Below are 106,469 nucleotides of genomic sequence, written 5' to 3'. Positions count from 1 at the left end.
GTGTCTATTAGAGAGAGTTCAGGAGATGGAAGGCCTCCCAAACTTTAGTTCTGGGGTCGTTTATTTTGCAAGAAAATGCACATGGGCTTGTGCAGGGGCATGCGACTAGAAGCAATCTCGGCGTGCGCGTATGTGTGCGCCGTGGAGGACGTGAAGAGGGAGGAGGATTTAGACCCATCATAAAGGAATTCTCCCCCCTCAGCCCGTAGCTCATCCCGACACTTTTATGCCTTTTTATTTTCAGGCCCATTGCAGCCAAGCCCAGAGATGTGATTTATACTGCCTGGCAGCATGGGCACTGCAGCAAGAAAGACAGATGGAAGGAGGGAGGAGAGGAGGGTGGGGAGGACGGGGAGGAGGAGGGGGGGGGGCACTGGGAGTTGCTGAGGGATAGAAAGAAACAGAGAGAGACAGACAGAGAGAGGGAGAGAGAGGGTGTCAGGCTATAAAAGAAAAGAGGAGATTAGCCTTATGGGGGTCAAAAGGAAAGATGGGAAAGAAGCGACATGGAATGAAAGTGTTAAGAAAGGCAAAATTACAAAAAAAGGGAAAAAAATGTCTTCACTTTGAAGGTGGGGAGCTGTCTCCAAATTTTCCTCTCTGCCACAACTTCATCTCTACATCTCTCCCTCTCTCTAATGAGTTATTGGCCTTGTCTGACTCGGAAAGAGAACCTCCATCTCTCAACCAAACTGGCGCCCTGACAGCCTAAATCACCCCCCCACCACACACACACACACACACACGTAGTCACAGGCGCACACACACTTCCCCACCCTACTCGATGGCACGGGGGACATTCCTTCTACTTCTTATTGTCTCACGCCTGCTTGAGGAGTGTGAAATCTTCGTGGTACTCCACATGATTGGAATAAAAGCTACTGGGAGGCGGGAGGGTGCGGTTTGGGGGGGGGTGCTGATGGGCATCAGCGAAGGCTACAAGGAGGACGCTGCCCAAAGAAAGACAACTCACTTACAGGAAACATGAAGAGGGTGGGTCGGGGAGTCGCGGGACAGACAGGTAGACAGAGGTGGAGGTGATGGTGGGAGGAGGGGTGGGGGGTGGATCTGTGTGAGTGCACACACGCGCACGTGCGCCTGACACCTGCCTGCCAGTGCGGTGGTTGTGCTGTCTCTGCGCCGTAACATCTCTCTCTGTCATCCAGCCGCCTGAGAGAAGATGAGCTGCCATGCCGGCTGCCATTCATCCATCACGCGCCACGCACGCGCACGCGCGCACGCACTCACGCAGCAGACACACGCACACACCAACTAGGGTAAAGCTAAGCAGGCTTTCCCCCCCCCTTTCATCACTCCCTACCCCCTATTTTTCCCCCTCTGTTTCTTTTATTGTCCATAACTGGGCACAGAGCAGAAATAGAACTGCCTCCCAACGTCTAAATACTGCAGAGGTGGGGTCGATTTTTCCAAAACTTGATTTGTTGTGTCGAGAATTCGTGCGCGGTCCATGTAGAAGGTGCACGGGCTGAATGGCGAGCCAAGATCAAATACTGCGAGGTCAACCAGGGTCAAGTGTAACTGTGGTTGAGGTTAATTGTAACAATCATATAAAGTCATGATTTTCTAATTAAATGCTAATTACCTTTGTCATTACTTCTAATGGGGTAATTTATATTGTCCTAACCACATGCACGCTGCACGCCTATCTGTGTGTTTTGACAACGCAGATGTATGTGTGTTTCTCCCTCCTTTCATAGAGCCTAAATGAAGCAGCAGGACACCAAATTAAAAGCTTAGTCTCGGGTAGATGGTATTTACCCTAAACTGCAGTGACGGAGCACGTGTCACTTTGTTTCATGTAGATGGAAACTGACGCGCAGCAGCTGGATTTGTTTGTGAAAAAATATGCTTGTTTAGCTTAGCGTGTGGAGCCGCAGCGTGGCTGGGAACGCCTGTCCTGACGGGGGTTAATTTGCATCTGTGATGAGCACTTTTAAATACCTGAAAGCTTTTTTTTTTAATGAATTTTTATTAGCTAAAACTATGTTTAGAGGTTAAGGTTGTGTTAAAGGTTAAGGTGTTAAACCATTTTTAGTGACCTGAAGTCAGAATGAGGGTGTAGAGCCTTTTTCTGTGTGTCATATTGGTCCCACATCCATCCTGTTGACTTCAACCATTAAAGCAAACTGGTTCTATCTTTATTGCTTTGTTATGGCGTCGCTCCTCTGTGGGAGGAGGGACACCTCGGTTCAGGACTTTACTGTTGCCGCAGAGCCTTTTCCCTTGCCTACATCTGGAGCGTCACCTCCTGTCTCAGGCTGCAGAACTAAAGGAAACAGAAACATCAAACCTCAGCCGTGGTGATGACAAAAAAGGTCAAACATGGCTTCCATTTGCACCCAGTTTGCAGTCACCTCATGCAATCAAAGTTTAGCCATTCTTTAGTGGTTTTCCCTCAGAAGTAACCAACCCGTGCACCACTGCTCTTTGACAAATAGGGTTTTAGCTGAGGTTTACTTTGGTGGAATTTATGGCCACTCTAATTGTTAGCCTATTCTGTCCAACAGAATAGGCTTTGTGCGAACAAATACGTTGTTACCCCAACTGCTTGTCATCTTATACCTAAAAGCCCTTGCTGGCACGATGAATTTGATAAATACTCTTATCGCCCCGGGAGACAATTAAAGCTCATGTGACAGGGGTCCCTATCTCCGTTCCTCTCCTGTAGTGCTTCATTTAGAAGCCATTTGTCTCCTCTATGGATTTCCTATTTTTAATGGCGCGCGCATGCAGGGGTCGGGGCTGTGTTGAATAATAGATGCCTTCGCTCCTTTTCTCTTCCCTTTCATTCTCCTCTCTTGCTCATTTCCTCATCTCCGAGGTCCCGCGGGAGGGTGTTGGTGTCACTCTGGAAACCAAGGTGCGGCACTCCGGGTACTCTCCACGTTCTGGCAGGAGGCTATTCAATCTAGCATACCAGGCCTTCGGTATAGCAGACAGCTAATATCAATGGGTGCACGTTAACACTCAGCAGCCGCCCCTGCCCCCCACTCCTTTCCCACATCCCCAGTAAAAGACGTTTATCACGGAAAGCCAAGCTGCGGCACAGTGAGGTGATATATCGCCCCGGCCTAGTGCGAATGAATAGACTAGTAATTATCCTGTTAAAAGGGTGGCCAGACAAAGAGAGAACCTCGCTATAATTTAAATTGTTTTGTTTCCCCCTCAGTAGAAGCCCGGCCTGCTGACTGACATCACGGAATGGGAAAAGTGAGCCTATTTATAGCCTTAGGCGTTCAGCTAATTGTGGAATTTAATAAGGTTTCTAGAAGAGTGGATGGCGTAAAAGCCATACGGGCCTTCACCTCCTCTCCAGTCGGCTCTTATATCTCCATCACATCTGGAGTGCTGGCTCCCATATTTCCCTGCGTATCTCACTTAAAGCTATGCCTCCCCTCTTGCCATCTCCTATCTGGCCATCTTCACTTTTTCAGTGCGTCCTGACCTCTCGCTCACACTCCACCTCCCACCAGTCGGCTCAATTCTTCTCCCCTCCCTGGTCCTGTTATCTCCTATCACATAAAATCTACCTTTGACAAATACTCCTCACAGCTCGCTTGCGTGACTCTGATTGTGCGATTCTCGGGAATGTCACAGCAGCTTAAGGTGTGCATGGATGTGTGTGTTTCTATGATTGCAAGTGAGGGTATGAGAGTGTGTGTGTGTGCGTGTGTGTTGTCCTGTCTGGGTGTGTGTGAGACAGGGGTAATTGAGCTCAGAGGGTTTTCTGTCTTTGGTGGCAGAGGGGAAATTGGAATCTTCAGATTCCATTAGAGAAACCTTTTCACACCCAGTGTGCACGTGCGTGTTTCTGTATATTCCCGTTTGTGTCACGCCTGCATATTTGCATAGCGGCGCACTAACATAGAAGAAGGGTGGATTTGAATTAAGTGAAGGCTTGCTTTTGTTCTGCTTGTGTGTGGCGCCTCCGGATATCTGACAATAAACTGACTCAATGCGGCGATATTGTGCTGGGCCAGAAACGGAGGAGAGAAGAGAGAGAAGGTGGGCTGAGAACGGAGGAACAGCAGGCATCAAACAGCAGATGGCGGAAGGCTTTCTCCCCGCAGAGCCATCACGCTCCTCGCACTTCTTCACTCCCTCCATGTGTTCTTACCTGCATCGCACCTCTGTAATGTATTACAGCGTCCTTGGTTTTTGCGTTTCTAAACCAGACAAAACTCTTACTCTCAGATGACGTGGCAAATACTTAATGCCATTATACCAACAGTAGTTGAAAAATTATCGCAGTAGAATTTAGAATTTATTTTAGCTTCATTAAGCTAATTGCACATGTAGAGATTAATAGAATATTAATCTTGTTCGAGTGTCAGTTTACACTGATGTTTTATCTTGTATTATCGTGCATATAGCACATTGTGTTGGTAGCTATAGAAAACAGCTTAAACAAAAGTATAAAACCAAAGCACACATGACAACTTAAAATGTGACTTTATTGTCTATAGAAATTCTAAGTGGGGTTTTGTTTGCGAACAAATGTGTGCTGTTTGGGGAGGGGACAGGCCTCGGTGAATACAGTCACATGGTTAGCGGGGCCTCTTTAGCATTGCTTATGGGACTTTTGTGTTCGGACATGCTGCCTTGACCTGATTATGCTGCTAACTGTGTCGTTGTCGTACACCAAAAGTGTACGAAAATGACACAAAAACCCATGGTGGCTGTATAAGCATGTATGTATGTTTAAACTCTGTCTATGTGCGTGCTTGTGAGCATGATTGCGTGTGTGCACGCGCATGCGTGCGTGCGTGAGAGTGTCAATGTAGTGATTAGCCTTCTCTTAATGGGAAAATAACGTCAGAACCACTGGGACGTTTAATCCATCTGAGCTGATTCTGTTTCCATCACAGCTATTGATCAACTCCAGTGACAAATCAACAGTGTGTGTGTGTGTGTGTGTGTGTGTGTGTGTGGTGTGTGTGTGTGTGTGTTGTGTGTGTGTGTGTGTGTGAGACCACCTTACAAAGCATTTTATATGTCTAACAGCTAATGCAACAGTAGACTCCTATTTCTACTCCTTCAATTTTTTTCTCAATACTTCCTTTTATCTATTTAACTTCTCTCTGTTTCGGGATCCCTCCATCCATTCCTTTCCCTCCTCCCTCTCTCTTTCTGTCTCTCTTCCTGTCTTCTCTCACTTCAGTCGTTAAGTGGTATTGGCTTTAAAGGGGCAGCAAATCAGTTGCTGATTAATACTGAATTTTTGGGGCCATTTGTCTGCACCGTTGCCCCCGTCTGTGACACCCCCCCCCCCTCCCCTCCCTCTTCTCCACTTCTCTTTCCACCACTCCTCTTCCTCCGCCGCCCTCTGCGGTGATGAATGACCAGCCGTTTGTCGAGGGATTAAAGTCGTCACGGCTACCTGTGCTGTGACAAAATGGTCCAGATTGGTGACCAAGGAAGTTCGAAGGGGGGAGTAAGTGGGTGTCACATTTCAAGAATCAACTTGTGTGTTGGGGGGATTACAAGGGTACAGACAAAGTTAGCGGACACTGTTTATTGTCTTTACTATTGTGATTATAGCTGCTTGGCCGTGTGTTTGTGTGTGGATGTCTGTGTCTGTGAGCGGGGCAGGGGTGAACGTCCAGGCGCACGGACACTGATTCTGCGTGACAAAGATTGGCGAGGTCCCGGCAGCGATGTGACCACACCGACACCCGAGAGCCAGTTAAATGAGTGCCGGCGGACACTGATGAATCGGCACACAGAGGAATCGAACGAGGGCCTAATCAGCCCGTGGAACCCCCTCACAGCAACATTTTTCAGTTTTGTCTCGCCCTATCAGCTGCAGGCCGTCAGGTATGTCGGATCTCATCCGGACCGCCCCTCGGTCACTAACGCCCATTAGGGATGAGGCGTGTTACAGATTAGGGGCTGTAACGGCTCTCTGTGTTTGAGGGCATAGAGGGAATTTGGTGTCGAAGCGGGAAACGTGATCAAACCCAGGTTTTACAGGCTGTAGGTCCAGATCGCCAGAGGTTTGGAAATCATTGAGCAGGCAAGTATTACACAAACAGGCACCTAAACAGTTTTAAAGTTGGACCAAGAGCTGGATCCACATAAACCAAAACAGACCTTCTTCGTGGATCACCATCATCTTGATCTCTTCATCCTATCAACGGTTTTATTGCTGAGCAATGATATTGATTGGTGGATCTTATTGGGTGGCTGGATGAATGGAAGCCTTTACTCACCTGGTAGTAGCTGATGGAGAAATGATGCGATACTACTGCCAAAGAGTTCAAATGTATTTGGGATTTTCAACAATTTCAACGGCCCTTTTGCATCGTTCGGTGAGCATCTGTCCATCATCCTCTGGGCAAACATGTCATCTGCCTCACAGAACTGCCACCAAGAATGTGGAGCAGCTTTGTTTCTTCTCGTTCAAGGGTGCTTGAAAAGGATCATGCACCCTTGTCTTGTTGGTGCAAGTATTTGCATAAAACAACGGTGGGTGACATGGTTCCTCCTCCTCCTCCTCCTCCTCCTCCTCCTCCTCCTGTGTGCATTAGTTCATGTTAGAGAGAAAATACATTACCTTTGATGTCAACTATTTAATTATCTACATTCAAAGTAAAGATTATAATGACATACTCCAAAGGGACTTGATCCATTACCTTTTTGGATATATGGTGCAATATATCAGGCACAGTCATGCAATAACAATAGGAATGTTCACATTTCACAAACATGTATATCTAGAAAACTTTGATTTATCTGACTTACACCAATCTAAAGGAGATGCTTCTAAAATGTCTGTTTTTCTCTGAGAAGAGATCCTGATATGTTCTGCAGAAGGAGGAGTAATCCCAGGCCTTCCTCTGATGGGAGATCCTAAAGGAGGAGGAGAAGATCCCTCACGTCCCTCCAGGCTATAGAGACGGAGCACAGCGAGACAAAGGGACGCATAGTTTGGTTTGAAGATGATGTCAAGAGGCCGAGGAAGAGCTTTGACTAATTATAGTCATCTATTACGGACACAATTAAAACCTGGCTAATTTACTGCAGCCCGACTCCAACGCAGCCAGCTGATTTATACCAGGGCTCAATGACACCCGAAGGACACACACACGCACACGCACGCACACACGCACACGCGCATGGGAAACATTTTTTTATTCCCTTACATTTTAGCATGGAACATTTAACTAAGACCATCTGACATATCCTTTTTATTCACAATATCCATTAGAATTTCGATGTGAGAGACACAATAAGCAGAGAAAAGTCAACAAACGCAGCAGGATTAATATTAATGGAACATCTTCACGAACTAAAACGTTCCTTCAGCGCAGCGTAAGAACTGGAATATATCTAAATATAGGTGATAGCTACAGCATGAGACTCCTTGTAGTTTATCATCGCTGCGAAAGTAAACCGTTAAGCAGACCTAAAGATGCGAATGGGATGTTAAGAAAGTTAAAGACAGACATTTGGGGACAACAGTGGAAAATAAAGAGAACAAAATGTCAGCGGTTTTTGATAGCTTGTCAAGGTGTTGGGAGGCTGCTGCTCCTGCGGTGATTGTTTATGTTTGCTCCGCCCTTAGATTTATCAATCCAGGAGAAACCCTGACATGAGACCCACCCCCGTGAGTGGTTCTGCCAATAGAAATCTCTCTCTCCCCCCTCTTTCTCTCTCTCGCTCTCTCTCCATCTCTCTCGCTCTCTCTCATGCACAGAAGCCCTCAAGTGATGCAGCATTTTAAGGGTTAAGTCGGCTGCATGCTGAATCTCTGCAGAGGTGACAGATGCTTCCTATCCCACCCAGCACCACAGGGGAACTGGAGACACTCAGCATACCAATGAGCTACCATGTGACAGACACACACACACACACACATGAATAAATATGCATATGTGATACAAACAGAGAACTCACGAATGTACCTAAACAAATACAATGACATGCATGCATTTCAAATGAACACGGTGTGCACCTTCCTGGATATTCAGCTCCTGTCTTTTAATATTTACCAGCAGATCGGACATAACATGCTGCCTTGGACCACTGGCCCCTCCTCAAACAAACTTTCCTTCCAGTCGCACAGTTCTGGTCCTTTGCCTCAACACTTGACTTGCTTTAGTAGCATCATCAAACACACACACACACACACACACAGGCTCGCCCAGTATATTTCAAACATATGGTACAAACACAGTATGCACACAAGCAGACGCACGTACACACTATAAAAGTGACAGCTGTCGTGATGATGGAGCACTCAGGGAAGGGGAAGTGAAGGCTTAGCCGCCGCTCAACATGGTGCCGAGAAGACCCGCTATTCATTTTCAGCTTAATATGTTCCAGGCCATTGGAAAAACATTGCAGCATATAATGTAAGTAATTTCATATGCGCACAGCCGCCCTCGCAGCTCTCTATCTAAAGCACCCGGCAAAATGAAGAGACCAGATTTAGCCGACGGTTGACTGGTTTCAAAAATAACACAGCCAGAGCGTCTCTTAGTATAGAAATCTGCACAATATTGTGTGCAGTTGGATGGCGACACACACATATGAATGCATATCAGGGTAGCCCGTGTGTGATAATTAAATGAGAGCATTCCACATCTCTGCTGTGCATCGGTGCACATTTATTTCCGCCGCAACATCACTTGATTGCGGTGTTTATCTGCCAAATTTCAGAGATGATCTGAGACACTGTATTAATGTCTCCACCACCACATATGCAAATGAGATGGAGACATAAAACACACACACATTACTGCACATAGGTCTTCGCACATTGCTTTTCCACAAATATTACTCTTGTCCAAGAAACAGAAAATGGCTTAAACACACATGCACAAGCACGCGCTATGCCCCTGACATCCCTGAGGTCTCTGAGCATCTTCGTAGGGGTAAATAAATGGTGTGCTTGGCGGTGGGTAAATGCATGTGCTCGCAGCCTGCGGGCCCAGATGGCAGCCCAGTCATTTGCTTTACCTTGTTTTGTTTAATTACTACAATCAACTCTCTATTTCTTCAATTAATCACCACCAACCTGTTCCATCCCCCCACACAAAATGGAAACATGGCAAAAAAAAAAGACAAAATAACCCTGTCAATATAAAGGAGGACCCGTGACATTAATGTCCACACACACACACACACACGCACGCACACACACACACACACACACACACACACACACACACACACACACACACACACACACACACACACAGACTTTTCGACTTTAGTGAGACTATGCAAAATTACAAAAAAGGGAGAAAAATAAAGCTGGGGCACGCAGTGATTGGATGTAGTGGGGGTGGAGGGGGGTGGGGGGTGGGCGTGTGAGAATAACGGGGCGGAAAGCACTTCATTACGTCCTTTTATTCCGTTATAATCACCGCATGGCCATCACTCCTCGGCGACACCGGGCCCGGGCACTGACACCAGGATTGATGCGCGGGAAGTGCGGGGCTCCTGCACCAGCCGACAATAAACAACACCATTAACCAACGTGGCCCCGTCGCTGCTGTAAGCAGTTCATATTAATTACGGTCTGGCCTGAACGTTAAGATTTAACCCGCCCTAATATGACTGCAGATTATGATTTTAAATGTAGATCATGACGGATGCGGGTTCAGCAAGTTGCACCCCGATATAATTAAATGGAATGGGGGGGGGCTCTGCAATGGGATAGTTGGAGAATGAAGAATGAAGTATTTGTACCGTCAAGGGCTGATGCACATTTTCACTCCTGAAACTAGTGTCGCTTGAGCACTTTTTCTGTCCCGCTTTTGCAAAACGCACAATTCAAAAATTCACTTCGTCTAAATTATAGTCTTTGTTTAAATTTATACGATTCTATTACAATTTCAGCATCCTAAAACTGACACTGTGACACCGTTTTTATCAGCCCGGCGTGGTGGCCCCTGCGTCCCAGCACGGACGTTCCCCCACAGAGCGGTTGAAGACCGGCGTTAATGATTTGTCCTATTCTGCCATCTAGAGGTCAAATGTGGTACAGAAACACAGCGAGACCAAGTAGTTTTTTGACCGCTCTTTCGAAAACACAATGTCTACTTTCATTTCTCTATATGACAAAAGGCACACAATCTACCTTCTATATTAATAACTTTTGATGCCAACTCTTAAGTCCCTCAGTTATACTCATCATCATCATCATCATCATCATCATCATCATCATCATCATCATCATCATCATCATCATCATCTCTGCATCACCTCAAAGGAACCGTGCTTGTTGTCTGTCTTCATTTTTGATGCCTACTGGAATGAACAATGAATTGCCTGTGGTAACCTTTCTTTTCCCCCAAATTCCCACATTGTTTTCATTTGCATCAAACCATATTCCACATTCAGCAGAGCCTGTTTGGTTCATGCAGTTCGCTCAGGATAGACCTGGAGCTAAAATAAGATTTTTCTCTCTCTTTTTTTGCCTTGGATGATTTACATCCTCTGAGCTTTGATTTTTCTATGTGAGGGTTTTGACCATATGGAAGCAGCAGTCAGATCTGCCTCCCCTATGATCACAACCAGGATGGCTTTGAAATACCATTAAAATGGAATGCGATAGATAACATATGACCATTGGAGGGAACTAAAGCTGTAGCTCATTTGTTACACAGCATTCCAACTCTGCAACATCCCCATTTTACACCCCCATCCCCCAACACACAGTGATATAAGGCGGAAATATTGTACTGCAAGGTTATCTTCCTTTCTCAGATGTATTGAATGGCAGAAATTAGGCTTTTGGCTGCGGTATTATCATGCTGTAACGTGATAGCAGATCTATGGAGGAGATGTCATCTCTCCTATACAAGGTCTGTAAATAGTGGGATATTTAGATGGATAAAACTCACTTCTGTCAAACATCTTCGACCACAATATACTGACAATTACCGTTTACATTATGAGCTGTTGGTTGTTTCTTTAGTTTCCTTTATTTCCCAGCCAGATTCTCATGTTTTATTAGATTCTCCCAGCATTACAGTTCAGCTTGGTACAGCACAGGAGCCCTGCAATAAGGGGAAATCTGGTTTCTCCTCATTCAGCCTTTATCTCTTTTGCCTTTAGCCCTTTAAGTGAGTGAGGGCAATAAAACCAAACCAATAAAGTGTTCCTGCTTCTCCTGTTCTTGCAGTCACTTCTGCTCTCCATGCAAACACTCTGTCCGTCTGGTTTCAGTTATAAAAAATACACGAGCTTCCATCCAATGGAATGTATTTAGGGTTGCCACTGATTTCTTTTTGTTTGTTTATTTGTATTGTGCTTTATTCAAGCGTAAAAAAAATACTGTTTCTGCCTTCAAAGCTAAATTTAAAAATAGTTACACCAACGTTCAATAATAGCTTTTCATGTAGTCTCGAGGGTGCTGTTGCGCCTTCTGGACGCTAGATGGCAGACTTTAACGACTAATTCTTGCAGGAATCGAGGCGCGCGTCACAGACCGCAGCGTGCGCGCAGCACTCCTGCCTGCCTTCTGGCTTGGATATTCCCTCCTCTCCCCTGTCGTGCTGTGCGCGGGTGAAAGGTTCATTTCGCGGATGCGGGGCCCAGGCCACAGCATAACCTCATTGCAAGGCGCTTGAGAGTGACGTGTCATATTACAGGAATCAGTTCGGGACCTAAAGAAAGCATGCAATGATAAACAAAAGTGAGGGACAGCCCCTCATTTATAACTATTAAGAACACTTAACCTTATGGCCAGGTTACGGTTAGAGATAAATCTAGCAGCCATTTACTCCCCCGTTTCATTGAGAGTCTCCACACTGGATCATTTCTATTAGATTTGAAAAATAACAGATCTCTTATTTAGCCAATTTACATTTAATCTCCGCTGCAACTTATGAGAAAATAGACTTCTGACCTAACTGTTGTGGCCACACGCACGCCCACACGCGCGCGCCGTGCTACTGCGCCCTTCGGTTGCACGTCAACGCTAATGGCGGGCACAGGGAGCGTTCCGCGTAATCTCCTCTATGACTTATGTCACGATTTTTTAATCACATTATTGTATTTACTCAGATAAAGCCAAACATTTGGTGTTGCATTCTGCGGGAATTGGGAAGCTCTGGCGCGCCAGCAAAAGCAAAATCGCTTCTGCAGCAACCGTTGTTAGGAACAATGAGAAGAGCTTTATTATTGCTGCAGAAATGGCATTGAAGGCAAAGCAATCGCAGATGAGAGCAAGGATCCGCTATATGTTGAACTCAGCTTAACGACATCTGCAAGATGCTGTTACAGCCACCAATTTGGGAAGAAGAATGCGACGTTCCTTAGAAAACGTAGTAAACTACAGAAGATTAGAAGACGTCAGCGAGTTTGTTTTCATTTAGCACTCGTTTTCTGGGTATTAATCCCAAGGAAACGTAATAAAAACAGTTTATAATGAAGAAGGAAACTATTTTGTGTCTTTTAGGATTCTGGAAGCCCGGAAATCCCAAATCTCACATTAAAGCAACAGGCTTTCCTTGCCGCACGTTTCTCATGACTACTAAACGCCAACGCTGAGTTCATTTGAAGAGTTTTCTTCGAATCACGAATGTACTATAAATTTGATGTTGCTGTAGTTCCAAACATTGGCCATTAGTTGGCAGCAGAGGACTAAAGCTGCGACACGTTTCCCCGGTTGCTCACACCTTCATCCGTCTCTCTTTTGGCAGCCATATTCTACTAATTATTACATCATACCGTGTTAGCAATTTTCTTAAGTGCATGTGTCGTATTATTCTGAGGATTGTTTTTAAAAAAAATGATGGTGTAACGTTTAATGTTGAACCTGCTCTCAGCAGAATTCTGCGAAGCTTCGATGCAGCCTGTGATCTATTTGCTTAAAGTCACGTGTCACATAATATTAGCTGAATCCAAAGTGCTCCTCCGTGTCTCTGCTGATTAGTCTAATGTTGTCTCTATCTCTTTCTCTCTCAAACACTGACACACACGCCACACACACATAGAGTCTGTGCACATGGCTAGAAAATTGGAAAATAGGAAAGACTGTGACTATAAGGCTGTGCTGCATGTGTCACCAGCCTGACCTAGACTGCACTTCCTGCTCACCAGACAACAGACAACCACTGGCCTTTAATCACACACACTCTCTCTCACACTCACACACACACACACACACACACACACGGGCTTCTCACTGTCTCTGTTCCTCTCTCAGGAGAATGAGCAACACAGCTCAGGGTGAAGAGAGGTACTGATAAGGGGACAGGAGTGTGACGTGAGCAGGGGCCCATGACCACAGATAAAATGTTAATGTGTCTGCGTGCGTGCGCGCATGTCTGTGCGTGCACGTGAGGCCCATAATTGTCAGGGTGTAAGTGGGAATGATGAGGGTAACCCCGTTATCAGCTCCGTCTATGTCAGCACCTCCATCTGGATGTCAACCTTCTTGCCAATGTGTGTGTGTGTGTGTGTGTGCGTGCGTGCGTGCGCATAAAGGGAGGAAGTGTGCACACAGAGCGGGTGCAGAGGCCATCAGACAGACACTCAGCCTGGCAAGAGAGATGTTGAAAGTGCAGAGGATGTGTGGTCCCCTGGCTGAGCCCGGCCAGATGTGCTGCACCTCTGCGCCTCTTCCTCATGGCTGCTGCAAAGATGTTCTAATTCTGTCTGAGTGCAGCAGACTGTGCTTGGTGTTTTCTAACTCAGGCTACTGGCTCTCTGCTTTACTGAGTATAACCGCTGCTTTTGCTTTCCTTCGATGCAATTAGTAGAGAAAATAAACAGACGATGTTATTAGCTCATTATATGAACAATTAAGCCTTTCTTTGATGGTTGTCGTCTTTTTCCCCAACTTTTTCCACGATCGAGATGCAGCCTGTACCCCCCCAAGCACCCTCCTACCTCTGAGCATTTAGCTGTAACAAGTGCTCTCATAGTTAATGAAATTTCCCTGTCGCTGTGCAAATTTCCGCGATTAATCTTACTGCGGCGTCTCCCACTTCTCATCCTCTCACCTCTTAATAACCTCCTATCACCTCTTCTCCTCGTGAGATTCACGGATTCCAGCCCACCTCTCACACCTCTTCTCTGTCCACCTCTTCTCCCCCCCCACACACACACACACATACACACCTCTCATCATATTTATATTTGCCACAGTGTGTAATCATATGCAGAAGAGGCTAAGGAGGAGGAAGAAGAGTAGGGCTTGGCCAACATTTGCCTAAGGCTCTGCAGCCTGGATCAATAAGTGGTCTTAAGTTTATCTGATTTTTATCAGCGGAGTCGACAGGGGGGCAGGTCGATGGGCTGTGCCCGCGTCAAGTTGACCTTTTCAGGGACGACGGGGAGAGCTCTCCCCCGGGGACCTCCACAGTCCCCTGTCACTGCTTGACTGGCACAAGTCTGTTGCTCTCAACGACAAAGTCTGCAGAGACATCTATATCAGCAGCAGGCCTGGCTGACAGGGCCTGGCTGTTGTATTTATAAACTGTCCTTTGGCCGTGACACTTTGCCAATGATCGGGCCCTAATTTATGCAGGCAAATCTCCTTGGTGCAAAAATGAAAGCTAATAGAGTCATTAGCCGCTAATTCGAGCGGGATACCTTGTATAAATTGGCTTACTTTGTAAAGCCTTCCCCCGATAATAGCCCCCACCTCACCCAGCCACCCTCCCCTTGTTTCTCTCGTCCATCTCTCACCCTTATCGGTATAGCATCTTTGAGCGCACACATTATTCTACAGCCTAAAAGGTTGCGAGTGCGTATTTGTTTAATTGTGTGGGGCAAATTATCAAATGTGTGTGTTTCCACCTGTATAGCTCTGTCACAAACACACACAGTCGCCACTCCAGGAATGGACCAGTGCCCTCAAAACTGCGTGTAATGAGTGTCTGTCGCCGTGTGGTTCAAGGCCGTTAGCGTTCATGTGTTATTGCGCACGCGATGGTTGATTACGACATTAAATGTTTATGAACGCTGAACACCGATTGCTAAAAATCGAGCCGTTTCACGTCCTCGTTGGCCAACTAATGAAAATGCATTGGTCAGGTTTTTCATTCACTGTGTTTACGTTTGTGCAGCATCGAGTCCTTTCCCTGTATCAGCGGGAAATCATCCACATAATCAGCCACGCCGGCAATGAAAAGGATGGAAGGATGGTCATTAGAGCCCCTCATTTTGGTCCTGCTACACACATTGTTGGCTAACAGGAAGGGATGTGTAGCATTGAAGGTGAAGAGCCTATGGAGGGAGGATGCATTTTCAGTTTGTCTGTCTTTCACAAAGCATCCTGTTACATCCTGCTTTTGTTGGCTATTGCTAACATGATCACTTTACCTTTCTACGTGCTTACCAACGTCACACAACACAGATTTGGTATCTAACGAATTAAAGTCGGCTGCTTAGAGTCAAAGGTGCATGATTATAACGCCCTAATGAACTAGATTTCATGGTTGGCTGCTTAACTTACAAAAGTAAAAAGTAATGGAGCAGCCCAACAGTTGTGATTCATAGATCCAAGCTTTCCCAATATGGGAGCAAGCACAAATGTTCTTTCGTGTGCTATAATATAACATAAAGCCGCATTTGCCTTGTTATCTGTTCTGTGTGTGTGCTTCATCTGCAGGAAACATGCATCTGTATAGGTGTTCCAAGTTTTAACATGCACATCATTTATCAGCTGCAGATCATTTCATTCTTTCTTCCTGAAGGAGCGTTCCACGTTGGGAGGGTGTGCCAACAGAGCAGCGCTCCCAGATGTGTACATGGGGAGTGGTGGAGCTGTGAAGCAAGGCATAGAAAACTTTAAAGAAAATGTGTAGAATTAAAAAGGGAAAAAAAATCTGTGGTTCTGAGTTATTTTAAAATTTCAAATGTTTCCATAGAGACAGAGGAGGTGATGAATAGCAGGATGGATGAGAGACATGCAGTCATGGCTGGATTATTAGCCAGCAAGCTGCTGTGGTATCCAGTTGCCATAAATTTGAGGCTGTTGGCTCGAACGTACCCGAACACGCTTTTGATGTCAGCTATGTGACTTTATGAGTTAGTGTAAAGTGAAAATGTTACGCCAGATATGAGAGATGTCAAACCTCATGGAGGAAGACTGGATCGATTTTTCAAGAGGGTCTGAAATTACTGAATGTTTTCATTGGAAAAAGCTCCCGGATCCGACAGCCGGTCCAGGAAACATCCTGAAACAGCAGGCAGCAGATGGAAAAGGCAACACCAATTTCCAGACTCTCTGGGAGCTGCATAGTCGGTAAGATCATAGACTTGACCATTCATTAAGGTAGTTAATCACCTCTATCTACTTGGAACAGTTGCGTGAAAACTGGAAAACTCCACACGGTCTCATTAATCTTATTGTCTAAACAGCAAAAGGTTCCAAAACAGCTACTCTTTTCTCATCATCGAAGGAATCTGCTCTTTGTTAGGGAAGAACTTGCAAAGAGATGAAAGATTTTCTCCCCTCTTTTTCCCTATTCGTCTGAGCGCTGAATGAAAGTTCTCCTGTGTGACTCTGGCCTTTTATCGACATGCTTAAGCAACACTGACGGCGACTCCAATGCGGCTCTCCTCGCCGTAATCCGGACCTGCAATCAACCCCCCCCCTCGATTTCCGAGCGTCGAGAAATAAATAATTAACCCCAAGCAATTACTTAATTAATTATTTCATTAATCATACGCTCACACGTTTCCTTCCCCTCCATTCGTCACACGGCTCAGTGGCTTCATTACGAATCAATGTGGAACTGTCGTCATCGAGAGTCGCACTGTCATCTTCAAGATTAATCAAGGCGTCGCCTGCATGCGGAACGGGCCTCCGAGCTCTTGCTGTGGCGAACAGCGTGGAACACATGGCGCCAACCTGAAAACACAGAGAAAAGGGCGCAAACAAAACACCCCCCCTCCTTTTTTTTTAGTCACACCCGTAACACACACTGATCACCATGCCGACACAGCTGCTTAATGGCACTCATAAAACAAATATTTGGCGCCAACGTTAAATATCCCCACGTCAAAATGCAAATCAATCGCAACAACAAAAGGAGTTTTGTAGCTGAAGACGAGCGCAGGTGTCGACGGTGTAACAGCGGAAACGGTTGTATTTAATTTACCAAATAAGTATATTTAAATAACATACTGTGTAGCGGGAAATGTTGGCAGCACCTGCCTCAAAGTGCTTTCCCCCCATAAAAATGCACTTTCATCCTCCCTCCTCATTAGCTGATCGTCTTAAGTATCCTTTGCTCCCGGCACGCTATCCACCGGCACAAAAACACACTCAGAATTCCCTCGAGGCTTAATTTTAAACGCTATTATTACTTTTATTATTAACCTCTATTATTACTGACGTTAACCTTTAGCTTCCTTTCCAGAGCCAAAATCTGAGCTCTCCCAAACCTCCCTGTAACACTCACGCTTGAAGTATCACGCAGACAAATGTGCACTTGCATTAGGAAGGAATCTTTGGAAAAGGAAGAAAGCCTCGGCAGCAGCGAGTTGGATGAGGAGCTACAGGCTTCTTATGCGGCGCTGCTCCTTGTGCTCATGTGGGACCAGGTGGACGAATACAGATGTTTGCTGAATTAAAGAAATCGTCAGCTGTGGAACACACAGTTAAAGTCCATTTATCTGGAAAGACTGGAGCGGTGGATTTGTGCCAACGACGCACATGTTTTCTCTCTGCAGCGTAGAACAAATCTGCGTTCACTCGTTTTTCATCAGCTTTCTAACTGTGGGAGACGGAGGTGAACGATGTTCTCTTGATGAGAGCCACGTGGGCAGACGTGCAGCCGGATGGATTCAGGATTATAATTGAAATGCGGCTTTGTCGCCTCCTCTCCGCACGGCGGTTTGTAGCGTCACCTCACGACAACGGTGGGTGGATTCCGTCACCCGGTCCGAGTCTACGTGGGTTCCCCGTGAGTGCACTAAAAGCAGTTTGGATAATTAGTCACAGTGTCAGTGGAGGCGTGAGTGGATGGCTGTCTGTCTCCATATGTCAGCCTTGTCCTCACCTGACCACCTGTCTTTCACCTTACAACAACTGAAACACGCCCCCAGAACCATATGAGCGCTGATGTGAAACAAACGAGTCAGCTAATGAAGACTTAAAGCCTCCACGTCAGTTCGGCAGCAACTAAAGTTGACAAACTCTTGTGGCGGCACCAAACACCATGCTAGGTAAAGCTAGCATCTCACTGGTTAGATTGAAGTTGTGAATAGTCATAACATGAAAACAGAGGAAGCTAAGTTTAGCTAAGGGCCACTACAGGGCAGCTGGAGCTCAGGGGGCAGAATGGTTGCCTCAGTGTGCTTGAGCAGAACACTGAACCCCCAAAACTTCCTCTTGAAACTCTGTTTTCATCCATTCGATGGGTCTATTGACGTTTTATTCTGCAGCTCTTTGTGTCTCTCAGGTGAGCGCTCGAGTCGCGAGGCCAGAGATGAAGAGCTTCCCTGTTTAAGTCTAAATTCCTCGTTTGTTTGTCTGATTAATTCGTGCGCAGTGTGCTCTAACCTCATTCTGTCACACGTCTCCTTCACTGGGGTTTATTTTAGCAGAGCTGTAAGTGGCCCCATAATGTCAGCATAATACTGGGTCAGATTCTTCCGACTGGAAGGATGAGAGTGGGAAGGGAAGGCAGAACATGGGATATGGGGGGCTGTGGGAAACATCCCTTGCTTATCTTATAAAAGTGATTATTGTAATAACATCTTCAGACTGGATTTGGGGACAGATTTTGAACCAGAACGCGCAAAACGGTCGAGCGCCAGCAAAGGTAACGGCTCCATTTACCACTCTTTGAGTGTGCACACGTGTCCCAGAGGGAACCGTCAGACGGTAAAGTTTAGATAGATAGCAAGAGAGACATCTTGCATATTCAACGGCCCGTCGCTCGACTGTCATCCGCCAACTGAGCGGCGAGGAGATAAGGAACTAGTCAAATTACCGGCCACGCTCGATTCTGTCTCCAGCACTGACAAGACTGTCGCAGAAGGGATTTAATCTCCTGATAACGAACAGAGCTAGGGATGAGTTCTCCCCCCCCCCATTTCACCCTCCTCTGTTCCTCCGTTGACCATCCTGATCACATCTGGTCCTGTCGACGACTCGCACGCAGCTTCCAAAGAGAAATATCTGTGTCTGAATATCTTAACTTCCCCACTATCCTTCCCTGTATCTCTCCATCCCTTCATCTTCGCTGCACTAATGCAGGATGTCGTGCTCGATCATGATTGATCAGGGCCTCGGTGACCAACTCTTCCTCCCTCGCTGTGGAAATAAATATGCTGCGGCTCTGAAGCTGGATGCTGAGTTATTGGTGACATGAGCTATAGATGGAGGAGGGAGATGGAGAGACGGAAATGAGGAGCAAGCAAGATAGACGTTTGCTCTTAAAAGTTTGGCGACTTCCCAGAGGACTTGGAATACAGTTTGGGGCGCCACTCTTTCTGCCTGTGATGTGTCACATAGCTTATATTTCCCTTTACAATGCTGCTAATGCCTTTAAAGAGGCATTATGTATTGGAAATACATCACAAGAATATCAATGATTTATGGAATTTTACTACTTTTGTAGCAGTTAAATATGAAATCGCTAATTGTGAAATTGCAATTTTCAAACTGGCCTCTTTGTCCTGGAGCTTGAACACGAGCAACCACGTCTCTCACCCTCCGGGCTGCAGCTCCCCTAAACCCTCACCCCCAAACTCCCCCCATTCTGATTCGCCGCGCTGACGGTTGTAACTCAGGTGATTAATGCCTCAGGAAATGAAGAGTGTTGCCAGGGATGAGGTGGGAACACCGTAACTTCCTGTGTTGCAGGGGACTGGAATGCTTTGGTGTCTGACATCAAGCCTTTAGCTAATTAGCTAAATCAGCTCACTGGGGCTTAATTAGAAGCAGTTCCCACACACAACCATGTCTCAGAGCTCTTTAATTACCCCCAGGTTTTTTTTAGGAAAGCACAGCTTCAAGCTCTAATTAACCGGCTCTGTGTACTTAAACACAAAATAAAATTTGAAGATGAGATCAGATGGAAATTTGCGGTTTAGTAATATGGATAAAGCAGAGAACAAGCGGTGAAAGATAGTGCCAATAAGTGGAGAAGAGATCGAGAGATTACCACCGTTTGAGAATGGCAGCGCAGAAGCAGAAAGGAGACGGGAGGGCAGAGTGAAGGGACGTAACAGAGGGTGTAAGAGGAAGCGATGATGATGGAAGGGGAGAGATGGTGCCACTTTAGTGTGACAGAGGGTGCGTTATCTGCCCCCTCAAGATGGCTGTCAGCCGGAGAGGTGAAATATTTTCACGTTGACAAACGATGAACAAATAGCAGCAATTAGGCAGGCACTGACATTACAGCACCAACGTTAGAGCAGAAAACTACTTTTAAATGGCGGCAGAAAGCGTTTATCACCAGTGGTAATTGGGCTAGAGCAAAGATAAAGGAAACACGTTCCATTATTCAGCCTATATTATATATATATCACTTAATCTTCTTTGAGTGAACCATTGTTTCAAATACAGGACTCGTGTTTTAAAATCAATAAATTCATGTATTTCTTATAAGTCATCATTGGAGATTACAATTGGAGAGAGTCTTTGACTCTCAATGAACTGTAATTAGCAGTCATGATTTCATAGCAGAGCATGCAGAGCATTACTGGACATGTTATCCAGCACGGCTGGTACTATCAATGAGGCATTCTTGTTTTTTTGGGCTCTTTAAAAATCGCTGCGCCGCGCTGTGTCGCGCCCGGTGAGACGAGCTTTGCATGGATCCATTGATTGACAAGATGACTGGAAGCTGCCAGACTTGAAGCATCGAGTTTGGATCAATCGACGTGTCCTTCGCCGACAAAGACTTTGATGACACACAGAAAGAGCAATGCTATCCAAACACAATGTGGCGTAATCGGAAGACATGCTGGGTTAGGAGGAAAAAGATGGAGGACTATGATTGCTGAATTACAAAAGTGCTGATCGAATAGTCTAAAGCTCATGACATTGTGCTAATGATTACAATTGAAGGGATTTTACATGCTACTGTAATATCCTTGAATGTATCCTTGTGACTAAACACACACAGCCTGACAGCCCTCCCTCTCCTTCCAACTGTAGAGAACACACCTTCAGCCATTCATCAGTGTCACAGTGTCACCGTCGGTTACAGCCTGGGGCCCATCGCGTCTTCATTACGGTCCGAATAAATCTGAAATAAAACCACAGATGATTTATTAGCTTCCGATGGCGTCGCGCTGGTTAGCATGGTTTGCCGCCACTCTTGCCTTCAGAGAGACGGTCCTCAGACATGAGCCGCAGAAATTCGATCTGACAGCGAGATGTTTGTGCGATGATATCATTCTGTGATCACACGTTCTGCCTGACGAGCGGAGGAGGGTGTCCGGAGAACTGCCACTCAAACCGGTCTTCACGCCGTGCACATTTCCTGTATGTTGCCAGCAAAAGCAAAAGAAAAATCACATTTCAGAGAATTGGCTTTCTTTGCTGTACGACTGAAAACAAAACCTTCGGCATTAAACATTTATCCAGGGGTGTGTGCGCACGCCATCAAGCGCTTATTGTGTCATCGCTGGGTTTTGCACAATCGTGCAAACTTCCTTGTATTCGATTATTTTAAAAGATGCTGGAACTGTAAATAGATTAAAGGATAAAGCTGCTAACTTTGCAACTTGAATAAGTCCAACTTTTGAAAATTTTATTTGGAGGAATTCCAGCTTGCAGATCAAATCAAAGATTTAGACTATCTTGCTCGTCGGCACTCTTGGATGAGATTCACGACCTGCTGAGAGTGATGACACTGTTGGCAGGGGTTACTGTGGGTGATCGGACACACCTACAGAAATATTAACAGCTGCATAAATGCTGGGATGTTTGTTTAATGGCACATTTATGTATGTAGGGAAACACTAAGTGAATATCAAATTGTTAACAACCAGTCAACTTGACATATTCGATCACGATTTTATCTATTCTATTCATAAATAAGCCATGTTTGAAGACGAATGGACGACGTATGCCCGTTTTGAGTGCACATCCGGATTTCACTCAAATCATTTGTGTGTATCTTGATTAAGTTGTGGCAACTTTGATTATAAGTTAAAAAAACTAGTGAAAATGCCTTTTACTTGACCTTTTGAGCATCATTGTTTAATTCCTTATGATGCTCCAGGTGAAGTCCACACGTCAGCTGAATGTCAGATGTCTTCCTCTGCCCTTCGTCCTTGTTACTGGGTAAAAGACAAGAGGTTAGAATTTGGACAGATATTTCCGTGGTAGCCATGTGGAGAATTCTAATCCTGGATCAGTCCCAGTCTGGTCATTTCCGCCGTGGCTTGTCCAGATGACAGAGCTCCAACTGACTCCGGGCCAGTGTGGTGGGGAGAGGCACAGCTGAGGCCTGCAGGTGTCACATTGTCCTGGTTGTCACTAACCCAATTACACCTGGATCGCTGGGGAGAAGTTCTCTGCAGCGTGCCACAAGAGTGCACCTACGCAAACAAGGCAACGCATCATGAAAAGGATGCAGTTTGTTAGGTTTGTAAGAGGTATTGAGGTAAAGTCGAGGTAAGGCTAGCCAAAAAATCAACCAGGAAATACATTTCTTACTTGTTGCCAATTAATTATGCATTAAATTGCAAATATAATGGCTGGCAGGAGAGAGGAAATGAAGGGAAAGTGAATATTTAAAGCCCTTCAAACCTTAAATTTCACTCTTCTTTCTTTCCTTTTTCAGTTTTACTTTAGCATCAAACAATCCTTCTCTCTCTCTCTCTCTCTCGTATGTGTGTGTGTGTGTGTGTGTGTGTGTGTGTGTGTGTTGTGTGTGTGTGTGTGTGTGTGTACGTTCATGTGTGCTATAATGGTGTTTAATGCCTAGACTAATGGCTCCAGCAGGGAATCCTTGCACAGAGCTTGAGTCCTGGTTGGGGCTGATTGCTGGCAGGACCATCCCTCATCCTGATACCGTATGGAGGTGAGTGCCAGGGGAACACATGCACACACACACACACACATCCATGCCTGCTCACTTGCACACACAACCTGTCTCACTAGCTTGCTTTCTCAGTCTCCTCCTTTGTTTCCTTGTCCTATTGCATCTTTTCCTGCACTTTTTCCTTTCCTCTCTTCAAATTCTGATATTGATGGATATGATTCCCATATTCCCATGCTCACAAATATAATCATTTCAATCTTTATCTGTATTATGCATATTATGGACCCTGTGATTTGGTGTTCATCCCAAACACTTGCAGACGAATGAAAAATCTCAAAAAATTGCACCTCCATCTGCTTCCTCTGTGGGGTGTCACTGATGGCCATAGCTGCATCGGCTACTGTGACATCACACTGTTACAGACTAACAACATCAAGCACTACAAGGAGAGTTCCACTGTTATCTAAAATCATTTTTTGAAAGAGAAACACAGATAACACTGAAGAATTGAGGATGTGGAAAATATGAAGGAGTCCAGTTACAAGAATGTGGTGTCTTATGTTATGGGTTCAGTGGCGTACCATTCCTTTGGTACCTTAAGTGGGACTGTTCTGTGTTCTCTATTGCATGATTTAATAACTGAAATGCTTAAAATCCATAGTTATGCTGACCAAACCACAGTCAAATGTACTATTAATGGGAAAAGGCGCTGAAGCTCTGTAAATCAGGAAATTGTGATATATAGAAACAAAAAGATTAGATAAAAAAGTTAGAGCCACTCATACTATAAATAAAGAAGACAAATGAGGCATTGTAACTTGCAGGAGTGGGGAAGGTGGCAAAGTTTAAAGGCGATAAGATCAAAACAGTAATGCTTTGGTGATTCTGAAGCTCTGGGTAGCATGGAAAGGCTTGAAAAAGAAAGATTATGAGAACAAGATGAGGCAGGGCAGAGCGGAGTGCAAAGATGTGAGAACAAGATATATGGCCGTGCTGCAGGTGAGGGCAAAATGAGGTGGGCTGGGGTTAAGATAAAACAGAAGTCGGAGGAGTACAAGGGATGCAAAGCGGTGGAGGTGAAGGAAGAGCAAAGGCTAAGGTGTGAGATGGGAGCTGGGCATGAAGTCAGGGTACAGCTGAGGGCATTAGATGCATGTGTGGGTGGGTGTATGAGGGTGTGAGACTTATAGGGGTACACTGGAGCAAAGCCTTGAGGATATGGGGGTGTGGCAGTACAGATGCTCTGTGACCGGGTGTCAAAACTCTGGCCAGGAAGCTGAATCCAACAATTAATCACCAGGCCCCTACGCTTGTAATCAAACGGGCTCTGGCCATGATGTATGAGCCGTGTCATAATTCCTGACTCGTGCACACATACACACATGTATGACCATGAATATATACACACACCGAATAAATTCCGGTCTCTCATTGGGTTTACTGAGAAGTCATCGGGGGCAGACGTCAGAGAAACAGCCATTAACAGCCTACAAACACACTGCAATCTTTGTCAGCATCTACATGGCAGGAGGGGAGAAAATCCCAGGACAAGAAAAGAGGGAAAAGATGAAAAAAGTCGAGAAAATAAGTGGTATATCTGGGTCTAATGAAGGAGACAGATCCATGGACTTAGGGGAGTCAAGTGAAGATGAAGAGGAAATAGAAGAAAGTCTAAAAGTAGAAGTGAGACTGAACAAGCCTGTAAAAGAAACAAATCAAATGAGAGATAATGAGAGCGAGAATGAATTAGAGAGGGAGTGAATGGAGAGAGAGAGAGGGGGGGGGTAGAGAGAGGGGGGGAGAAAGAGGGGGGAGAGAGGGGGAGAGAGATGGGGAGAGAGAGAGGAGAGAGGGGGAGAGAGAGGGGGAGAGAGAGGGGGGAGAGGAGAGAGAGAGGAGAGAGAGGGGGAGAGAGAGAGAGATGGGGACAGGAGAGAGAGAGGAGAGAGAGAGGGAGAGAGAGAGGGGGAGAGAGAGAGAGGAGAGGAGAGAGAGAGAGAGAGAGGAGAGAGAGGGGAGAGAGAGGGGGAGAGAGAGAGAGAGGAGAGAGAGAGAGAGGGAGAGAGAGATGGGGAGAGAGAGAGGGGGAGAGAGAGGGGGAGAGAGAGGGGGAGAGAGAGAGGGGGAGAGAGAGGGGGAGAGAGAGAGAGAGAGGGGGAGAGAGAGGGGGGAAGTGAAGGCAGGCGAGGGGATGATGAGGGGAATCTGTAGGGAAGAGTGTAAAGCTCTTGGTCAGCACTTTCCACGGCGATGGTGGACAGGGGCAGCTGACAGGGTGAATAATTTAGGATGAGGTGTGGACATCGATCCCACAATGCACTTCTGTGTGGCCGCGCTGCCCCAGGTGTGTATTCACGCAGAGACTCCTACACAGACACAACTTTGCCCCATGAGAGCTGACCTCGGTCAAACCTGGTGTTACTGTCTTACGGTTGTTGTAGCAGCACTTCACCCCCCCCACCCCCCCATCCCCTTGTCATTTATAGATGTGTTTTAAAACATCTACAGAGTTTTAGGCATTAAATCTGAGTCCAACTAAAACAATTAAACTTTAAATGGTGCAATTGAGGTTATTGTTTTGATTGTTTTCTATCACTGTTGGATGTTGACCATCGGTAGCGCCCTCTGCATAAAGCCTTTCCTGTTTGGTTAACCAACTTCCTGTCTACTGGGAGCCGATCCTTCCTGGTTGAATCAGATGCCTTTGACCTCCTGCTGTCCCAGCTGTCCAAACCAAACACAGCCGCTTCCCAATCACTGCTATTCTACGCGAAGACAAAATGAACAGAACAAATTTCAGCTGCTTCATTTACTTGCAAATCCTTCCGCCGAGCAAATCAACAGTCCAATAAAATTAATATTTCATTACTTTATTACATTCGCCAAGCCTGGTGTTAAACATCAGCCATGATGAACGCGCTCTTAAGTTGCAGACTCGCATTTGTTTTTAGCAACATTCCCCCTGCCTCTGGCGTGGCACACGGCCATTTTTAACCCCGTAGAACAATGTTTCTCCCAAATCTCTTTGGCTTTGCAGGCACCTCGCCTCTTCATTCATCACGCAGCCTGAACGAGTGACCGGGAAATGACCTCGTACGCACACACAGGGGAGCGGGAGAGAGAGAGACGGAGAGAGAGAGAGACGGAGAGAGAGCGAGAAAACACACAAACACAAATCAGCAAACACGATATCAACTCACACAAAGCGCCATGCATTCATCAAAAACGATGGATACCTTGGACCCTGCTCAAGCACACTTGTGCCTCCAACACACACCTAAATGCATGCACACTCACACATAGCGGTTCCCATCACATCCGTTACAGATGGGTTCTCCTCCTCCTCTGCCCTAAATGAATATAAATATGTCTGTTTGACATCATTCATCTGCCAGAGAGGAGCACGCTTGCCTCGTCCGGCCAAAAGAGGCAGTGTTGCTCTCTGCTCAGATCGGGAGGGAAGCACAAGAAAGGGGAAATGGAGGAGAAAAAGGAAAAAGCAGGAGGGGAAACTTATGGAGATCAGGATGATCTAATAGAATCTAATAATCTAAGTGCAAAATGATACATTTGGCTGAATATACTGTAGTTCAAGAGGTCTTCCCAGATTGCAGACTGCTGACAAAAATCACAAATACCCTTTTTTTCTGCTGTGACTCAGTAATTGACTCTGATCATATCTCTCCCCTCTTGACAGTCTGCATTCACAATAACGCATTTGAAAGCCCATTTACTCTACTTTCCAGTACCGAAAAGCCAAGGGCAAAGCGTTATCATCAGTAGATGTCCGCAAGATGGCAAGACGACAAACGGATCCGGACAGACTGAATGAGCTGAAGGGGAGCGAACGATATCTGCGATGAGGACAAATTGAAACAAAATGGCGGAATATCTAATGTACACTTGTGGTGCACATTGACACTCCCGTGTAAATATGTTTAGGATCATGAAAAGATCCTTCCGGGTTTGATTTGACAGGAATTAAAATTCACTTCTGTCTCCATAATGTAGTGTTTGCCAAACCCAAAGGGAGGTGACAGTTGTTTCAAAGGGAGCCAACTCCTGCTGCAATCTGTGCTCCATATGTCATTAAGCCCATTAGGGGAACACTAGGTTAACATTACCGAGAACAGCAGCCAGCAGAAAAGCGGCGTCGCACGTTGTCTCCCTTCCTCTTTTTTCTGTTAACACACCATTGTGTTTTTCTCAGCACTGTGCTTGAGTTGCATCCTCCACTTCTTTGTCTTGAGTCGTTTCTCCTACAGTCAGAACTTATTATGTCTCCCCTTTTTACGTCCAGTGGAACTGCAGAGCCACCACCAGGGACAGCATAAGGAAAGAGGTCAGCTACAATTTGGTGTCTTCGCTGTGTGCTGTTTTGAACAGAAACATTAAAGGATGTGGATTCATTCAACATTCCAGGAAACCATTGTGGTGCGTTCACCTTGAGGTCAGATTGAGGTCAGCACGGACCCTCATGCCTCCACACAATTCCCCCGTTACGCCTGCCTCCGTCTGCACCTCCTTCCCATTCCTATAAAGAGAGTGCCAGTTTGGTTGCCAGGGAAACAGGCTTTTTCTATGCGATGTCGAAACACGTGGGGAGGGTAGGGTGGCTTTGTTTCGCCCTGCGATGAAGGATTCACCCCATGCATGTTTAATCGGCAGACTTATGGTCCGGGACCCAACACCCGAGCCCATCTACCACAGCCTGATTATGTTCAATGGAGCTTCTGACACCTCCGTCTTGCCAGTTTTATCATGCGGTGCAGATCCCACAGCGGGCACCTTTGCTATTGTTGCTGATGAGTGCAGCTGAGACCACAGATAGTCAGATCAAACAAGAAAGGCACACATGTGTCCCTCACAGTAATCAGAATACACTGAATGAACACAATCACTTCACGTCCGTGGACACTCTCTGGAGCACACAATACTTTTTGTCTTTTTCGTATCTCGGCACCCACCCACCAGTGTTTGCCTTTGCACAGCCCGAGAAAAAAAAAAAACGGCGCATCACCATGGCAACGGTTTGTGCAGTTCTGCTACAGCTGTGATGTATGTGGTGACACTTTTGACCCTCTTGTGAACTCTTTAATGAAGGAGCTAAGCAGAGTGCACACACAGCCTGACAGCCACGCCTGTCCTAATGTTTGATATTAGCACAGTGTTAGCATTGTATAGCAGTGTATAGCTAATATTGTCAATATACACATTATATACAGATGTAAAGTTTCAGGAGAGGATGACAACAACATTGTAAACTACTCCTAATTGTTGGAAAAATCTGCTATTTTTTACAAAGCACATATTCATAATAATAATGTCAAACCTGCAGTTGCACTAGTGGCTTTGTTTGGGTTTGTTTGGCCCCTGACCTTTTGTTTCTGACTTGCCTGTCTTTATACACAGTACATCCTTTTCAACAAGGCACTTTTTCAGAGCCTGTGTGGGTGTGAAAAGTCGATCAATTTTACAGTACAAACCACTTGCTCTCAAATCGAGCAGGGGTCAAAGCCACACAGTTAATGAGTTTCCCAACAATCCATTTCAAGAAGACTTTAGTCACAATATATATTAAAAACAACACTGAATGAACAAACGACATAAAAGGAAAATATGTTTTGTATTGTTGTTTTTTTTTTTAAATTAAATATTACCCGAGTGCTCCCAATCAGCACTTGTGTGGGTGCTTTGGTGACGTTAGTCCCGTGTTTGGCCACTAGGGGTGCTGTGGTTTTGCAGAAAATCCATCCAGCTAAATCTGCCACAGCTGCTGCTGCTGAACAGAATAAGAGGAGGTGACACCCTGTAAATGTAGACAAGCAGACACCTTCTAAATCATCTGCATGGCTTTTTTCTCATTAAAAAACAATTGGGTCCACATGGTACCACTTGTGCAATGATATATAAAGTGAATGAACTGACTATGGCTGCTCTAACAACAAAAGCATGTTTCTGAAGGAAATATGCTTCTTATCACATAAATCTCAGAATATGTGTCTGAAAGATGTCAGTCAGTGAAACTATGAGTGATACTGTACCCCTAAATAGATCATAAACCCTGATATTTTACATACTCAAGTGTTTTTGAGGTAATATATTCTATGTTTCGCTCATGCAGATGCAGGAAAAGTCAATTTAAGGACAAAAGTAAAAGAAAAGACAACAAAGGAAGGGAAAAGGAAGATTCCATGACCATTGTGCATCTCCTCAGACCAGTTTGTCACAGTGTGGCTGGGTCATGACAGATAACCTCAGTAGGACCTAACATACCTCTGAGAGGTCAACCTGGAGGGGGAGAGAGCGAGAGAGCAAAAGAGAGAGAGAGAGATTGAAATAATGTCACTTAAAATGGAAAAGAGTTTTCATACCATTAAGGGTTTAAACTCAGGAATTAACCCATATTTAACCCATATTTATTATTAGTCTGGTGATTTAGTGGTTTACACAGCTTAGACTATTAAAAAAAAAAATCATTGGGGCATTTGGGGCATGGTTGCTATTGTCTCATATTGATCAATATGACAGTCTAATTATTGAGACTATTTATGATGGTTTGTTGTGTCTCTCACGTAGAAACGGGCAGATTGAGTGGGAGTGTGTTAATAGAATGAATGTTACCCATCAAGATTGCGTGCTGTGCATTTTTCACTTTTTACTTTCCCATTATGTTTAATTTAACATGTCAGATAATAAAAAATTACTTTGTAAGAATAATTCAATGGGAATTTTTGGAGACAAAAAGTTCACAGCCGACGCACCGAAACAAAACTGCTTATCTTTTTCTGCTATCTATACATGCGTGCCCCATACCAGTCATCACATCTGGGGACAGTTCCCTCCTCACCGCTACCCCTCCTTGTCCCTGTTCCTGCCACTGATGTTGAGCAGGTGACCTTTTCTCTCAACTAATCCACACCAAAAAGCCCTAATTACTGCTGCCTCTCCACAAACCTCCCCTTACCCAATAATCAATACAGCCGATTGGCCAGCGGATCACCTCATCAGACGCACACAATTAGAATGTGACTTGGTGCACGCAAGCATTTGCAGCTTTCTTATGGTCATAATCATTTCCTGGAATATGAAATACAAAACCAAAAAATGGAAGCAGAAAACAGACAAAACCACAGCATATAATTTAAATAAACCCCCAAAACTTCCCAACAGGGCAGTCACGAAACCCTCCCTCCTCCCTGAGATGTTGTGACACCAGTTGACCTTATTGAGCGGTTGTTCTGTAAAGAGTCCCTGATTAGAATATCTTGCCTTTAACCTTTAGCAGAGTGATGTGCCCCTCCAAAGATATAAGCCGTCGGTTTATGCAGGGAGGTAAATGCATTCTGTCCCTATTTCATTAAGCGGTGGCATTTCGCTTAGTTGCTAACGTCCTGACTGCTTTACTGAAAATGTTTTTTAAAAAAAAACAAAAAACAGGTGTGTGATTCAGAAGACACACTATAGATGACGAGATGACAGTGTAGAATGTACGCTGCCCAGAGCACTTTTCTCACCTGTTCGTGCTGATGCATTTGTTTCTTCAAAGGGCCCCGGGGCCATTTCAGTGGCAACAAAAGGCGAGACACAAAGTTATCGGACAGAAAGAGGAAGTAGAATTTTTAGATGCATGGACGGAGTCGCGTCTGTGAATGGGAGTGTATCACTATCTCCTTCTTTTCTTCTCTTTCTTTCTCCGTCTGTCACTCTTGCTGACAGTCTTTGATCGCATTAGACAAGTTAATGAAAAGCAACACGGAAAAACAACTGCGGCCCTTCATTCAGCCTGCACCTGCCACAGTGTGTATCTGCGTGTGTGCATACCTGTCAGCACTCGTGTATGGCTGCCTTGTGTCCTGAGGCGTGCCAGTCTGTCAAAAACGATGATGATACAGTACGAGAGTAATGAGAAGCTAGTCCATACCTTCAGGTCCAGGTCTGTGAGATGGTCATGAATATAAACTATTACTACACTGCAAGCAGAAGAAAAACAGGTAAGGGGATTATTTTGTGTTTGGAGAGCCCATTTGCATTGCACTCCATCAAAAATGTTTAACTATTTGAGGTCTTGTTAAAGCCGTGGGTATATGTCATTAACTAATGATCTTATTTTGCAAATGAAAGTCAAAGACTTCCCCCCTTTAGGGATCGTTGCAGACAAGCACAGCAGACAGACCCAGCATTCATAAATGTCCTGAGTAAATAAATTGGTAATGAAGAAAAAAAAATAAGCCTGTAGTAGATGAAAATTTGTCCCTGACAGTTCAGAGCCAACATCACATGCATGTAGCAGAGCTCATGTATGATCAGGTACCAAATGCTACCAAAAACGGTCAGTATTCTCACAAAAATCACAACAATTTCCTCTTTTTTTTTTATGGCGAATGTCTCTTTGAGTCTGGAGCAATTCCTTGCCTGCATTCCCATGTCCCTTCTCCAGAAGTGAACACTGCTTCCCATCGTATAGTCCAACCCATTGCTTCCCATTCCCATGTCCCTTCTCCAGAAGTGAACACTGTTTCCCATCGTATAGTCCAACCCATTGCTGCCATGATGGGCAGCGGTCAGCATGGAGTTCATCTGTTGTCACAAAGGCATCTAACCACCAAGAGGGCCTTTTTGACATCATGATAAAATGCTCTAAGATGCTCCATTTTCTTAATGTCAAACTGGATTAGTATTTTACAGTCCTATGCCAGAACCACCGATGACCCCTGCTACAAAATACAACTTAGAAAGTACAACAACCTGTGTGAAAATACTTGACATGGATAGTTTTTATGACAGATTCGACAGATCAATTATGTGAAATTTACATGAATAGACACGTCATGTCCTATTTTTTTTTTAAATGCCGCTGCTGTGTTACCGTTTACATGATGTGTGATTTTAAATCGTACTCATGCTATACATTGTCTGTGGAGGACTAGCACTGATTAAGTCATAGGTAGCACGACAGAAACAAATCTAATGATGGCAATCAAATTTAAACTTACACCTGCTGACAACAAGTTGTGTATTTTATAATTTTAACAGTTTTATTAAATCATGAAAATGGACAACATGTATGTAAAATATGCCACAGAACATGCTTTACTGCCGTCCGACACTAAATAATCACAATAACTCTCTGTGAGTAAATACAATCAGTAGCAATGACATTGGCTCTGGTGACACTGATCTCTTTTAAGACTAGTCTTACAGAGCACGGCATGTTTCACTGACATTGTGTTGCAGAGCAATTTAAGCTGGTGTATGAGGTACCTTTGGAGATGTTTTGAAGTTCCAAAATTCTGAACCTCAAACAGACAGTTGGTCTTTAAGAATATACTTAAAGACCAACTCTGTCTGTAGAAGCTTCATTTTATGGATGACATACTGACATTTGCAAAGAAATACAAAAATAAGAAGCAGTCATTTTCTTTCATGATCCAATCTGGCCTGTATGCCTTGTGTGTATGTGTGTGTGTGTATGTGTGTGTGTGTGTGTGTGTGTGTGTTTCTGTGTAAGCTGTGATGTTGGGCTGAAGACATTCAGGCCCACAGAGACATGCCCGAGTCAGCAGGACCTGCTGAGTGAAACCCTGTGGCACTGTTTTGCTAAAGTGTTGGATGAAAAGGGTCTGTGTGTGTGAGTGTGTGTGTGTGAGTGTGTGTGTGTGTGTGTGTGTGTGTGTGTGTGTGTGTGTGTGGGTTGAGAGCAAAGAGAGAGGGGAAAAGGACGGATGGTACGCAGGAGACGTCCTGCTTGGTCTTGTCATTCACTTGTCTCTCTCTGTCACCTGAACCTCCGCTGACCGGGTCATGACTGCATCTCTGGCTAAGAAGATATCGCGAAGGGGGGCTGACCTTTGACCTCTCACCTCTTCATCGCCACAGCGTTTGCCCTTACTTCTCAAACACTATGCAGAGTGTATCTATCCGTAACATTTTTATTTGTGTTGAGTGAAATAAAATTCATGTTGCTGGATCCACATTTGGACCACATTTGGGGCCTGTCGAAGGTTGATTTGCACTTTGGAGATTTTTGCAGGTGCAATCCAGGCAGTGTTGAGTGTTTCTGAGTGATTTGTGCATGTCTGATGAAGGCCTGGCAACCGGTGAATTCCTTGACACACATAAATGGATGCACATAATTAACTTTTGATTGAAATAATAAATCTAAAGACCCATTTAAAATACAAACCCAAAGGAGCCCCGAATTATAAGAATAATGCACATGTTCACACACACACACACACACACACACACACACACACACACACACGTATCTCTGGAGAATCAGGCCTAATCCCAGGTTTACATTGTTACGACAACAGGGATAATCCTTCTAACAGGGTGTTTATCTAGGAACTGCAAATGCTGAATCCCAAACACACACAGTATTGACCTGGAAAGAACAACAAGGCACTGAAATCACAAATTCAAAATGGGCGGGGGGGTTAAATAAAAAAGATGAATAATTTTTAAACCCCCAGGGAAAAGGAAAGTAATCACAGTAAGATATTACATTGGAGGAAACACATTAAGTCAAATAGAGGACAGAGAGCTAAAGGAAGGAAGAAGGTCCATGCTGTCAGGTATGCAGATGAGGCCATGATGGCATCAATTCCAGATTGGACACAGTCCGTCCCTCAGGAATACACCCAGGCTTGAACACACATAAATGGGGCATCAAAGTGCAAGTAAGCCTTCATTAGTGACAGAAGACACGGACTCATAAACAGATCAATACAATAAGCGAATAAGGATTGAGATAGAGACTTTCTGCAGGCAAATTCAGATGAATTTTTCATTTAAACCAAATTGTCTATAGTGCTCATTTGTGTGTAGTCCATAGTGTGTGGTGTGTTCAGCAGTACACACCCCTGAACAAGATAAAAAGATGAATTAAAGCTGTCCAAAGGAAACTATAGTCCCCGGCCCTTAAGGATGATTTATAATTGAACATCAGCTCTATTCAGAAACTATTACATATCACACAAACAACCTGGAGTTCTGAGGATTTTAGATTTGTGTGATGGCTCCCTGCTTTGCATTCGCTATGTCAATATTCTCTACACCGTTAATGGGATGTGGTAGAAGTTTCTTTTTTCATCTTTTGTACCTGTCATTTGTACCTGTCTCTCGAGGCTGCGTGATATCCTGAATGATATTTTCAGCAACTACTTTGGACAAATCGGACTCCCTTATTTTTATCAGTACATATATTTTATAAAAAGTTAAACAGAAATGGAGACATTTGCCTTGGTATTTGGTGAGGTGTGGTCCCATCCTGCTTCAAACAGTAAAATACTGTTAAAGTCAGGGTTAAGGTTAATGCCTAGACACATGAGCCCATTGTAAATAAGAAGCCTCAACAGTAAAATCTCATACTGCTGCAGCTTGTATTGTTACAATTTTCATCGCAACCAACAACATTTTCACCCAAGCAAATTTCAAAGATGTCGGCACATTATCAATTAACCTGTATGCTGCATCGTAGCCTTTAGCATGATTAGCATGATTGAATCTCATTTGCTTGAGCTAAAAAAACAGAACAATGGAAATCATCAAACTGTTCAACCAACACCAGGCTCATTTATTGTACGTTGCACCCTCAGTAGAGGTTAGATGGTTTACCTTTCAAATGCATGCACAGACACAAACCATCTATAATTTTCTCACCAGGGACTTTAAGTTCAATGCTTAACTGCCATCCCAGCATCTGATGCAGCCTGTCACAATATTGCGCTGGCTGGCATTAACTTCATGTTGAGGAAGTTGAGCCAAGAACGGGGGATATTGGCAGAGTCTTGTCATGCTTTAGCATGCATGTCAGGGCTGGGGGACGCTCCCTGAGCCAAATGCCAGTCTATAGATCACAAAGGGGACTAAAGATCACATTATCGTTCACCCGGACACGGGTGACATGGGACAGCAGACGTGGGAGAGAGAGAGGACCAAATGATCCCTGCCAGGACGAGACTTTATAGACAGCACTGTCATTACAGAGCAAGCGTGCACCCGTATGAGTGCACAAACACGCACACACTTAGACGGGCTGTGACAGCGACGTTATAGACAAGCGCTGTCATTAGAGGGGTCTCTGCGGAGCTCAAATGATAACGAGGGAGGGGGAGTAAGAGGGGGAAGGGGGTGTCGAGGGTGACTGTCCAGCTGTCTTCAGGTGAGCTTAGAGAGGTCAACTAACACTTAGGCATGTTCAAGTAGGTAACACAATTGAGACCAAGTATATACGCAAAGCCTATGGAATACCTTAAGAGAATTCTCTTTTACTGGCTTATCCTCATTGGTATTTATTGTGATTAAGTATGCTATTAATTGATAATATCATTCCGTAATTAGTTTGAGGGATGATCCCCAAATTATCAACAATTCAACATCAAAATGCACTAGGGACTGAGACTAATAGTTAACAGGTACTGCCTGATATTGTTGTAAATAGAGCATTCTCATGTCTTTAAATGGTCAGGACGCTTGTGAGAATTTAGTTTAGAGAGCAGACCATTGTGCCAGCATGAAAAATTTAATTGGTTAGGCCCCCATGTTTCAGATAACTTGGTATCCTTACAGGTGTCCTGTCATGTCAATTTTTGACATAATAAAAAAACTGTTGAGAGCAACAGGTTGTTTCCATGATGCATTTTTTAATCATCAATTTGCAATGCCTAATCCTCAATGTGAGCCTACCTCTCACCATATCATCCAGCGGGTATACGCATACTTTAGTGACATGGGATTATCAACGATTCTACGGGGACAGCTATTTCATCAGCTGTCTGAAGCCCACTAACACACCAGACGGAGCTTCATTATCAGCAGTTGCATTGGAAATGGGTTCTAAGAATGTGCTAAAATATGTCTAAATTCAGGCAGCCTCAGCCACTAATGGTTGCATATGTGGAATGAAGATTTAAAAAAGAAAACGCCTTCAGTTTAATGAGAATTAATGGGTACTTGAAAATGCTATAAGAGATAAGGAATCACATGTGCTGCCATGCAAAAAGGTTTTTTTTTCTTTCAAAATCATCTGGCTCAGCCTTTCACAAAGACTGATCATATTTATTTTTATCTGTCAACACTAATGCTTCGTGGTAAACAGTAAGGTGAACTAATTTGCCTGTAATTCTGCCAAGTTTCTCATTTAAAATTCATTAAGGAACACATTATCTAACCCAGAATACCACAGTGGACTGTTGAAGAACCAAAGCCATAAATCAAGGCATTCTGTTTTCAATTTTGACGTGGTACAGATTCAAATCTATGTACTGTTCTTGCCTTGGGAGACAGAGCCCATCAGTGCATAGTTTCACCCTGTCCCCAGGCTGTGAACAAACCACAGGCTTAGAATTACTCTGAGTCTTACATGTCACTGAAACAGCTCTGCCGGTTTCAACAATAACAGGCAGCTGCTTTCTCCTGGATGTTTCTGACCACATTACACTGTATGTAATGGCACTTAATCATTTAAGTGGTTATGATCTGTAACCATGTGAGTGGTACTCTTATGGCTCAGAGGCATTTAATTGTTGAAACATAATTTCTGGAAATTCAGGATTTTTTTTTTTTTTACGTTTTTTCATCAGATATCAAGCTGAGTTGATGGATCCATATTTGGGTCATTGAAAGTGCAATTTGCTCTTTGTCCTGCCCGCACTGTGTTTCTGTTGGTCATCTGTCAAAACGCTCGTGACTACCATCACTCTTCCTTTGGGAAGATTGACAGGTGGTTTGCAGGTAAAATGATGTCAACTCAGTTCACTGACCTCTATGCATTGCCCCGAGCAGAGTCTCTCTCTGTCTGACACACTGACATGTTTAATGTGAAATGCTGAAATCTTGCCCTCTCTGCCCTGGAGTTGTTTGCCTGTGCATATTTGCATATCTCCATGTGGTCTGCTTCACCTGACAAAAAGCCCAAGCACTTTATATCAAAAACGCTGCCTTACCCTATTGATAAGTAGTTGGGGTTTTTGTGCTAATCTTTGTGACACATGAGACTGTCATTTATATTAATTCTTTTATCTTTTTTGTGTAGGACAATTGCTGAGTTCTGCAAAGAAATATCGAAAACTGCAGTTGGGTGTATGACACAACATTACAGGGTAAACTATTTTTAAAACTTTGGAAAGGGTTAGACAATTCTATATAATATAATATAAACATATTTTCAGTGAGCATTAACATCATCAAACATTGCACTTCAATAGAAGGGTGGGACATTAATGCTAATTTGACTGTATATCACCAATATCATTCCAACCCTTTAACCCTGGTACCAGCCAAGCTCAGAGCTACTGCCAGCAGAGAGTTTTTCGGAAGCCAAATGGAGTGACTCAGGAGTGACATTTGTTTATTGCACCACGTCAATAGAAACAATCAAACCCTTGAGATGATTCTTCCCAGATCTTTACAGTGGCTTGAGGTGCAGTAATTCCAGGCAGTCCAAGGTTATCTCCAGGACACTCTTTACCTGGAACGGATGGACAGGCTCAGCTCACTTATCTGTAAAAATGAACTTGGGACAGTATGCACAGACCCACATGTCTACCAATCAACATGATCATGTTGTTTCAGACATTTAGTAACACCCTATAAGTTTTTCAGGGTTGTGGTTGATATGAATGTGAAAAGATTTGGACCTCCTAAATGTACATGAATGAGTTTCTATTTGCACTCTAGCTTCTTGTTGTAATATTAAAAGTATACTATAGTATAGTGTTCTACTATATATAACGTATAATCAAAAATGATACCGCTTTTAAGATAAGACGATCATACAAGCGCGTGTACGTGTGAGTGGCAGACAGAGAGAAAGAGGGAGGGAATGAACAGCTTGTCTGTCAGGTGTTCGTACTCACATTAGTCATGTAAAAAACAAAAGATCGGGGAAACAACAATAGGCAACACAGAGAGCATCCAGACTCCTCTTAGTGTCATCCGATCCTGTGTGAGTGTGTGTTGGGGGGGCCTTTCTTCAGGGGGTGAAGGCGCCTCATTGGCTGCCATATTGGGGTCACACTAAGGTCAGGACATGTGTGATGGATGGACCAGTATCTCTAGACCGCAGCCCTTCTCCCAGTCTGCTCTCCTCCTTTGGGCCTCAGATGCACTGAGGCATCCTGGCTGTTCTCCTCAGTTCACGTGTCTTTGTGTCAAAATATCTGGCCGAGTGGGACTGAACTCTAGCAGAGAAACGGACCTCGAAAACACTGGAGGACACACCTCGAGGTGAGTTCCACCACAGATGTCTGCCTCCTGAACTCTAACTTCTCACATTCGGAACATCACAACACGCCATTTCACACTCGCCACACCACAAACTATGTGACATCATTTCTCCTCTCCCCCCTCCGTTTCCACCTCTATCACACTGTCAATCCCTCTATTGGCACTGTTCTTTTATTGGCGCACAGTGATACACATCTGTCAATGAAGGAATTCATTTTGGTTGCCAATCACAGCAGGGGAGTGGTCATCAAGTACAGATGTGCCAATATCTTGACAACCCTGATGAGCTCTGCTGGAGTAATATGATCCAAAACATGGAAGTTCAAATACACACAGGAAAAAAATGTGTTCATTGAAGCAGAAGTCCTCCATTTCCACTATCACTGAAATAGACACAAATGGAAAAGACACAGCATTAATTGGATAAAAAGCTCTGACATAACTCAGTAAGCATTGTTATAGCTGGTAGAGGTAAAAGTGAAGCATGATTAAAACACTAGTTAATTGTGCATTTAATGATGAGCATAGGTAATTTATTTTAGTCATGTTTTATATTCTATTTTAGGATTTTTTGGATTTGCAATATTCTGAAAATGCAACAAAACAATAATGCATGTTTTCTCTCGCCAACAGTTCACCTCAAGACTAATAAATTGTCTTAGATGTAGGCCAAAATGCTGATGAAAACAAATTTAAGTATTCTGACTGTGTGCACGGTTGTGGCGAAATGGTGGTCAGATCAGTGGTGATTTAAAATGTCTTGGGATTCCTTCATGCTCTCGTCAGCCTTTGCAAGACATCCTAAACAGGCAGACATTATTGGAGCTTACCACACAATTTAAGAAGTTATTTTTGTTTTTGTTGTTGTTTCTCTCATCGCACACACACACACACACACACACACACACACACACACACACACACACACACACACACGTTTCATCTTCTTAAATAGTCTTCACTATTCCTCTACTATTCGAATTAGGACGTCTAACTTGATTAAAATAAAAGAAAAATGACTTATAACATATAACCCTAACCCTAATATTTATATTTTATAAAGTATGTTTTAACACTTCGTCTTGTTTCATTGTGTGCTTGTAGTACATTTCTCAGATAATTTATGTACGAATGTTAGTTAAAATAATTTATGTTTTTCGGCTCTACTTGTTTCTGTCTTGTGTGGCTTTTGCTGGCGTGATAATTTGGGGTTCTTTTTAACTTCAGTATTAACTTTCTACAACATTAAAAATGTAAATAATCGCTTTTAATCAAATCCACAATGTGGCAGATTAAATAGGTTGTTTCATTCAAATAGAAATTCAAAAGAAATTGTGTTTTCAACTTGCACGCGGCGGCTGGGGACGCTCCAAGGACGCACGAAGCGTTTAATTCCTGTGACAATCCTGGAGTATTTAAAGCTTTGCACATCTTTTCCCAATTCACGGCGCCTTAATGGTTTTCATCAAGCATCTGTCATCGTCCATGTGTTTATCTGTAGGTACTAATGGGAACCATCAGCTGCGCTGGGCCAAATTCTGAAGGGCGAAGCAACGAAAACTCATTTCAAACGAACTTATCCCCTTTTTACGTGAAGTTAGCGAGTATAGTGTTTTGGTCAAACAAGTCCCTGGAGGTGGACTGTGACTGCGTAGTTCTGGTGCTTGTTTGCCTGTAAACTCTTGTTTAGGTCAGCGTGCTGCTGTGACAACAAACTCAGGTTGTGACCGGGGGTTGACCCTGCAGCCCCTTTTGAGGATCAGCTGCGTCTCTAATCCGCTCTGCATCTGCAGAGCGCATGAAGAAGAAATTCTGGTTTTTTAAAAGCGAGACAGCGAAAGGTGGTGAAGAAGGAGCAAATACAACAAAACAAACAGCGGTAATTATAAACCCCCGTATCATCTTACAAAGAAACTATTTTTAATCGGAAAAATATCACATATCATTCTTAATTCACATCATATTTGTCTAAATACAAAGAAATGTGACTTCAGTAATTTGGTTGCAGGCAAAATTGCAGTTTTATTTTAAAGTAGTCACGTTTGATTTAAATAATATGTCTAAGGATTAATTTTTATGCGTAAAGAGACACAGGTTGTGTTTCCATTGGGAAAATTCACTGTCAGAAGATGAAGAAATTGTTTCAGCTTGTTATAATAACGTAAATGAAACAAGAACTAATATTTTAAAACGTTTTCAAAAATTAATCTGTCTTTAAATGTAAAACAAATACGAGACTACATTTAATAAATAAACGTTTCTATAAATAAATAAAGACAGAAATGGCTATTTTAAAACAGACTCCTGGCACCTGAATGAAAACAGGGTTAAAATATTGCAGATGCTGACCAGTAATTCAATGTTCATATACTCTGGCCACCCAACAATAAATTTGTCAATCTTGTTTCTCAACTTGCTCTTGAACCCTCTTGAATTATCTGTTCTGTAGACACTGTTTTATCCCATGGCCTAAACTTTAAGCCCAAGTTTTCCTCTTTTTTAAGTTGACCACAAAAGGACAAATCCAACTCGAGCAACATGTCTGTGTACACAAGTAGATACTTATACCGAAACAAGAGTTCGTCCAACAAAATGAGAGCGTCTGCCGTTATATCGCCATCTCGTCACGTTCAATGTCCAAGTATAGGCGAGACCTGATTACTTACAAGACTGTGAAGGTAACATAGACTTTGCCCATAAATGTGCCGTAAATAAATCAGACTTTTGTGCGTAAAACTTACTTTCTGAGCAGCCACACCGCTGCAGCGTCCCCACAGCTCCACAGTGGTGACGCTCCTGCAGGTGCATCCTAGGTAAAGGTGAACTTGGCTCATTAATCATGGTTCTTTTGGCGCCTTTTCCCCTTTTATGGTCAGATGGATTCGCAGGCTGCACACCAGGAATTAAAACACAAAAGAACTCCTCTTGCGAGTTTAGACAAAGATACACGCTACAGCTTGTAATCTGCAAAACTTGTCCGGAGTTTAGATTAGGTATTTAAAAAAAATCCCCTTTGAGAATAAAATGCACCTAAATTAAAGACTTTGTGAGAAAATAAACGTATCCTGCTGATTGATATGCAAAGCTGAAAGGTTTCACAGTTCATCAGGTGGGAATGATGACACCTCAGTGTAACTCGGAGTGAAAAGTTAACGCTGACAGAGGCTTTGGGGGCCCCATCCCCAGTCGATAGCCCTAACCTCGGTGTTTTAATCAATAGAGTTGTTTTTTTTGTTCCCTCAATAAGCCCAGAGCTCGATAAGGTTGTCATCACAAATGACGCCGACGTCCGCGCTCTCATCTCCGCCGTGGATAAACTTGCCTTTCTTATGCCAATAATTCTTTACCCCAGGGACGGGAGCGCGCAGAGACGCATACATTTAGAATCCCCGCGCCTTAGAAAAGAGGCATGTGGTGTTGCTCAAACGTGCTCTTGCTTCGTGGATTTGTTCTGATTGGGCGGATTTGGGTGGAATATCTGGTTTAAAGACCTCTTAAATAGCTTTCATTCCAAGATCTCCCTTGATAATAACAAAGATGTATGTCAAGGTAAACGCACTTTAATACATACCGCTGAGCCATAAACGCAATCTTGACCAAAAAATTCAAATGTGCTTCATTTACACCAGGTGTATAACAGATAAAAGCCAGGAACATTATTGAACATGAAGGGCTCCCAACTGATAAAACTCAGCGCCCCGCTAATAACACGTGAAAGCAACACGGATCATGCAAATCTCACAAAAATACACCCAGACAGGCCTCAAACACAACACGGCGTAACAGAGCACTGTTGACTACAAACGAGGTTGCTTTGTGTTGCTTAACTGACGACATCTAGTGCAATCAAGGACATACGCACATCTTTAGCACTTTTGAGGTATGCATCTGTGCAAATTTAACTTTGCCTCATCACAGATCCGCATTTCGTGCCAGATGTGCAGCATTCGTCCGTCATGGAACACAAAACACAGTATAAAACTCTTGTTAAACTCGGAAATAATCCCATGTGACAGTCGACCATGCCATATAGTGCATGGCTTTTTCTCATCCATTCCACTCAACTTTGTTCTTGACGCATTGTTTATGAACTTATATACAGGTGGCCTGATGACCAACGACGCTCTTTAGTTGGAGGGATAGGAATCGGCCCCAGATGACACCGTGGATGACGTGGGAGACGGGGTGGAGGGAGCGGAGACGGACTTCTCTGATTCTCCATCTTCAACTTTCTCCTGATTCCTCTCCCCGGAGTCCGATGATGTAGGTTTGGTTGGCAGTAGCCCTTCCTTTTCCCTTTTCTTTTGCTTCATCCTCCGATTCTGGAACCAAATTTTAACTTGAGTCTCATTGAGCTGTAACGCGGCTGCGATCTCAACGCGCCGTGCACGGGTCAGGTACTTGTTAAAGTGGAATTCTTTTTCCAGCTCTGTCAGCTGCTTGGTGGTGAAGTTGGTGCGGACCGTGTTCGGCTGTCCTCCATAGCCATATTCTCCAGACCTGCCTACATAAAGAGACATCATTTGAACATGTAAAGCCCACTTACTGTACATATTAGTCTCATCAGATATTTGGCTTTTTCCGAGAAACATTTACCCACAACGAATAATGCATTAAAAGAAATCGATACATGCAGTTACAGCTATTCACATAACAATTTAAAAGAGCTAAAATTACAATTGAACATAATTTGTTACTGTATACTGTGTATAAATATTTATTCACATGGTTTCATAAGAAATGTAAAGCGTCAAAGACCAGGAAGTGTCAAATTTAAACTCTTAATTCCTTCTAAATGAATTTAGTCAAGAAGGCTGCCTGGCACACACCCACACATTCACTCAGACACTACAGCACCTACCTGTTTTGGGCGGATTCCTCTTAACTTTCATCCAATCGAAAGTCTGTGCAGATGATGCGCTTTCAGACAGAGGTGAGCAGCAAGCTTCCAGGTGCGCTGCGTGTAGCGGTGACAGCGGGTTTGAGCATCCCGTGAAAGGGCTTGGCTGTTCATGCCCAGCGCCATAGGCAGAGTGGGTATACTGCAGCTGACCCAGCGGGGTGGTGCCGTACCCCTGACGGTGCTGAGACACAACAGAGGAAGAAATATTGCCCGAGTACATCAGCGGGCCGCACTGTGGGAACCCGGCTGCCGGCTCTACTTCCTGGTTAAGGGGGTAATGGTTGTATGTAGTGCAGAAACTTTGGGGTGCATAGCTTGAGCTGCAGGCCGAGTGGGCCCCGTAAGCGAGGCCCAGTGAGCTCACAGCAGCCTGGTATGACTGGTGAGGGATGCCATCAGGAGAAGCCCTGCTCGCCATGAATCGGTCATCCGTCCCGCAGTTGTTGACTGACACCGCGCAGGACTGGAAAGTTGTAATCCCGTGGTCCGAGTGGAACGCTCTGACCGAGCACGAACTGCCTTCACCGCTCATCACAGAGTAATCTAAGAAGCTGCTCATTGTGGCATTGTTCTGCAATGGGGGCCGAGGGAGCCTCCGCTCTTCAGACACCCTCTGGTCTTTATCTCTCTCCCCTCTTACCGTGAGTGACGCCCCGCGCCTTTCCGAAACTCGGTCATTATCAGAAGACGCAATTGATGCGCGCCGGCCGATATCAATGAACAGGGGCTGTCACGTGGACCCAGGTCAGCCAGTCAGGTACGCGCCCTTATCCACTAAGCCGTTGACGGATTGGTGTTTGAGTGGCTATTTAAATTCCAGGCGCTCGTCGATCAAGGTGACGCGCGACGCCTCTAATGTATTGGTGGAGCAAACAATGAGCTGGGAGTCGGACGGCGGTCAGCAGCTCCGGGGTCGCACGGCGAGCAGGAGACTACGGTTGCCACGCTTGTAACCCCCGAGGTGCACTCTCCTGCCCCTCTCAGCCTCTGCGCAAGATCGACCTGTCACTGTGACCTCAGGTATGCCATATTTGGAGCGTAGACGTACATATGCGCGTGTTCAACAGTGTTTGTGTTGGGATGGATGTCCGTATTTCTGACTTCGGTGAGACAGAACAGCTGTGATGTCATATATAAATAATTGTGTTACGGTCTTGTAGATGAATAGTTCAGAGTGCGTGTGCCATCGCCTGAGGCTGTAATGGGCCATCACTGTCCCATTGCAATGCGAAGTGTTTCACGCTTTGAACTGCCAGGCATTTGCTCGGCAAATATTGTCACAGCCTTCTCCTGGTAGCAAAGGAGAAGACGCGAAGTTTGTTTCCAGACAAGAAAGAATTGAGTTGCAGCATAGTCAAAATAGCATTCTTATGTTAATGTCTTCTCCATATGGTGCACGATGAATATTTTTCAGCCTTACAGGGAGGTCACAGGTGATACCTAGGGCACTGATTATTATGACTGTATGGTATTCATTTTTCCCCCCTCCCAAGGTCGTAGAGACTGTCATCTACTCGGTTTAACGCCCACATATATTCATTACGCATGTATGGTGATCAAATGATCTGATAATGCCAAGCTCGTAGCAGGGCTAATGCGCCCACATTGCCCGGGGTGCGAGCGCGGGCTGATTATCCTGTTAAGTTCATCAAATAAAGCTGCTGGAGAAATTAATGGTTATGGAAAGCTACGCTGGGAGAGAACTGAGGGGGAGAGAATGTGCGTGGGAGAGCTGCGGCGTCAAGAGAGCAGAGTGCGCGACCAGCCTCTCGGTGAGGGAGGAAAGGAAGAGGGAGGGGAGGGAGGCAGGGAGGAGGAAGGGGAAATCAGATGGAAGGACGGGTGCCCCCACTGGCCATATGTAGCTTTGCAACCGTAAGGCTATTCAGAATGACGATCTGATACAACGACATTATGGCAATTAAATCATTTAATTATGCAATATAAATAATGCAATTCTATTCCTTAGGATATTCTCCTTTGATTTAATTACATTTGATTTTAATGTAGTCACTGACCTCACACACACCTCTCATTAATATATTCCCAAACATATTTAAGTGTATTATGCCCTTCCTATATTTTCTTTAATGAGAGATTTTTTTTTTAAATCCCACTAAATACTTTATGAAAGAAAAAAGAACTCCCACCAGTTTTTTTTTTTTTTAAAGCGCAGTGGGGTCAATGCTACCAGCTCCTCCCCACCCCCACCTACAGTCTCTGTCTCGTCAGCTGCCTGCTGCAGCCCAGAGTGGGTGCAATCACTGCCTCGCCTGCATGTGGAAAACTGGCCTAAAGGAGCTTTCTGGGCTCTTTGTGTGAACACATGCGCGCAGAAAGGGCGCGTTGTATCGGAATGATTTGGTTAGACTCGCCCTGTGGTTAGTGAGGAGGAGTGCAGTCTACACCACTTTACCCCCTTCTCCGTCTCACATGCAGAGTCGAGTGAACCAGTATTGGTTAACGTTCAGTCAGTCGATGGGCTGCTTATGGCTTCCAGATCATTCGGTAAAACACTCTGCCTAAGTCCTGAGATTGTTTATTGCAAGTGTGGATGAGATATTAGATCGATCCGTCAAGTGTTGCAACCGGTGGTTGTTTTGGCTGTTAGTTGAACACGCTATGAAGCCAACTTGCAAAGAGGTACTTACTGATTCCCACCAGTCGCCTCAATTTTAGTAATATTCATAATCCCAACATTGACCTCAAGCCCTTATTCTGCAAATAATGTTATAAATCATCTAAAATGCATAAAAATCTTGATGAAGGGACCCTATTAAGTAACTGTCTATTTCCCTTGCTATTCTAAGATAAATGATAATTTTAGTCTCTTTTGGGTTTGAATTTTAACACGCAGGAAAGGATTTCAGCGTCAAACTAAGCAGGCAGCTACTACATACTGTCACCAAGCCAGAGCCGTGTTTAAACAAGCTATAAAAATGAATTATTACCAAACGCACGCAGAGACTCGGCCCCCTTTAACACGAGGAATCGGGAGTCCCATATGAAAATGTAAGTGGGGTTTTATTTGTGCACATTACGCCACAATTGGTCTCTTTAATGTCCGTCTCATTCATGCCACGGAGTGATTTATGAGCTCCTGAAGGCAAACATGGCTCGGGTATTTGCCTGCAACATGCACACAATGTTAAGAGCCCTGTCATGTGCACATATTTGCTTTTACTCGGCATAGATTTAAGATGAAATTAGAACGGACTCATTTCTATCATATCAGTGTGAGAAAGGTATTTTTAAGGCGTTGTTGAAAATAAAAAAATGAGGCTTTTGGTAAGTTTTCGTGTCCATCTTTTCATTAAAGGCTTACATATAAATGCTAGCGTTCTTAGATTTTTATCTTAGTATTTACTTTATATGCATCCTATATATCGATGTACGACATTAAGATTTACAATGCAATTAAAAGAATTGTAAAAAGTGAAACCTGTGTCATCACAGTGCCACCCGATTATACAAATTATATTCATTGCCAACCTGTTGAGAAATTTGCATACGGCTCTCTATTTACTCTACTAATTTCATTTTAGTTTTCTGCATGGATTTTTCAGGTTAAAATTTTATTTATATTTTATAAAGGACTCAAACACACCATGAAAAGCTTTGTAACAAGTTATTTATGTTCTAACAAAAATATTTAAAACATTGATAGCTATACAAAAATAATAACGATCAGGTTCCATAGGCCTATTATTGTATCGTAATTCACATACACTCGTAATTTCCATTCCAGGAGATCAGTTTGTTATTGTAAATCCGCGTTGTTTTTGAGCAATATCCACTTACTTAATTTCTTCCTTACCTTGTATTAATCGTCAAGTCAAATACCATGAAAATAAATGTGCCATATTATCAAATAACGTCAGTTAATACCATCGTAGGTTGATTTTACTGTCCGAAAAACAGTTACTGTGATTGATTTTAGTTAATAGCTCAGATGTTGCAGGTCGATTGTAGTTAGAGACTCCGAGAAAAAATAGAAGCTGTCCGTAGAAATGTCCACGGGACTGTCCAATGATTCCGACAAGCTCGGCGAGGCTGCATCGGAGAGCTGTAGGCAGGAATCCGAGGAGAAAGGTTGAAAATCGTGTATAGAAACATCCAGAGCCGGGGGACTGTCGCCATTGTCCGGGCCAGATGCCGAGCCCGGGCCTATTGTTGACATGCAGCCTGGAACAGTAGGTGACGGGTTGGGAAAATGTTTCAGATTTTTGTCATTGCTGTTCAGCGGCGCAGCAGCAAAGCCCATGGACACGCTATTGTGGTGCTGCTGCGCCGAACCGTGAGACTTTTTCTGAAAGGAGCAGGTATCTCTCTCCAGCAGGGCCCCGCTACGATCAAACACGGGGGCCTCGTCCTCTTCGTCGCTGTGAATCCCCTCCTCGGTGCTCGGGCCTTTCCCTTCAGCATTGTGGTTCTCCTTGCTCTGCGTCTGCCGTTTGTGCTTCATGCGCCGGTTTTGGAACCACACTTTGACTTGTCGCTCGGTCAGGTCCAACAGAGCCGCTATTTCCACCCTCCGAGGCCGGCAAAGGTACTTGTTGAAGTGGAACTCCTTTTCCAACTCCAGTAGCTGGGTGTTTGTGTACGCTGTCCTTAGCCGACGGGAACCACCTCCTCCTCCCCCGGCGCTCTCCACGATCTCAGGCGAACCTGGAAAATAAACGGCGCCACGATATTATAGAATGTCTGGCACAGTTCTGCAGCACAAGATCGCTGCTTATGAATTTCACAATCACTGTGCCACAGAACACTGCAGCAAAATGGGCGCGGGTGCCGCTGAGTCCACCTAATAAGTTTTAAAGCTCAACGGATAACCATCGCAGTGTTTTATATTTAATAACACAGCCAACGTAACCATGAAGTCAAGCCAGTGCGCCCCAAAAGCAGCGAGGGCCAGTGTGGGATACTAATGAATGCTCCAGCTGCCCTCCTCGGCAACGGCACTCCATCACTCTTCATTACTGTCACACGCGAAAACCGTGCAACGGCTAAAGGAATAAATCATTTCTCATCACCAAACTTTAGCCAAACTTTTACCCATTTTGCCCCGAAGCACAACCATATGAAACCAATAAGCCCATATCCGAACAAAAGTCCCGTTTTTAAAAGAAAGGCCCCAGTTGGGGTTCTGGTTGTAGCAACAGCTAATAAACACGTTTTAAATCACCCACCTTTTGGGGAAAAGCATACAGGTCCGTTGGAGATGGTAGTAGTGGTGGAGTTCGGCAGGTGGTTCCTTTTGGAGGCTTTCTTTTCCCGCATCCAGGGATACTCCGGGGGTAAAGAGGCTGTGGGCAGCGGGCTGCATCCATCTGGGCTGTGTCTGGGCCGGCCGTGCCGCGGATGGCTGCCCGGATTCAGGCTAGGAATGGTTTGCTCAAAGGGAGGAGGAATCAGTGTCGGACGTGAAAGCGTCGAGCTCTTGATTGATGAACTTTGAAATGAATCAGCGACAGGGGGGAACGATGTCAGGCACTCAGCAAGCGACGGCTGACTATTGATAAAACCGCTCTCTCGCTCGAATTCGTAATTCATCTCCACTCCCTGAGAACCGAGGAAAGTTTGCACGCTTGTTTTTAGAAATGTTGCAGCCTTGCGAGGAAAAGGGAAAAAAATATTCAAAAAAAATCTTCTCGTGGTGTTTTTTCTATATCACTGATTATGGTCGTGTGGGGACCAAGCTACTATTAAACTATTGAATTCATGGAGACAAGGTTGAAATTGGACCGAATAGGCTGTCACATGATTACCTCTGCCCAATGACAATTTGGGGTTTAATCAAAAGAAGCCACTGTCTGCATGATTGATCCAAAAAAAACTCAGATGAAGATCGCCTCGCTCAGCTGGGACGACTGCTTTTATTTACATCTTTGTCCGCTGAGTTTATCCTCCTCTCGCTCCTCCAGTCCAGTCCACTAAGCTACAAAATGTGTTTTTTTAAGAATGGCTGACGCTCACCATTACAGGGAAGGAGCCCAGCTCGGGGTGCGCGGATTCGTGCACTCCTCTTTCTCGTATTGTTTGAGGATGTCAGTCGAGAACGCCCCCGCCGCACAGACACACGCACACACAGACAAACAACCACAGAACGCACACACATTTCTTGCCAATAGCTATAGCAAGAGGCTACAATAGTGGAAAAGCATCAAATCATTTCGTTGTGTCCATTACCAGGAAGAGATGTGATTGTTTAAAGATGTGGAATAGTGAAATCTGCATTGACATTTCCTACAATAAAATACAATCCATTAAGTTAACACTGACAGATATTACACTATCAGAACTTTTCTTTGCATAACAGATGTTTAGTACATATTAGCTACAGAAAGTACCCTATTTCGAATATGACTCTGTATTAAATGTATATATTTTTTATAATGCAGTTAACATACCAATGCACCGGGAGAATTGAAAATTGCTAAAATAATCGGTACATTTCTATATAGTTCAACATCACCCCAAGAAATATTTGCAAAAGATTATTTGTGGTCATGTTTTGAAAGCCACAAAACTGAAGAATGAAGACAGTAGGTGTAATGGGGAGAGATGCTGTTGTCTGTGTATCCAGGAGAAATGTTCCCTGAAATTACATTAAACCAAACAATAATGCATATTCACAATTGACAACGACACCATTTGAGGGGTAGTTATGTAGCTAGAAGTGTCAATGAATGTCTCTTCCCTGCGGCGTTGCAGTGGTTTTTATAGCCCTTCCAAACTAATCTGCGCAAGCCACGTTCGAGGTGCTTGTTGCCTAAGCAGCACATGTTGTATTTCCTTTTTAAAAAAATATGTCTTATTGGGAGAGTAAGGAAGTGAGGGAGAGAGGAAATAAGAGAAGTGGTAGGCCTCTCTAGGTTTGTTGCTTATATACCAAACAAAGAGTGCTGGAAGCCTGTGCGCGATCAATCTTACTCGCCAAAAGGTCTGACAGCTCGGTGCCCTCGCAACACATTTAAGGCTTCTAACTCTCCCCCGGATCAAATGCAGCCAGGAAACGGCGAGAAACACTGGCCACTCAGATTAGAACCAGTTTCTGCTCGGAGTCACAGCCAGGCTGTCGCTGGAGGGATCTTTTAAGAGATAAATAGGAACGCAGCAAAAAAATGCGCCTCATGCGTCCATTTCCTTTTTCTAAGGAGGAGGTAATGCGCCATCGGTGAGTAGGGCGAAGCTGTTTCTGTACCTGGCTTTTATATTGACGGGTTCCTGGATTGTAATTTTAACGCCATGAATTTATCGCTTTGGTAGGCAAGGAGGGTTTTGAACCCAGACCTTGTAGTGAAGGACAGAGATGTTCAGGGAAGAGATTGATGGCGTTTTTTTTTTTTTAGAATTACGCACAGGCTTTGTGTCCAAGGAAATGAGTGGGTGGTGGCATTTGGTGCAGCTCTGCCTCTCCTACAAACTGTGGAACAGAATTGGTTCAGGGATTTTTCCACAGATGAAAATACAAAGAAAAATATAAAACTATATTTTATAGTTGAAAGACAGCCCAAATGAGTGCCTCACTGCATGTGCGTATGTGTGTGTGTGTGTGTGTGTGTGTGTGTGTGTGTGTGTGTGTGTGTGTTTCTTCCTGTGACACAGTACGGTTCAATTGTTCAATGTTTCCCTACTAACCATATGTCACGTCTGCTAGTGTTCATGCCCTTTCATATCAGTCAGATTGAGCTGAAATTGCTCCTGTAACATATGTGAGAACAAAAAATACATATATTAAATATAGCGTTTGCATTAAGCCATGAATCCCAAACGAACTGAATTTCAAAAAAGCTTTTGAGACAGGCCTGAGAAAAAGTATCAACATAAACATAAATAAAATAAAAAATAATTTTAAGGTAGAAAATAAGGCATTCAAAGATAGCTATATTTTAAACATCCATCTATAAAATATCAATAGGTATTTCCATGAGTAAAAATAACATTTTAAATCAGATTAATAGCATGGACATTTGGAGTTAAACTGACATGTGAAAATAGACAAAATGAAAGAAAAATAATCCCATTACGGGTTTTATTCAACCTGCATCCTTCCTGACTCCCATTTTAGCGACTGAACCTCTCAAGGAATAATTTTTTAAACCGTTTCTCGTGTAACTTGTGGTCTCTTTACAGAACCTCCACGAAGAGCCTGGTGACATTTTTATTATTATGGATGTGCCCACGCAGATGAGAGGAGGGGAAAAGGCCACCCGAGAGGTTGCTTCACGTCGAAACAAGAGAAAGGCAAATCGAGGAGTGTTAGTTCAATAATTGTTTTTATCTGCGGCCGTTTTATTGTATGTTAATGATTATAAATAGGATTACAGGATTTTGTAATATTTTCTGCATGTCTTTGCTGTGAATGTTTTAATATAAATATTGTCTATACCTTGTTTTAACTGAAAGCATTTATATTCATTTATAGCACTATTATTTCGCATTGTTTAATCTGTAATTGGTTTGAGTTTGAGCACCCTCATGAAAATAATAAAGCATATTTAAGGATTCGGTTTGAATTTAATTTGATAATGGGACGTGGCAAATTAATACCCAGAGTTTGCCTGCAGTTATATTTTATTCTTTTTATTTATTTCTTCGAACTGGAGCAGCATGGAATGTGTGACAGAAAAAAAGATGCCGTTTCTTTTTTCTTCATTAAAGAAACTGCTAACGTGTGTCCTTCTTTGCACCCTTATTGCATCGATTGGTTTTACATTCGCTGAGAAAGGAAAACACCTCATCTGAAGAAAAAAAGGTGAAACGTAGCCTTTGATAACAACATGGTGTGCTACTGAGAAGCTTCTGCAGACTATACCTGTACTGGCTGGGTATTATTTCTTCCCAAACCCTCGTTGTTTCGCTAAGATCGCAGAAGTGACAAATAATACTAAGTGACTCTTTTTTTTTTTTACACCGAACCAAATAAATAACATTTGACTATCCAAAAGAACAACACAAGCTGGAGGGTCGTGTGTAAGCCCATGACCCCTGATACTGAACACAAATAAAATCCCAACTCGTGGCTCTGGAAGGATCTTTTCACAAGTGCAACAAAATGCTAAAAAAAAAAAAAATGAAAAAAAAAAAAAGCACGATTCTTCAACGACGGATAAATAAAAAATGACAAATTCACATTAAATGAATAACATATGTTCATAATACCCTGTTTGAAATTCAAATTTAAAACGAAACAAATAAAATCATGATTAAATAGGCCTATGTGCGCCCCTCCCTCCCACTAAATGCCTAAAACCCTGGTCTTTGTGAGACAATGACACGAGTAAGGAGAAAATTTTAAGCAAGTCGTGATTATTTATCCTATTCTACTTCACACATCAAACTATAGAAAACATAAACAATGGAAGAGAGAAGGCGGACGACGTGTGGAGGCGCGGAAACGAAGCGGTAATGCGTCTGCATTTGGATAAGACAATGGGCGGAGTGATCCAGGCAGCCCACAGCTCTACAAATGCGTAAGTTTAGGCGCTTCCTGGATTCTTCCCTGAGAGTAGTGCGGCGTTAGGTCTGTGTACGTCGGTGTCGGATCACACACGCCATGATGTTGACTGTTGCCCATTGTGATTGCTCCATTGTAGTCCATGTTTGCGGACGGCGGATGCGGGAGGTGGGTTAGCCCGAAAACCGAGCTCCCAGAATTGGGTACTGAGTCGATGTAGCCTCCACCAACATAAACGGGGCTACCTTGCATGTGCGTCCCGTAGCTGCCATTGCCTTGCAAAGGATGCGCGTCATACTCGGGTGTGGCCGAATCAGTCCCGGCATACCTCTTCTGGGTGGGCGGGCAGTTGTTGTGGGAGCTGCTCAGAGGAGGGGGGTATGACGTGGCCATACCGTATGCATTTTGATGAGGTTTATTGTAAGACGTCGGTGACTGGGATTCAAAAGGTACACTGTTTACAAGAGAATGCATAGAGTTGAGGTATCCACCGCCTCCTGCGCCGGTGGAGCCTGGGCCCACGGGACTTCGGGGGGACTGCCCGCCAGGAGAGGGCATCATCCCGGCACCTTTCTGATCCTTCTTGTACTTCATCCTGCGATTTTGAAACCAGATTTTTATCTGTCTTTCCGTGAGGTTTAGAAGGTTTGCCATTTCCACTCTCCGGGGTCTACAGAGATACCGGTTAAAGTGGAACTCCTTCTCCAGCTCCACCAACTGGGCGCTCGTGTAAGCTGTCCGGGCTCTCTTCGATGCCGCTGACCCCGGAGGACTCTTGTCACCGGGGCAACTCTCCACTGTCAGTGAGAAGGAGAGGAGGGTGTCAATCAGTAATCCATTACAGTCAGGGGGTCAGGTAGAGAAGCAGGGGCGGGGAAGTGAAAGTAAAACGCGTGACAACGAAACTGATAACAATCTCGACAAATATAATGAACGGCAGAGATGGCGTGCAATCACCTTAAATAAATATTTTCCTCGACATATTTGCATACCCCCCCCTTTTGGAAAGATCGTGTCTTGAAATTGTAAAGTAAAAGCGTAACCGGAGAACAGTAAGTCATTATCTATATATGAAGCCGGGTAACCTCAGATTTCCTACTAAAGCATTTTGACCCTCATCTTCCTTCGTCGTCAGGAGCAGCAACATAATGCAGACACAAGCATTTTGTATTCTCCAGGGCACGTAAAGCTGCTCGGCTTGCATTCACTGATAAGCCCCCACTCCTAAACGGGAGGCTGCAATATGGCAAAACTTTGGTCTGCTTAACCGCTATGGCAGGCACCCAACGCCAAATAAATGTCATTGTTCCTGTCACCTAGAGCTGGGAAATATGTCTGTTCAAAAAGGAACCGTCTCTTATTGTAATATGAAGTGCTGGATTTATTTATTACAATATTTTTGATTGATTTGCCCCGTAAAACGTGCGCAAAAGGGATTTATCACAAAAATCAATTTAAGGATGTCAACCACAACGATGGGAACACGTAGCTGTGGTGTCAAACTCTTAAGTATTCGAGAAGCACATAACTAATTTTGGAAATCAGTGGCACACTGCAAATGTCTATGAGAACATGATAAAGACATGTTTGCTATATGGGAAAATAAAAAGATTTGGATTTCTATCCTTGTAACGTCCCCCTGGGCAAAAATCAGTGCGTGATCAGAGCGTAAAATGCCCGCAAAAATACCCGTTCTGTAGATCGTCAGCAAGTTGCTTAAACATCTACATATTGTTTTAAAATCCCATTAAAGAAAATACTTCCAAGATCTTACAAACATACATAGTAACCACCCTTAAGTTCAGACCCATTAAACTCTCTTATTATGTAAAACAATTATCTTATTTTCAATGAAAGGAGAACTATCGAAAGATCTTTTGAGGGGTTTTTTTTGTTTTTTTTTTGTAGATAAACACCCAAAGACCCCACCCGAAGTCACCCGAAGCAAGACAGCGTGCAACAACTGTTTTCTGCGTGTTTGTGTGTTGTCACTCTGGGAACATCGTGTGATCAACGGAGGTGCGTGTTTACAGTAAGGACAGGTCAGCTGCAGGGCACAGAGGCATTGGCTAGGATCTACTTTCAGTCGAACCGCACACTTTTTCCAATAGAGGTGTTTGAGAGCGTGTGAGAGAGACTGAGCGAGAATGTGATGTGTTTATACCATATCTACGGGTTATGACAAAATAATTGATGTGGATAATACAAGTAACACTCTATAGAGGTATAGATATGTTTTGGATACTGGCATATAACAACTTAAATATTCACAAGAGGCTGAACACGACCATCACTGCCTTATAGATATTAAATTGATCCCAATTTTAATGAACTAGAAGCTATTTTGGCTAAACCTAACCTTGTAACGTTCCCCTGAAAGAAATCATAGTGTAACTCAGAAAGTCCCATTGTGCGAGCCTGGAGGGGTGTTTACCTGAACTGGTGTTACTGGTTGATTTTTGCTTGGTGGCCTGACGAGATTCCTTCATCCAAGGAAATATCTGCTTGCTCCGTGAAGCAGAGGTCGGTGAGCTGTTCTTTGCAGTGGGCTGGTTGGACCCGTTGCTTGTGGTTTGGCTGATGGCACCGGGGGATTGCGGGGGAGGGGGAGGGGCTGACACCGGCACCTGCGGTTGATTGCTTTCGGGATGAACCTTAGACTGCACCGCCTGAACGGCTGTGGTCCTGTCACAGTTCTCCGCCGCCATCTCCCGCTTCTGCAGAGCCACAGAGCCGCCAGGAGACTGCAAGGAGCAGGCAGGTCGATGGTACTCACTTTCCACATGAGAGGTCCGGGGATATTGGATCTGATTGGCATCATAACTGAAGCCATTTGCGCTTTGATATGGGTAGCCACTGTAAATTGCGGAGCTGTCGTAATAGGTTGCCTTTTGCATCTCGCCGTTTCCCAATATTTATTTCAGAAACTGACAGGGTCTTGACACCCTTGTAGAATAACATTGGCACCCCGTGTTCACGTGACGCCTCTCCTCCAATGGCCTCCTCGGGTGAACCTAGGGTTACAAGAAGCACTGTGAGGAGAAGAAATGGTGGCGATCCATCTTACTTTTCAATACAGGGCTGACACTGGAGACTATGGAAGCAAGATAGTGCCAACAGTTCTGCGGACTATTACCGTTTACCTTATGGCTTACACGGGGCACAAAGCCGCGCACTAACCCTGCATTGCCATCTGTACAGGCTACATTCTTTTATATATATATAAAGTATAAATATCGTCAGCACCGAATCCGTTTTCTAGTCCTAAATGTTCTGAGCATCGCAAACGTTTAACCCACTTTTGTCTATCACTAATGCATAAAAAAGTCCTTCTTTCAGGAGCAGGATAGCCCTTAATGCACTCCGGTCATCAGGCTCAGAGCATAAACAACGGCATTGTCTTTTTTTTCTTGCTTTTGCTCGCTGTAAGATGAATGAGAGGGGCCACAAGGAAACCTGAAAAACCGGGCGGGCATCCGTGCATTTCTATATGACCACGGTGTGAACTTTTCCTTGCAGGCCCATAATAATGAGTGCTGTCGGTGCTGTCTGCGCGGCGGCCCGTCGCGGTGATATATGGGGGTCAGTGGGCTGGGACGGCCTTCATGGAATGAACGTGGCAAAGCCTGGTACTTGGAAGAACCGAAACCTAAGATAAAACGTCGAGGACGTCTTTCTAAACCACCAAAATTCACGCACAGATCCATGACTTCAAGAGATTAATGATACGTCATAATAAAGACTGACCCATATGAAATCAATTGTAGTTTGCGTTTATTCATCTATCGCAGTTCTGTACACATAACAAAGATAATGATAAAAATGATTTGATTTGTCTGCACATTGGTATATATACATATACATTTAGACTATGTTCAAAATAAAAATATTTAACATTTCAAATTTAACTTTTAAACATATATATATTGATTATATTATGACAGTAATATTTTTTATTTAAAAAAAAAAAAATCAATACTAGTGGTTTAAGTGCCGGAGCAGACACACAAATCTCTTTGTTGCTCGGTGCGCGACTAGACAAAATGAAAATATTCAGGCTTCATTTAATAAGCGTTACAAAATAATCCTGCATTTGTCTACGATGCAGCTGCAGCGAACCTCAGATTGAAATAACTTGTTTTCAATATACACACACTATACACTTGCGATCACCCAAAAAAGAAAGCTCTTTGGTTTATCTCATATAGGAAAACCACGGCATTCATAAACGGCAGAAAAAGAAACAAATGACATTCATGAGCCTCTCTCACGCCGCACTGCCTGGTCCACGGCAGAACAAGAAATCTGGCTGGACGACTATGTGTGTGTGAACTCTTCCTGAACCGAGATCTAAGTCATACGGTGATAAATCACCGTACGACACACAAACTCCGCCATTCACAACCGAGGGAGCCTATTTCTGGCCTGCTTACCTGATCCTCTGACGACCAATGCAGGGCACCTGGCGATATTTTCTCATTCAGCGACGAAATCGATCAAGTAAGTAATCCCGGGGAAAAAGTTTACAGGCTGGAGCGGCTGAGAGAGCGAGCAGCAGCAGACTGCGCCCTGCCATGCGCCAAGCATTAGCCAGCCACAACAAAAATGGGATGAGCCGAGAGAAACCCCTTTCCTTTCTTCTTGCCTTTTTTTTCTCTTCTCACTGGACGAGAATGGGTAAACTGAGATTACGAAAGCAGCTGTGAGCAGTCGGGTCAGTGAGATAAGAGTTATCTAGGCCCGAGATTGAATGTATCGTCATGCTAAGGAGCAATGGCCAGGGCTTCATGGAAATATCAAACTCAGCCAAGGCTATGTTGGGCTATGTGATCCTTCACCAGTACCACGCAGACAGCAGTGAACTGCCCCGAACCTGAGCGTCACCACGAACAAAAAAATTATGCAAATCAGCAGCGCCTTGAAAAGCCAGCTCATTCCAAGTGGCTGCCCCTCCTCCTCCCCCAACCAAACAAGGTACTGTGTTTATTATAAAAATGGTACAAGGTTAGAAATAGCACATCCATCGTTTTAACAACGTTTTAACGCGTTGTTACTGCTATTCACGCCCTGCAGTGGAAGTGGGCCATGTTTTATAAGGAGACAATTAAAAGGAATAATCAACGGGCGGTCAGGCTGGATTTCCATTTCCATGACACAAAAAGAGCCCCTGTGCACAGGTTTAATCATTAATCCACATTTTTTGCAAATCCTCAATCCTATAACACAGATTCGCGCAGCGCCTTTCACTTACACCCTGATTTTTCTGCTGCACGGCCACTTTCGTGAAGAATATATATATTATATTATTTTATTTTAATTTTTTAAAATGAAGGCATTACGACTTCAGGTCAGCGTCTTTGTTAGATCTATACCAAGGGGAAACCCCAACGGGAGCAGGGTGTGAAAAATGAGAAGCCGTCTCATCACCAAAAGGCAGAGGAACCTGCAACGCGGATCAGCGCACCACAGAACCGGAGCGTGGGGAAATCCCTCTGCGTGGTAAGACTGGCTTCTGCAGCCAAAAGAAAGAAATTAGATTTATGTCCTCTCAAGCCTCCTCGGGCTGTAAACACGCTCAGAGCTGCGTCTTTCTCTGCTGGTTTCGTGCTTTTGGGACAAAATGCAGTGGCACAATTAAACACGCTGGAACACACGGACGGCGTGGGCGAGTGAGTGGGACAAAAATTCACGCGTGTGGATCATTTTTTTAGCCAAGTCGGCTTTTCCTTTGCCTAACCACTGCGGTGGATTGTTTAATTATTTACCTCTTTGTTTTCTGCTGAAATGCTGATTCGCCTTTCTTTTTAATTTGGCCCAGAGCGGAGGGTTAAATGTCAGCGTTGTGGTGGTTGCATGTCGCTCCGCTCCAAGGCCCGAGTGGGCGAGAAAGAAGCTCTGATTCTGATTTTTTATTTTTTTAATGAAAACATTTCAAGTTTCAAGAGCAATAAACTGCGCTGGATACATGCTGATGTCTTTCACAGAAAGCTGATTTTGAAAGGAGCGAGGCACAGTTCCAAGAGCTACGATTCCGCTCGTCACTTTTATAGTGACAAATTACACCACAAAGACAAGTGGAAGAGAAGGAATTATTGCTCTCGGCGCAGCCCTATCGCCGCTACTAAGCAATGTACAAGCTCCTCGCTGCTTCTCTATCACGAGTAGCCCTTAGCCGCGTGGGTGTGAGAGGACCTACTTATACAAAATTGAATAAGGATATTATCACCTCCATCATCAAGCATTCATAACAGAGATCAATAAAGATGTATGGACTTACCGGAGGCAGTTTATGGTTTTCCGAGCACCGAGAGATGGCGTGAATTTACTTGGCTGGATTTCTGTAAAAAGGAGAAATATTTCTTTTTTACATTTTCATTTTCCGTCATTTTAAGATAGTTAAATGAATTTTCCAACGGCGCCCATACATGAACAAAACATCTCTATTGTTTTGCCTGAATTTAAATGCATTTTTAACATGTGAACATTTTCGTGGATTTTTTTTCTATTACATTTTACAGGCAAATTCTGGACCGACAACATATGGTTCTCTCAGGATCGTGCACGAAATTGCAACTCTATTAAACATTTTGACAAAACGATAATCGCCCAATACAAAATCTATGAAGTCCTTATGTGGAAGAATATTCCATTGCTGTAACCGAAAATAAGTGAATAAAAAGAGCTCTGCGCAAATAACGTGCTTCTTGTCTCCCTTCTGTGTTTGCACCATGCACAAACGAATCGAATAGTCATTAGGTCTCGCACACCATCTTCCCCAAGTCCCCGCGCCCATAAATCAAGCGAGAACGTCGTGACCCCAGCATGGCCGGCCGGTCCTAGATGGCACTCCGTCTTCCATTATACGCTCGTTTTCCCCGGCGGAGCGACACAATCACAACACGTTCACTGCTTTTTATGGCACACATTTTGATGCATCATTTAGTCCCGCAAAACGCGTAAATTTTACAATACATTGGGTGTTATGGAAGGAGTGCTACCTGGCACGAATGCGCACGTTTGTATTATCACAAATATTATAATGGCCGATTTATTTACAGTCGCTACAATGGAACTAAACATGCAAATTACTCTTCGTGAGAGTAAATTATGAATTATATATATATAATTCTTATTGTTCCTAGCTGCTCTACTTAAATTTGCTGTGATTGCTTTATATTCAGCGCCGTATAGCCCATATAAATCTCAAAATACTCATATTATCTGCATGAATCAGATTTATGCCTCCATTTATTAGTTATGATTTACATAAATAACCGCACAAATCGAGGTATCGACGGGCTCGTTGCAACCTATGTATTCACTCGCATTGCCGAAAACCCTAGACCCATTTTTACTGACCTCTGCCTCCTGCAGCAATAACTCACGGTGGTAATGAACAATCGGCGGAAATACCTCAAAATAAAATCCATCCTCCCGAAGCCCACTCGGTCCGCGTTGAACAAGCATATCCGTCCGTGACAGAAGTATAATACATCCACAAACATGGGCTCGTCTCTCTTTCAGTCTGCCTCTCTTTTGCGTTCCTCTCTTCGATAAACAAAACTACAAAGCACGGACTCCCCTCACGGAAAGAGAGGGTAACCCACATATAATCAGCATCATATGGCGAGACCGGGACTCCGGTTTTTCTTCCCCGTGCCATAACACAGCGCAGTATTATGCGCCCCGCTCACGTGACGCAGCGTCAACTTAAATCCCTTTTATTTGAGCCCGTGAATCATTAATGGAGGCAGTCATTTCCCCCTGAAGAGAAACGGATCAGTTTAGAGGGAGAAAAAAGAGGCGTATGTGACACTGTAATGTATCTGGCAGAGGAGCAAGTCTCTTGCAGGGCAGCATATTTTCCACGTGTTTCCTATTGAGAGGGAAATACGGTTCTGTCACTGTGCAAGTGCCATATATTTAGTGCCTGTTAGCGACTGAAAAGAGCTAATTCTGCACAATGCTCCGATAGATTCTTATCAATGAGTGCGGTTGGGATAAGTCGTAATGTTGGAGATGGAGAGGGTTTCCTCCACAATATTTAGCCGAAGCTGGCGTGATGATTCCACATCACTCAGGCAAACCTCTTCTCCTCACAATGCAGCGAGTGGCTTACTCAGTGTCGCCCCCATCCACCACTTACTCAGCCTCTAGTTGTTCCATCAGCAAGAGTCCCCATGTGAGAAGGAAACGTAGCACATTTACCTGTCGCACCTCGAAGTGGGTGCTGGTGGTCCCGAGAGGTGCATGTCAGTCATATTGCAGAATGTGGAACGGCCTAAAAATGAGCAGCTGAGTGATGTTGCATGCTTGTACAATTGGCGGACGGATTACTGATATCATAAAAGAAACCTTTACACAAAGGCAATCTTAAATGTCGTGGTTTTCCGGGATAGCTGCTTTTGACACTGCATAACTCGATGCTACCCAAGCTATCCCGGAAGAACCTCTCTCATCTCGGCTCCATTTGGCGCTTGTTTTCCGTCAACGCTGAGCAGCGGGCGTGGAAAAAACCCACTACAACTATTAATCATTCGGGGCCGACATAGGCAGCATCCCACTCCCACACCAGCCTTTGTCCTCCCAAACTACAAGTTACGCGGTGAAGTTTTGAACAGAGGCAGAACACTTCTGATTAATTTACCTTCAACTCCTCAAAAACTGAAGAGGAGGGAAAGTGTAGTTTAAACATTCGATTAACGCAGATTCAGAGCGAATGTTGACTATGGGTAAATAGTTTTTGTTCAACATAATGCTTGTTTGCAGATGGCTATTTGTTCTTTATTCTTTTTAAATTGCAGGTGCGAGTTGACATCGGGAGTGAATGGCTGAAGGTACATTTCAAGTTAATCCCGCTTTACCTTCCGCTGGCGGAGCTCGACCCATTGGAAGTAGCCGGACCTACTTCCAATCCAAGGCCCCCCCGCTGAGTGTCCCGTTCAGTTTTAGACTTGGACACTGCTTTAAAGCAGCTGAGAACTGATCAAATTTAATCGAGGTCTCAACGGTTTTCGGTGTAAAACAAATGATTCGGAGTTACTGACATAAATCACGACTCCATATCACTGTCAGCAAGAGGCGTAAAAGGCGAGAACCCCTGGACGTAAGCCAGACGTAGTCCAAATCTCCCCACAAGGTTGATACCCGGAGTTCTAAACAGCCAAGCTAGGGTTACCGGTACACCGCAGGAGATAACTGCTGGCAGTGAGATTTACTTCGACCAAGACTAATGTGAAATTCATCATGTAAACTGACTTGGAACCATCAGTCAGATACAGACGGGTCAGGACAGCGTTGTTTTGTTGGGACGAAATTTATAATTAAATTGTTTCATTACTAGTTGGCTCTATAGCATCATGCTTGGAGATGTAAAATGTTAGAGATAAGTAGTAATAGATTTTATTTTATTTTACTATAATCCTACACTTATTCTACAGGTTTTGAGTATTTGGAATACTAAAAAACTGTTCACGTAAATACAATACATTTGCTTATTGTGATAATGTATTAATCGAGAAAATGTATACCAATATAAAATAGACTCTCAGAATGAATGCAAAAATAATTAAAATGACTTTCCATTTTGTTTCAAGTCAAGTTTGATCACACGAAGACGTTTTCCCCATTGTATTACTCGCGTCAAACGTATTTCAGTGGCTGAACTTTAGTAAAAACTCAGTTTTCTCCTTAGGCTTCATCTAAGATTTATTGACAAAGCTGAACAGGTGTGAAAATTAAATCCCGGGCTTCTATAATCGTATCAATTAATCAATGAATTAATTAATTGCATAGTCACGTGTCTTCAATTGTATTTTCATTTTTGGGGAAACTGGTTAATGTTAAAAATTATTTAAGAAAATGTGACACAATTATTTTACTTACATATATATACAATTTTATATACACATTAAACAGAGCACTTCATTTAAGAAAGCGAAAGGGAACTGAATTTATAGTTTAAATATTATTATTTAAACAAGGAAGAGAGAACCTACTCACAGGTCATGACGGTCTGTGTCCAGAGAGTAGACTTTTGTCTAGAGAGAAGAGATCTCTCTCGCAGCCCAAAGAAGATCACTAATGAAAATAAGGCCGATTTTCATATCTATTTCTGACCCCAGGGCATTCATTATTCAACAAGTCACGTGAACTGGGAAAATTAAAATTTCAGAACATTGGAAGTGACCTCTATTCGTGAATCAAATGACTTGATATCCATAATTTAACTAGCGGGGCCACTTGGAGTCTGCGCAATACCGGTGCGCAATCAACGCCATGTTCTGCACGGCAAGGGCGCCTTTAAATAGACTTCTGTGATTTTCTTTGTTTATTCAGAAGGGAAAACAAATAACAATAGCTAATAACGAAGCAATTAGACCATGTGGGTATTTAGCCTGGCATAATTTTAATGCAAATAAAAATTCAAACTGACTTTTAAATTCAAACTGAACGGTCAGATAAAAACGCAATATACTTGGCCCAACCACGTGTTTTACCGCAAGTATATCCCATCTATGTCGACATGACAGATGATTAGCTGAAGAGTTGTGTCTAGGAATGATTTAAGGTAAAGTCTTGGATCAGACTCGCACCTAACACCGTTTTTGTTTCCATTCACTCCTTTGAGTAGAACTAAACCGGGAAGAAAAAGCTCGTGGAGGTCGGAGCACTGATGTATTGACTTAACATTGTGCATGTCGAAAGGTCGGGGGTCAAGAGAAGTGCTCTGAGCCGGTGATTGGCCAGAGCCGGCCGTGTCCCCTGGTTGAACTCTATTGTTTGGATGTAGCAGGTAGTGTCCAACACTCACACTTTGGTGCACTGACTTTAGAAATTTTAGAAACAATTTGTGTGTTTGGAAACATGAAACGATCCGGATTTGATTCCCGGATCAGTAATAAAGCCTGCAACACTCCAGCAGCTCACCTCTACCTGCAATGAAATACCTACCCATAAAAATACGCGCGGCATTCATGCGCATTTCATGGATTGGAATATCAACGAGCAGTGGTAATAAACCCCATAATAAAATCAGATACGAACACGAGTTCTACATTGTGTTGTATGCGACTCGCGCTTCAGTATAAACAGATTATGCAAATTAAACAGCAGCAAATATTGGAACCTTTAAGTCTTCCAAATGCGCGCCCTGGTTATCAGGTATTGAATAACAAATGGATTCGCATACATTAAGATCAAATGTAAAACTATTTTTACAAATGGCAAAGAATATGAACCGATTGTCGGACACATCTTTTTAAATCGCGCACCTCTCGTCAGATTTATAGGTTTTAAAAGAATTCTGCAAACTCAACCTGCAGATTTTAAGACAATAAAATGAATTTTTCCATATAAATCAATCAGCATGTGGATTCCAATTAAAAATCAGGAAGTACATCGATGCTTGAATACGCGCACGTTGCAGTGACAGAAGAACATCAAAGCGGAGTCCTCTTTATAAGTGAAGCACACATTTATTTCACAAGGACAAATTGTGAGCCTAAGCTATACCCTGCATCACAACGCTCACTACTGAGACAACACCACACAAATATTCACAGTTTAGAACACAGCACAACATGGGACGTGCCATCACGAAGAAAACTACGCAGCCTACGACATTTTGGAACGAAATTCTACAAGACGGAATTATTCTGCTTATTGTGCCTTCATTAGGATTCGTCTATGTACATGAAATGTCGAAGTCACCTGGACTACATTCAACAGTATATCAACCCAGTCAAACACACGAACTACACTGATGATACCCTCCAACAGCCGACTGCCTCGCGGCCATCTGGAGTCTCGTTATATTTTTCAAGTATATTAGAATTATTTCATTGATGACCCGACAAAATAAAATGATAAAAAAAACAAAGACAACAGAAAATAATTAGTTCAGTCTTACGTTCACTGTAATAATACATTTGATCCAGGCCCTACGTATGAATGTGCGTTATCCTTCTTTAATAATAATAAACAATATATAAACACTTCAGTAGCCACCCAGGAGATAAAAGGCGGATTTCAAGCTTATATGAGGAGTGCGAAGACGAGCGGGCAGGCAAGGGATACAAAGGGACATGAGAGGGGCCCAATGGCAAAGGCAAGGTGAAAAGAACACCATATGTAAAATACTGAGAATCGGTCCATCGAACTCCGCTTTTGTAATTTGCCATCTCAGTCTGGATTATTGTGGGGTGGGGTTCCAAAAAAGCACTATAGGCTGACAGCGGACGGCGTAGGGACCAGCTGCTGGCCTGATTTGATCTGGAGCTGCTGCTGTTGCTGCTGATGCTGCTGGGCTCCCGAGGCGGACGACGAGGCCGAGCTGGAGGAGCGGATTTTGGTGTTTGGGAGCTTGTGCTCCTTCTTCCACTTCATCCTCCTGTTCTGGAACCAGATCTTAACCTGGCGCTCGGACAGACACATAGTGTGCGCGATCTCCACCCGCCTGCGCCTGGTCAGGTACCGGTTGAAGTGGAATTCCTTCTCCAGCTCCAGAGCCTGCTGGCGGGTGTAGGCAGTGCGAGACCTCTTGGGCACTCCTCCATTGTAACCGGCAGTGACTGGAAAGGGTGGGAAAAGCGATACACATGCAAGCAAGCAGGTGTTACACCCAGGGTGACAGCGTTTATTCTGAAACTATATTCAGGTCATCATTGAACACTATGTAAGTTTACAATAACTTAATATTTTTATTTGGAAGACCAAGCTGTTGGTTTACGTCTATCTAGTTACATTTGACGGAGATGACCTTTACGCATGTCGTGTGTGCAAGCGTTCGCATCAAGGGAAAAATCAAGCATTGAAATGATTAACAAAACAGCGGGTTGAATATTACAGTTTGGCTCGGCTCCAGAGGTGGAGGTAGTTTGAGTTAAAAAGCAACAAAGGCGCATGGCCCCGACAGACGAACACAAGCAATAAAATTTACGAGGGTCCTTAATTACCGACCCTGCTGCTCGATAGTCGTAAATTGCTGTTGTAAGGGCTGCTACTAGTGCTGCCTCAATGACTCGCGTGTGCTTCGGTGGTTGTTTTTCAATGGTTCTGCTATTTAGCCGTGCCGATAACTCACTGTTAGTAGCGTGGACCTTTTTCATCCAGGGATAAACCACCGGCTCCTTGCCCTTCGCAACGCCGGGGTAGACCTCGCTGGCGATGCTGCAGTCTTTGCTGGCAATTGCCCCTGCGCCACCGTCTGGGGCCGCGGAGAGGCGAGGACCGTGGCTCTGTGGGACTGGCTGCGGTTGTGCGTGATGCCCATCGTTGAAATCCTCCAGTCCGGTGGTCGGAACGTTACCGTAATCGTACCCCGATTCTGTGTAATTTGACCTCGGATAGGAAGGCTCGCTGTGATGGGGGAAGCCCGTATCTTTTGGCCGCTCGTAGTAATCACCGTGGTTGGGTATGTATCCACTTTGCTGATACTCGTCGCATGGTGGAAAGGAAGGCTCGATATAGTTGGAGTTTATCAAGTAGGAACTCATGGTCATTAATTTGTGAAGTGCAACAATACTAATTTTTATCGCGCTGTCGTTTTTCTGATCTCCACAAAACCCTCCTACTCCCTGTCAAATGTACAAAGTTGCCTGGTCACGTGTGAAAAGCCACCAATCACCGCGCCTCCCGTGGGCATCATGTAAACAGGAACCAATGGAAAGCATGGCATTGGTATCGCCAACTCCGCTCGCACTGGCTTACGTTGGTGTTTTCCTTATTAAATCAGAGTATATAAAGCAAAACCAATCAAGCAACTTGTTTACTGCAACTTGAAAAGGTTCTATGGGCGAGGCTAGTATGTGGAATAATTCACGGAAAAAATCACGAAAGACCAAAGTCAGCCTGAAAATCAAGTCATAAAAAATAAAGATGAAACAAAACAAAAGAATGGCGTGTCTGTTTATGTATTGTGTTTCAATAAAGAATAAAATAACACAATTGAAACACATTTTGCCTCTTGTGTTTATCCAGTGGATGAAGGAAACGGCGTAAATGCGACAAACTTCTGGAGCGCAGGAGCCTCTGTTATTCGAGCCGAAAGCTGTATTTCAAAGAAAATGACTTGTGGATCAGGAAACTCTGTTTTTTTGCAGGTTTTGTGACACATACGCGCGCACACCCACGGAAAATGGTTCATGTTGCACTGCTGTACTCGTGCATTAAGACCCCCTGCAACATTGTGAAGATCCTGCAACCCTTTCGTTCTTTTGCTCTCCGACGGTGCCATAATATTCGGATAAAGCGGTTTCCCTCCGGATCAGCTATTATTCTCCCCGTTTTAACCGCATGTGGACAAAACACTTTCAGCACGCACGTGAAACAAAGCTCTTTGGAAGCATTTTACTTACAGGGATGCAACGATTTATTTGCACATATAACCTCAGATTTCATGTATTTAAGCAACGGTGCGTACATTTTAATATACCAGTAAGACAAGATTATTTGGTTGCATTTTCATTCAAATCAGCCATACTTTCATGAGAGTCTCTTGTGCTTAATAACACTCACTAGCACCAAATATAGCGTAGTAATATACAAATCAAAACGCTCCGTTAAAATGTAATTAAATGAACTTTACATAGACAAGTTTCCAATAAAGCAATACTTTTTTATTGGAATAGCAGCGTGTTATGGGCAAAACCTATGGATACCTTTGGTCACGCGCGTATGAATAGTAATTACATATATAATTTTGGTGATAATTGTAGAATAGAAAAATATCTGACCGTGCATCGTGCATTCAGCCATCCCCAAGTCGGCTTCCCTCTTCATGTCCGTGGTGCCACACTGTATGTGTGTCCTGGGCGACGCAGCAACTCTTCACAAAACTGATCCCCACTGTCCACGTCAATAAGGCCTTCTCTGCTGTAGAGAAACAAGAGGCCAAACTTCGGAAATATTGAAAGGTTTCTTTTCTCTCTTTTTCTTTCCTGCCCCACACCCCCTCCCATTATGTTAGCTCTTCTAAACAAAGGTAACTTCTGCCTGACCCAAAAGTGACACTGCTTCCATTTTGTTTCTGATTAATCTTGCCCATTGACAGTCTTTGTTAAACAACAAGGCGTGCCATTTTTCTAAGGGGCGACGTTTTCATATCTGTTAGACGCACTGACCTGGGGTTCACCCCGTACTTGGACTTCAGTTTTGCAAGATCATTTCAACTCTGGGGAGTTGGAGGAGCACTTAGTGTGGGTCATCACCCAGGAAGATCCCCAAAGGATTTTTTTTAAAGCACAAAACTACTTAAGTAGAATTTGCATCTGGTAAAAAGAAGATTTTAAACTTTATGAATTATAAAGCTTTCCTACACCAGAGCTTTTTAGATTCACTTCTTTTCCCCAGGTCATCAAAATAGTTTTTTTTTTTTTTTTGGCTTGTTTGGTTGTTTTTTATTATCTTGATTTGGATTACGCTGATGCTGAAGGAGCAACAAGGATGACATTTCCACAGCAACCACAGGAAAGGCCACAGTTGGTGTGTTGTTAACAGAAGCCTTTTTTTCATGTTAGCACATTGTAGCTCTAAGCCAGGGCTGCTGTTGTACAGGCTTTTGCCTGCAAATGGCAGCTGGCATGGCCTGCTTTCTGCTATCTCCACTGTAGCTATACGGCCGAGAGACCACTTGACAGGCCCAATGTCAGCAGTATGATAACTTCACATATCTACATTTAAAATCTGCTGCAGTTCCACATCCTTTATTTTTTTAGTAAAGCTACAGTGCCATGGTATCCAGGCCAATTTCATGGACAAAGCTCTAAAAATCTTTTATGCCTTCCCTTATCTAGTCCAGGAATTTCTCATGCAGTGGCTTGAAGTCTATAAAGATTCTGGATCATCTCAGCTGAACAATATAATACGACAATGATCCCCCCCCCCCCCCCCAATGAAGCGTTTGGAAACACTGCTCCATAAGCTTCCACTCTCTAATTTCCCATGAAATTTAAAGATGTAATCTACTCCTAATGGGGAAAAAGCAGTCCAAGCCTCTTTAAAGAGATTGTTTTAGTCAGAAAATAAGAGCCAGATCACAGCATTCCCATTCAGATCACATAGCATGAAGTGAAGGTTTTAGCCGGTATACATCACGCTGACAGTTTACTGTAAATTTAGATTATAAGAGAAGTGCTGTGACCATGGTGACAGATTGCAGATGGCTCTCACAAGGTCTCCTCTCTCTATGCAGCCCCGACAACGGAATAAAAAATCTCTTCTGTGTTCAGTACGTGGAAAGAAGTCAAGCTTAAAAAATGTTTTCATCATTTTATGTAAATGTTTTCATATAGATGCGTTCTCTTGCTCTCTCCACTCTTTCTTTTTCCACTTTCTGAGGTCAGAATCTATATAAACCATTTGCTGTAGCCACCAGCTTTAATTACATATGTATGTGCAAGTCTCCATGGATGCTCATGCTGACCAAATATGGGCAATTTTATAATTCAGTGTATGATGTAATTTAAATAACATGGTAATTGATTTTACTGTTGTAAAATAGGATAAAGTTGTTTATTATTAAATAAACATGTGGACATCAGTTATTAATTATTTGAAATCTTGTTTTCATTTGAATGGTATATCGCAAATTAAATACATGTTGTCTTGTTTTGTTGTGACTTGTAATTAACTTATTTAAGTTTCCAAAAGCAGAATTTCAATCCATATTCTAAATATGTAAAGATTATGAAAAGCCTTTAAAGGTCAGACTCCAAATCATTGTTTTGGAATGGTTCTAAATTATTTGCATATTTCACTAGATGTGTGTTTAAATGTTTTTTTTAATGATTAAAAGCAATTAAGTGTCCCGTCTGACCATTTTCAGACTTTCAAGTCGACAAGGGACCACAATCTTCTACTTTTATTCTTCTTCTGATGAAAACCTTCTTTTATCCAGGGATTTTTTTTATTCTGTCTCTTTTTTGCTATTTGCGCAATATTTTTTCTGAAAGGAGTCTCAACTCGGAGTGAAATATTTATAATAAAAACGTGTCGATTAAAATAATCCTCATTCACATGTACAATCTTCAACAGTGCTCCAAATTAGCTGCGTTATTTTACAAATAATTTCAAACAATTGTATAGTTAAAAAAATGCATAGGTTTAAAAAAAATAAAATAAAATTTGAATTCAAGCCACAAAACATCTGTGTCCTTTCTTTTTTCTTAAAGCTTCTATTCAATTGATCAGGAAGAGAGGGGCTAAATGTTTTTTAAGGGGTCCAGGGCCTCATTTTGGGGGTCTCTGGGCCTCCTCATTACCCTGTGACCGGGTCGAGAATATCAATCCTCAAAATGCTAATTCTGCCCTCGTCCCTAAACATATCAAATGCAATTTATTCAAAGGAAATTCACCAATCAACCGCCCTAATAAAACGCCGAGCACTCAATCTTGTTGCTGGGGACGGGCGGGGGGTCCCTTCCCCCGGTCTCAAACGCGAGGTCACCGCGCTTCCAGGGTTCACCTGGAGTGCACAGTCCAACATATGTAATTCAAAGCTATTCTGTCTTTTGTGTGAGTCAAGATCGCTATTATAAGGCTGGCATCAAGCTCCAAGTGAACAGATGACGGAGACTTGTTCAGCGCGTAAACTTTTGACCCCAATTTTTCCTCCTCCGTTGCAGATATATGCTGTCATCTGCCTCGTTATTGAGATATTTTGTCCTTTTGAGGCAGGAAAAAAACATTTGCATCTCTCTTGCAATCAGAATGATCATTTCACCCCCCGAAAAATTCATAATTAAGGGCATGCAGCAAGAAAAATACAAACTAGCAATAGCAGCTGGTGTTTTCCGGGAGGGAGTGAAATGCAAAAAATCCCATAGGATCCAACTTAAGACAAAGAAAGCTGTAAAAACTACATTATCCATTATTTTTTGAGAAGAAGCCAAACGTCTTTGTTGGGAGAAATATTTCAGAATCAAGCGATCCATTCTTCATCGCTGCCTCTTTCTTTTCTACACGGATGCTAAAATAGGTTCTGTTTCTCTGTTTCCCGATTAAATTCGTTTTTTATGCAGAATGCTTTCAGGTAAACTAACACAAACGTGTCATTAAGAAAACGTCTGACGCGTGAACGCTCTCTCTGCAGTGGGGTGACAGTGAACTTGGCCTAAAGCGAGCTCTGCTGGTGGCTCTGAGAGGATGCAGATTTATCTTCGTGCCGGAGATGACCTCCACATGAACCTCTGCAGCGCGTCTCTCTTTCTCTGTCTGGCAGGAGAACCCCGCACATGGGGCTCTGTCCAAAAATGTTCCTTTTGAAATATTACCAAGGGTTTCCCTCGGAAATAACTGCACATATTAACGCGTAAATACTTTGTTCTTTAAATTAATTGGTACTCAGACTTGCATTTCCCCCACCCAGAAGTTTCTTTCAAAATATAATCTCCAACAACCTGGAGTGTGTCCCTGTGGTTCCAAATGATCGTGTTACCTATTTTAGCAATGAAAAGAACAGATAAATCTATGCTGTGATATTTTTCAATGATGGATGTTTCAGCCTGTGAAACATTACAAACTTTGCTTATACACACACCTTTGTTACAGAAAGGTTCAAGAAATACGTGTAACTACCAAATCTAAGTAAACACGTATCTGTATGAATAGTGCAATAAATTATTTAAACCTGCTCATGATGTACTCTATGTTCAAATTTTGTGTATTATTTGAAACTCTCTTTCTGACACCAATGATAAAATAGGCCAATGTTCTCCATATTTGGCCTACTACAAATTATAAAACGAAGAAGAAAAAGGCTTAGTTTGTGGTCTTCACGTGGTCCACTGCAGGCCGGGGTACTGACCGGGCAAGAGGTCATCCCGAAGCGAGAGTGACTTTGGCGGGGTCATCTGAACTCTTCAACTCCAAACACAAAACAACGTGACAGACACAAATCGGAATTCCTTTTTAAAAGTCTGCTCCGAAGCTGTTGTTTGTCCCCATGTTTTGTTTACTCGACACTGTTTACGGTCTGACCTAATCCTGAACACGCTGCCAGCATGTGGAATTCAGCATTTTGGAAGTAAATCGCCTTTAGTTAACGAACCAACGCCATCATCAGTAAATAATCAATTCGGTCAGATAATGCTTGTCCTTAATCTATAAAAGCCTAAAACTCTTCTCTATTCCTAAACCAACGTCTTCTTACACACTCATTGGAAACATTTTGATCTAAGGCGATTAAATCGACAACAAATCAAAGTTTGTGCGGGAGGAAATACATACAGAGATAATTGCAAGTAAAAATGGATTATGAGCTACCCCACAGATGGGAAGCAAGTTATATTGGAAAGGAAGCAATTAAATGACCATGCGCTGGACCCAACCCTGCGCAACATCTGCCGGGACCAGAATCCAGCACGGCGCAACTGACAAATTAGCGTAATGCTCTAATGAGGACAGACAGAGGCAGAGGATACAATAATAAGACTGTTTAAGCCAGTCTGGCTGCTCTTGGACCACCGGATTGTCTGCAGAAACTTACCAGGCGACGCGGTCCTCATCCTGAAGAACGTCCGGTCCGTTCTGATGCAGACAGACAAAAGACGGTCTGAACGGTCAAGTAACACTTACAGGCTACTCAAGGAGAGTCAGACGGAGGCTCGCAGTCAGTGCGATTATATGTTATGTGCAATATACTGTCAACTCCCCAAAACCATAAAACTTACTTTAATGGCTACCACGTGACCGTTTATGGCCAGTGAGCCTATCTGGCCGCGCTCCGGATGATTTTTACGATCTAATTCATAGACAAAACCCCCCATTCATTTAGCGTCCAAATGTCAGACCCAGAATCGGCCTTAATAAAGTTTACAGCGTGAAAAGTCGAAGTGTTTCTCTGGGGATAGCCCGTGGAGTCTATGCGCAAGGGGACGCCCGGCCCCTGGAGCCTGTTAGTGGACAAGGAGCCCCAAAATCACTCCACCCATCTCAAAAGCAAGGTGAGTAACGCATAAAGCTTTCATTGAAGATAACCTGTTGAAATAGGGGCGAACCTTGTCAAGCTTGTTACGATATTCAGAAGCGCTGCACTCGCCTAGACAACAGCGCGCGTGCTTTTAGGGAGGGGTTGTTTTTTAAAATAAAGTACAAGGGATATGATGTTGCCATTCCAGTAGAAAGTTTATTATAATGGCCGTCATCATATTCATTATTATTGTAACATATTCTTGACTTCCAGTCTCTGAAAAACATTTACCAAAAGCTAACAATTGCGCTTTAACAGAGGCAATGGCTTGAAAGTGGGATTCTTCCTTCGTGGGGAACAAACATAAAAATACGATTTTACGAGGATGTTGCGCGGAAAAGAGCAAACAAAACAACATTTCTGGCAACAGCAACAACAGCAACAAAAAAGAGATACAAGGCACAGCTACTGTACATACGAGACCGAGTCGGCACTCATATGTGTTCACAACGTACACAATAATCACACAAGCCTTTACAAACCCCGCTGGCTCTAAATCTGGAAGTTTTCTCACAAGTTAGTTCAAATACATAGAACAAATAAATACATATATATATATTACATAGGAAGCTAAACACAAAGGCAGGTGGACTGCAACCCGCTGTTTTTTATGCCATTGAGTGCATTACACAACCTTTACTTAATATTTTGTGGGCGACAGGTAGGTAGTGTTTTTTCAAGATCTGACAATCTCTCGACAAGAAATAACTTAGAATTACAGTTGTTTTCGTGTTTATTTTTTTAATCTAGACAGAGCTGTACATTATGTATTTATTTTAAGCACATCGTCACTTTGAAGAAAAGAACAATAATATTAACGTTGAGGATTATAATGGGACGTGTTGCTGGACACATTTGGGGTTTTTAGGGGGAATTGTCTCAACTCTCCCCCTTCCCGCAAACAGCCCGCTCCAAAAGTCTCTGTGTTTCAGGAAACAACAGACAGAGAAGTTGATATGACAATCTTTCCTTTATTTTCATAGTGCTCGTGATCAGGGGTCGAGGGGAGCGGGTATTAAGGCCTGTAGACTCCCCCGCCTGCAGACGCCATGTTCATGCTCTTCAGCTTGTTGTCTTTCTTCCACTTCATCCTGCGGTTCTGAAACCATATTTTGATCTGTCTCTCTGAGAGGCAGAGGGCATGGGCTATCTCGATCCTCCGCCTGCGCGTCAGGTACCGGTTGAAATGGAACTCCTTCTCCAGCTCCAAGGTCTGGTACCGTGTGTATGCCGTCCTGGCTCTCTTCCCTTCCGGTCCGGAAAGTTCTTACAAAAACGAGAAAAGGGGTTGATTGGGTTGTTTTTCCCTCTTTCAAGGTGCAAAACATTTTTCCCAGTATTTTTTCGTATTTTTCAAATTGTCATTTGTGAGCAAATCAGCTGCCAAAGTTAAGTTAGTAAGTTTTAAATGACACAATCTCACATCATTAAATGTGCACTTGAAAAATTGAACCTATCGTTTTAACTGTACTTTTCAGAAATGAATGAACACCCGAAAACGTTAAAAATGTGGGACATCAGCGACGTGAACAGGAACGTACGCAAATATATTTCTTAACGTAAATCTCGCGTGATATTTAATGACAGTGTAAAATCAAAAACAGCAATAGGCAACAATAAAACGTATAATACGCCAAACTGCATCTGGTAATACATGAGACCCTCAGGGGGGAATTAAAAACTACTGTAAAAATGCTGTCATTTTCATTTTACTTGAACTTTGCTGCAATAAGTTTTTACATTTTCGTGGATTCCTTATGCACCAATGCAGCGAAAGGTTTCAAAAGCTAACAAGAGATCAATAAAAAAAGGAAGTTTACCGTGGCTGATATGGATTTTCCTCATCCATGGGTATATCTGAGGCTGCGTTGAGTCGTTGACATTTTGGGGAGTTGCGCCTCCCGCGGGCTTCTCCTCCTCGAGGGGTGAGGATTTTGACGCGCAGTCCCGGTTGACCAGCAGTGTGCCTCCGCTGGAGCTCGAACACGGGGTTGTGACAGAGTTTTTCCCAACTCGGTGCTGGGGTTGGGTCTCGGTGACGGGGGACGCGCTGGACACAGAGGAACACGGCAGCGGGTCAGGTGGTGGCGAAAGAGACGACGTCCCGGTGGTGTTTGTCGTCTGGTTGTACCTGACCGACTCCACTGAGGCTGCTGTCGCCGAGTGATTCTCAGAGTATCCGCGCGTCCTCTCGTTGCCCACAAAGTGTCCGGTACCGTCCCGTCCGACTGTTAGGTCCATTCCATTGTAGCCGTAGCCATACCTGGTGGAATGCATCGTTGTTGAATTCCTGTATTGCTCGTCCGCCGTATCGTGGTCTCCATAATTATGCAACTGAAAGTCCGCGCCATTGGGATAGCGTCCGCAGAATGAGTTCACAAAATAGGAGCTCATTTGTTGACAGGTCCACCGCTAACTGGTCTCAAGTGTTGTTGTCGTCTTTTATTGTGTTACAGGTTAAACAGCATAAACCTGTGTGCTTGATTTGTGGCTCGTATGCTTTAGCGCGTCCTATAGCACCCTTGCACAATTTATGATGAATTATGGAAATGAGTGGGACATAGACTTGATTCTCTCTTACGTAGGCAACCAAATATGGGGTACGCCGGTGAATCACGTGCTTTTGTTGACCAGTCGTAAATCCTGCCTGGTGACCTCCAGAGGTAAACTCATGCACAGAGCAAATACTGGGTGGGTTGTGGAGGGTGCGCGCCTCCGTGCGCTCAAAGGCAGGACAAACTCGCTTGTTTTGTATTGTCGTGGCGCGCCATCCTCTGGCACCTCCGCGGCATTGCGTGTCTTTGGAGGAGCATTCTTGTGGTTGAACCGTACAGGGTCATTCGGAGGTTAACGAGCATTGCGGCAGAAAAAGAAAAAACAAAACAACGGGCTCCTAGACAACAAGAAACACGCTGAGTGTGCAATCTCCACTACGATAGTATACAGAAATAATTCGATCTGAATCTGATGTGCATGTTATGATAGGCGAAGAACGCAAATAGCCCCTGCAGTTAATCTAATACAGCCCATTCACGGCAAAGCTGTAGTGGTTTCCCTCAGCACCAGTCCTTATCTTCATAAAACGAGTGAACTGGAGTGCGTAAAAGTGTAATGAATAAATAGTTTGAGGAAACATTAAACATCATATAGTCGAATAGAGACTGCCGTTAAAAGCATACCATACAAGTCACAATGAAGAATTAATAGCTCGAAATATAGGCTACATATGAAGACACGAAAATATACTGTTTCTTTATACCCAATGTTATTGCAGTTTCAAAGTGACTCGTCGATCAGGCCGATATGTGACAAGTCGACATTTTATAAATTTTCAGGTTTGTTTTTTTTAATCCGGTGATGAGCAAACCATCGAGTACATCGGCTTTTATTGAGTTTTTCCTCCAAATATCAGAACAAACAGCGTGTGCTCATTTTTCAATTTACATGAAGTAGCTAAATGAGAGTTAAGATTGGAGAAAATGACAGAAAAGACGATGTCACGACCCCCATCGTGGTATAGTATAATCTATTTTCTTGTGACATTTTATGCTTTTTCAATGGATCGCCTTCTGTTAGAATTTAACTGCAAGGAGACATTTTTTTAAAATGTATTTCTTCGGATACCAATAAATATATAATATGTGAGTTCAAGAAAAACAACGATACTTTTTTTTTTTTTAAAGAAAAAGCACAAGGAATGACAATTCATATTAAACCCCCGAGGTCATTTGTTTAGTTTTATCTTAATTAACACTTTAAAGGGTCTATGGGACCAGGTTGAGCATGAGCACGAGGCGGACGCTGTCGCCATTGCAATATAGAGAAGCTATGACGCCCCTACGCTGTTTGGTTTTCGCCTTGAGGAATTTTTATGGCACCCATGTCTCTCGAGGGGGGCAACATGTTCTCATTCCTCCTATTTAGTCAAGCAAGCCCGAACATGTGTGGCAAAGAAGAAGACCGTGAATATATCTTGCACTCCAAGCTTGTGTACCCAAACCTTGAAGGCAGGACATTAGGTGGACGGGTCTATATCTATCCAAGAAAATATCGTGTGTGTGTGTGTGTGTGTGTGTGTGTGTGTGTGTGTGTGTGTGTGTGTGGTGTGTGTGTGTGTGTGTGTGTGTGTTTCAGCAGCTGATTTATGACTGACCAATGGCAATAGAGTTCCCACGAAAATTATTTCCGTACTTCGAGCCGAGGACACACCCAGGGTCCAAACATGCGGCTAAAGGCATGAAAGGAAGCGAGTGTGCACGCGGGTCAGCCGTGACGAGTCTTGTGGCCACTGCCGTAATTTGCAAAAATCCACTCTGCGGTCGGACTTTGCAAACAATTGTCGTATTAATTTATTTTCTGCCTACATATTCAAACTAAAGCAGGGACAAAACGAAGACAACGCCCAGAAGGCAAATTATTTTATAGATCAACCACATTTCTGAAAAGACCTAAAAGAAAGTAAAATAAACATATGTTCATCCATAACAATGTAAATACTATTTTCTGGGGAGATTTAGCACCACGCAAAGCATTTATACCCAGCAGAAATCTTAATTTTGAATGCATTATATTTACTTTGTTGCTTTTGAAGTATTCCGAACAAGATGTTATGGCGAATCTAAAGGAGATCAACGTCAACCGGTAATATTCTCTAACTCACCTTTGGAAATTAACAGTAAAATAAATCTAAATAAAAAAGACAACCTGCTGTAACAAACCAGGATATGAAAATCTAACATGAAAGCTATTACTGTCATGAAACAGATTTAGAAAATCTGCAGCAAAACAAACAACTGCAATGCAGCAGTCCAGTTTCTCCACACGAGGGCGACAAAGAGCAGCATTTAGACGCCATTATACCATTGAACGCGTCACAAAAACAATGCCACAGTTAAAAGCAGGCAATAAACAACTGTCATTAGAATAGCCAAGGAATCAGCGACAAATTTATCATAGATTGACATTAAGAAAATAATTATGTCACCCTGAGATTAGAAATCTAATATATATAGCATTTAAATGTTCAAGCTTGAAGGCAAATTATTTTTTAAATTAAAAAAAAGAAGCACATGCTTTCTTTAGCTGTCTTACCATGTGAAGGCTGGTAAGCGTGGTAGGTTTGTACATTGTGGAGGAGGTGGGAGTTGGCAGGTGTAGACGGATAATGACGAGAGGAAATATCCAGCCGAGTCCGAGAACGGAAACAGGGGCTCCTTGGGGTCAATGACGCACCAGAGTTCTTTCCACTCATCCTGACAATACGCGTGAGCAGTCCGATCAAAACATCCAGTAATGTCCCAATATGAGCTCAGGCGCGATGAAAAAACCCCCACCAAAGTCTGACGCTGTTAAAATCAGAAGATGTGTTCAAAAACGTGTAAAAACGGAGAACGGAATGGGAAAATACTCCAGTGGAGATCGGACCCCGTTAAATGAAAGGCTGTTCTATTCCTCTATTGGAAATCATACATAAAAAGTTCATGTTCACGGCTCCTCCGCCACGTGATCGGCTGCGACCAATAGGGAGACGAGTCCGCTCGTAAAGTTACGTCGCTGTGTTGTAAATTTTCATAAACAACAGCCGATTTATGAGCCAGCGCCGGAGGGAGAGCTGGTGAGAACTGGGTGGAGGAGAGAGAAGGAAGAGGGGGGGTCACCCACCACCGGGCGCCATCTTAAAGAGGAAAGAAGGAACGCAGAGTTCAACAGTAATTTCCCTTCATCTTCAACCTGCCCCATCTCGCATCCTCATAGCTCACATTCCTCTGCTGTGGTGTTTACGCACATATGATGGGCCAGAAAGTGTTCGATTGCACTTCAGATTGAGCCTTTGGAGTCTTTTCTCAGAATTATCAGTCTCCCTCATACGTAAATAAGAGCAGCAATACTATTTTGTGTTAATTTTTGAGAATATATTTTACATTCTGTTAATGTTAACAATAGCAAATGATATATATAAAACGTCTAACTAAAGTCATTTTTAAGCGAATACATTCCTATTAATTATGAAAGCTCAGAAAACTCCATAGTGGTTTGATATCAATATTTAAAATATTTATATTTTCTTTTAGTGATACTAGTTTTCGGGAATAACTTCCTTTATCTGTAAGATAGAATTGTCTCGTATTTTTAACTTATGCCGGAGTTGAAAATTAATCTTGAAGCATGAAAAAGTGTGATCATTTGACGATATTAATGAGATTTTTGCTTTATTCTGTTTAGTGCCCGTTTACGATTCTTTTCAAGTACAATTACTGGGCATTGCAGAAGAGCAAAAACAAAATGGCGTCCTGGATATTAGAAGATTTCTTTCTTAACCAATTCGGGTAGTTGCTGGGCAAAAAAATGATTTAGATATGTTACATGCAGGTAGAGATACGTAATTAACACTGATCTACTTTTTTATTTTTTTTAGACATTTTGATATAAAACAGAACTGACCTCAAATGCGCTGAAAAGTCCTTCTATAACCGTTCATTATATTTAATTATGTCTTTATTTCCTTCTTTTGCAGCTGCCTAAATTCAACCCCCCCGGTTTCTCTGCACCTTCCGGCCCTGTGGACCTGATATCTGCGTCCCTTTTTCCTGCACACCGGTTGTGTTTTGTCTTTCTCCCACTTCATCCTGCGGTTCGGAAACCACATCTTGAGCTGTTTCTCAGGTCTGGTACCGGGAGTAGGTCTGAAGTCCCCCACTTTGCACCTGTGACAGCAGCGACAATACAAATAATAAATATTTAAAAAAACGAATGTTTTTTGACCAGTTCGTTTGATTGCGTAAAATAATTTGCCTATTTTATTTTAATTAACCAGCTGCTCTAATAAAAAAAAAAACATTAGGAACGATAGTTTGTTGGCAGCATATATTTATTAATAAATTGTCCCACTTGATGTGAAAGTTATGACTTGTATTCACGCCCTTTCCACCCGATTAAAAGTTCTACCGGTAATAGGGCCATAAAAAAGAATTATATTTCAGCACACACTCCTTTAAACATCGAACTAATACGAGGTCTCCAGTTGTCTTCTAATGCGACTTGTTTATAGAATATAAAACGCTAGCATATATTGATCCATGTGCAAAGACCAGTTTGAAAAATATTACCGCCTCTGACGTGCAGGCCCAATTAGAAAGAAGTTGCAGAATGCATGAGAACTGATTTACACATGCCGCTCTTTTCTTTTTACAACCACAGAGAATAGAAAAGGCTGCAAGAGTAATAAGAGCGCAGAGAACCCCCCAGCGGCAAGGTCTCTACCCAGTGAACACACAGGAACGCTGGCCAATGAATTTATGGCTGCAAAACTCATTAGTTGCGCAATAAAAGTTTTATGATTCTTTTCCACGCAACGTCAGTGGCTTGAAGAAATTAATTGAACTAGTAACGACTGGTGTAAGTATCCTAATGTTTAAAAAGCAGCGAGGGTGGTTAAATAACACCACAGAAGAAACAGCACCTACCTGATGCTCTCATTCAGGGGTAGATGTGGGTTCTTTTGGCCGGTGGCGAGGTTATGGGGTCCTGGCTGCGACTGACAGCAGCTGTCGATGAAGCGGATGCGGTCAGAAAGGTTACTGTGCGCGTTCTGGGGGAGGCCAAAGCTCGGGGTAAAGAAGTGTTCGGCTGTGGTACACTGCGTTATTGATGTTATGAAGCCCACACAAAGACGCATCGGCCAGAGCAACTCGAGCTGAGCCATAGTCCTCCCCGTTGGGTCCGATCCTGCAAGATGACCGCTCTGCGTTTGGAAAGCAGCAACCAGGCAGTAGTATATTTGCTAAAAAGAGCATCCACATTATAAGAACTCATATTTTGTCTCTCTGATTTGTTGGCCAGAATCCTTAGTGTCGTTTTTACGAGGTAGCTTGATATATGACAGTAATACAGCCTAGATTTACACCAAACCTCAGTTTTACGCAGGACCAAAGGACTCACCCATGTGACTAAGGCCTGGCAGCTCTCGTCCAATCAGCGGGGAGATGTGGATTTCTTTATGGCGCAGGACTTCAGAGTGGTATTAACATTCCACACATATAAACACACGAAGAGCATAAACACACACCAACCCCACTGATGTAGAAATTATTGTAGGGAATTAAGTGGAATAAGACTTTAGACAGTTCAAGTCACTAGACAGACAGACAGACAGACAGACAGACAGACAGACAGACAGACAGACAGACAGACAGACAGACAGACAGACAGACAGACAGACAGACAGACAGACAGACAGACAGACAGATAGATAGATAGATAGATAGATAGATAGATAGATAGATAGATAGATAGATAGATAGTCAGCTTAAAAAGTAATTTATATATATATATACATGTAGTGTAGCCTAGTTTAACCGTTGCTGGGATGTTTATCATTTGGAATTCAATTATTTTACAATGTTGCTTGTATTAAGAAAACATTGCTTGCATTATATATTATATTATATTATATTATATTATATTATATTATATTATATTATATTATATTATATTATATTATATTATATTTTAATATATTATATATATCATAAGGTCATATACCAAATGCAAACAATCATTGGAAGTATGGGTTAAAAATAAATAACAGTTGGAATAGTAACAATAATATACAAATAAATCTAGACTCATCAATATTTCTTGGACTACCGCCCCATTAAACACATTAACTATATCCCTACAATTTGGAACTACAATAAAACTAAAACCACATCTGCAGGTCTACATGGTGGCCGCCACACTGGTTCAGGCTCCACAACACAGTTGTGACCTGAGGGGGGAACAGCACATGCACGGAGATTGTTAAAAAGGTGTGAAATAATTTTGCTGGACTCTTAAAATGTTATACTGTTGTTTTCCCCATTGGAGGCTCGTTAGTAAAAAGTGCATAAATTGAGGCGCTGTGGAAGAATGTCGCCACCCTATGGCCATGTTGGTATCTGCACATAGCTGTGTTTTGGTTTGTTTTTGCTTTGGTCTTTTTTCCTGTTTGTTTTAAGAAAACAAAAAAGAATAAACATTAGAAAATCTTGTCCTGATATCTTCAAGCACATGAACATGGTCTGATACATACCGTCAACATGCAGCTTTGTTTTTAAGATACATAGGCTTCAGGCCTACCACTGTTTTTATATCTAGCTGTTGGCTTTATTGCTTCTTTTGCTTTAGGACTGGCTAAGCAAAGGAGCAGAGGGCGGAAGGTTCCCAGGTAGAAACAAAGGCTCTATACAAATGACCACGAGTCATGCGCGTCCCCGTCGGGGAATCCAATAAAACTGATCATTTCCGCTGGGCCTTTTGTCCAGAGCGTTGTCTCACAGAAAGAGGAGAAAAAACAAATGGGTGCCATTCTGGAAACGGGCTAATTGTGTCTGGACGGCCATAAAACCATTTAAACTGGAATGCCAGACAGTACAGCCGACCAGGCGTTTTTATTGCGCTGTCTCTGGCCGTCTTTGAAGTTTGAGTCCATCTGCGGCTCCTAACGCGTCACAACAGCACTCCAGCTGGACTAAAGTCCGACTCACTTTCTATCTACTTTCATGTATGCTTTTCTCTGCAGCGTTAAGTCAAACTTACGTGGCCTGAATTTTGTAACAGACCCGTGTCTGGCCATGATCCCCAAGACTCATCAGCTCCGCACCTCCTTCACTCTTTATTTAGTGTATTTGTGCCAAGTATTTCCATCAACAACACCGCCCGTTGACTCGTTGACAAGATAAATTAAAAAGGATGTCCCGATGCTAATAAACCATGTGTGCATCTGTCAATTGAAGATTAGCTGAACATGAATGGGCAGAGCTTAGTCCGGGCTGTAGTGGCAAATCTGAGTAGCCGAGAAACACATCGGCCACATTATTTTGGGATTCAGCTGTCGTCGTTCTCGATGTCTTTTTTTGTTTTGTGTCCTCTCGCCTCGCAGCGCTTTGCACCCCATAAAAGGTTATGGCGGTAATTGTCTTTTATGGCGGTATACAGCCAACAGCATTCTATGCCAAGACCCAGCTCTGTCCCCCAATACAGAAATACGGATGAATCCGCCTGTGTGTGTGTGTGTGTGTGTGTGTGTGTGTGTGTGTGTGTGTGTGTGTGTGTGGTGTGTGTGTGTGTGTGTGTGTGTGTGTGTGTGTGTGTGTGTGTGTGTTCCACTGAAAATCCTAGACATTTAAAATGCGTAAATACATTGAAAAATATACATAGGCCATGAGCATTTACAATTTCTTGTTTGTTTAAAAGCCGCAGTAATAATACAAACCAAATTACTTCGATTTGATTATTTTAGAAAAAATAAACCCGCAATGCGCACGCATTAGCAGATATAATTTGTTTTATTTAATAAATAAAATACAAATTACATTTGTGAACAAAAAGGCGGACGGTCATCAGACCGCGAGGTATTCAATAAGTAACCTACAGTGTTTTATGGTAATTTCTCACGCTAACAAATATCATGTAGCTACTTTCAATTTGTTACTCCCTGAAATCCATAGTTCAGCATCTAATACAAGCAAATATGGGCGACCAATCGCCACTGGGGAAAAACGTTATTGTAGGTAGTTGAAAGATAGGTAGTCAATTGTGTTATATCTTCTATATTATTTTAGATTTAGTATCATAGCATGTTCAAGAGGTTTGTGAGGTTTCTGCTCTTGCTTTTTTCTACTGTTTCCATTAATCGATTCAATTTCACGGTCATAAGAGAGGGATAGACTAAAAATGTAAAGTTTACAAGACGCTGAGCTGGCAGGGAAGTATAGACAACAAATATAGCTAGAAACCAGAACACGCACATCTATAGAAACATCCATACAAACAAGCACGTGGACGAGGCCAAGAAAGGGGCTACACACAAAAATGTAGAATCAACAGAACCAGTTAAAAGCGAGTGGGCGCCGTCCAAATTGTGCAGAAGAAAGTCGCAAAAAAACTGCAGCCCAACATGCTGAATATACAAGACAAATAATCAGCCCAAAACAGCTCATGTTATATAGAACAGTACGACGATGGAGTCTAAAAACAAGGTCCAGCTGAGTCAAAGAGCTTTCACACATTAAGCAGCCACGGGTTCAATCAGTCAGTCAGTCGTCTTTCGGTGCGCCGTCCTTATTAAACTTCTTCATCTTCATCCTGCGGTTCTGGAACCATATTTTAACCTGTCTCTCGGTGAGGTTTAACAGCCTCGCCACCTCATACCTGCGGTCTCTGGTCAGGTAGGTGTTAAAGAGGAACTCTTTCTCCAGCTCCAGAATCTGGTGCTTGGTGTACGGGCAGCGCTTTTTTCTGGTGGCACTCGCGTGGAGCCAGTTGGACACTGGATTATCTGGAAAGAGTTAGGGGGCAGGGGAGTTCGACATGGGGGTGAGGGTCCGGTACCGAGGATCCAAATGAATCAAAACAATGAATGGAGTTTTGCTCACGCCAGAAATGAATTCAACATATTCCGCGTTACAATTAAATAGCATAACTCTAAAGACGCAAAGGCCAATTTGCACAAATGTCTATACGTTTAAGTTAAAAGAGCCAAATATTATTTTATATAGCACAAGACGTTCGGTCATTTACGACCTCCATTATGGAATGACACATTCAGAATGGCATCCGTACTGACGCGCGCCCCCATCACCCCTATCCCCACTATATGTTCGATATAAATAGAAGGTTATATACACTGCGGACTTACTTGGATCGAGGCCCGGTTTTTCTTCAGTGTCAACGCCGTCTCCTGTGTGGCTGGACACCGCGTCCTTTTCCACAGGCGGTGCCGTGGCCACGGTGCCATTGGCGTAATCTGAGAGCAGCAACGCTGTGTGTGAACCTGGCAATGCGCCTCCGGATCGCACCCCCAGACCGTCCGGTTTGATTCCGTAATGATGGGTCGTTGGTAATCCGGCCATGGGCAGGGAACCGGACATTGGCTCAAGCAACCAAGACTGATAGCGACCATCGGTTTCTGTGCCGACCGGACCCTGATGATGCCCATAGTGGTGGTGATAGACCGAGGAGACGGTGCCTGGGAACTGAGCAGGGACATGGCTCCACGAAGGACCGAACACCGCAGGTTTGGAAGGGAAGCTGCAGGTTCCGAGCTCGCTGTGCGGGTCGCCGATGGAAGCGGGCTGTCTGCTGTGCTGGTGCCCAGGACCAGCGGAGTATCTCGGCACAGAGAGCTCCTCGTTCTCGGGTAGAATCAGGGAATCAACGTAGTAACTAGTCAGCGTTCCGGATGTCGACATTGCAGAAAAATTCTAAGTTCACATGTATACAAGAGGTGCATAAAAGTAAAACACGCGCGCGCACACACACCACACACATACACATGCAGTAAACACAGTCTCACAAAATAACAATGTGGAGAAATCAAGTAGCAACTTGGCCCCACAGAGAACTACAGTGGGCTTGTAATGGGGAGTCAAGGCGCGATGTCATTGGGCAGCGCGCACACGTGACCATCAAGGCTGAACAATAAAGGATAAATCAATCCCTCTGGGCATTAAATACTCACCCTCTCCCCCATAACAATCCCCTTTTAAATGTAAGAGTTGCAAATTTGTGTTGTCCTTGAGATGGAAAGTAAAAATATTTGAATAAAAATGTTTTTACAGTATGCTGTCTGAGTCTATTGATGCTGTTAAACGCCTTTTCAGCCGCCCCAAAACGATACTATTATGCTTTTGGAAGCCTTGTTTTACGAGCTATTTTATAGGACACATAAGCTCCCTACTGCTGACCAAATCACATTTTAACCACAACAATATTGGGAAAAGTCAGCAGCTCAACGCTGACAGTACCTGGGCGTCAACAACTAAATTAGGATACGCAGATTATTTTTTAATGTTATTTTTAATATGTAGGCACGTCCGTGTTTTCAACCGACGTCTCCCACCCATCCCCACGTGTTTCCCATTTCTCGGTTAAAATCATTTTCTCTCTTAAACCGAGACTTACTTGGAATATGGCATAATCTAACCTTATTTAGACATTTTAAAACCTACGTGACAAAAAACATTACACGTTTCAATAATTCAATAAAAATAACATGTGATTTAGAAAAGGCCGCATCGCTCATTCATTGGTTAAAGCAAATATACTTTATTCTAAATGCACTAGCAAAGTTGTATTCTATAGTATATTTCTTAAAATAAATGGTACGGCTATATAGTTACCTAAATATTTTAATATGAATACTTATTCATTTAATCTATATCAAAATATATTATTACAATGAGAACTATACATAATTCCGCCTATTTTATTTGAAAGAATTCAACACTATTTAAACGTAATTTATTAGAAGACGGTATTATAATTCAAAACAAACATGCAACAACACAAAATATAATTTTGGAATTGGCATAGTACTGTGTATTGTAAATTTATTTTTATTCGTAAAAAAAAATACTCTTTTTAATAATACACACTGTGGATTTTGTTTTTACCCCATTGGCGTTAATGTCTTTGGGTTCTCCTCTAGTAGGAAACCCTTTAACGTGTTCTTTATTTACACCGCAGTTATCGCTTTGTGGGCCCCTGTTTGTTGCCATCATCACCGCCATCAACAAATTAACTGTAATGTGGTTGGGCAGCAGGAGTGTTAGAGCAGCGCTACGCTCAAACGGAGCTAAAAATGGGCGTAATATCCAGCCTGGGATTTGTGTTTGAATACTGTGTGAATAAAGACATTAAATACGCAATTGAAAAAAAGCGTTCAGAGATTTGCCAGTTGGAAATATAATAAAATCATTAATTTATTAGCCATAGTACAATGTGCATTTAGCTAATCAAATATATTGTAACGCAAAAATAAGACTTACATCGATAAGAAAATGTAATGTTTTTCTGCATATGTTCCTCCCTACGTAAATGTAATCCTAGTCACTCCTGTTCATTCTTATGTTCTTTATTCTGTATTTAGATTTTATTTTAACACTAGCTCTATTTTTCTGCAGTAATTATGTTTGGGCTAAAAGTACCAAAAAGGGCCCATGCTTCCTGTAATGTGCACCATCGTTCCAATCTCTCACCTCACTGGTAGTGCAATTATTTGTCCAACAGAGATCAAACAAGCCGAGGAGTAGAAAGAAGCGGCCGTGCGCCTATTTGTGCACTAAAAGCCAAAAAGAAAAAGACAAACACCTTTGGAGCAGGAAAAGACGCCACTTTGCCAATGGCTCCCAGGCTGTAAACCTAAATCAGGGTGTTTTTTTCACCCAGTTTACCGCAGGGGCTATTCACTTCTTTTGCCTTTGCAGATAACAGCCTGTCTGGCGGATCTAAATATCGCCATAAAGCTCTTCCCCTCCTTTTGTCTGAGGCGCTATTGCGCAGCGGAAACATCCGGTCTCCATTGCCCACGGAGGTCGCTGTTGCCCCATTCACCTTCCCCTTCCCCTCCACTGCAGTGGTCGTAACCGAGGCCTTGTCTGGCGTGTCTGCGTCACTGCTTATGCCGAATCACTCGCGTACCTAAATCCCAAGTCTACCACGCAGGCATACGGCAACCCTTCGTGTTTAAACTCCAATCCTATGTCCTCTCCTGCTTGCTTTTAACCGCGACGAGTGGAAAGGTAAAGGCAACAATACGGGAGAGTATTTAGCAATATGCGCCAGCCAGTCAGCCCCTCCCCGAGTCATAAACCAGGAAGATTCCGAAAAAGAAAAAACCCAAACGTCCTCTATATAAGTTCCACTACACCCTATCCCGTCACATTTAGGCTTTCCATTTGGCTTCGTTGTATGTAACTGGGGCAATTAAGACAGTTTCATGTTGCAGAGTTTGAAATGGACCCCAACAACATGAAACTACCTAAACCACTCGACAGTCGGTCCGGGCCTCGTGTGAAACACGATCAGCCAATACATTTTACACCTTCGCTCCACGATCATCAAGTGTCCCAAACCCGCTAGTGTCCAGGAAGTGCGGTGTCCGCAATAAAGAGAGAGTGCTGCAACAAGGCGCAAAATAGTCAATCACACAATGATAAATGGACTCACCCGGCTCCTCGAAAGAGTTAATTACATTATTCCCAAACAGAGCTGAGGGCAATGTTTTATCCAACGTGCATGGATTCAAATTTGGAGCCGGGAGTGCCGGGAGTGCCGGGCCTCCTCTCCGTCTCTCCGGCTCTCCCTCGACTGAAGCTGCTGTTAGAGGAGAGGGAGAAACCTCATATAGCAGCCAGTCATAAAATTCTACAATAGCCGGCTGGGCATGCAGCAAGACGGCGTGGAGCCGAATATCTTCATTGTGTGGGACACTTATTTGTATAAAGCTGCATGCAATGTTATTATTTTTCCTTAAAAACAACAAGTGGCTCCAACGTATAAAGCAACAGTTACTCAAAGGAAATGTTGCTTTGGATTTGAAACATCAAGCAAAGGTCATTTCGGCTTCAGCAAGAGCGCAGATATGCAAAACTCTCAACGTGTGCTGATAATTTATTATACATTACACAAACACATTGTCATATATACACAAAAATATACATTAAATGCCCGTCCGTCTTCAATTTGCACTTTGCGTAAACGTCCTCGGGTTATTTCATTGTAGGCATACACATTTAACTGATATACTTCAGGAGAGGTCTATATGTTGTTGTACACTATAGCAACATCTAAAGGTCATATGCGCGTACTCCCTCCTTACATGGGCATATATTCCAGGAATGTTCCAAAATCTGTAAAATGTAAGAAATGTTTGAGTCACTACATCGTTCCAATTCAAATAAAAAATAGCCAATTTGATTTAATTTTATTGTGCAAAGAGAAAAACACGATTTATGCCACTTTAGGAAGAAGTTGTGTTGATTTAACACTATGCTTCCATATGCCAACGGCGACAGAAACAATACAAAGATTAACATAGAACAAATAGAAGTGAATAGACTAAATTTTCCTGTGTTTTATTCAGAGGACGACGATGACGTGCTGTCTCTAAAAAACCTGTCTGCGGGTGACAAAATGCTGGACTTCACAGTGAAATGAGTCATTACGCGGACGGATTGGTGTGGGAGTTTGGTATGGGGATTTTTTTTGTTGTTGGTTTATTTTAGGGAGTTTAATTGTTTGGTTTATTTTTTACTAATTTCCTTCCAATTAAAGTTCACCTCGTTTATCATGAAAATCCGTAGTTGGACGTGAGTTCCCGAATCCTGTTCTCGCGCGTCATTTTCTTCAGTTTCATCCGGCGGTTCTGGAACCAGATTTTCACCTGTCTGTCCGTCAGGTGGACACTTTTACTGATCTCTAGGCGGCGCTCTCGGGTCAGGTACATGTTGAATAGAAACTCCTTTTCCAGCTCTAATGTCTGGTGTTTTGTGTACGGACAGCGTTTCTTTCTGCCGCTTTTTGCCGTCAGCCAGTTCCCCGCGTTGTCAGGTTTAGAATCTCCTAAAGAAAGAAAATAGAACTTGTTATTGTCGTTATTATAATTTTCGATAGTTTTATATTGTTGTTAGCAGCTTTTATTGGTAAAATCCTACTAGTTGTTCTTGTAGTAGTTATTGAAAGTATTTATTGTTATTATTGTGTGTGTGTGTGTGTGTGTGTGTGTGTGTGTGTGTGTGTGTGTGTGTGTGTGTGTGTGTGAGAGTGTGAGAGTGTGTGTGTGTGTGTGTGTGTGTGAGAGAGAGAGAGAGAGAGAGAGAGAGAGAGAAGAAGAGAGAGAAAAAGAGTCTGAGTGTAAAGCATTATGCCAAATTTAGTCCAATTGTCTAGTACAGCAATATTATCTTCTATAATTGACCAGGTCTTTATATATTTAATGTATGTATTCTGACAAGAAACAAAACCTATATTTTGTTGTATCATCGAAAATATCCAATCATTTGAATTTTGTTTTGAGTGATATTTGCATTTTACGCATAATATTAGCAAATATTTCGCCATCCAGGAATGTCTGTTATACATTTACGTGAAATGTCCATTTTTAGTTAAGTAAATCCTGAAGTGCTACTGAAACACTCAACTTACCTGAAACTGATTTATGGAAAGAACCGCGCCTATATGTGGAGGACTGGGCTTACCTTTGGTGCCTGTCGCTGCCCTGTCCTCGTTTTCTTCTGCCTCATCAGCTGAGGAGCCTTCTGCTTCCGAGCACTCGCGCACCTCCTCGGCCACCGGAGCGGCGTGCCCGGGCTGCTGGTCGGCGTTTCCCGACGTCCCGGTGTCGTCGGTGGTCCTCCGTTCCTGCGCCGCGGCTAAAGCAGGGGTCGAGTTCGTCTGCGTGTGGAAGCGAGCGGGAGCAGCGGGGTGTAGGCCAAAACGAGAAGGGGAAGGGTTCGGCTGGGGGCCGTTAGTGTTGTAAAGTTTATGAGAATGTGCGTGCGTCTGAGACAAGCGGAAGTAGCCTGGAACAGGCACCGAGCCCCCGTCGCTGCCGCCATTGGTAACTGTACATGAAGTGGAGCCCAGGCTGGCTGAAGTTAACCTCGAATATGCGAGGTCTTCCGTGGTGGAGGCTTTAGGACACTTCGGCTGCTCGTACAAGCAGTAGGTGCTCTCTTCCTTAATGTTCTGTGTGAACGAGCAGGGTGCGACCTGGGATCCCACGGGGTGTTCTTGATCCATCCGACATGACCTCTGTGTGTCCATCCACATTTCCATGCTGGACATGTACGCGCCTGAAGAGGAAACCATATTTTGTGGAGCGACATCGCTGCGCTTAGCCATTCCGTGGAAGTATCCATAGTTGTGTAATCCGTAAGCCACTTCTGAAGCAGGGCTCGGGGGCAAGCACACCGCGCTCCCTGCGTAGTGACCAGCACCACTCTCCGATCGACCACTTATCAGAGAATCCACTAAAAACGCATTTCCCGACGGGGTGTCCGAACATGCCATTATTGTGGTGTATTTTGGCGAGGGGAGAAGGTAGCCCTTTCTGGCTGACATTTCTCGTGCAAAACATGCTGGATATGATTAGAGGCGCCCCCTCTCCACTGTGCGGACTGTAAAACCAATGGAAATACTGGAAGATAAGCGGTCCCTCCCACTCTGCGGCTACGTAGCTGCCCGAGCAAAATCCATCATGGAGCTGGGACAGAAAAAAACAGTAATCAGTGTGTTCCTTCACCTCGTCTTAGTGCGTCGCCTTTTCCACTGGAGAAAGGTGCGAGCCGTATCCTAAAAGAATAAAACACACATTAATTGTAGGACAAGCAGCATATGAAACCACCAGGCGTTACGTTCAGCTCTTAAACAAAAAAGTGATATGAGACCTAAAAGATCACTAGGGGAAAAAATAAATTATCATAAAACATTATCATAAGGCTAATGTGGAACGACACGTTTTTTGTTAACTTGTCGATTGGGTGAGAATAATGAAGTAAAAATAAATACAAGCTTTACGAAAGACGTCTGTACTACGTTTCCGTTAAAGCGGAAAACAAAGTGTAGAAAATGCAGTGTGAACACTAACAAAGACGTAGACGACGTAACAAAATGCTTTTAAGTGAGTAGAGGCTGCGCCTTTGGCAATTTTTCTCTGTAAGAACTTGTTTTATTTAGTCATCCTTAATCGATCCAACATTCTTGGCTCCCAAATGAAATCATGTCAACGCTGCCTGAATTAAAAGAGCGAATGTCAAATGTGTGCAGTTTAAGGTTTTGCTGTTAGAATTTCTTTTCACTTTACCCACACTCACTGTAAACCCCCCACTGCGCTTTTTTTTAGTTATTCCTCGTTGAACTTTCTCGAGTTTAAAACTGGCACCAAACATAGTAATGAAAAAAAGGTTTTGTAAATGCTAACAAAATGCATGTAACAAAACTATGAGTGAGAGAAACCACGAGAAATGTTTATGTTTGCGTGAAATGTCGAGACAATTTAATTCGGAATTACATTGTTCTTAAAGAAATAATTAACGTACGTATTTATCGTTAACACTTTTAAGACTTGTTTTTTTTAAAAAAAACCATTACGTGTCCTTTATTTTTAATGTCCTGGTGGTTAATACTCAATGGTCAAGATATACATGATGAAGAGAAATAATCCGTCTGACATAATTATTTTGCATTAAAAAAAGAAATGCGTAAAATGCATCAGGTTTAACTTATTCCTATTTGATAATTGTGTCCATTCTTTTGCGTTGCGTTGTTTTATTCTACAGTTGACCCGTTCTGTTCCCAGTTTGGAAACACAAACGTTTAAAACGTGTTTTCCGCAATAAAGCTTGCACACATTTTCACCTCAGAGTCGTTTCTCGTTTTTTGTTGAAATTCCATTGTTACAATTAAAATCTAATTGAATACAATTGGTCTAATTTAGATGGTGATGGGAAAGTTGGAGACCCCAGCAAAATCTCACACATACGAGCCATCAGTTTGGTCCAATTTGGGGTAATAAAGGCCATAATAAAACTCTCCGTTCATTTCTTAGTGTCCTTGGCCATGTGAAGTCTATTGCTCTCTCCAAGTTGATGGTAATCTCATCCAGCTTTGTCATTACCAGGTCCAGGTGGCCATTTGCCTCCCGGGTGTTTGTGTCTTGTATTGAAATGAGGAAGATTCAGAGAAACACATTTGTTCAGGCCGTTTAAATATTTAAAATACTCATCGTGACAAATCATGTGCGCACTGATAATTTTAGCACGTTGAGGGCAGACATTTAGACTCCTCTCGGATAAAAATACACGATTTCCAATGGCGCACACGACAGAAGGTTATTTTTAAATTTAAAGCAAATGATTGTCTAATCATAAAATGCTTACGGTAGAAAAATGATATAAATCGTTCTCTTTCTTGTGATACGCAAATGAAATTACGCAACTATTGTAAATTCCTCAACAATCTGAAATTAACTGACAAAAACTAACAACTAAACCAAAGCAGACCCCTCCCCACAGCGGCCTTTATTTCAAGGGGAAACGTGACCCAGTGGGGAAACTAAATACTTCAATTAATTATGTCTACCCAGAAATAAACTGCTCTCACACTTCGCGGTGTTGTATTGGCACGGGGGCCTATCGATATCTTGTGCGCTACAGTTATTAATTGTATCCATTAAATCTTCATTTTCACAGCTGCCCGGCTATAATATCCTGAAAACAGTTTACTGTGACCACCAGCTTTGATCCTCATCATATAATAGTTGCCGGTGAGGTCGTTTGAGTCGTATCATATTCGTCCTGAGTGCTGTTATGAACAATAATGCGGCATTTTATTACATCCAGCGGAAGCATTTATTTTTCACGAGACACGAAGGAGAAAGAGGCTCGGTCCACACGCACCGTGGTGCGGAAAAGCCGTCACTTGTGCTGACACTGATAGCCCGAGAGCCCGGCTCCTGTCTGTGACAGGAAGGAAAAGGAGACGATATTGCTGCCCTATCGCAATCAAATCAGCACCCTCATAATGAGAGATTTGCCCTACTTGGCACGCACAGACAATGACGTATCAAGTTTCCGTTGATTACTTTGAAGAAGAGCAATCCAGACCCAGAGATGACTTGTTTACCCAGCAAAAGTGGCTCCTTGTTGCTTTTTTGAAGATTGTAACTGGTTTAATTGGGAAGAAAATGGTATACTTTGTCCAAATTCAAAACATTTGTGGGGAGATCAGACCGGGCGATGCTATACTTGAAGCATTAAAAAGCCTAAGCTCAGCAAAATGAATAGCACATGCAGCATGAAGGCTTGGCACAGATGTGTTTCCTTATGAGGGCCCCCAGGAAGACTGTGCACAGCCAGCTGAGTCGTGGAAACTGGATTCAAATCTGTTTTTTTCCCCCTCCACTCTTACTGTAATAACAAACTGGTTGAGTGTACGTTCTGCAAAACCATCTGAGCACCCAGAGCCTGTTGACAGCATTTTACCTGTGTTTATTTGAAGGCGAAAGGATCCACGGCCGTGACATTGGTCCCAATAGCGCCTCCCGGTGGTAAAGCAGAGCGAGGTGCTGAGTGCAGCCTTCAGCTGCCAAACAGACGCGAGGTGGTCAAACCACGCCAGGGAGAAAAGCCTTTCAAATGAAGTCGATGTGGCAGGCGAGCAGGGACTCTTTCCTAGCCGCACTCTGTCGTTGATCTGCCTCCTTGGTAACACAGTTAATAACCTTGGTTCTCAGACGGTTTATTGCACTGCACTCCAATTGTACAAATGCCCCAGACTCTCAGACGACTTTTATGGCCGCGTTGCTGGGGCAACAGGGAGGATGTCCCGTAATTAGGGACGGAATTCCAGCGCGCAGTAAAGGATGCGCAAGGCAAGGCCGAGCTATGGCAAAGAGAAGCAACCATAAACTTCAGCCTCTCTCCCTGCGTTTATGGCCCTTTTGACTGTCATATATGAACGCCAATGCGCTGTGGCTAGCCCCCATAAACACTGTGATAACAACAGCAAACATGGCGTCCCAAGCCAAAAGAGACTGTTGTTGGAAAAGCGTTGCCAAACCCAATCACTGGGATGGCACACACAGGACAGCGATATTGCCAGATTGTACTGGACACAGAATGTGCGCGCTAAATTGCGGCAGCAGTAATTGTTTTGGATCAATATGGGTTCGTGTTCTGGAGCAGCAAGACGTGAATAGGCTACAGTATTTTTGGACAATGTTCCAAAAAATGGCGCAGCAGAAATGTTTCTTTGTGGTTATAGGTAACAATACAAAACAATAGAAGGACAAACACAACATTTGAGAGCTAGACAGCTTGCTAGCTTTATCAGTCATGTGCAGATAAACTATTAATTATGACAAGATGTCCACCTGTTTTATATATATTAATCTAATTCTTTTCTAATTCTATTCCTTTGATTTATTTTTGCAACCGTGCGTCACCGTGTTTTCTAAGGATCCTGTCGATAGTTCTGCTTGCGTAAAATGTGCTTTTCATTTACTCTTTTATGTCGAGGTTTAGGTTTGTTTTTTTAAAAAAAAAACAGGCGATTGTTTCTTTAAATACGGTTTTTCTTTCTTTTTTTTATTTGGAAATACAATACACAATAGTTTGGCCATACCGAGAAATTCAATGCGATGAACCGAACCTGATCTCCCGCTGACAATGACAGGACATGTCTTCTTAAAAAAAAGAAAAAAAAATCTTTACAACGCAAATACGCAAAGATGAGTCACGAGAAAAATATTTACCAATATGTGACCGAAGGCGTGTGTACCTGTGTGGATACGTTGGGCGTGTGCCTCGGTGCAGCAGCATATCTTATCTCACTGGCTTTGTCCCGCATTGTCAATTCTCGGCGGTTAGTCATCAAACATTGAAAGAACAAGATGGATTCCTTGATTAAAAGATACAATATACAAAATATAAATAGTCACAGCCCTCTTCGCTAAGCAAGAAAGGAAAGACAAAAAACAAATCTCGCATTTGAGGTCACCGCAGTTTGAACGCAATAATCCCTGACTGCGATTTCAGACACTGATTGGAAAAAGTCGTGACATTCAGGGATATTGAACGTGAGGCTACACAATAAATAAGCACAAAAAGAAAAAAAAGACGTGATACATTCTTATCCATTCGGAAGCATTATTTGGTCACACCAATATAGATTTAATTGTCAAAGTCACCTATCCGCTTCTACTTTAATTCCACCACGTTTCCGATTTTGAAACAAAATAAAGGTCAAATAAGTCTTTTGATTACAAAATACATTGAGCCAGTCTGATTGACTGCTGATTTCAGCCCATCAAAGGGGATATCAAGCATAATTGAGGCCCTTGCGTTCTCTGGGCAAGGACAAAATCCAATTGACTTTTCCCTCTCGAAAAACAGGCCCTGAAAACAAAACTATAGCCCACATTATTTCATGCTTTTTTTTTCTTTTTTTTTTGGAAAATTCAAAGGACATGTCCTCGAACTTGAATCGAACCACCCAGCAGCGCCGTCGCTGCATGGAACACAATGTACAACCAGGAAAGTCTGTAAACACTGTCGGTCCCGCTGCAGAGGATGGCAGCGACAGCACAGTGCTGCTTTTTCCCCCTAAAGAAGAGGGTTGGATGTGTAATACTGTAATCTGTCTCTGTTCAACTTCTTCTCCTTCATGCGACGGTTTTGAAACCAGATCTTCACTTGTCGGTCGGTGAGGTTGAGCATCCGTGACAGTTGCATGCGTTTCTCTTTGTTGATGTACACACTGAAAAAAAATTCCCTTTCGAGTTCTCGGATCTGATATTTGGAATATGGGCACCTCTTCTTGCGGGTCCTCTGTCCGTCTGCACGATCAGAAAAAGCATAATGTCAAAATTAGCCATGTCTGTGTTACAAACAATCAACTGACGTGTTGATGGAGAAGGTTTTTCGGCATAAATCATATAAGACGTTTTCTGAAGAATATTCAGACATCAAATGTTATTTCACAGAAAAGACGTCATTGTACAACTTTATTATATTTAAGCTGTATAGACAGCTGTAAGTCTGCGAGTGTGTGTGTGTGTGTGTGTGTGTGTGTGTGTGTGTGTGTGTGTGTGTGTGTGTGTGTGCGCGCGCGCGCGCTTGTGAACATTAGACACGAGTATCAGGCTTTTGTAAAATATTTTCTAGATCACATTAATTTACAGATTGGAACTGAAGACTCTGTGATAGCTTTGACACCAGAGCCCGTGTGTGCTGAAGCTGCAGCCAGAGGCACCACCCTCCATGCAAACAAACGCTCTTTAAACGTTAAGAAGCCGTGAAACCAGCATATTTCGAATCCACGAAATTCACACCACTGTGAGGACTGATATTTATAACGCGTTACTTTCTAGAAACGTCACGATGCAGAGGGAAAAGCTGTTTGTTTCTTTCACGGCCAATTTCAATTCTAAACACGTGATCCTGCAGTTTATAACAAAGTTTTGCTGGGGGTGGGGGGGTGGGGGGGTTCTACAGGGCCTCTATAAACCTTATATGCTTATAAAACAGCATATAAAAATTTTAACAGCAGCGCGCAAGATTGCAAACTTTCTCTTATGACCAACGTGCTGACTTTAATACGTACTGGTGCTGCTGGATTTCTCCTCAGTGTTACCGGAAGATAACTCCGGACTGCTCGACTCCTCCCGCGGCTCCTTTGCTTCAGTATCCCTGCACGCCTGTGCGTCCTCTGGCGCAGAGCTGGGCTGCTTTGTTGGGGTTTTATCCCCCGAGAAGCCATTTGTTGACGAGCTCTCCGACGCGTTTCCGTACGCCGTATCGTAAAACTGGTCAAAAGCTTGCGGCAGCACGCCGTTTCTGCCCACGTTACCGTAGAAATTGGTGGCGGCGGAGCTCGCGCTGGTGTGATGGTGGTGATGGTGATGGTAGGCGGCGGCTGCGGCTGCAGGGCTGTTTTTACCGAACATGTCCCCTACCACGGCGGTTTGTGCTGACAGACAGTCCCGGTGCACCATGTCCTCTGCGCTTGTGTAGCACTGGGGCAAGTTCCCCCGGTGCGGCCACTTACCGGACGCGTCAATCGCGGCATAGTCCCTGAACGTAACCTCTCTAACCGGTTGGACCTGCGGCAGGTTAGAGGAATAGGAATAAGTCATTGGGCGAGTGGAAAACGAGGGAAGACCGGAGAAATCAGCCCCGGCCGAGACGTAATAAGTGCAACTGGGCAAATACATGTTCGATCCAACGGGGACCCTTTCGTCAAAATCCATCATCGTAATCCGCCCTGTACTACAGCTCGATGCTGGGATTTGATTCCTCTATAACCGCCCTGAACATGGCTCTGAAGCGCCGTGCGCCCTGCCTCTTTCAAGCAGGTTTGCTATGCTGAAATTTGGAGACGTAAGCTGACGTGGAGAGCCATCTCCATCCACTCCATGGAGGAGGAGATCACGTGACCGCGCGGTAGAAATTGACAGATTTTCTGTGCGTGCGTGTGTGTGTGTGTGTGTGTGTGTGTGTGTGTGTGTGTGTGTGTGTGTGTGTGTGTGTGTGTGGTAAAGACAGAGAGAGAGAGCTGCATGCGTAGGAGTGTAAAAGACATGACTGCTCTGTCCCAAAGCGTGACATTGACAGATTTTCTTCATGCTGAGTGACAAACAAATTCCACCACATATAAAATAATTCGCGGAAGTATAATAAAACGTTTAAGACTGGGAAGTATTTAAATTCCAGCTAAGTCAAAGAGAAAATTCTGATCAAATCTGTCCTTATAATTCATCTATATTTCCACTGATTTTGTGCAGAAAAAACCCACTCTGAATTTCTTTCCTGTCATTAACACTAACTAAACCGGGATTACTGAGGACAGATAACGTGGACCTGAATCAGAAGAAGGAGACAGAGAGGTTATCTCTGAAGTCTGGTTTAGAATGTCGTAGTCATGATCATTTGGTGGTTTACAGCTGCAGCATTTGGCCTAGTGGGTATTTGGTTATCAGGGTCATGTTCAAAGTAGCGGCTAATGTTTCAACTGCGTACTTGTGTTACTACCAGGACGTCAGAGATGCAACATGAAATTTGGGGGGAAATTGTAAACATTAGTGTAAAAGTCTTGATTCAAATATTTTGGTTCGGGGTCTTAGAACACCAGTTAATAAGGAAAATGTGTTGTTCGGCATTTTATTGCGACATTGTTACTGTTTATAAGAAGCAGGACAAAAAAATGACTGGGAGATTTGCAGTGAAAGAGAGGATCAAACCTGTACATCTTTAATAACTGAACCAGTCTTCGGCTGTTTTAATGTTGCTCGTTTTGAAATAATTAACCCTGCCTGTCTTAAAATCAACTTCATCCCGCCGAACAGGTTTGTGGCCGCCCTTTTAATCGCTTTTACGCACGACTATTTTGTAATGTTTGGATGTGAATGTTTATTTCTACCTGTGTTTGAAAGAAACAACACAGCCTCCAGAAATTGAAAACACAGAAATTAGTTTTTCTGGTACCCTAGTCCTTTTCATATAACGAGTAAGTGTTTTAATATCTTAAGACTATGAAATGAATAAATGAATGCGCTGCTAGTTTTAAATCAAACATTTAATCATTTTCTGTGTCCTGCGCTAAAATAAAGCCAGACAAATAATGTGGTTTGAAATGCAGGAGCTGGTACGATTTGTCATTATGTCCCGGTTCATTGTTCAAGGAACTCTGCGGGTCCCTGCAGCTCGTTTTAGAGAGGCTGCAACCTGATTCTAATTTGCTGTGAATGAGCGACCAGAGCCTGGATTAAGCCCGCCGCGGCTGTCCCGGCCACACAGCCCGATCTGAATTTAGTGATCCAATGGCTCATGTGAAACGCAACCTATAATAAAAACCTATAATATCACAGCCACTACGACGTCGCGATCACAAACTAACCCCGCGTTCCTGTATCAAAATAAATCCAAATTTACAGTCTGAGCCGTACGTTGTCCCTTTTTGGGCTGTTTTATTTTTCCTAAATTGCAGGAGCACAAACAACTGTCCTGTTTTTGCCACCGCTCGCTCCGCCTCTCAGTCAATTCAGACAAATTCTACGAGTTGTGCTGAAGCTTTTAAGCTGTAATTGAGCACAGGATGCCCAGGAAAACCAAAGGCAGCTCTGCACAGACCTGCGTTTTTATAGCTGCTATAGCATTCTGCTGTGCTTTTTTTCCTCCCCGGCCAGGCAGACACCACAAAACTGGCCAAGCGTGATGGGAAGTCGCCACCTACATGGAACCAAAGTCAGCAAATGTGGATTTTCAGTGGCATTATCCAAGAGAATTTCAAATCCTACGTAGGTAAGAATTCAATTTTTTTCATCAAGGTCTTATTGTTAATTTGATTATTTGAAAAGTTGTTTTTAAAACGTGTAATTGTAAAACTTAAAGCTTATAGCTATGCAACATGTGTCCGAAATCTGAGTCTGTTGATCTCCAAGCCATTCCTTGGCGGCTTTTGGTCATCACAACACGGTCTAACGCAGCGTAAACGCTCTCAAAGCCAATGCTTTGTCTGTACGGTCGACTTCAAGTTCGGGGGAGGGAGTGGGTCCTTTCCAGAGACCAAAGGGCCCGCTCTGCCCCGGATGGGGTTCCTTTAATTGCTTTAGCTTTTACGCAGGCTTTGGGTTACAAGATTGCCCGATAATGTAAGGCTGTAATTCTAAGTTGAAGAAAAAGTCAAACTAACTTCAGCATTTGCGCTAATCATAAGCGCAGTAAGTTCTTTAATTAGCCGCTGCATAGGTTCAAATTTAAATATGTGAATTTATATTCCACCATATATGTGTGGTTTCTCGTGTTTCTTTTAATCCTGGTTGGTCGTTTATTTCATAAAAGAAGGCACATGACACGAAGCAGCCTGGAGACGAGGTAAAATAGAAATAAACCCTAAAACAGGGACAATAAAACCTTTTCCAATGAGATCTTTAGAGGTTTGCTACAGTACATATGTTGAAATTAAATTTATTTTATTGTAATCTGTTGGTGTGGCTCCCAGACCCTCCACTCACACAATTCATGCGTACAAGAGTGCCAAATCCACTATTTTTGTCCTAAAATAATTTGGCAAATTATACATTAAAGTGGATAAACGCAAAGAGACGCGCGTGTTTGAGTCACGTCCTAATATGCAACTTTAATACTAAAAAATATCCTTGACAGTTTTTAGAGGAAATTACTTTTTCTTGGAGGAGAACGGGACAGACCGGCCAATCCGCACGCTGTAAACCTCCATAGATAACAAGTAAACAATCAAGTGTGAGCAGGATCCGAGATCAGTGGAACCCCGGCAGGTAGGCCTGTGGACAGGCTGTAAAGGAGACTAAACAAACGCGTTCAGTGTCTCGAAAAAGACCCTCCCGCAGTTCGACTAAAAGAAAACGCCCAGATTTTTTTGTTGTTTTCACTTTATGGCAGAACGTTAGGCCACCACACCTGCGTCTGAAAGCTTCTATTGACTGACCCTACCTCAAACAGGAAACAGCTTTTTGTGGGCTGACCAGTGGATTGAAAAAGCAGTTGTCATCTGACTGTTTATTTCAAATTTGGGTATGTTAGCAATTTAACCCGATAAAACTACGTCGGTGGGTGATTCGACGTTTTCCCAAACCAATTGGGTGATAAGTAAAATTTGTGAATTGCAAGTAAAATGTTTGTACATTTATTATTTTAAGTCAAGAAATTATGTTTTCGCAGGGAGGATTTGAACTTGAATAGCCCTGAAATAGAGCAGAATCGCGATACCTTGTCGTTAGATCATCAAACTCTCAAACCGAACCTTAGTTGTCGGTCATCTTCAGGTAGCAGTTCGGCTAATTAGAAACTGATTATTAAAATAATTTATTGATCCACAGGTGAGAGGAATGTGATCCGGGGACAGAGAGAGGCCAGGCGGACCACACAGGGGCCACGTACGCATGCATACAAATCCACGGTCAACGGGAGTTAAGACTCACCAACCTTGGATTGTTAGGAGGCGTCAGCAGCCGCGGATATGGACAAAACGAACATAAACTGGACTGCAATTGGGGATATGAATTACATTTTTACAAAGGAGTAAGGCAGAAAAGGGTCGGATTTAAATGTAAAGATCGAGAATGAAGTAAATAACAAAAATCCGTGTTTTATTAGTGCCCCAAAATAATATAGATATTATAACCAGTAGTCTTAAATGCACAGAATTGTACTTGTTATTTATCGTGGGAGAAATGTGGAAACGTTTCTTAGGTAGAACATACTCTAAACAGACTTACGTGTATGGTGTTTCTAGGCATTAGCAATGTGAAACCGAACAGTGTTGACGTCATAATCTCCCCGTTAACGGACCAGTTATAACTCACAAATTGAGGAAACCATCCAAAACTGTGAAATTAATATATTTATTTGCTGAATGTATTAGATCGAAATCTGACTCTGAAATGGAGAAAATTCTTGTAAAACTCTATATATATGTTACATCGGTGTATTTGGGTTTATTCTCTATTACAATTGTGGTTTACATACAATGACGTAAAGGCTCCCGGTGTCGCCGTTTGACACACAATCAGAATTTTTTTTAAAAGAAGGAAAACAAATCAGAGATCAGTTTATCTTGTGCGCTTAATCCTACAGAGGACATTTTTTACAGATTGAAATGAATCGGTTTAAGCAAACATAACACCCAAACGGACGTTATCGTTTATAATGACCTGATCTAACAACGTATCCTTTTCAAATTGAATCAAAAATAAAATCTAATTGGATAAAACTCCAGGCTGCACATCTAAAATGGAACTTGTCTTGTTTAGTACAACACCGGTCAAGGGCTTCCATTTGAACACTGTTATGATCTCTTGTCTGATCCGATCATTGTTGTGTCTCGTCTGGTGTTTTTGAGCCTCGCCAGAGCTGCTCTGTTGACTGACTGAAGGTTGCTGGGAGCGCCTCCGTAACGCACAAACACAGCGAAGGTCAATGTAAAGAGCAATGTCTGGCGCTGGCCCTGTGCCTCTTGTGTGTTCAACCACACCCGGGCCCCATTGTGGTATTAGAATATATAGACTCATTGGTCAACAACATTCAGGCAATTAATTTAGTCATTTTAAATGCATCTGATGGCTGTTTGGAGTCGCTATTTTCGGTTGTACATCTCCGGCATTGAAAAAAATTGCACGGTCTTTGGCGTGTTTGAGTGTTTTGACTACGAAAGTAATAGTGATTGTTTTTTTTAATTGATAATCGTAATTAAAACAGAATGCTTTCAAATATACAGCAAGGAAAAATGCGAAGTTTTCGCTAATTAAAGTGATGGAGTTTTATTAACTGTAATTCAGTGTTTGGCCTTAGTGTGGCAGCAGAGCACAATTCTTCTCGTTTCCTCCGCATCCGGCCAACGCTGCCTCGTGCTGCGGCAAAAGAAATACGTCAGAATGTGGGCGGGACCAAAGATCTATTTAGATCTCGGAAAGCCAATAAACGCGTTACTTGATTAAAAAAAATATCCAATGAAAGAAGAGTCATCCGTGTCACCAGAGTGTACTTCCGCTTTTTGATTTTTCCTCGTGCTTTATTTTTGAACGCCAGGACGCACGGAATTGTCATACATCATACTTTTTACCAATCTCAGTTGTTCTTTGACGCGTGCACGCCATTCCGCCATGACGTCAGTCGACGTGCGATCGTACGTAGTCCTCTACATACAAACCGTTTCGAGCCTAAACTTCAATTTATAGGTATTATCTTAACTTTAAATGAAACTAAATTCAGTGCAGGTTCTTTAGGAATAAACGCGTCTTTTAGAAAAAGTTAATTTCAAAAGTGAATCTGTAATACAATACATACATGTAATACAATAAATAAATATAAACGTAATACAGCAAATATATACATAACGATGTCACCTTTAATTTTAGGATTCTGTAACGTCATTTGCTATGCTAATTGCGACTACTACAGGGCCTCATTTTTTAAATTTTATTTTTGTTAAAAACATGCATTATTTTAACAACAAATTCAATTGCTTAATTATTCTTTATCACCAGGGCTCAACAAGGGAATTAAAACAATTCAATTTTAGGAAACGTATGAGAGAAAAAGCTTTCTTTTTTCGTAATTATAAAAACAAAAGTAGTAATGTGGAAATAATTAAGCGCATAAATCAAATCAAGTTTGAAAAGCTGACAAAAGCGCGCTTTAGCGTCTGACATTTGAGTGTCAGGACGGCTACATCTTTACTCGTAACGCAGCCAAAGCAAATATGATGGGATTTTGGTTTTCGAGAGAAGCTGCAAAAAGCTGCACCTAGTCTCGGAAGAAGAAAAGGAAGGTAAATAAACATCTGTCATTTGGTGCATGGATATGAACCACTGAACAAGGAGCGGGCTTATACATGAAGCAGAGGCATTTAAAAAAGAAGCTGCAGTACTTAAAGTATTTAAGTTAACTATTTAAGACATTTATAAATCATCCAAGTCTTTGTCTAGAATCATAACTGCATTCACTAAATTATATTAATCATTTTTAATTATTGCTGGAACTCCACGTAATATTCTTTGGTGTTGGAAAGCGACACTGACATATTTCCATGGCTTTTTTATTTTTAGTTTTTAGTTTTTAAGGTCTATTTGGAACACTGGTGAAGAAAGAGTTTCGAAATATGATGCACGTTTTTCGTAACCATATGCAGTCTTACCTTACACGTTAGGGTTATTTAATTTTTCTTTTAAAAAACGTTTTTACAAAGCATTGCTATTTTTTAAAATGCATGCAGTTGTGTGTGTAACGTGATTATTTGATATTTCAAAGGCATATGTTTCCAAATAAAGTCAAAAATTAATGCTATAATTTTCTACTTTGCCAAAAACACATTATTTTTCATTATTAAAACCGTTAGAAGCATTATTTTGTTTCCATTTTTGTATTATTGTTGTCCCGCAGGAGAAGCTGCTGTATCACAACCCCGTCGCTAGAGGGCAATGTCCGTCTATAATTCAGCGCAATTCAGCCTCAATTACTTCCTTTTCCTACAACCATAGAACTAAATTACAAATATTACAAAATGAAGGTCGAGTTTCTTTACAAACAATATTTCTACCGTAACGTAAAAAATGTGACACCCCAGTTATATAGCGATAGAATAGTAAAAGATGATTTATAACACACTGCCATGAGCCAACTTTGATTAAAAAGCCAGCAAGTCCACACTTTATTGAGACGGACATTAACACCGACATATTCACACACAAGTATCCTTGATATGACTTTATATACACCCATAGGAATACGCACATTTGATAAAAGATGTGGCTGATATGAACACAGATCCCGAATGATTATCTAAGCAGTATAATAAGGATTGCACCATAGATTGGCTATGAACCAGATCAGGGATTCATATGACTAAGACTAAACTTCATACACGTTAAGCATGTGAGAGGGTTTTAAAGAGGAAGCGGGCAGAGATTAATATTTAACATTCCCAAGGTCCAGATGCAAAATGCCGTCACTTGCTGTGAATCTCCGCGTTTATCTTCTCTCGTTCGAGATAAAGGCGTAGCTCGGTGGCGCACACCTTTCTGAGCGGGGATCAGTTTTTGTTCCGCGCCGAGAGCGAAAAAACAATAATTACAACGATAACGGTGATAATAATCAGGAGGAGCAGGTCGCAAACCGTGGCCAGTGTCTATATTTTACATGTTGCCACCTTCCGATTTAACAAGTGACGGGAAATGTTCAATGTTGACATTGTTCATGTTGATTTTGATCCAGAAGCTCTGGGAAGTCACTTGGTATGATTAAAAAAAAATAAAATAAAAGATTCAGTCAGGGGTCCAACCGTGTGAGAATGTGTGTAGGCAGGATCAGTTTATCTCCCACGCATGTTGTCCAAACTAGCTGATGGTTTTCAATTTGTTGACAACTTTCTTCTCTTTTACGCGTCTGTTTTGAAACCATATCGTGACCTGTCGCTCAGACAGGTTAGTCTGGGCAGATATCCTCCTCCTTTTGTCCTTCGTGATAAATTTGTTGGCGGCGTACTCGCGTTCGAGTTCCTTCAGTTGCACCTTCGTGTATGGGACGCGCTTTTTCCTTCCGCGTCGGTACGAGCCGGAGTCTCCCCCGGTGTGAGAAGTCGCATCTGGGGAGAAGACAGACAAAAGACGCCCTCATGAGCTGCTGTGAAACTGCGCCCAAACCCCACATTTGCCCTCTAAATTGTATGTTTTTCTGTTCTTGGTGATCCGGTTTCCCCCCTTTTGAAGTAAGACTTGCAGTAGTTTATGATCTCCATTAGCGCGATCAGAAAAGTTTGTACATTTTAAAATTAAAACCAGAATTACTCCTTTAAAAACTCATAGCTGTGTTTATTACTGTGTATATTACTCACTATATAAAAGCAACGTATAGGCTGTTACACAACTTGTTCTGCAGGTTAACGCGCGCTGACAACACATTCGGTACATGCGTCCTGTTTGCTAAGTAGTAATGGAGCAAAGCGCCAAAAAAAACCTGAATGAAATGACCTACCTGAGACGGAGGACTTCCACATGTGTCCCGCTTGAGGCTGCTCCTTAGCGCAGTAAACCTGGCTGTTCCAGCCGTTTGGGGCGAGAGTCCACGGTTGGTAGCTCTCCATGGACAGCAGGGATTCGTGCCTGGCTTCCGAAGGAGCGCTGATTGTTGGTACCACGGGAACGTCCAGGTAACTGGGGACAGGTTGATAGGGCCCCGAAGGGTAGGTCGGATAAAAGGCGAATTCCTTTGCCCGAGAGGTAAAGTCGTCACTCGTGGCGGACGTGTCCATGTATTTTTCCCCATAAGCGGAGGGCGGCTGCGCCGAGCACGACTTTATGCTGCTGTGATGAGACATTCTACAAGGGTAGTAGCCGCTCCCGAAATACCCATATGGCAGGGACGCGCTGGAGGAGTTCTGGGCTGCAGAGCAGGGACTGCACTGCTTCACCGGCTCTCCAATGGCCGAGGTGGGCACGTCGCAGGACGAGTAAGCCGTGCTGGGTGCCAGAGACGCGGGGTGCCCCATGAGATTCCTACACTGATTCGCAGCAAAGTTGCCACCAGCAAACCCCTCCATATTCTTACTCACTTCATCGGAACCGCCGCCGTTGTCGTAGAGGAACATCACCGACGGGTCAACCCAGCGCGGACGGAGAAGCAGTGACGTTGTCATAGCACGGCATCCAACATTGAGGCTTGTGGCTCTTTTTTAAAAAGCCCAGGGACTGAAAAAAGAGATACTGGTTCCCAGGGAGTATTGCCACTCTGACGTGCACAGGAGCGCCGAGGACGCGCCGTCATTGGCCAGGGTTGTGCCACGTGACCCGACTATGCAAAGGGGACGGTAAACATCAGCCAGCGCAGATAATTCAAAAGAGGAAAAAACTTACACGAAATAAGGTAAACGGCGCTGATATCTATTCTTTGGCATTTTGGGCTTCACCCGAAATGGAATTTGTGCTTTTCCTGTCTAAAAAATGAAATCAGAATGATCGCATATTTTAAAATGTGTAATGTTCGATGTTTTGATTTTGACAAAAATCTGGACAATGGCATCACGCGTCTTTAACATTTTTTAAAACTGAGTTGCTGACCGAAAAACGGTACAAAATGAAATCAGATCATTAAGAAAGTAGTTGCAGGG

At 43.1% G+C, this 106,469-nt stretch overlaps 9 protein-coding genes and 2 long non-coding RNA genes across 24 annotated transcripts; 2 read left to right on the top strand and 9 right to left on the bottom strand.

The window, feature by feature from the left end:
• Positions 1-37,282: 37,282 nt before the first annotated feature.
• Positions 37,283-43,963, bottom strand: hoxa1a (homeobox A1a). 2 transcript variants are annotated; one of them, XM_057020327.1, is made up of 3 exons: positions 43,039-43,959; positions 40,919-42,681; positions 37,283-38,560 (listed from the first exon to the last, which is right to left on the bottom strand). In XM_057020327.1, exons 1-2 carry the CDS (start codon positions 43,637-43,639, stop codon positions 42,305-42,307), a joined length of 978 nt encoding a protein of 325 aa, XP_056876307.1. In that variant the 5' UTR covers positions 43,640-43,959; the 3' UTR covers positions 37,283-38,560; positions 40,919-42,304. The 2 variants fall into 2 exon arrangements, with proteins under 2 accessions (XP_056876307.1, XP_056876308.1); XM_057020328.1 differs by lacking the exon at positions 37,283-38,560 and having other exon boundaries at positions 42,359-42,499; positions 42,579-42,681; positions 43,039-43,963.
• Positions 43,964-46,694: 2,731 nt separating this feature from the next.
• LOC130518024 (homeobox protein Hox-A2a) lies at positions 46,695-49,646 on the bottom strand. Its single transcript, XM_057020326.1, has 2 exons — positions 48,270-49,646; positions 46,695-47,748 (listed from the first exon to the last, which is right to left on the bottom strand). Exons 1-2 carry the CDS (start codon positions 48,631-48,633, stop codon positions 47,021-47,023), a joined length of 1,092 nt encoding a protein of 363 aa, XP_056876306.1. The 5' UTR covers positions 48,634-49,646; the 3' UTR covers positions 46,695-47,020.
• A 336-nt stretch (positions 49,647-49,982) lies between these two features.
• On the top strand, positions 49,983-51,588 carry LOC130518028 (uncharacterized). Its single transcript, XR_008947897.1, has 2 exons — positions 49,983-50,257; positions 51,217-51,588. It is a non-coding gene; the product is annotated as an uncharacterized LOC130518028 (long non-coding RNA).
• Positions 51,589-51,650: 62 nt separating this feature from the next.
• hoxa3a (homeobox A3a) lies at positions 51,651-77,935 on the bottom strand. Of its 12 annotated transcripts, none has more exons than XM_057020313.1 (6): positions 77,601-77,932; positions 67,276-67,414; positions 58,818-58,878; positions 56,974-58,732; positions 54,975-55,554; positions 51,651-53,337 (listed from the first exon to the last, which is right to left on the bottom strand). In XM_057020313.1, the coding sequence occupies exons 5-6, from the start codon at positions 55,435-55,437 to the stop codon at positions 52,547-52,549; spliced, it is 1,254 nt and encodes a 417-aa protein (XP_056876293.1). In that variant the 5' UTR covers positions 55,438-55,554; positions 56,974-58,732; positions 58,818-58,878; positions 67,276-67,414; positions 77,601-77,932; the 3' UTR covers positions 51,651-52,546. The 12 variants fall into 12 exon arrangements, with proteins under 12 accessions (XP_056876293.1, XP_056876295.1, XP_056876296.1 ...); XM_057020315.1 differs by having other exon boundaries at positions 56,974-58,052; XM_057020316.1 differs by lacking the exon at positions 77,601-77,932 and adding an exon at positions 72,027-72,051.
• Positions 63,998-67,267, bottom strand: hoxa4a (homeobox A4a). Its single transcript, XM_057020332.1, has 2 exons — positions 65,625-67,267; positions 63,998-65,112 (listed from the first exon to the last, which is right to left on the bottom strand). The coding sequence occupies exons 1-2, from the start codon at positions 66,040-66,042 to the stop codon at positions 64,763-64,765; spliced, it is 768 nt and encodes a 255-aa protein (XP_056876312.1). The 5' UTR covers positions 66,043-67,267; the 3' UTR covers positions 63,998-64,762.
• Positions 73,525-74,786, bottom strand: hoxa5a (homeobox A5a). The gene is made up of 2 exons (XM_057021524.1): positions 74,330-74,786; positions 73,525-73,775 (listed from the first exon to the last, which is right to left on the bottom strand). The coding sequence occupies exons 1-2, from the start codon at positions 74,784-74,786 to the stop codon at positions 73,525-73,527; spliced, it is 708 nt and encodes a 235-aa protein (XP_056877504.1).
• A 143-nt stretch (positions 77,936-78,078) lies between the features above and the next one.
• Positions 78,079-79,260, top strand: LOC130518029 (uncharacterized). The gene is made up of 2 exons (XR_008947898.1): positions 78,079-78,217; positions 79,024-79,260. It is a non-coding gene; the product is annotated as an uncharacterized LOC130518029 (long non-coding RNA).
• Positions 79,261-82,815: 3,555 nt separating this feature from the next.
• hoxa9a (homeobox A9a) lies at positions 82,816-87,628 on the bottom strand. Of its 2 annotated transcripts, XM_057020331.1 has the most exons (3): positions 87,498-87,628; positions 84,187-84,751; positions 82,816-83,826 (listed from the first exon to the last, which is right to left on the bottom strand). In XM_057020331.1, exons 2-3 carry the CDS (start codon positions 84,737-84,739, stop codon positions 83,585-83,587), a joined length of 795 nt encoding a protein of 264 aa, XP_056876311.1. In that variant the 5' UTR covers positions 84,740-84,751; positions 87,498-87,628; the 3' UTR covers positions 82,816-83,584. The 2 variants fall into 2 exon arrangements, with proteins under 2 accessions (XP_056876311.1, XP_056876309.1); XM_057020329.1 differs by lacking the exon at positions 87,498-87,628 and having other exon boundaries at positions 84,187-87,235.
• A 266-nt stretch (positions 87,629-87,894) lies between these two features.
• Positions 87,895-90,847, bottom strand: LOC130518676 (homeobox protein Hox-A10a). Its single transcript, XM_057021479.1, has 3 exons — positions 89,528-90,847; positions 88,610-88,892; positions 87,895-88,180 (listed from the first exon to the last, which is right to left on the bottom strand). Exons 1-2 carry the CDS (start codon positions 90,390-90,392, stop codon positions 88,618-88,620), a joined length of 1,140 nt encoding a protein of 379 aa, XP_056877459.1. The 5' UTR covers positions 90,393-90,847; the 3' UTR covers positions 87,895-88,180; positions 88,610-88,617.
• A 3,940-nt stretch (positions 90,848-94,787) lies between these two features.
• On the bottom strand, positions 94,788-97,234 carry hoxa11a (homeobox A11a). Its single transcript, XM_057021410.1, has 2 exons — positions 96,435-97,234; positions 94,788-95,667 (listed from the first exon to the last, which is right to left on the bottom strand). The coding sequence occupies exons 1-2, from the start codon at positions 97,081-97,083 to the stop codon at positions 95,435-95,437; spliced, it is 882 nt and encodes a 293-aa protein (XP_056877390.1). The 5' UTR covers positions 97,084-97,234; the 3' UTR covers positions 94,788-95,434.
• A 6,741-nt stretch (positions 97,235-103,975) lies between these two features.
• On the bottom strand, positions 103,976-106,070 carry hoxa13a (homeobox A13a). The gene is made up of 2 exons (XM_057021409.1): positions 105,338-106,070; positions 103,976-104,948 (listed from the first exon to the last, which is right to left on the bottom strand). Exons 1-2 carry the CDS (start codon positions 105,996-105,998, stop codon positions 104,701-104,703), a joined length of 909 nt encoding a protein of 302 aa, XP_056877389.1. The 5' UTR covers positions 105,999-106,070; the 3' UTR covers positions 103,976-104,700.
• Between the last annotated feature and the right edge of the window lie 399 nt (positions 106,071-106,469).

Source organism: Takifugu flavidus, chromosome 21 (assembly GCF_003711565.1).
Source record: "Takifugu flavidus isolate HTHZ2018 chromosome 21, ASM371156v2, whole genome shotgun sequence".
Taxonomy (NCBI): domain Eukaryota; kingdom Metazoa; phylum Chordata; class Actinopteri; order Tetraodontiformes; family Tetraodontidae; genus Takifugu; species Takifugu flavidus.
The sequence above is the reverse complement of the archived record's forward strand: the minus strand, read 5'-3'. Positions and strand labels throughout refer to the sequence as shown.

What these genes read in the sequence shown, in the direction of transcription:
- hoxa1a (XM_057020327.1), bottom strand. Translation starts at nt 43,639, where the DNA reads ATGAGCAGCTTCTTAGATTACTCTGTGATGAGCGGTGAAGGCAGTTCG. An exon ending in GAGGAATCCGCCCAAAACAG is followed by an intron (nt 42,682 to 43,038) that starts GTAGGTGCTGTA and finishes CTCTTTATGTAG; the next exon opens with GCAGGTCTGGAGAATATGGC.
- hoxa11a (XM_057021410.1), bottom strand. Translation starts at nt 97,083, where the DNA reads ATGATGGATTTTGACGAAAGGGTCCCCGTTGGATCGAACATGTATTTG. An exon ending in GGAGAAATCCAGCAGCACCA is followed by an intron (nt 95,668 to 96,434) that starts GTACGTATTAAA and finishes CTGATCGTGCAG; the next exon opens with ACGGACAGAGGACCCGCAAG.
- hoxa13a (XM_057021409.1), bottom strand. Translation starts at nt 105,998, where the DNA reads ATGACAACGTCACTGCTTCTCCGTCCGCGCTGGGTTGACCCGTCGGTG. An exon ending in GTGGAAGTCCTCCGTCTCAG is followed by an intron (nt 104,949 to 105,337) that starts GTAGGTCATTTC and finishes TCTTCTCCCCAG; the next exon opens with ATGCGACTTCTCACACCGGG.
- LOC130518024 (XM_057020326.1), bottom strand. Translation starts at nt 48,633, where the DNA reads ATGAATTACGAATTCGAGCGAGAGAGCGGTTTTATCAATAGTCAGCCG. An exon ending in TGTATGCTTTTCCCCAAAAG is followed by an intron (nt 47,749 to 48,269) that starts GTGGGTGATTTA and finishes TTTATTTTCCAG; the next exon opens with GTTCGCCTGAGATCGTGGAG.
- hoxa4a (XM_057020332.1), bottom strand. Translation starts at nt 66,042, where the DNA reads ATGACCATGAGTTCCTACTTGATAAACTCCAACTATATCGAGCCTTCC. An exon ending in AAAGGTCCACGCTACTAACA is followed by an intron (nt 65,113 to 65,624) that starts GTGAGTTATCGG and finishes CACCCTTTCCAG; the next exon opens with TCACTGCCGGTTACAATGGA.
- hoxa3a (XM_057020323.1), bottom strand. Translation starts at nt 55,437, where the DNA reads ATGCAAAAGGCAACCTATTACGACAGCTCCGCAATTTACAGTGGCTAC. An exon ending in AACCAGTAACACCAGTTCAG is followed by an intron (nt 53,338 to 54,974) that starts GTAAACACCCCT and finishes TCTCACTGACAG; the next exon opens with TGGAGAGTTGCCCCGGTGAC.
- hoxa9a (XM_057020331.1), bottom strand. Translation starts at nt 84,739, where the DNA reads ATGTCGACATCCGGAACGCTGACTAGTTACTACGTTGATTCCCTGATT. An exon ending in AAAACCGGGCCTCGATCCAA is followed by an intron (nt 83,827 to 84,186) that starts GTAAGTCCGCAG and finishes AACTCTTTCCAG; the next exon opens with ATAATCCAGTGTCCAACTGG.
- hoxa5a (XM_057021524.1), bottom strand. Translation starts at nt 74,786, where the DNA reads ATGCATTCCACCAGGTATGGCTACGGCTACAATGGAATGGACCTAACA. An exon ending in GAAAATCCATATCAGCCACG is followed by an intron (nt 73,776 to 74,329) that starts GTAAACTTCCTT and finishes CGTTTTTGTAAG; the next exon opens with AACTTTCCGGACCGGAAGGG.
- LOC130518676 (XM_057021479.1), bottom strand. Translation starts at nt 90,392, where the DNA reads ATGTCAGCCAGAAAGGGCTACCTTCTCCCCTCGCCAAAATACACCACA. An exon ending in GGCAGCGACAGGCACCAAAG is followed by an intron (nt 88,893 to 89,527) that starts GTAAGCCCAGTC and finishes TTCTTTCTTTAG; the next exon opens with GAGATTCTAAACCTGACAAC.